The sequence below is a fragment of the Staurois parvus genome, unplaced genomic scaffold (genome assembly GCF_062004578.1).
Source record: "Staurois parvus isolate SC_StPar_1 unplaced genomic scaffold, SC_StPar_1.0 ptg000706l, whole genome shotgun sequence".
NCBI lineage: Eukaryota > Metazoa > Chordata > Amphibia > Anura > Ranidae > Staurois > Staurois parvus.
In genome coordinates, this window is record NW_028318502.1 from 213996 (window position 1) to 358174 (window position 144179).

At 49.0% G+C, this 144179-nt stretch overlaps 1 protein-coding gene and 1 pseudogene across 1 annotated transcript; both read left to right on the plus strand.

The window, feature by feature from the left end:
• The first annotated feature begins 51347 nt into the window (after window positions 1-51347).
• On the plus strand, window positions 51348-98454 carry LOC149445842 (uncharacterized; annotated as a pseudogene).
• A 33903-nt stretch (window positions 98455-132357) lies between these two features.
• On the plus strand, window positions 132358-133236 carry LOC149445843 (vomeronasal type-2 receptor 26-like). Its single transcript, XM_089653322.1, has one exon. It carries the CDS (start codon window positions 132358-132360, stop codon window positions 133234-133236), a length of 879 nt encoding a protein of 292 aa, XP_089509448.1.
• Window positions 133237-144179: the final 10943 nt, after the last annotated feature.

Below are 144179 nucleotides of genomic sequence, written 5' to 3' on the forward strand. Positions count from 1 at the left end.
ATCACTTACGTTAAGACACTCACATCCACATTCATTAGATCCGATATCAGGTACAATTTCAATTCCCAAATCGCACATGAAATCGCGCACCCTGGATGCGACTTGGCATTCGATTTGCATGCCCTGCCACTTGCAAATCGCATGCCAAATTGCACCCGATGTGACTGGGAGCTAACACCACAGTCACATCTAATCCGATTTGGAAATTGGGCAACTTACAGTGAAGCCGCACGCAGGGGAGGACTGACCATTCGAGCACTCAGGCACTGCCCGAGGGCCCGGGGTCTGTATGGGACCCCATGAGATGCTCCTGGTACCTTTCATTGGCTTTTTCATAGGCTTTTTTGGGTGTGGGCGAGGACACAGGGGCCCCATGATTCCCTATTGCCCGGGGTCCCCATGAGTTGTCAGTCCGCTCCTGGTCGCACGATTTCAAAATCAGATTGAATGTGAATGGAGCCTATAGTGGACAATAGGGTGCAACTTGGCCTACGATTTGCAAGTCGCCTAGCATGCAAATCGCGTGCCAAATTGCACCCGATGTGACTGGGGGCCACCCCGGTCACATCAAAGCGGATTTTGAAGTGGTGCGACTTACTCTACGGTCACATCATGGAACTTACAGTGAAGTCACATGATTTTAAAGTCGGGGTACATGCTGATTTAAAGTGCGATTTGCAACACATCTGACACGGATCTCTCTGCAAATCACATGAAAAGTAGTGTATTCATTACTTTAGAAATTGTTGCGGGTCCAACCAAGTTTGAACCATACCAATATGAAAGCTCTAATAGCGGTCACATTGAGTGCGACTTGGCATGTGATTTGCATGGCATGCGACTTGCAAATCGTATGCCAAGTCGCACCCTATTGTCTGCTATTAGAGCGGTCACATGGGTGCGTTTCCGACACTGATTTCTATAGTAGTACATGTACTACTTTTGTGGCGATTTGCATAGATATCTGTGTCAGATGACTTGCAAATTGCAAGGAAATCAGCATCTTCACTGTGTGTCGCACAATTTCTAAATCGGGTTTGATGTGACCGGGGTGTAAGGCCTTTTTATGTTTGATTTCCTGAGTGTTTTTCCGATTTATGGCAAATGCTGCATACTAGCAAAAGTGAATTGACATTTTCAGTATTGCATGCGAGATGTGGTCATGTGACTGCCTTAACTCATGCGATAATCTGGAGTGAATTGTGCCCATAGGGCCAAGAAATATTGCCAATAGGGTTCCCTTTCACATCCTTGTTCAATGTTCTGTTGTATGCTGCACAGGTACACGTCACTGTGGCTTTCTTTCTGACTCTGATTTGTGGGGCCTGTATGCCAAGGGTTAACGCAGGTGGGAAGAGGATTCATCAGGTGCAAACACTTTCTCTGACCCAATGAATGACAGTGGTGGGTGTGGCCTACCTTATATAAAGAGATGCAGTTGGGGCTGATTTTTGCCTTGTACAGGCACATTATTTCTGCATGTCCTTGTCTGTGGTGGTTTGGGGAGGAAGAGATATTATGGTGAATCGCCCCAGGCCACACTCACGCTGTGTTTTGATGTGGGCTGTAAATGCTTTGCATGTTCTTCCATCTAAGACAGCAATGGGCAAACTACGGCCCGCGGGCCGTATACGGCCCGGCAGACCTTTTAATCCGGCCCGCGGAGCTAGGCTCCTCTCACAGTCCGCCCTGAAGACCGGTGTAGCATGAAAATCTGTCTCCTATGAGGATCTGTCCCCCTCGACGTATCTGCGCATGTGTCGGAGAACGCCGATCGGCTGCTAATGCCTGAAACTGGCACATGCGCAGATACGTCGAGGGGGACCGATCCTCATAGGAGACAGATTTTCATGCTACACCGGAACGGCGCGGGAACACGGCGAGAGGAACGCGCGGAGCAAAGGTAAGTGAATTGACACAGGGGGGACTTGGGGACTTAATATGGGGGATGAATTAATATGGGGAATTAATTACTATAGGGGGGATGAATTACTATATGGGGGATGAATTACTATGGGGGATGAATTACTATATGGGGGATGAATTACTATGGGGGATGAATTACTATATGGGGGATGAATTACTATGGGGGATGAATTACTATATGGGGGATGAATTACTATGAGGGATGAATTACTATATGGGGGATTAATTACTATATGGGGGATTAATTACTATGCTTACTATGGGGGAATATTACTATACTTACTATGGATGACACATACACATCATTCATCTACTCTTGGTCCGGCCCCCGGGTCCAATATATGAACCCATTGCGGCCCTCAAGTCAAAAAGTTTGCCCACCCCTGGTCTAAGGTGTTTGTGTGTTATTGTACAATGATTGTGTTTATTATCTTTGCATTGTAATCCTAACACATGTCCATTGCTCTGCTCTTCCAAGTTTGCTTTATTTAGAATGAAATGCAGTTTTCAGACAAACCTGATGAGAAATGTATGTGTGGGGGATTTGGGGAGGTGGGAGGTGTTATTTTGGCAGGTATGTATTTTTATATTGATATTTTGATCTGCAGCTTGTTTTGTGGATAGATAAGCCTACTATGTAATTTATATTAACTGTTTGTTTCCTGCTGTAACCTGTGAAAGCACAGTTCATTATAAGTATCATCTTTTAGATTGTAAGCTCTTATGAGCAGGACCATTCTATTTTAGCAATATCAATCCTGCTTTTTTTTTACCAAGAAATTGAATGTACCTACTTGTTGTTGCTGTCCAAATAAATGTGGAATGTGTATTTGATGAATGAACATTTGGACTATGTATTTTGGGGGGATTATTTCATGTTCTAGTTGAATGTACTAGCACCCCTAACACTTATTTTTGCTAGCTATATAATATGCCCAAATCTTCCTGAGTGCACTTATGCAGGTATGTCCAAACTAACAAACCAAAAGCCACCTATTGCACCACAAGACCATGTTATGTACCAATGAATAGGTCGTGTTCAATGTGCAGCTAGCTATTCTTTTTCTATAATCCTTTTAACAGTATTACATTAGGCCCCCAATTTATGTTGACTTGGGTCTTTACTGCCAAATATATACTCACCAATGTCATATAGAGCTGCAAACATACATTCACCAATGCCAAATCCACAATAGAACTGCAGACATATTTGTGAATGTCATATACACAATGGAGCCGCATGGGAAATTGCTATGGTGCACAAATAAATGCCAAGATGGCTGTTGGAGGAGGTGCTAGAGCAGCTGTCATACCGGAAATATGTCATGATTAGAGATGAGCGAAGTATTCAAAAATTCGATTCGGCTGATTCGGCGAATTCGAGGAATAAATTTGATTCGATGCGAATATATTCGCTGCAAATTTAACTTATAAAAAGGGTGTTTCTAGGCTTCAGAGAGCCTTTATATTAGTGCAGAACACTGTACCTTCAATTTAAATGCCCTTGGAGTCTGCTGGGGAAGAGAAATAATACTGTCAGTCAGTATGACATGCAGATGAGTGCCGTCGATCTTAGAATCACCGCACACTTCACTCATTTGGGCAGTCACGGGGCCAAAACCAGAGTGTGGAGCCACAGTGTGGCGGTGGAGGCAGCAGCAATGGGAGGCCATACAGCACCCTATCACAAAATGGAACCCACCAACAGTGTAAGGAGACCTGAAAGTGGCACATGGCAGAGTGTGGCGATGGAGACAGCAGCAATGGGAGGCTGTACAGGGACCCATGAGACACTCTGGACCTGGCAGCAGCATGAGGAGGCGGTCCGGGGCCCATGGCAGATTACGGGTCTGGCAGCAGCAATGGGAGGCCCGTAATCTGCCAGCACCCTATGACAAAATGGAACACACCAGCAGTGTGAGGAGACCTGAAAGTGGCACATGGCAGAGTGTGGCGATGGAGACAGCAGCAATGGGAGGCCGTACAGGGACCCATGAGAGACTCTGGACCTGGCAGCAGCATGAGGAGGCGGTACGGGGGCCCATGGCAGAGTGGCGAAGCGTAAGCAGCTTAAATTGAAGGCCATACAGAGGCCTATGTTAAAAATAATAACATGTTTGGGGCATGATTCATGGCGGATTTAGTCAGTTGTGTCAGGAACTGGTGGTTTGAAATCCAGACTAATCCACGCCTGATTCATTTTCACAAACGTGAGTCTCTCCACACTTTGGGTGGACAGTCGTGTCCTCCGCGGAGTTACAAAACCTCCTGCCGCACTAAACACACGCTCCGATGCCACGCTACTGGCCGGGCATGACAGCCTTTCAAGGGCAAATTCAGCTAGTTGGGGCCAAAGGTCAAGTTTCGTTGCCCAGTAGTCAAGGGGATTTTCTACCTGGGTTGGCAGGGTGCTGTCCAAGTAGGCCTGAGCCTGTTGTTTGAGGTCCTGCTCCAGGTCCACCTGATGCTGCTGCTGCTGCTGCGGCTGGTTAGTAGTTTCCTCACTGCGCTGGTGAAGAAAGCTACTCATCATCGACTGCAGACTGAGGCAGCTGCTGCTGGTGGAGCTGCCACTGCTCCTACCACCCCACCCCTCCCCTGCTGCCATGGCAGCGGAACGCGAGCGCACAGGGCCCACAGTGTCTGAGGATGGACGTTGGCGCAGAAAGGCAGAGACCAACTGACTACATAGGTGGTTTTTATAGTACGTTATTTTGGCCTCCCTCTCAGCAGGTGTGAAAAAGGCCACCATTTTTGAACGGTAGCGAGGGTCCAACAAGGTGGACAGCCAAAAGTCATCCCTCTGTCTGATGGTTATTATTCGGCTGTTGCTACGCAAGCAACCGAGCATGCTATGGGACATTTGTGCCAAGGAATGCGAGGGACTCCCTGCCTCCATCTCCACAGCATACTGCCACGGTGCGTCTGGGTCCTCTGTCTCCTCCTCCTCCTCTACCAGATGCTCCTGCTCCTCCACTCCTGTCCTGAGTGGAAAAACCACCCATTTCACTCAATATTTTCCTGAGCACCAATGTCCTCCTCTACCTCCTCCTCTTCTTCCTGTCCTGCCCCCACAGGGATCATGTGGCGTTGAGATCTGTGCGCCACGTCTACCGCACCCTGACCAGCCATTGTTAACTGCATTTGTTCCAGGACGTGCAACAGAGGAATGACGTCGTTCATCCCATAGTCCTGCCGACTCACGAATAGCGTGGCCTCCTCAAAGGGTCTGAGCAAGCGGCAGGTGTCACGCATGAGCTGCCAATGGCTGACATCTAAGTTACACAGGGGAGTACCTTTATCCGCTTGTAACATTAGGAATTCGGTGATGGCCTTTCGCTGTCCGTAAAGGCGGTCTAACATATGAAGGGTTGAATTCCACCTTGTTGCAAAATCACAGCATGAGGAGGCGGTACAGGGGCCCATGGCAGATTAAGGGCCTGGCAGCAGCAATGGGAGGCCCGTAATCTGCCAGCACCCTATGACAAAATGGAACACACCAGCAGTGTGAGGAGACCTGAAAGTGGCACATGGCAGAGTGTGGCGATGGAGACAGCAGCAATGGGAGGCCGTACAGGGACCCATGAGAGACTCTGGACCTGGCAGCAGCATGAGGAGGTGGTACAGGGGCCCATGGCAGATTACGGGCCTGGCAGCAGCAATGGGAGGCCCGTAATCTGCCAGCACCCTATGACAAAATGGAACACACCAGTAGTGTGAGGAGACCTGAAAGTGGCACATGGCAGAGTGTGGCGATGGAGACAGCAGCAATGGGAGGCCGTACAGGGACCCATGAGAGACTCTGGACCTGGCAGCAGCATGAGGAGGCGGTACAGGGGCCCATGGCAGATTACGGGCCTGGCAGCAGCAATGGGAGGCCCGTAATCTGCCAGCACCCTATGACAAAATGGAACACACCAGCAGTGTGAGGAGACCTGAAAGTGGCACATGGCAGAGTGTGGCGATGGAGACAGCAGCAATGGGAGGCCATACAGGGACCCATGAGAGACTCTGGACCTGGCAGCAGCATGAGGAGGCGGTACGGGGGCCCATGGCAGATTACGGGCCTGGCAGCAGCAATGGGAGGCCCGTAATCTGCCAGCACCCTATGACAAAATGGAACACACCAGCAGTGTGAGGAGACCTGAAAGTGGCACATGGCAGAGTGTGGCGATGGAGACAGCAGCAATGGGAGGCCGTACAGGGACCCATGACAGATTACGGGCCTGGCAGCAGCATGAGGAGGCGGTACAGGGGCCCATGACAGATTACGGGCCTGGCAGCAGCAATGGGAGGCCCGTAATCTGCCAGCACCCTATGACAAAATGGAACACACCAGCAGTGTGAGGAGACCTGAAAGTGGCACATGGCAGAGTGTGGCGGTGGAGACAGCAGCAATGGGAGGCCGTACAGGGACCCATGAGAGACTCTGGACCTGGCAGCAGCATGAGGAGGCGGTACAGGGGCCCATGGCAGGTTACGGGCCTGGCAGCAGCAATGGGAGGCCCGTAATCTGCCAGCACCCTATGACAAAATGGAACACACCAGCAGTGTGAGGAGACCTGAAAGTGGCACATGGCAGAGTGTGGCGATGGAGACAGCAGCAATGGGAGGCCGTACAGGGACCCATGACAGATTACTGGCCTGGCAGCAGCATGAGGAGGCGGTACAGGGGCCCATGACAGATTACGGGCCTGGCAGCAGCAATGGGAGGCCCGTAATCTGCCAGCACCCTATGACAAAATGGAACACACCAGCAGTGTGAGGAGACCTGAAAGTGGCACATGGCAGAGTGTGGCGATAAAGACAGCAGCAATGGGAGGCCGTACAGGGACCCATGAGAGACTCTGGACCTGGCAGCAGCATGAAGAGGCGGTACGGGGGCCCATGGCAGATTACGGGCCTGGCAGCAGCAATGGGAGGCCCGTAATCTGCCAGCACCCTATGACAAAATGGAACCCACCAGCAGTGTGAGGAGACCTGAAAGTGGCACATGGCAGAGTGTGGCGATGGAGACAGCAGCAATGGGAGGCCGTACAGGGACCCATGAGAGACTCTGGACCTGGCAGCAGCATGAGGAGGCGGTACAGGGGCCCATGGCAGATTACGGGCCTGGCAGCAGCAATGGGAGGCCCGTAATCTGCCAGCACCCTATGACAAAATGGAACACACCAGCAGTGTGAGGAGACCTGAAAGTGGCACATGGCAGAGTGTGGCGAAGGAGACAGCAGCAATGGGAGGCCGTACAGGGACCCATGAGAGACTCTGGACCTGGCAGCAGCATGAGGAGGCGGTACAGGGGCCCATGGCAGATTACGGGTCTGGCAGTAGCAATGGGAGGCCCGTAATCTGCCAGCACCCTATGACAAAATGGAACACACCAGCAGTGTGAGGAGACCTGAAAGTGGCGCATGGCAGAGTGTGGCGATGGAGACAGCAGCAATGGGAGGCCGTACAGGGACCCATGAGAGACTCTGGACCTGGAAGCAGCATGAGGAGGCGGTACAGGGGCCCATGGCAGATTACGGGCCTGGCAGCAGCAATGGGAGGCCCGTAATCTGCCAGCACCCTATGACAAAATGGAACACACCAGCAGTGTGAGGAGACCTGAAAGTGGCACATGGCAGAGTGTGGCGATGGAGACAGCAGCAATGGGAGGCCGTACAGGGACCCATGAGAGACTCTGGACCTGGCAGCAGCATGAGGAGGCGGTACGGGGGCCCATGGCAGATTACGGTCCTGGCAGCATCAATGGGAGGCCCGTAATCTGCCAGCACCCTATGACAAAATGGAACACACCAGCAGTGTGAGGAGACCTGAAAGTGGCACATGGCAGAGTGTGGCGATGGAGACAGCAGCAATGGGAGGCCGTACAGGGACCCATGAGAGACTCTGGACCTGGCAGCAACATGAGGAGGCGGTACAGGGGCCCATGGCAGATTACGGGCCTGGCAGCAGCAATGGGAGGCCCGTAATCTGCCAGCACCCTATGACAAAATGGAACACACCAGCAGTGTGAGGAGACCTGAAAGTGGCACATGGCAGAGTGTGGCGATGGAGACAGCAGCAATGGGAGGCCGTACAGGGTCCCATGAGAGACTCTGGACCTGGCAGCAGCATGAGGAGGCGGTACGGGGGCCCATGGCAGATTACGGGCCTGGCAGCAGCAATGGGAGGCCCGTAATCTGCCAGCACCCTATGACAAAATGGAACCCACCAGCAGTGTGAGGAGACCTGAAAGTGGCACATGGCAGAGTGTGGCGATGGAGACAGCAGCAATGGGAGGCCGTACAGGGACCCATGAGAGACTCTGGACCTGGCAGCAGCATGAGGAGGCGGTACAGGGGCCCATGGCAGATTACGGGCCTGGCAGCAGCAATGGGAGGCCCGTAATCTTCCAGCACCCTATGAAAAAATGGAACACACCAGCAGTGTGAGGAGACCTGAAAGTGGCACATGGCAGAGTGTGGCGATGGAGACAGCAGCAATGGGAGGCCGTACAGGGACCCATGAGAGACTCTGGACCTGGCAGCAGCATGAGGAGGCGGTACAGGGGCCCATGGCAGATTACGGGCCTGGCAGCAGCAATGGGAGGCCCGTAATCTGCCAGCACCCTATGACAAAATGGAACACACCAGCAGTGTGAGGAGACCTGAAAGTGGCACATGGCAGAGTGTGGCGATGGAGACAGCAGCAATGGGAGGCCGTACAGGGACCCATGAGAGACTCTGGACCTGGAAGCAGCATGAGGAGGCGGTACAGGGGCCCATGGCAGATTACGGGCCTGGCAGCAGCAATGGGAGGCCCGTAATCTGCCAGCACCCTATGACAAAATGGAACACACCAGCAGTGTGAGGAGACCTGAAAGTGGCACATGGCAGAGTGTGGCGATGGAGACAGCAGCAATGGGAGGCCGTACAGGGACCCATGACAGATTACGGGCCTGGCAGCAGCATGAGGAGGCGGTACAGGGGCCCATGACAGATTACGGGCCTGGCAGCAGCAATGGGAGGCCCGTAATCTGCCAGCACCCTATGACAAAATGGAACACACCAGCAGTGTGAGGAGACCTGAAAGTGGCACATGGCAGAGTGTGGCGGTGGAGACAGCAGCAATGGGAGGCCGTACAGGGACCCATGAGAGACTCTGGACCTGGCAGCAGCATGAGGAGGCGGTACAGGGGCCCATGGCAGGTTACGGGCCTGGCAGCAGCAATGGGAGGCCCGTAATCTGCCAGCACCCTATGACAAAATGGAACACACCAGCAGTGTTAGGAGACCTGAAAGTGGCACATGGCAGAGTGTGGCGATGGAGACAGCAGCAATGGGAGGCCGTACAGGGACCCATGAGAGACTCTGGACCTGGCAGCAGCATGAGGAGGCGGTACAGGGGCCCATGGCAGATTACGGGCCTGGCAGCAGCAATGGGAGGCCCGTAATCTGCCAGCACCCTATGACAAAATGGAACACACCAGCAGTGTGAGGAGACCTGAAAGTGGCACATGGCAGAGTGTGGCGATGGAGACAGCAGCAATGGGAGGCCGTACAGGGACCCATGAGAGACTCTGGACCTGGCAGCAGCATGAGGAGGCGGTACAGGGGCCCATGGCAGATTACGGGTCTGGCAGCAGCAATGGGAGGCCCGTAATCTGCCAGCACCCTATGACAAAATGGAACACACCAGCAGTGTGAGGAGACCTGAAAGTGGCACATGGCAGAGTGTGGCGATGGAGACAGCAGCAATGGGAGGCCGTACAGGGACCCATGAGAGACTCTGGACCTGGAAGCAGCATGAGGAGGCGGTACAGGGGCCCATGGCAGATTACGGGCCTGGCAGCAGCAATGGGAGGCCCGTAATCTGCCAGCACCCTATGACAAAATGGAACACACCAGCAGTGTGAGGAGACCTGAAAGTGGCACATGGCAGAGTGTGGCGATGGAGACAGCAGCAATGGGAGGCCGTACAGGGACCCATGACAGATTACTGGCCTGGCAGCAGCATGAGGAGGCGGTACAGGGGCCCATGACAGATTACGGGCCTGGCAGCAGCAATGGGAGGCCCGTAATCTGCCAGCACCCTATGACAAAATGGAACACACCAGCAGTGTGAGGAGACCTGAAAGTGGCACATGGCAGAGTGTGGCGATAAAGACAGCAGCAATGGGAGGCCGTACAGGGACCCATGAGAGACTCTGGACCTGGCAGCAGCATGAAGAGGCGGTACGGGGGCCCATGGCAGATTACGGGCCTGGCAGCAGCAATGGGAGGCCCGTAATCTGCCAGCACCCTATGACAAAATGGAACACACCAGCAGTGTGAGGAGACCTGAAAGTGGCACATGGCAGAGTGTGGCGATGGAGACAGCAGCAATGGGAGGCCGTACAGGGACCCATGAGAGACTCTGGACCTGGCAGCAGCATGAGGAGGCGGTACAGGGGCCCATGGCAGATTACGGGCCTGGCAGCAGCAATGGGAGGCCCGTAATCTGCCAGCACCCTATGACAAAATGGAACACACCAGCAGTGTGAGGAGACCTGAAAGTGGCGCATGGCAGAGTGTGGCGATGGAGACAGCAGCAATGGGAGGCCGTACAGGGACCCATGAGAGACTCTGGACCTGGAAGCAGCATGAGGAGGCGGTACAGGGGCCCATGGCAGATTACGGGCCTGGCAGCAGCAATGGGAGGCCCGTAATCTGCCAGCACCCTATGACAAAATGGAACACACCAGCAGTGTGAGGAGACCTGAAAGTGGCACATGGCAGAGTGTGGCGATGGAGACAGCAGCAATGGGAGGCCGTACAGGGACCCATGAGAGACTCTGGACCTGGCAGCAGCATGAGGAGGCGGTACGGGGGCCCATGGCAGATTACGGTCCTGGCAGCATCAATGGGAGGCCCGTAATCTGCCAGCACCCTATGACAAAATGGAACACACCAGCAGTGTGAGGAGACCTGAAAGTGGCACATGGCAGAGTGTGGCGATGGAGACAGCAGCAATGGGAGGCCGTACAGGGACCCATGAGAGACTCTGGACCTGGCAGCAACATGAGGAGGCGGTACAGGGGCCCATGGCAGATTACGGGCCTGGCAGCAGCAATGGGAGGCCCGTAATCTGCCAGCACCCTATGACAAAATGGAACACACCAGCAGTGTGAGGAGACCTGAAAGTGGCACATGGCAGAGTGTGGCGATGGAGACAGCAGCAATGGGAGGCCGTACAGGGTCCCATGAGAGACTCTGGACCTGGCAGCAGCATGAGGAGGCGGTACGGGGGCCCATGGCAGATTACGGGCCTGGCAGCAGCAATGGGAGGCCCGTAATCTGCCAGCACCCTATGACAAAATGGAACCCACCAGCAGTGTGAGGAGACCTGAAAGTGGCACATGGCAGAGTGTGGCGATGGAGACAGCAGCAATGGGAGGCCGTACAGGGACCCATGAGAGACTCTGGACCTGGCAGCAGCATGAGGAGGCGGTACAGGGGCCCATGGCAGATTACGGGCCTGGCAGCAGCAATGGGAGGCCCGTAATCTTCCAGCACCCTATGAAAAAATGGAACACACCAGCAGTGTGAGGAGACCTGAAAGTGGCACATGGCAGAGTGTGGCGATGGAGACAGCAGCAATGGGAGGCCGTACAGGGACCCATGAGAGACTCTGGACCTGGCAGCAGCATGAGGAGGCGGTACAGGGGCCCATGGCAGATTACGGGCCTGGCAGCAGCAATGGGAGGCCCGTAATCTGCCAGCACCCTATGACAAAATGGAACACACCAGCAGTGTGAGGAGACCTGAAAGTGGCACATGGCAGAGTGTGGCGATGGAGACAGCAGCAATGGGAGGCCGTACAGGGACCCATGAGAGACTCTGGACCTGGCAGCAGCATGAGGAGGCGGTACAGGGGGCCCATGGCAGGTTACGGGCCTGGCAGCAGCAATGGGAGGCCCGTAATCTGCCAGCACCCTATGACAAAATGGAACACACCAGCAGTGTTAGGAGACCTGAAAGTGGCACATGGCAGAGTGTGGCGATGGAGACAGCAGCAATGGGAGGCCGTACAGGGACCCATGAGAGACTCTGGACCTGGCAGCAGCATGAGGAGGCGGTACAGGGGCCCATGGCAGATTACGGGCCTGGCAGCAGCAATGGGAGGCCCGTAATCTGCCAGCACCCTATGACAAAATGGAACACACCAGCAGTGTGAGGAGACCTGAAAGTGGCACATGGCAGAGTGTGGCGATGGAGACAGCAGCAATGGGAGGCCGTACAGGGACCCATGAGAGACTCTGGACCTGGCAGCAGCATGAGGAGGCGGTACAGGGGCCCATGGCAGATTACGGGTCTGGCAGCAGCAATGGGAGGCCCGTAATCTGCCAGCACCCTATGACAAAATGGAACACACCAGCAGTGTGAGGAGACCTGAAAGTGGCACATGGCAGAGTGTGGCGATGGAGACAGCAGCAATGGGAGGCCGTACAGGGACCCATGAGAGACTCTGGACCTGGAAGCAGCATGAGGAGGCGGTACAGGGGCCCATGGCAGATTACGGGCCTGGCAGCAGCAATGGGAGGCCCGTAATCTGCCAGCACCCTATGACAAAATGGAACACACCAGCAGTGTGAGGAGACCTGAAAGTGGCACATGGCAGAGTGTGGCGATGGAGACAGCAGCAATGGGAGGCCGTACAGGGACCCATGACAGATTACTGGCCTGGCAGCAGCATGAGGAGGCGGTACAGGGGCCCATGACAGATTACGGGCCTGGCAGCAGCAATGGGAGGCCCGTAATCTGCCAGCACCCTATGACAAAATGGAACACACCAGCAGTGTGAGGAGACCTGAAAGTGGCACATGGCAGAGTGTGGCGATAAAGACAGCAGCAATGGGAGGCCGTACAGGGACCCATGAGAGACTCTGGACCTGGCAGCAGCATGAAGAGGCGGTACGGGGGCCCATGGCAGATTACGGGCCTGGCAGCAGCAATGGGAGGCCCGTAATCTGCCAGCACCCTATGACAAAATGGAACACACCAGCAGTGTGAGGAGACCTGAAAGTGGCACATGGCAGAGTGTGGCGATGGAGACAGCAGCAATGGGAGGCCGTACAGGGACCCATGAGAGACTCTGGACCTGGCAGCAGCATGAGGAGGCGGTACAGGGGCCCATGGCAGATTACGGGCCTGGCAGCAGCAATGGGAGGCCCGTAATCTGCCAGCACCCTATGACAAAATGGAACACACCAGCAGTGTGAGGAGACCTGAAAGTGGCGCATGGCAGAGTGTGGCGATGGAGACAGCAGCAATGGGAGGCCGTACAGGGACCCATGAGAGACTCTGGACCTGGAAGCAGCATGAGGAGGCGGTACAGGGGCCCATGGCAGATTACGGGCCTGGCAGCAGCAATGGGAGGCCCGTAATCTGCCAGCACCCTATGACAAAATGGAACACACCAGCAGTGTGAGGAGACCTGAAAGTGGCACATGGCAGAGTGTGGCGATGGAGACAGCAGCAATGGGAGGCCGTACAGGGACCCATGAGAGACTCTGGACCTGGCAGCAGCATGAGGAGGCGGTACGGGGGCCCATGGCAGATTACGGTCCTGGCAGCATCAATGGGAGGCCCGTAATCTGCCAGCACCCTATGACAAAATGGAACACACCAGCAGTGTGAGGAGACCTGAAAGTGGCACATGGCAGAGTGTGGCGATGGAGACAGCAGCAATGGGAGGCCGTACAGGGACCCATGAGAGACTCTGGACCTGGCAGCAACATGAGGAGGCGGTACAGGGGCCCATGGCAGATTACGGGCCTGGCAGCAGCAATGGGAGGCCCGTAATCTGCCAGCACCCTATGACAAAATGGAACACACCAGCAGTGTGAGGAGACCTGAAAGTGGCACATGGCAGAGTGTGGCGATGGAGACAGCAGCAATGGGAGGCCGTACAGGGTCCCATGAGAGACTCTGGACCTGGCAGCAGCATGAGGAGGCGGTACGGGGGCCCATGGCAGATTACGGGCCTGGCAGCAGCAATGGGAGGCCCGTAATCTGCCAGCACCCTATGACAAAATGGAACCCACCAGCAGTGTGAGGAGACCTGAAAGTGGCACATGGCAGAGTGTGGCGATGGAGACAGCAGCAATGGGAGGCCGTACAGGGACCCATGAGAGACTCTGGACCTGGCAGCAGCATGAGGAGGCGGTACAGGGGCCCATGGCAGATTACGGGCCTGGCAGCAGCAATGGGAGGCCCGTAATCTTCCAGCACCCTATGAAAAAATGGAACACACCAGCAGTGTGAGGAGACCTGAAAGTGGCACATGGCAGAGTGTGGCGATGGAGACAGCAGCAATGGGAGGCCGTACAGGGACCCATGAGAGACTCTGGACCTGGCAGCAGCATGAGGAGGCGGTACAGGGGCCCATGGCAGATTACGGGCCTGGCAGCAGCAATGGGAGGCCCGTAATCTGCCAGCACCCTATGACAAAATGGAACACACCAGCAGTGTGAGGAGACCTGAAAGTGGCACATGGCAGAGTGTGGCGATGGAGACAGCAGCAATGGGAGGCCGTACAGGGACCCATGAGAGACTCTGGACCTGGAAGCAGCATGAGGAGGCGGTACAGGGGCCCATGGCAGATTACGGGCCTGGCAGCAGCAATGGGAGGCCCGTAATCTGCCAGCACCCTATGACAAAATGGAACACACCAGCAGTGTGAGGAGACCTGAAAGTGGCACATGGCAGAGTGTGGCGATGGAGACAGCAGCAATGGGAGGCCGTACAGGGACCCATGACAGATTACTGGCCTGGCAGCAGCATGAGGAGGCGGTACAGGGGCCCATGACAGATTACGGGCCTGGCAGCAGCAATGGGAGGCCCGTAATCTGCCAGCACCCTATGACAAAATGGAACACACCAGCAGTGTGAGGAGACCTGAAAGTGGCACATGGCAGAGTGTGGCGATAAAGACAGCAGCAATGGGAGGCCGTACAGGGACCCATGAGAGACTCTGGACCTGGCAGCAGCATGAGGAGGCGGTACAGGGGGCCCATGGCAGATTACGGGCCTGGCAGCAGCAATGGGAGGCCCGTAATCTGCCAGCACCCTATGACAAAATGGAACACACCAGCAGTGTGAGGAGACCTGAAAGTGGCACATGGCAGAGTGTGGCGATGGAGACAGCAGCAATGGGAGGCCGTACAGGGACCCATGAGAGACTCTGGACCTGGCAGCAGCATGAGGAGGCGGTACAGGGGCCCATGGCAGATTACGGGCCTGGCAGCAGCAATGGGAGGCCCGTAATCTGCCAGCACCCTATGACAAAATGGAACACACCAGCAGTGTGAGGAGACCTGAAAGTGGCACATGGCAGAGTGTGGCGATGGAGACAGCAGCAATGGGAGGCCGTACAGGGACCCATGAGAGACTCTGGACCTGGCAGCAGCATGAGGAGGCGGTACAGGGGCCCATGGCAGATTACGGGTCTGGCAGCAGCAATGGGAGGCCCGTAATCTGCCAGCACCCTATGACAAAATGGAACACACCAGCAGTGTGAGGAGACCTGAAAGTGGCGCATGGCAGAGTGTGGCGATGGAGACAGCAGCAATGGGAGGCCGTACAGGGACCCATGAGAGACTCTGGACCTGGAAGCAGCATGAGGAGGCGGTACAGGGGCCCATGGCAGATTACGGGCCTGGCAGCAGCAATGGGAGGCCCGTAATCTGCCAGCACCCTATGACAAAATGGAACACACCAGCAGTGTGAGGAGACCTGAAAGTGGCACATGGCAGAGTGTGGCGATGGAGACAGCAGCAATGGTAGGCCGTACAGGGACCCATGAGAGACTCTGGACCTGGCAGCAGCATGAGGAGGCGGTACGGGGGCCCATGGCAGATTACGGGCCTGGCAGCAGCAATGGGAGGCCCGTAATCTGCCAGCACCCTATGACAAAATGGAACACACCAGCAGTGTGAGGAGACCTGAAAGTGGCACATGGCAGAGTGTGGCGATGGAGACAGCAGCAATGGGAGACCGTACAGGGACCCATGAGAGACTCTGGACCTGGCAGCAACATGAGGAGGCGGTACAGGGGCCCATGGCAGATTACGGGCCTGGCAGCAGCAATGGGAGACCCGTAATCTGCCAGCACCCTATGACAAAATGGAACACACCAGCAGTGTGAGGAGACCTGAAAGTGGCACATGGCAGAGTGTGGCGATGGAGACAGCAGCAATGGGAGGCCGTACAGGGACCCATGACAGATTACGGGCCTGGCAGCAGCATGAGGAGGCGGTACAGGGGCCCATGACAGATTACGGGCCTGGCAGCAGCAATGGGAGGCCCGTAATCTGCCAGCACCCTATGACAAAATGGAACCCACCAGCAGTGTGAGGAGACTTGAAAGTCGCACATGGCAGAGTTAACATGTTTGGGGCATGATTCATGGCGGATTTAGTCAGTTGTGTCAGGAACTGGTGGTTTGAAATCCAGACTAATCCACGCCTGATTCATTTTCACAAACGTGAGTCTCTCCACACTTTGGGTGGACAGTCGTGTCCTCCGCGGAGTTACAATACCTCCTGCCGCACTAAACACGCGCTCCGATGCCACGCTACTGGCCGGGCATGACAGCCTTTCAAGGGCAAATTCAGCTAGTTGGGGCCAAAGGTCAAGTTTCGTTGCCCAGTAGTCAAGGGGATTGTCTACCTCGGTTGTCAGGGTGCTGTCCAAGTAGGCCCAAGCCTGTTGTTTGAGGTCCTGCTCCAGGTCCACCTGATGCTGCTGCTGCTGCTGCTGCTGCTGCTGCTGCTGCTACTGCTGCGGCTGGTTAGTAGTTTCCTCACTGCGCTGGTGAAGAAATCTACTCATCATCGACTGCAGACTGAGGCAGCCGCTGCTGGTGGAGCTGCCACTGCTCCTACCACCCCACCCCTCCACTGCTGCCATGGCAGCGGAACGCGAGCGCACAGGGCCCACAGTGTCTGAGGATGGACGTTGGCGCAGAAAGGCAGAGACCAACTGACTACATAGGTGGTTTTTATAGTACGTTATTTTGGCCTCCCTCTCAGCAGGTGTGAAAAAGGCCACTATTTTTAAACGGTAGCGAGGGTCCAACAAGGTGGACAGCCAAAAGTCATCCCTCTGTCTGATGGTTATTATTCGGCTGTCGCTACGCAAGCAACCGAGCATGCTATGGGCAATTTGTGCCAAGGAATGCGAGGGACTCCCTGCCTCCATCTCCACAGCATACTGCCACGGTGCGTCTGGGTCCTCTGTCTCCTCCTCCTTCTCTACCAGATGCTCCTGCTCCTCCACTCCTGTCCGCTGAGTGGAAAAACCACCCATTTCACTCAATAATTTCTGAGCACCAATGTCCTCCTCTACCTCCTCCTCTTCTTCCTGTCCTGCCCCCACAGGGGTCATGTGGCGTTGAGATCTGTGCGCCACGTCTACAGCACCCTGACCAGCCATTGTTAACAGCATTTGTTCCAGGACGTGCAACAGAGGAATGACGTCGTTCATCCCATAGTCCTGCCGACTCACGAATAGCGTGGCCTCCTCAAAGGGCCTGAGCAAGCGGCAGGTGTCACGCATGAGCTGCCAATGGCTGACATCGAAGTTACACAGGGGAGTACCTTTATCGCTTGTAACATCAGGAAATCGGTGATGGCCTTTCGCTGTTCGTAAAGGCGGTCTAACATGTGTAGGGTTGAATTCCACCTTGTTGCAACGTCGCAGATCAGGCGATGCTGTGGAATTCCGTTCTGCCGCTGCAGCTCAAGGAGGGTGTGCTTTGCGGTGTAGGAATGGCTGAAATGCATGCAAAGTTTACGTGACATTTTAAGGATGTCTTGCAGTGGGATGGTGGATTTTAGGAACCGCTTGACAACCAGATTGAACACGTGAGCCATGCATGGCGCATGGCACAACCTTCCTTGACGCAGAGCAGACACCATGTTCTTTCCGTTGTCGGTCAACATGGTTCCGATTTTCAGTTTGCGCGGAGACAGCCATCTGTCGATTTCTCTGTTCATTACACTCAGAAGTTCCTCCCCTGTGTGACTACGTTCGCCAAGGCATACCAGGTGCAGCACAGCGTGACACCGTTGCGCCCTGCACATGTGATATGCCGGTCGGGTAATGGGACTTGGCACGGGGGTGGCGGCTGAGGACACGGCGGAAGAAGAGGTGGTAGAGGCGGACATCTTTGCTGGTCCAAGGACGTGCAAACGTGGAGGCAAAAGCGGCGTGACCTGTCCAAGTTGCTGGTGCGGCTGTGCCGGCACCACGTTCACCCAGTGGGCCGTAAATGACATGTACTGTCCCTGACCGTAGTTACAGCTCCACACGTCGGCGCTGCCGTGCACTTTGGCAGAGACCACCACTTGGAAAGGGAGGGACTGCAGCACCAGCAACTTGGACAGGAGGACGTTCAGCTTCTGCACCGTCGGGTGCGTGCTCGCAAACTGTTGTCTCTTGGAAACGGATTCCAAGAAAGACTGCTGACGGAATCCGTGAAGAGGAGTAGCAGGAGAAGGAGAATCTGAACGAGCGGAAGATGCCAACGAGCGACAACTCCCCTCAGCAGAGGTGTTGGAGCCTTGACTGGCTGATAGAGGGCGATTGACGTCGGGTGACGGAGCAAGTAACGGAGCGGGTGATGGAGCGGGGGCTGGGGCAGGCAGAACCGCCGTATCTTTATCACGGTTTTCCCAGGCCACCAAATGGCGACGCTGCATATGCTGACGCAACGCTGTAGTCCCAACATGGGCCCCCTGGCCATGCTTGACTTTCTGGCCACATAGTCGACATACGGCTACGTTTACTTCCTCGGGCGGCTTGACGAAAAATTGCCACTCCGCCGAGTAGGAAACTTTGCCCCCGCTACTCCTCACTGGCTGACTGCTACTTCCTCCGTGCACACCGGCACCACTACTGGCCATGGTGGTAGGCTGCAGTGGAGCTGGTGCTCTACTCTGTGGCCGTTTGCCTCCACTGACACTGCTGCGACCCTGCTGCCTCCTGGGCAACCCACCGACTGTTTTGCTTTCTGCCAAGCTGCCGCCCTCTTCTCCTGATGATGCGGAAGCAATAGCCTGATGACGACGAGGCTGCCAAGTGCGATCAGCCTCATCATCATCAATTAGGGTCTCCGCCTCACTACTCGCCCCCTCGGCTGCGTGTGGGTCAGGAGACAGACCTGTCTCTAGACCGGCTACCGAGCCACTCTCCTCGCCAGTACTTCTTTGCCTGGCTGCTGAAGAGGCGGATGTCTCCCCCCGTTCCTGACCGCCCTCTGTTAGCTCTTAGCTCTTCCTCACTGTACAGTGGGGCTGAGCCCACAGCATGCGATACTTCGCTTGGTGAGGGAACACCAAAGGACAGGGGCAGGTAGAGGACACGTGATTTCAGTGGGCTTGCTCCCGGGCCATGCCAACTAACGGTTGTGTCTGACGTACCCACCGACCGTTGGCTGTAGGTGTCAGAGGTGACCTGGGAAGAGGAAGACGACCGAGTCAACCAATCGATGACGGCAGGGTTGTCGGTGGAGACACGACCGCTGGATGACACCGGGAGCACTGGCCTCTGGCTGCGACTAGTGCTGCCTCGACCCCTTCCTCTGCTGCCACGTCTGCTTGCTCCTGAAACATTGCCTCCTCTGCCACTCCTCTGCGTGTTGTCTGACATACTCTTTAATTCAATGATTCTGTGTCCCTGAGTAACGATTCTGTGTCCCTGAGTAACAATTCTGTGTCCCTGAGTAACAATTCTGTGTCCCTGAGTAACGATTCTGTGTCCCTCAGTAACAATTCTGTGTCCCTGAGTAACAATTCTGTGTCCCTGAGTAACAATTCTGTGTCTGTCCCTGAGTAACAATTCTGTGTCTGTCCCTGAGTAACAATTCTGTGTCCCTGAGTAACAATTCTGTGTCCCTCAGTAACGATTTTGTGTCCCTCAGTAACAATTCTGTGTCCCTGAGTAACAATTCTGTGTCTGTCCCTGAGTAACAATTCTGTGTCCCTGAGTAACAATTCTGTGTCCCTGAGTAACAATTCTGTGTCCCTGAGTAACAATTATGTGTCCCTGAGTAACGATTCTGTGTCCCTGAGTAACAATTCTGTGTCCCTGAGTAACAATTCTGTCTCCCTGAGTAACAATTCTGTCTCCCTGAGTAACGATTCTGTGTCCCTCAGTAACAATTCTGTGTCCCTGAGTAACAATTCTGTATCCCTGAGTAACAATTCTGTGTCTGTCCCTGAGTAACAATTCTGTGTCCCTGAGTAACAATTCTGTGTCCCTGAATAACAATTCTGTCTCCCTGAGTAACAATTCTGTCTCCCTGAGTAACGATTCTGTGTCCCTCAGTAACAATTCTGTGTCCCTGAGTAACAATTCTGTGTCCCTGAGTAACAATTCTGTGTCTGTCCCTGAGTAACAATTCTGTGTCCCTGAGTAACGATTCTGTGTCCCTCAGTAACGATTCTGTATCCCTGAGTAACAATTCTGTGTCCCTGAGTAACAATTCTGTGTCTGTCCCTGAGTAACAATTCTGTGTCCCTGAGTAACAATTCTGTGTCCCTGAGTAACGATTCTGTGTCCCTGAGTAACAATTCTGTGTCCCTGAGTAACGATTCTGTGTTCCTCAGTAACAATTCTGTGTCCCTGAGTAACAATTCTGTGTCTGTCCCTGAGTAACGATTCTGTGTCCCTGAGTAACAATTCTGTGTCCCTGAGTAACGATTCTGTGTCCCTAAGTAACGATTCTGTGTCCCTAAGTAACGATTCTGTGGCCCTAAAGTCTCTGTGGCCCTAACTCTGTCCCTAATACACAGAGGTCTGTCTCTCTTGAATGACTGGAGGCTAATGGAGAATTCCAAGATGGCCGCGATTTATAGCTCCACCATTACACAGTGCTGGCTGGCTGGCTGCTGATTGGCTAATGCGATCACATGTCATGAATGAATGCATTATGGGTCAGCGCGCCTTGTCTGCGCGCCTTCCCAGAGATCCCCGCTCCGTCGCCACACATGTCGCCGCCATTTTTGGGAAAATTTGATTCGTGCATCTGAAGTCTGCTAATTTTTGGATTCGGCGCGAGTATTTCCTAATCTTCGAAACGAATTCCACTTCGCCAAGTTCGATTCGCTCATCTCTAATCATTATATATCATTATATTGGGAACTTAGAACTAGACATTCCAAATTATTTGAGATATAAGTGTGAAAATGTTTAACATTTGAAAATAGAATGTATGACATTCATTAGTAAATGCATTAGTTGTCAGATCATTTTGGAGAAACAGCAAAAAAAAAAAAAAAAATTATAATATAGGTGTACTATTTGTTACATTCTAAGTATTCTCTTATGCTAACAAGAAAACGCCAATGGTACAAAGCCCGCGCTTGTGCGCCATCTATTGAATACAGTCATGGCCGAAATTGTTGGCACCCTTGATATTTTTCCTGAAAATCAAGTATTTCACACAAAAAAGGTATTGCATTAACACATGTTTTGCTATACACATGTTTATTCCCTTTGTATGTATTGGAACAAATATAAAACAGAGGCAGAAAAGCAAATATGACATAATGTCACACAAAACCCCAAAAATGGGCTGGACAAAAGTATTGGCACCCTTAACTTAATATTTGGTTGCACACCCTTTGGAAAACATAACTGAAATCAGTCGCTTCCTATAACCATCAATAAGCTTCTGACACCTCTCACCCGGAATTTTGGACCACTCTTCCTTTGCAAACAGCTCCAGGTCTCTCTTATTGGAAGGACACCTTTTCCCAACAGCAATTTTAAGATCTCTCCACAGGTGTTCAATGGGATTTAGATCTGGGCTCATTGCTGGCCACTTCAGAACTCTCCAGCGCTTCTTTGCCATCCATTTCTGAGTGCTTTTTGACGTATGTTTGGGGTCATTGTCCTGCTGGAAGACCCAGGATCTTGGACGCAAACCCAGCTTTCTGACACTGGGCCCTACAGTGCGACCCAAAATCCTTTGGTAATCCTCAGATTTCATGATGCCTTGCACACAGTCAAGGCACCCAGTGCCAGAGGCAGCAAAACAACCCCAAAACATCATTGAACCTCCACCATATTTTACCGTAGGTACTGTGTTTTGTTCTTTGTAGGCCTCATTCCGTTTTCGGTAAACAGTAGAATGATGTGCTTTACCGAAAAGCTCTATCTTGGTCTCATCTGTCCACAAGACGTTTTCCCAGAAGGCTTTTGGCTTACTCAAGTACATTTTGGCAAACTGTAGTCTTGCTTTTTTATGTCTCTGTGTCAGCAGTGGGGTCCTCCTGGGTCTCCTGCCATAGTGTTTCATTTCATTTAAATGTCGACGGATAGTTCGCGCTGACACTGATGCTCCCTGAGCCTGCAGGACAGCTTGAATGTCTTTGGAACATGTTTGGGGCTGCTTATCCACCATCCGGACTATTCTGCGTTGCAATCTTTCATCAATTTTCCTCATCCGTCCACGACCAGGGAGATTAGCTACAGTGCCATGGGTTGCAAACTTCTTGATAATGTTGCGCACTGTGGACAAAGGCAAATCTAGTTCTCTGGAGATGGACTTGTAACCTTGAGATTGTTGATATTTTGCCACAATTTTGGTTCTCAGGTCCTCAGACAGTTCTCGTCTCCTCTTTCTGTTGTCCATGCTTAGTGTGGCACAGACAGACACACAATGCAAAGGTTAAGTGAACGTCTCTCCTTTTTATCTGCTTTCAGGTGTGATTTCTATATTGCCCACACCTGTTACTTGCCCCAGGTGAGTTTACAGGAGCATCACATGCTTGTAACATTCTTATTTATCCGCAGTTGTGAAAGGGTGCCAATACTTTTGTCCAGCCCATTTTTGGAGGTTTGTGTGACATTATGTCGAATTTGCTTTCTTTCCTCCCTTTTTTTGTTTTGTCCCAATACACACAAAGGGAATAAACATGTGTATAGCAAAACATGTGTTAATGCAATACGTTTCGTGAGAAATACATGATTTCCTGGAGAAATATCAAGGGTGCCAACAATTTCGGCCATGACTGTATATCCGGTATTGCACCTAAAAATGTGCCAGACAATTCCACATTTACTAATAGCAAAGTAGACGTTCATCAATGAGATTGCTAGACGCCGCTCAGAAGACTGACAGGTCTTCATTGATTTAACTGAGTCTGCCTGAATGTTCAGAGTCTTCTGGTAGACTCAAGTCTTAGTAAATCAGGGCCTTAGAGTCTATAAAAATAAAAGAGGATTTAAATGAACAAAATCCTTCTCACCAAAACTCTATGGATCTCCTTAAAACAAGAGAAGAACTTCGGTCTCTCCTCCTCTATAAATATGACCTGCATTTACAAAAAGTAAAAGCCACATACTACTCCCTAAATAATAAGGGGACTTCACTCTTAGCTAGATCAATCAAACACCAACGCATTAAAACAAAGATTAGAACAGTCCAGCACCCTAGCTCCAATAAAACTCTATCTAACCCCCAAGACATTGCAAACACAGTTGTAGACTTCTACAAAACCTTATATAACCTTTGAAATACCCGCAACACCCCCCAACCCTCCATAGAGGGTATACAAGCCTTTTTAAAATCAATTAAACTCCGTCCACAGAACAACTACGAGGTATTTCTGACCCATTTACCTCCACCGAAATTTAATCGGTGATCCATTCCCTACCACTCCACAAGTCACCAGGCAGTAATGGTTATACCAATGAATTCTATAAACAATTTACTAATATCCTCTCCCCACATCTAACTTCTCTTTTCAATGATGCAGCTTCAAAGGGTTCTATACCCAAAGAGATGCTATAATCGACCTAACTACCATACCTAAACCAGTGAAAGACCCTCAAAAAGTCCAAAATTACAGACCCATATCTTTCTTTAATACAGATGTCAAACTCTTTCTCCAACGTATAGCCCACAGACTACAACCAATGCTACCTTCTCTAATCCATCCTGACCAGGTAAGCTTCATACCTGGCCAACAAGCCCCTTATGCCACCAAGCGCCTAATTGCACTCCTACATAACCTTCAACTTCATCAAACGCCTTCTCTTCTCTTCTCCCATGATGCAGAGAAGGCGTTTGACCGCATCCACTGGGGGTTTATGCAAGCAGTTCTGCAAAAATTTGGTATCACAGGATGGATACAATCAGCAAAAAATGTCTCTATACTCTTCCCCATCAGCTAGAGTCCTAATGGATGGCATACTATCGCACCCATTAGATATTTCCAATAGGACCAGACAAAGATGTCCTTTAGCCCCTCTAATATTTGCATTACTAATAGAACCGCTTGCTGAAAAAATAAGGCACAACCCTCTAATATCAGGATTAAAATTCTCCGACTCAGAGCATAAAATAAGTTTGTTTGCTGATGATATCATCCTAATGGTCACAAACCCAACTAGATCACTTTATAGGAAAAGAGAACTCCTATCCCATTATGCGACTGTATCATACTACAAACTTAACAAATCCAGATCACAAATTCTCAATCTGTACACACCAAAAAGAACTCAACTCCATCTGTCCAAAGAATTTCCTTATATCTGGACAGAACAATCAATCCCATATCTTGAAATCAATCTAACTCCATCTCCATCCCAACTATACAAGCACAACTACAAAACATTTATCCAGAACCTCCCTAGAGAAATATCCTCACTCCGAATATTTGGTCTCTCCAAATTAGGCCGCATTGCAGCCTTAAAAATTATTATCTTCCCAAAATATTATATATCTTCAGAACTCTCCCTATACCAGTACTAATGACCTTCTTCCACACAACACAGAGATGTCTTTTTAAATTTCTATCGGATTCTAAGTGACCCAGATGCTCCAATAACCTACTTATTCGTCCCCCCAATAAAGGAGGAACAAACCTCCCCCATCTACACACATATTACCTAGCTACCCTACAAGACCAGATGGGATTCTGGTGGCACCCATCAGAACAAAAATATTGGTCACTTTTAAAAACTCAACTTTTCTATCCTACCACACCACATTCATATCTCCTACACTGCTCCGCTAATATAAAACCTCCAATGATAACACAACCTTAATAGACGCATGGTTAAAATTACTACCTAAATCTAACAAAATCCATATTCCTCTCAAAGTTCTCACCACCTTAATCCCAGATATTAATCTAACTTCTTGGGAACAACTAGACATATTCCTCATACCTGATCTTTTCACTCAAAAAAAATTGATCACATTCCATCATCTACAGCAGAGATATTCATTACCCTCCAAAGACGAATTTACATATCTTCGAATCTCACATTGCTTGATATCTAATAATATTTCCTGCTCTACCACATTCCTATCTTCAGCATCTTACTTCTTAAATAGACCTAAGTACCCTGGAAAAAGGCATTTCTTTATTCTACTCAATACTCATAGATGCAAAGCACACTTTCAAAACAACATCCTTTTCCAATTGGGAAGCCATTTTCTCTCAAAAGGTCAAAGACCAAATCAAATATAAAGCATCTCGATGTGCCACTCATTGGGAATTTTATATTAAGCTACTACACCAATGGTATAATATAACCCCAATTAGGGCAGCACAGTGGCTAAATGGTTAGCACTTCCACCTGGCAGTACTATGGTCGTTGGTTTGAATCCCAGCCATGGCACCTCCTGCCTGGAGTTTGCATGTTCTCCCTGTGCCTGCGTGGGTTTCCTCCCACATTCCAAAGACATGCTGGTAGGTTAATTGGCTCCTGTCTAAATTGGCCCTAGTATGTGTATGTATGAATGTGAGTTATGGACTTTAGATTGTACACCCCTTGAGGGTTAAAGACTGATGTGAATGTACAATATATATGTATATGTAAAGCACTGTGTAAATTAACGGTGCTATATAAGTACCTGAAATAAATAAATAAAATAAATAATTAGACTGACCAAAATCTAGCCAACTACTTCTCCACAATGGTGGAGAAACAAGATCCCTATTCCATATTATATGGTCCTGTAAATCCATTAGATCATATTGGAACAATATATTTAAAACAATCTCAGAAATTACTGGCATGGTAATACCCCCTAGCCCAGTATTAGTGCTTCTCCATATAGGCATTGAAAGATTTTCCCCAGAACTTCGTAACATCATAATACACCTCTACCATGCAGCCAAAAATAATATACTGTAACTAGCTTATGGAAAACCACAGAGTCCCCTTCCCTAACGAGAGTGATTGCCAATCTCAATGTCAGGGTCCTGTCCACGGCAGAAGTTCTGGAAGATCTGGCATTTCTCCCAATAGTCTACATGGCCTCAGAAGGACACATCAGCCTCAGTCTGGTGCCAGATGGTCTTTATAAGGAGGCTCATCACTTCCTCTGGTTGCTGGATGATCTCTAGCTCCCCGTGCCCTGTTCCTGTTTCCTGTGGTTCTGACTTGTGATTACCTGTTACCGACTCAGCTTGCTCCTGGACCTGTCTACTCTGATTTACCCCTGATCTGACCTCGGCTTGGCTTACAGATACTCTCTCCCTCTCGCTCCTCTGTGAATGACCTCGGCTATCCCATCTGACTACGACTGCTCTTATTCCCACCTGGTACCTGATCTTGGCTTGAACCGACTATCCAGTAAATATCCAAATCCTGGAAGGGCTTGCATACCACTCACAGGCACCTCCTGTCTGCAGACCTATCTCTGTGCACCAGCTGTGCTTCTGAGTGGACCACCAACCAGCACTCCTACAGGCGACCTGTGCAACTTTGGGCCTGACTCCCGCTATCCAACTCTCAAGGAAGTCCAGGACTTAGCTGCAAGGGAAGCCCTCTCTCCATTGGCCTCCATCACCAGGTACATGATACTCAATTTCCAGTGTGATATGGAGAGGAGATTCTCTATCTCCCACTTATCATACAACAAATTTCATAAAGCTTGGCATGAATGGGCACTTCACCCTAAATGCAATATTGAAGTATGATTGCATTTACCTTCTTTGGAATATTTTATTGGATATGTAGCACAACCTTGGTAACTTGACTGGCATTTTCATTGTTATGAATAAACAAGTTACAACAGTTATCCCCCCCATTCCCTCCCCTGCTCCTCTTCCTAAAGTTGAATAAACATTAGGAAGAGGAGTTGAATATAAATTGGGAAAGAAAAAAAAGTTGAATATAAATTGGGAAAGAAGCTGATCACACGAATCTTGGTTGATCAGAGGCCTTAAGGGCAGAGGAGAGATCTAAAGTTGAATAGATCCCAAATTTCTCAGAAAAGAGTAGTTGTCACCGCCTATTACTATCACAGGGGATATTTACCGTATTTTTCGCTGTATAAGACGCACCTGACCATAAGACGCACCTAGGTTTTAGAGGCAGAAAACAGGAAAAAAAAATTCTGAACTAATGGACTGCAGACACAGTACAGGAGATGACCAGAGACTGCGGACAGCACAGGGATGACCAGAGACTGCGGACAGCACAGGGATGACCAGAGACTGCGGACAGCACAGGGATGACCAGAGACTGCGGACAGCACAGGAGATGACCAGAGACTGCGGACAGTACAGATGACTGCTGACCTTTGGGGAGGTGGGGAGCGGGTACCTGAATTTGACAGAGTTTTTGTTTGATCTTACCTGTTCCTCGATCCAGCCGCGCGCTGTCTTCCCGGCTTCTGTAATGGTGCTCGGCATGACAGCCGGGTGCCCAGTGCGCATGAGCGAGAAGCACTTGCGCTTTGTGATTGGTCCGGCGGCTTCTGGGATCTGTCATGTGTCCCAGGTACCGCCTTACCATTCACAAAACGCACCGCTTCTTGCGCATGCGCACTTGGCACCCGGCTGTCATGCCCAGTGCCCACACTACAGAAGCCGGGAAGACAGCACGCCGCTGGATAGAGGAACAGGTAAGGTCCCGCTGCAGAGCTGAGCTGCCGGCCCGGTATTCTGACACGGCCGCGGTGGAAATACCGGACCGGCCGCTCCATATTCGCCTTATAAGACGCACTGACATTTCCCCCCCAGTTTTGGGGAAGAAAAAGTGCGTCTTATACGGCGAAAAATACGGTACATTCCCTGTGATAACAACAAAAAAAGTGATAAAGAAGAAAATTAAAGGGACAGTGTAACAATTGAAAAGCAGAATAAATAATAAAACAAATTAAAGCAACCCCCCCCCCACCCTCCATGCTTGAACTCAGAAACAAATGCAGCCTCAGTTCCATGGTGGTATGTACACAGCAATTGCACCATGCATGTGAGGTATCACGAGTGTCAGACTGAGGGCAGTAATTCTAGCACTAAAGCCTATGTAAATCTAAAGTGGTAACCTGTAAAGGCTTTTAAAGCTTTGCCTATGAGTAGTAAAATGTATATTGTTTGTTGCTGTTGCACGTGCATGCACAGTTTTAAAACATGTCATGTTTGGTATCTATTTACTCGGTGTAACATCTTTTATAGTTCACCAAATAATGGGGCAATATATTGTGTTTTTTGCATTAAAATTAAAAAAGTGTATTTTTGTCCATAAATCTTCGAGAAACTGCTGTGTAAATACTGTGTGGCATAAAATAATTGCAACACACACCATTTTATTCTCCAGGGCATCTGCTTTAAAAAATATATATAATTCTTGGGGGTTAAAAGTAATTTTATAGAAAAAAATACTATTTTTTTCATGCAAAATAGTGTCAGAAAAGGTTTGGTCTTCAAGCAGTTAGAAGAGTGGGCAAAGTTTCTAAAACTGGGCATAGGAAAAAAGGAAGAAGCAGATTAGAACCGATAATAATCGGTTCGTGAATGAGGCAGAAAAGGAGTAGGATTAAAAATAAAAAAAGTAAAAAAGTGTAAAGGAAGGAAATAGAAAAGGAAAAAAAATGGAAACAATAGAGAAAATAGAGAGTATACGTATGACACAGCGCACCTGCATAGAGGGAAAACAATCACCATGAATAATGTGAAATACAAAAATCTAAAAGCTATCTACAAGGCTATATACACTTCAATCATGAGAGATCATCCCAACCAAAATTCATCTGCAATCCAAAAAGCACAAATATGATGTATTGGTGTTGAAACCCCTCGGCTGTGTCGTGTCGAGGGTATGGATCCGATATGCTTCACGACGGAGGAGGAAGTTATCACAGTCTGATCGACTAACATGTTCAATGGCCATGCTCATCAATTCATGTACCTGGTGTCCGTTTGAAGTATAATGGACTTCTACGGGTTTACTCAGATTCACCAGCACTGTTCTAATATCACTTCTGTGTTTTTGGAACCTACGCTTGAAGGGACCTTTTGTTTTGTTCACACAAACTAGTGAACAGGGGCATTTCAAAATGTAGATGCAATATTCAGGGTTAAAATTCAGGTAACCCTGTATCTGGTAACATTTTCCACTGTGGGGGTGTGTGAAATATTTTCCACAAATCAATGAGTTGTATGCTTTACGCTTGTAACAACCCTGTCTGTGTGAGAGTTTGAACACTGCCTTAGCATACTTGGTCCTAGGGTCTGCTTGAACTAGCAGGTCACATAAAGATCTACCTTGCTTATGTACTAATAATGGTGAATTCTTTAAATCAGGGGTTAGTGTGTCATCCGCTCTAAGGAAGTTCATGTAAACCATGACTGCCATTTTTATGTGCTCAGATTCTTGGTTGCAGCCATGTATAAATAATGGCCTATTAGCGGCCATAGGGCTACCTTCAGAAACTAATGTAGCCCTGGCTAATACCTGGTCAATGAGAGGCATGTTGAGTCCATGGAAGATTTTATTTTTTGCCACTAGTTTTTGGAAAATGACAAAACATTTTTTTTTAAAGTTGTCACTTAAATGATATATTGCTCACACATACCATGGATAGATGTGGAATTACACCCCAAATACATTCTGCTACTTATCCTGAGTATGAGAGTACCACATGTGAGAGACTTTTTGGCAGTCTGTCTGTGTACAAGACCCAAATCCAATAAGCACCTTCAGGCTTTTAAAGGGCATTATTTCTGTATTACACTTCCTGACTACCTATCACAGTTTTGGAGGCTCTGAAATGCCAGGAGGCATGGTGAGTATTTTACAGATCTCATTTGTTGCAAAAAAATTTGGAAAATGAAGAAAGAAAACAAAAATGTTTTTTTCTTTTCATTTTTTTATAACCTTGTGTGTTCTGCAAAATATTCACTATACTGTACCTTCTATTAAAAGCCTTCCAGAGTTGAAGTGGTTTTCATACATACAATTAATTTAGAAAAAAAACAGCCGAAGAAATGATACATCAGTAATGAATGTACATGTGGTAAATAGAAATAAAATTACATAAGAAAAAAACAAAACCACCCTAAATGAATAGATGTCATATAAAGATACGATAGTAGTGATATAAGGGAAGACATTCTGGCATAACACAGCCTAAATGTTAAGTAACAGTGAAGAAGGCGATGATGTAAAAATACCCTTGAAATTAAATTGGAAGAAATAGCATGAAAATAATAAAAAGATAAGGGAAAAAAAAGAAATTAAAAATAGAGAATTTTGGGGGGATGGGGGGTATGAGGAGGGTCAATAGGGAAAAGGATAGGGAGTTTTCCCGGTTGTTCATCTTAGCTGAGTTAACCCCTTCTGGCCACATATATGAGACCATACAAAACTAGGCTTTTTCTGTGGGCCACATATATGTGTAACCAGGGGCGGACTGACCATTTGGAAACTCGGGCACTGCCCGAGGGCCCAGGGTCAGTAGGGGGCCCCATGAGATGCCCCTGGTACCTTTTTCATAGCCTTTTTTGAGTTTGGGCAAGGATACAGGGGTCCCATGATCCCCTATTGCCCGGGGGCCCCATGAGTTGTTAGTCCGCCCCTGTGTGCAACTGTGTTTGTGCTGGGAGCACACCACACAGCACTCTCCCAGCACAGATATGGGGCTGTCACTGGGATGCCCCAGTCCCGTACTAACGATCGGGACCTGGGACTCCCGGTCAACTTATCGCTGTGATACCTCTGATTGGCAGGCTCCCAGCACGGATACCAGGCTGTCACCAGGATGCCCAGGTCCTGTAATAACGATCAGGGCATGATCACCATGATAGCCTCTCATGGGCTATCACAGTGATCAACCACTGTGCAGGCTACCCTTGTGTTTTTTTTTTCTCTCTGAATGGGGAGGGATACATTGAATCTCTCTCTCTTTCTTTACAGAGAGAAAATAAACAAAAATGTGTGTAAATTTATTTTTTAAATAAGATAAAAATAAAGAAAAAAATAGGTAGAACAAGGTTAGGTTAGATCTAGGTCATTGCCAGGGTTAGTGTTAGGGTCAAGTAAGGGTCAAAGGTCAATGGTAGGGTCAAAGGTTGTGGTCAGTAAATTTTAAAATTAGTATCCATGTCAGTTAGTGTCAGTGTGTTTTAGGTAGGATAAAAAAAGCAAAATGTGCACTATTGTTTCTGGGCCTTCCTGAACCATACCAGGCCACATGCCCTGGGGGGGGGGGCTTTGGGGTGGGGAGGGGCTCAGCCCAAAAGCACCTTGTCCCCATGTTGATAGGGACAAGGGCCTCTTCCCCACAACCGTGGCCTGTGGTTGTAGGGGTCTGCAGGCGGGGGGCTTATCGGAATATGGAAGCCCCCTTTAACAAGGGGCCCCCCAGATCCTGAACCCTACCCATTCAAAAAAACAAAATGTAGTGTAAAAACAACAGGAGACAGTCTTTTACAAGTCCTTAATTAAAAATAAAAATTTAAAAAATGTCCCCTAAAGTAGATCCAACATCAATCACGGTAACAGTCTTTGCCGCTACCCAAATAAACCCCCAAAAAATGCCGGCTCCCGCCATCTGACAGCTGCACCCAGGATGACAGTTCTTATATGCTGTCATGATGTCACAAGGGGGCGGATATTTACCCTGCCCCCTTGTGACATCATTACTCGCTGTGTTTGGTCAAAGAAATGCACCTAACCTATGGTCAGGTGCGTTGCTTTGACTAATCACAATGCACTGTCAGGGTGCAGTGCATTGTGGACAGTGGTGTGGGCCGCTGACCGCCTATACCATTCATGTGTTCAGCAAACACACAAACGGCCCATGTTAGAGTCTAACTTAAATTCCACTCAAACATGCAGCCCATCTAACCAGGACTTTTGCAACCACAGAAGCACAGAGGAGAAAAATATGGTGTACATTTGGCCAGTAAGACAGTCGCCATATACCAGTGAAATAATATCTTATAGGCGTTTTCCTGAGCTAAGACATGAATGGAACAATGGTCTATTGCTGACCAATTTTACTCCATTCAGAGGTATCTAGTGATTCTCCCAAAGCAAATTCCCAAGAGAGGACATATTGAGGTTTAGAATCTTTTGTAGAGCAAATCAAGGTTGAGTACAAAAGAGAAATCAAGCCACTGGAATGTAGGGCATTCTTACATATATTTTCAAAGGGTGGGGGGGTCAGGAGAGTAGGACAAGTCTGGTCATTGCTGAGAAGGGTGTGGATAAAATCTCATATCTGGATTAATTAAGAGGATTTAGAGGCAGGAAGTTGCCAGTGTAATTGGAGGTATGAAAATTATTTCACTCCATCAAATGTTAGAAGGTTGTGTATATATTTTATGTCTTTGTTCCACCACCAGAGAAAACCTGAGAGATCTTTGTGCGCAGGAAGAAACAAATGATTATTAAGTATACCCTGTAACGGAACCAACCCAGACTGTGCTTGAGTACTTCCGGTAGACTATCGCTTCCCCGTCCGAACATCAGCAACAGACCCCACAGCCGACCATGCAAGACTAGACGACACCAGTCTTGAAGTAAACCAGGAGGTAGACTACTTTATTTGAACACAGATACAAGATATATAAACTCAGGGGACAATCCCCCCTCCCTGCATAATGACACAGGGCGGGGCAATCTACATTTAGTAACAAGAGACACACAGGTATTCAAACTTCACACCAGCAGACAGTCCCATCAGGAGGGAGGGCTGCTGGAGACACCCCTCTCCACTAAGCTAATACATATAAACACGTACATCCCATAATAGTTTGCTCCCAAGCCAGACAAACAATAGAACAATGGGATGCAGCCACATGACCTTAAACAATCAACAACCCCCCACCTCACCTATCTCCTAAACATGTCTACACAGTCTGAGACAAAGCCCACACAATATTAGGACTAGAGATGAGTGAATCGAAGTAGGATTTCGAGTCGAATATCGGAAAATTTTCGATTCGCGCCGAATCCGAAAAATAGCCTACTTCGGACGCGTGAATCGAAATTTTTCCGAAAATGGCGGCGGACATGTGCGGCGACGGAGCGGGGATGTCTGGGAAGGCGCGCAGACAAGGCGCGCTGACCCATAATGCATTCCTCAATGACATGTGATCGCATCAGCCAATCAGCAGCCAGCCAGCCAGCACTGTGTAATGGTCGAGCTATAAATAGCGGCCATTTTGGAATTCTTCATTTGCCTCCAGTCATTGAACAGAGGCAGACCACTCTGTATTAGGGACAGAGTTAGGGCCACAGAAATGTTACTTGGGGACAGAGAAACGTTACTTAGGGACAGAGAAGCATTACTCAGGGACACAGAATTGTTAATGAGGGCCACAGAATCGTTACTTAGGGACAAAGAAACGCTAGTTAGGGCCACAGAATTCTTACTCAGGGACAGACAGAATTGTTACTGAGTGCCAGAGAATTGTTACTTAGGGCCACAGAAACGTTATTAGGGCCACAGAATTGTTACTCAGGGACAGACAGAATTGTTACTGAGTGCCAGAAAATTGTTACTTAGGGCCACAGAAACTTTAGTTAGGGCCACAGAATTGTTACTCAGGGACAGACACAGAATTGTTACTGAGGGCCACAGAACTGTTACTTAGGGCCACAGAAACGTTATTAGGGCCACAGAATTGTTACTCAGGGACAGACAGAATTGTTACTGAGTGCCAGAGAATTGTTACTTAGGGCCACAGAAACTTTAGTTAGGGCCACAGAATTGTTACTCAGGGACAGACACAGAATTGTTACTGAGGGCCACAGAACTGTTGCTTAGGGCCACAGAAACGTTAGTTAGGGCCACAGAATTGTTACTCAGGGACAGACACAGAATTGTTACTGAGGGCCACAGAACTGTTACTTGGGGCCACAGAATTGTTACTCGCACAGACACAGAATTGTTACTCAGGGACACAGAATTGTTACTGAGGGCCACAGAACTGTTACTTAGGGCCACAGAATTGTTACTCGCACAGACACAGAATTGTTACTCAGGGACACAGAATTGTTACTGAGGGCCACAGAACTGTTACTTAGGGCCACAGAATTGTTACTCGCACAGACACAGAATTGTTACTCAGGGACACAGAATTGTTACTGAGGGCCACAGAACCGTTACTTAGGGCCACATAAACGTTAATCAGGGACACAGAATTGTTACTGAGGGCCACAGAACCGTTACTTAGGGCCACAGAAACGTTAATCAGGGACACAGAATTGTTACTGAGGGCCACAGAACTGTTATTTAGGGCCACAGAATTGTTACTCGCACAGACACAGAATTGTTACTCAGGGACACAGAATTGTTACTGAGGGCCACAGAACAGTTACTTAGGGCCACAGAATTGTTACTCGCACAGACACAGAATTGTTACTCAGGGACACAGAATTGTTACTGAGGGCCACAGAACCGTTACTTAGGGCCACATAAACGTTAATCAGGGACACAGAATTGTTACTGAGGGCCACAGAACCGTTACTTAGGGCCACAGAAACGTTAATCAGGGACACAGAATTGTTACTGAGGGCCACAGAACTGTTACTTAGGGCCACAGAATTGTTACTCGCACAGACACAGAATTGTTACTCAGGGACACAGAATTGTTACTGAGGGCCACAGAACAGTTACTTAGGGCCACATAAACGTTAATCAGGGACACATAATTGTTACTGAGGGACACATAACCGTTACTTAGGGCCACAGAAACGTTAATCAGGGACACAGAATTGTTACTGAGGGCCACAGAACTGTTACATGGGGCCACAGAATTGTTACTCGCACAGACACAGAATTGTTACTCAGGGACACAGAATTGTTACTGAGGGCCACAGAACTGTTACTTAGGGCCACAGAATTGTTACTCGCACAGACACAGAATTGTTACTCAGGGACACAGAATTGTTACTGAGGGCCACAGAACTGTTACTTAGGGCCACAGAATTGTTACTCGCACAGACACAGAATTGTTACTCAGGGACACAGAATTGTTACTGAGGGCCACAGAACCGTTACTTAGGGCCACATAAACGTTAATCAGGGACACAGAATTGTTACTGAGGGCCACAGAACTGTTACTTAGGGCCACAGAATTGTTACTCGCACAGACACAGAATTGTTACTCAGGGACACAGAATTGTTACTGAGGGCCACAGAACCGTTACTTAGGGCCACATAAACGTTAATCAGGGACACAGAATTGTTACTGAGGGCCACAGAACCGTTACTTAGGGCCACAGAAACGTTAATCAGGGACACAGAATTGTTACTGAGGGCCACAGAACTGTTACTTAGGGCCACAGAATTGTTACTCGCACAGACACAGAATTGTTACTCAGGGACACAGAATTGTTACTGAGGGCCACAGAACCGTTACTTAGGGCCACATAAACGTTAATCAGGGACACAGAATTGTTACTGAGGGCCACAGAACCGTTACTTAGGGCCACAGAATTATTACTCAGGGACACAGAATTGTTACTCAGGGACACAGAACTGTTACTTAGGGCCACAGAATTGTTACTCGGACAGACACAGAATTGTTACTCAGGGACACAGAATTGTTACTCAGGGACACATAATCGTTGAATTAAAGAGTATGTCAGACAACATGCAGAGGAGTGGCAGAGGAGGCAATGTTTTAGGAGCGAGCAGACGTGGCAGTAGAGGAAGGGGTCGAGGCAGCACTATTCGCAGCCAGAGGCCAGTGCTCCCGGTGTCATCCAGCGGTCGTGTCTCCACCGACAACCCTGCCGTCATCGATTGGTTGGCTCGGTCGTCTTCCTCTTCCCAGGTCACCTCTGACACCTACAGCCAACGGTCGGTGGGTACGTCAGACACAACCGTTAGTTGGCATGGCCCGGGAGCAAGCCCACTGAAATCACATGTCCTCTACCTGCCCCTGTCCTTTGCTGTTCCCTCACCAAGCGAAGTATCGCATGCTGTGGGCTCAGCCCCACTGTACAGTGAGGAAGAGCTAACAGAGGGCGGTCAGGAACGGGGGGAGACATCCGCCTTTTCAGCAGCCAGGCGAACAAGTACTGGCGAGGAGAGTGGCTCGGTAGCCGCTCTAGAGACAGGTCTGTCTCCTGACCCAGACGCAGCCGAGGGGGCTAGTAGTGAGGCGGAGACCCTACTTGATGATGAGGAGGTTGATCGCACTTGGCTGCCTCGTCGTCATCAGGCAATTTCTTCCGCATCATCAGGAGAAGAGGGTGCCAGCTTGGCAGCGAGCGAAACAGTCGGTGGGTTGCCCAGGAGGCAGCAGGGTCGCATCAGTGTCAGTGGAGCCAAACGTCCACGGAGTAGAGCACCAGCTCCACTGCAGCCTACCACCACGGCCAGTAGTGGTGCCGGTGCGCACGGAGGAAGTAGCAGTCAGCCAGTGAGGAGTAGCGGGGGGCAAAGTTTCCTACTCGGTGGTGTGGCAATTTTTCGTCAAGCCGCCCGAGGAAGTAAACGTAGCCGTATGTCGACTATGTGGCCAGAAATGCAAGCGTGGCCAGGGGGCCCATGTTGGGACTACAGCGTTGCGTCAGCATATGCAGCGTCACCATTCGGTGGCCTGGGAAAACCGTGATAAAGATACGGCGGTTCTGCCTGCCCCAGCCCCCGCTCCATCACCCGCTCCGTTACTTGCTCCGTCACCCGACGTCGTCAATCGCCCTCTATCAGCCAGTCAAGGCTCCAACACCTCTGCTGAGGGGAGTTGTCGCTCGTTGGCATCTTCCGCTCATTCAGATGCTCCTTCTCCTGCTACTCCTCTTCTCGGATTCCGTCAACAGTCTTTCTTGGAATCCGTTTCCAAGAGACAACAGTTTGCGAGCACGCACCCGACGGTGCAAAAGCTGAACGTCCTCCTGTCCAAGTTGCTGGTGCTGCAGTCCCTCCCTTTCCAACTGGTGGACTCAGCACCTTTCCGAGAAATGATGGCTTGTGCCGCGCCGCGGTGGAGAGTGCCAAGCCGTCATTTTTTCGCCATAAAGGCAGTGCCAGCCCTGCATTCTCATATAGAAGAGATGGTGGGCCAGTCTTTGAGCATGTCGGTCTCTGCCAAAGTGCACGGCAGCGCCGACGTGTGGAGCTGTAACTACGGTCAGGGACAGTATATGTCATTTACGGCCCACTGGGTGAACGTGGTGCTGGCACAGCCGCACCAGCAACTTGGACAGGTCACGACGCTTTTGCCTTCACGTTTGCACGTCCTTGGTCCAGCAAACATGTCCGCCTCTACCACCTCTTTTTCCGCCGTGTCCTCAGCCGCCACCCCCGTGCCAAGTCCCATTACCCGACCGGCATATCACATGTGCAGGGCGCAACGGTGTCACGCTGTGCTGCACCTGGTATGCCTTGGCGAACGTAGTCACACAGGGGAGGAACTTCTGAGTGTAATGAACAGAGAAATCGACAGATGGCTGTCTCCGCGCAAGCTGAAAATCGGAACCATGTTGACCGACAACGGAAAGAACATGGTGTCTGCTCTGCGTCAAGGAAGGTTGTGCCATGCGCCATGCATGGCTCACGTGTTCAATCTGGTTGTCAAGCGGTTCCTAAAATCCACCATCCCACTGAAAGACATCCTTAAAATGTCACGTAAACTGTGCATGCATTTCAGCCATTCCTACACCGCAAAGAACACCCTCATTGAGCTGCAGCGGCAGAACGGAATTCCACAGCATCGCCTGATCTGCGACGTTGCAACAAGGTGGAATTCAACCCTACACATGTTAGACCGCCTTTACGAGCAGTGAAAGGCCATCACCGATTTCCTGATGTTACAAGCGGATAAAGGTACTCCCCTGTGTAACTTCGATGTCAGCCATTGGCAGCTCATGCGTGACACCTGCCGCTTGCTCAGGCCCTTTGAGGAGGCCACGCTATTCGTGAGTTGGCAGGACTATGGGATGAACGACGTCATTCCTCTGTTGCACGTCCTGGAACAAATGCTGTTAACAATGGCTGGTCAGGGTGCGGTAGACGTGGCGCACAGATCTCAACGCCACATGACCCCTGTGGGGGCAGGACAGGAAGAAGAGGAGGAGGTAGAGGAGGACATTTGTGCTCAGGAATTATTGAGTGAAATGGGTGGTTTTTCCACTCAGCGGACAGGAGTGGAGGAGCAGGAGCATCTGGTAGAGGAGGAGGAGGAGGAGACAGAGGACCCAGACGCACCGTGGCAGTATGCTGTGGAGATGGAGGCAGGGAGTCCCTCGCATTCCTTGGCGCAAATGGCCCATAGCATGCTCGGTTGCTTGCGTAGCGACAGCCGAATAATAACCATCAGACAGAGGGATGGCTTTTGGCTGTCCACCTTGTTGGACCCTCGCTACCGTTCCAAAATGGTGGCCTTTTTCACACCTGCTGAGAGGGAGGCCAAAATTACGTACTATAAAAACCACCTATGTAGTCAGTTGGTCTCTGCCTTTCTGCGCCAACGTCCATCCTCAGACACTGTGGGCCCTGTGCGCTCGCGTTCCGCTGCCATGGCAGCAGGGGAGGGGTGGGGTGGTAGGAGCAGTGGCAGCTCCACCAGCAGCGGCTGCCTCAGTCTGCAGTCGATGATGAGTAGCTTTCTTCACCAGCGCAGTGAGGAAACTACTAACCAGCCGCAGCAGCAGCAGCAGCATCAGGTGGAACTGGAGCAGGAGCTCAAACAACAGGCTTGGGCCTACTTGGACAGCACCCTGCCAACCGAGGTAGACAATCCCCTTGACTACTGGGCAACGAAACTTGACCTTTGGCCCCAACTAGCTGAATTTGCCCTTGAAAGGCTGTCATGCCCGGCCAGTAGCGTGGCATCGGAGCGCGTGTTTAGTGCGGCAGGAGGTATTGTAACTCCGCGGAGGACACGACTGTCCACCCAAAGTGTGGAGAGACTCACGTTTGTGAAAATGAATCAGGCGTGGATTAGTCTGGATTTCAAACCACCAGTTCCTGACACAACTGACTAAATCCGCCATGAATCATGCCCCTGCCATGTGCCACTTTCAGGTCTCCTCACACACTGCTGGTGTGTTCCATTTTTTGTCATAGGGTGCTGGCAGATTACGGGCCTCCCATTGCTGCTGTCTCCATCGCCACACTCTGCCATGTGCCACATTCAGATCTCTTCACACTGCTGTTGTGTTGAATTTTTTGACATAGGGTGCTGGCAGATTACGGGCCTCCCATAGCTGCTGCCAGGCCCCTAATCTGCCATGGGCCCCTATATACCGCCTCCTCATGCTGCTGCCAAGTCCAGAGTCTCTCATGGGTCCCTGTACGGCCTCCCATTGCTGCTGTCTCCATCGCCACACTCTGCCATGTGCCACATTCAGGTCTCTTCACACTGCTGGTGTGTTGAATTTTTTGACATAGGGTGCTGGCAGATTACGGGCCTCCCATAGATGCTGCCAGGCCCCTAATCTGCCATGGGCCCCTATATACCGCCTCCTCATGCTGCTGCCAAGTCCAGAGTCTCTCATGGGTCCCTGTACGGCCTCCCATTGCTGCTGTCTCCATCGCCACACTCTGCCATGTGCCACATTCAGGTCTCTTCACACTGCTGGTGTGTTGAATTTTTTGACATAGGGTGCTGGCAGATTACGGGCCTCCCATAGCTGCTGCCAGGCCCCTAATCTGCCATGGGCCCCTATATACCGCCTCCTCATGCTGCTGCCAAGTCCAGAGTCTCTCATGGGTCCCTGTACGGCCTCCCATTGCTGCTGTCTCCATCGCCACACTCTGCCATGTGCCACTTTCAGGTCTCCTCACACACTGCTGTTGTGTTGAATTTTTTGACATAGGGTGCTGGCAGATTACGGGCCTCCCATAGCTGCTGCCAGGCCCCTAATCTGCCATGGGCCCCTATATACCGCCTCCTCATGCTGCTGCCAAGTCCAGAGTCTCTCATGGGTCCCTGTACGGCCTCCCATTGCTGCTGTCTCCATCGCCACACTCTGCCATGTGCCACATTCAGGTCTCTTCACACTGCTGGTGTGTTGAATTTTTTGACATAGGGTGCTGGCAGATTACGGGCCTCCCATTGCTGCTGCCAGGCACGTAATCTGCCATGGGCCCCCGCACCGACTCCTCATGCTGTGACGTTGCAACAAGGTGTAATTCAACCCTACATATGTTAGACCGCCTTTACGAACAGCGAAAGGCCATCACAGATTTCCTGATGTTAAAAGCGGATGCGCTTTTCCATTTTGACATAGGTTGCTGGCAGATTACAGGCCTCCCATAGGTGCCGCCAGGCCCCAAATCTGCCATGGGCCCCCGTACCGCCTGGTCACGCTGCTGCTGGTCCCACAGTGTGACCTGGGTCCCTGTACGGCCTCCCATTGCTTCCACTCTGCCATGTGCCACTTTGAGGTCTCCTCACACTCCTGTGCTTTTCCATTTTGACATAGGTTGCTGGCAGATTACAGGCCTCCCATAGGTGACGCCAGGCCCCAAATCGGCCATGGGCCCCCGTACCGCCTGGTCACGCTGCTGCTGGTCCCACAGTGTGACCTAGGTCCCTGTACGGCCTCCCATTGCTTCCACTCTGCCATGTGCCACTTTGAGGTCTCCTCACACTCCTGTGCTTTTCCATTTTGACATAGGTTGCTGGCAGATTACAGGCCTTCCATAGGTGCCGCCAGGCCCCAAATCGGCCATGGGCCCCCGTACCGCCTGGTCACGCTGCTGCTGGTCCCACAGTGTGACCTGGGTCCCTGTACGGCCTCCCATTGCTTCCACTTTGCCATGTGCCACTTTGAGGTCTCCTCACACTCCTGTGCTTTTCCATTTTGACATAGGTTGCTGGCAGATTACAGGCCTCCCATAGGTGCCGCCAGGCCCCAAATCGGCCATGGGCCCCCGTACCGCCTGGTCACGCTGCTGCTGGTCCCACAGTGTGACCTGGGTCCCTGTACGGCCTCCCATTGCTTCCACTCTGCCATGTGCCACTTTGAGGTCTCCTCACACTCCTGTGCTTTTCCATTTTGACATAGGTTGCTGGCAGATTACAGGCCTCCCATAAGTGCCGCCAGGCCCCAAATCGGCCATGGGCCCCCGTACCGCCTGGTCACGCTGCTGCTGGTCCCACAATGTGAACTGGGTCCCTGTACGGCCTCCCATTGCTTCCACTCTGCCATGTGCCACTTTGAGGTCTCCTCACACTCCAGTGGTTTTCCATTTTGACATAGGTTGCTGGCAGATTACAGGCCTCCCATAGGTGCCGCCAGGCCCCAAATCGGCCATGGGCCCCCGTATCGCCTGGTCACGCTGCTGCTGGTCCCACAGTGTGACCTGGGTCCCTGTACGGCCTCCCATTGCTTCCACTCTGCCATGTGCCACTTTGAGGTCTCCTCACACTCCTGTGCTTTTCCATTTTGACATAGGTTGCTGGCAGATTACAGGCCTCCCATAGGTGCCGCCAGGCCCCAAATCGGCCATGGGCCCCCGTACCGCCTGGTCACGCTGCTGCTGGTCCCACAGTGTGACCTAGGTCCCTGTACGGCCTCCCATTGCTTCCACTCTGCCATGTGCCACTTTGAGGTCTCCTCACACTCCTGTGCTTTTCCATTTTGACATAGGTTGCTGGCAGATTACAGGCCTCCCATAGGTGCCGCCAGGCCCCAAATCGGCCATGGGCCCCTGTACCGCCTGGTCGCGCTGCTGCTGGTCCCACAGTGTGACCTAGGTCCCTGTACGGCCTCCCATTGCTTCCACTCTGCCATGTGCCACCTTGAGGTCTCCTCACACTCCTGTGCTTTTCCATTTTGACATAGGTTGCTGGCAGATTACAGGCCTTCCATAGGTGCCGCCAGGCCCCAAATCGGCCATGGGCCCCCGTACCGCCTGGTCACGCTGCTGCTGGTCCCACAGTGTGACCTGGGTCCCTGTACGGCCTCCCATTGCTTCCACTCTGCCATGTGCCACTTTGAGGTCTCCTCACACTCCTGTGCTTTTCCATTTTGACATAGGTTGCTGGCAGATTACAGGCCTCCCATAGGTGCCGCCAGGCCCCAAATCGGCCATGGGCCCCCGTACCGCCTGGTCACGCTGCTGCTGGTCCCACAGTGTGACCTGGGTCCCTGTACGGCCTCCCATTGCTTCCACTCTGCCATGTGCCACTTTGAGGTCTCCTCACACTCCTGTGCTTTTCCATTTTGACATAGGTTGCTGGCAGATTACAGGCCTTCCATAGGTGCCGCCAGGCCCCAAATCGGCCATGGGCCCCCGTACCGCCTGGTCACGCTGCTGCTGGTCCCACAGTGTGACCTGGGTCCCTGTACGGCCTCCCATTGCTTCCACTCTGCCATGTGCCACTTTGAGGTCTCCTCACACTCCAGTGGTTTTCCATTTTGACATAGGTTGCTGGCAGATTACAGGCCTCCCATAGGTGCCGCCAGGCCCCAAATCGGCCATGGGCCCCCGTACCGCCTGGTCACGCTGCTGCTGGTCCCACAGTGTGACCTGGGTCCCTGTACGGCCTCCCATTGCTTCCACTCTGCCATGTGCCACTTTGAGGTCTCCTCACACTCCTGTGCTTTTCCATTTTGACATAGGTTGCTGGCAGATTACAGGCCTCCCATAGGTGCCGCCAGGCCCCAAATCGGCCATGGGCCCCCGTACCGCCTGGTCACGCTGCTGCTGGTCCCACAGTGTGACCTAGGTCCCTGTACGGCCTCCCATTGCTTCCACTCTGCCATGTGTCACTTTGAGGTCTCCTCACACTCCTGTGCTTTTCCATTTTGACATAGGTTGCTGGCAGATTACAGGCCTTCCATAGGTGCCGCCAGGCCCCAAATCGGCCATGGGCCCCCGTACTGCCTGGTCACGCTGCTGCTGGTCCCACAGTGTGACCTGGGTCCCTGTACGGCCTCCCATTGCTTCCACTCTGCCATGTGCCACTTTGAGGTCTCCTCACACTCCTGTGCTTTTCCATTTTGACATAGGTTGCTGGCAGATTACAGGCCTCCCATAGGTGCCGCCAGGCCCCAAATCGGCCATGGGCCCCCGTACCGCCTGGTCGCGCTGCTGCTGGTCCCACAGTGTGACCTAGGTCCCTGTACGGCCTCCCATTGCTTCCACTCTGCCATGTGCCACTTTGAGGTCTCCTCACACTCCTGTGCTTTTCCATTTTGACATAGGTTGCTGGCAGATTACTGGCCTTCCATAGGTGCCGCCAGGCCCCAAATCGGCCATGGGCCCCCGTACCGCCTGGTCACGCTGCTGCTGGTCCCACAGTGTGACCTGGGTCCCTGTACGGCCTCCCATTGCTTCCACTCTGCCATGTGCCACTTTGAGGTCTCCTCACACTCCTGTGCTTTTCCATTTTGACATAGGTTGCTGGCAGATTACAGGCCTCCCATAGGTGCCGCCAGGCCCCAAATCGGCCATGGGCCCCCGTACCGCCTGGTCACGCTGCTGCTGGTCCCACAGTGTGACCTAGGTCCCTGTACGGCCTCCCATTGCTTCCACTCTGCCATGTGCCACTTTGAGGTCTCCTCACACTCCTGTGCTTTTCCATTTTGACATAGGTTGCTGGCAGATTACAGGCCTCCCATAGGTGCCGCCAGGCCCCAAATCGGCCATGGGCCCCCGTACCGCCTGGTCACGCTGCTGCTGGTCCCACAGTGTGACCTAGGTCCCTGTACTGCCTCCCATTGCTCCCACTCTGCCATGTGCCACTTTGAGGTCTCCTCACACTCCAGTGGTTTTCCATTTTGACATAGGTTGCTGGCAGATTACAGGCCTCCCATAGGTGCCGCCAGGCCCCAAATCGGCCATGGGCCCCCGTACCGCCTGGTCACGCTGCTGCTGAGCCCACAGTGTGACCTGGGTCCCTGTACGGCCTCCCATTGCTTCCACTCTGCCATGTGTCACTTTGAGGTCTCCTCACACTCCTGTGCTTTTCCATTTTGACATAGGTTGCTGGCAGATTACAGGACTCCCATAGGTGCCGCCAGGCCCCAAATAGGCCATGGGCCCCCGTACCGCCTGGTCACGCTGCTGCTGAGCCCACAGTGTGAGCTGGGTCCCTGTACGGCCTCCCATTGCTTCCACTCTGCCATGTGCCACTTTGAGGTCTCCTCACACTCCAGTGGTTTTCCATTTTGACATAGGTTGCTGGCAGATTACAGGCCTCCCATAGGTGCCGCCAGGCCCCAAATCGGCCATGGGCCCCCGTACCGCCTGGTCACGCTGCTGCTGAGCCCACAGTGTGACCTGTGTCCCTGTACGGCCTCCCATTGCTTCCACTCTGCCATGTGCCACTTTGAGTTCTCCTCACACTCCTGCGGTTTTCCATTTTGACATAGGTTGCTGGCAGATTACAGGCCTCCCATAGGTGCCGCCAGGCCCCAAATCGGCCATGGGCCCCCGTACCGCCTGGTCACGCTGCTGCTGAGCCCACAGTGTGACCTGTGTCCCTGTACGGCCTCCCATTGCTTCCACTCTGCCATGTGCCACTTTGAGGTCTCCTCACACTCCTGCGATTTTCCATTTTGACATAGGTTGCTGGCAGATTACAGGCCTCCCATAGGTGCCGCCAGGCCCCAAATCGGCCATGGGCCCCCTTACCGCCTGGTCACACTGCTGCTGAGCCCACAGTGTGACCTGTGTCCCTGTACGGCCTCCCATTGCTTCCACTCTGCCATGTGCCACTTTGAGGTCTCCTCACACTCCTGCGGTTTTCCATTTTGACATAGGTTGCTGGCAGATTACAGGCCTTCCATAGGTGCCGCCAGGCCCCAAATCGGCCATGGGCCCCCGTACCGCCTGGTCACGCTGCTGCTGAGCCCACAGTGTGACCTGTGTCCCTGTACGGCCTCCCATTGCTTCCACTCTGCCATGTGCCACTTTGAGGTCTCCTCACACTCCTGCGGTTTTACATTTTGACATAGGTTGCTGGCAGATTACAGGCCTCCCATAGGTGCCGCCAGGCCCCAAATCGGCCATGGGCCCCCGTACCGCCTGGTCGCGCTGCTGCTGGGCCCACAGTGTGACCTGGGTCCCTGTACGGCCTCCCATTGCTTCCACTCTGCCATGTGCCACTTTGAGGTCTCCTCACACTCCAGTGGTTTTCCATTTTGACATAGGTTGCTGGCAGATTACAGGCCTCCCATAGGTGCCGCCAGGCCCCAAATCGGCCATGGGCCCCCGTACCGCCTGGTCGCGCTGCTGCTGGGCCCACAGTGTGACCTGGGTCCCTGTACGGCCTCCCATTGCTTCCACTCTGCCATGTGCCACTTTGAGGTCTCCTCACACTCCAGTGGTTTTCCATTTTGACATAGGTTGCTGGCAGATTACAGGCCTCCCATAGGTGCCGCCAGGCCCCAAATCGGCCATGGGCCCCCGTACCGCCTGGTCACGCTGCTGCTGAGCCCACAGTGTGACCTGGGTCCCTGTACCGCCTCCCATTGCTCCCACTCTGCCATGTGCCACTTTGAGGTCTCCTCACACTCCTGCTGGTTTCCATTTTGTCATAGGTTGCTGTATGGCCTCCCATTGCTGCTGCCTCCACCGCCACACTGTGGCTCCAAACACTGGTTTTGGCCCCGTGACTGGCCAAATGAGTGAAATGTGCGGTGATTCTAAGATCGACGGCACTCAGCTGCATGTCATACTGACTGACAGTATTATTTCTCTTCCCCAGCAGACTCCAAGGGAATTTAAATTAAAGGTACAGTGTTCTGCACTAATATTAAGTCTCTCTGAAGCCTAGAAACACCCTTTTTTAAGTTTAATTCACAGCGAATATATTCGTCTCAAATCGAATATTGTCCACGAATTCGCCGAATCAGTCGAATCGAATTTTTCAATTCTTCGCTCATCTCTAATTAGGACAGATCATCCTGTACCCCTAACAGGCACAGGGTGACTTACACATAAGAGGGATATGGGGAGCTGAGACAGGGGTCTCCCCACCTCTCCAAAGTGAGCTGGGTTCCATGGGTCCCCCACCAAAAGTGACTACCTTCACATATCCGCTAGTGGAAGATATGGAAATATTAATCTGCTGGAATATTTAGTAGCGTTCCCCTGTTCTAAGGACAATTTTAGAGTAGGGTTATTGATAGGATGGCAAAGTTTCAGAGGTAACCAGATTGGGTTATAGGGGAACAGTTCAAAATGTTGAGATGAGTCCAAATTAGTAACTCAGAAGTTGGCTGAACAAAAGTAAAGGTGCTATTTGAGCAGTCCAGTAGTGTTTAGAAATGATGGGTACATTAACTTATTCACCACTATTGGACATTTACTTTCCATCCTGTGATGTAAAAATATCATATTACTAAAAAATATATATATTTTTACAGAAGAATGTCTTGAAAATGAATAAATATCATTCTGAGCTACTGACAGTGTACTGAACATGGAATAAAGAATAAACCAACTTTATTAGATTAGCTACACTGCCTGATATATACTTTGTATTTTCAGACTGAAGTTACTATTATTCCGTTCTTTGTTCTGTAGTGTAAATCGGTCTCAGTCGATGTTTCTATTCTTCCGTTCTTTGTTCTGTAGTGTAAATCGGTCTCAGTCGATGTTTCTATTCTTCCGTTCTTTGTTCTGTAGTGTAAATCGGTCTCAGTTGATGTTTCTATTCTTCCCTTCTTGGTTCTGTAGTGTAAATCGGTCTCAGTCGATGTTTCTATTCTTCCGTTCTTTGTTCTGTAGACTAAATCGGTCTCAGTCGATGTTTCTATTCTTCCGTTCTTTGTTCTGTAGTGTAAATCGGTCTCAGTCGATGTTTCTATTCTTCCATTCTTGTTCTGTAGTGTAAATCGGTCTCAGTCGATGTTTCTATTCTTCCCTTCTTTGTTCTGTAGTGTAAATCGGTCTCAGTCGATGTTTCTATTCTTCCGTTCTTTGTTCTGTAGTGTAAATCGGTCTCAGTCGATGTTTCTATTCTTCCGTTCTTTGTTCTGTAGTGTAAATCGGTCTCAGTCGATGTTTCTATTCTTCCGTTCTTTGTTCTGTAGTGTAAATCGGTCTCAGTCGATGTTTCTATTCTTCCGTTCTTTGTTCTGTAGTGTAAATCGGTCTCAGTCGATGTTTCTATTCTTCGGTTCTTGGTTCTGTAGTGTAAATCGGTCTCAGTCGATGTTTCTATTCTTCCGTTCTTTGTTCTGTAGTGTAAATCGGTCTCAGTCGATGTGTATAAAGTTCAGGTGATTGTGTCTCCTCCTGGGCAGATCTGCCGGTGACTGAGAGGATCTGCTGTGTGCCATGAGATTGTCTCCACTCTTCTGTGTCTCTTACCTGCTGATCCTCGTCCTTCCCATCACATCCTATGGAGTGATATTGAACTGGAAAACATCACGTCGTTGTAGACTTAACATGATAATGCCATTGTTTGAGTATGAATATTACAAGGAGGGAGATGTCATTATCGGAGGATTAATCTCTGCTCACTTGGACAGCTTTTTCGCTAAAAGTTTAGATAAGAGAATGTTTGGTTGGCCGGGTTCCCCTGTAAGCTTTTCCATCTGTAGCTAGTAAGTTTCTTTTTATCATCTCTCTGTATAACCCAACAAAGAGAAATATCATTCTTCATTTTCACTAATATTGTATGAAAATGTACAAATGTTTCTATTTCTTATGTTCTCATCATTAAATGACAGTCTGTATTTCACCAATATACATACAGTACAATTAATATATGTGGCTTTCATAATACACAGCTCAGAAAAATGAAAGGAACACTATGAAAACACATCAGATCTCAGTGGGGAAAAATATCATGCTGGATAGTGACAAACACCACCCCTGTTCTACCGCGAACATTGAACGTAATGTGCCTATTTTGAAGGTTTATATGCAATGTATTGGCCTTAAAATTGGTATGGGGACTTGGGTACTGCCCTGAGGGACATGAAACAGTGAACAAAAATGTACAAGTCATTTAAAAAAAAAATGTAATTCCTTTAAACATCATGCCTGAGGGGGTCCCCATAAACTACCTGCAAAGTCACACATCTGTACAATGTGTACAACCTGCTGCAGCAAGACTAACATTTTATTTTAAAAAACAGCATGAGGTCCCCCCCAATCTATACCATATTTTTTTTTTCTCAGGAAAAGTAGAAAAACATACTTTGTATTTTATTACCAATTTTTAATCACTAAATGGGGCAATTCATAAAGAGCAATTCAAGTTGAAAGGTAAAATGATTTAATTGCAAATGTCACTTTTAAATTCCAAAGATTGAACTGGTACACTATCAACCACCATTTGTCAACAGGTGTGGTAGTGTGTATGTCTGTGTGTGTGTATATGTACATGTACTGTATGATTGTATATATATATATATGTATATATATTGTAAAAGTGCAGGGCTCTGTCACAGGATAAAAGCGGGTAGAAGTGGTCATGTAATGGGCACAGGGTCTGCAAATGTGTTGAGTGTAGAACTGCAGAGTGTAGATTTTGAGTGGAGAAAACTGCTGTTGCAGGTTTCTCCAGATTCTGATATTTCTTGATGGTCCGTAGTTTGGAGATTTCAAAGTGCATTGGGAGGGAAGAAATCTGCAATCCAGTGTCCAGAGTTTGTAGTCAACCAGCAGGGTGTAGGCCCAGGTGCTCATAGCCCTTATAATGATGGTTTGCTGAGAGTTGCAGGGGTGAGTGGAGTGGAGTGGAGGCCATGTCAGGGCTCCGGGTATGACCAGAGGTATGTGAACTGACGCAGGGAAACGCAGGCTTCAGATATGTTATAAACAATATATTTTATTAATACTAACAATACATAAATGCAGTGCAATACTAAAACATAACACAGTGCAAACGAACCAAACCACCCACAGATAACAATACATACAATGCAAGCGTAGTCAGGCAGGCCGGGTCAATAACAATTGGGCAGGTAGGAACAGGAGGAGCAGGCAGAGAGTAGTCAGGTCACGAGCCGGGTACAGCAACTAACGGGCAGGTAGGTACAGGGGGTCAGGCAGAGAATGGTCAGGGTCATAAGCCAGGGATCAAACAGGAGAAGTCAGCAGAGGTCCGGATCAGGCAGGGTCGGCAACAAATCAGTCAGACAGGAACAGGAATGAAGGTAACAAGATACAGGGGCCCATGGAAAAACACACACCAAGGCACAGACTGCAGGTCTGGCCATCCCTTAAATACACCTGCAATCAGCCTGAGGTGTTTGGCTGACTGCAGGGTTGAGTCTCTGATTGCTGAGAGCACCCGCTGGCCAGCCCTGGTACTGCAGCCCACAAGGCAGGTGAGTCCCACCATTATTGGCAAGTCCATTCCTGACAGGCCATTGAGAGTCTGTGTGAGACAGATGTTGTGTGTGTTAAAGGACTGAGGCTGTGTGCCATGAATAGCCAGTGGTCTGGGAGACCCATACCAGCAGAGATACTGCTGACCAGCAGTGCTAATAAGGAGTAGCCAGGAGGCTTAGCATAACTCATGTGGATTTACAACTGGAGAAGAACCCCTGTGTGAGAAAGCATATTTTGGACTTTTGTATCTTGCCTTTTAATAAAAGTGGGCTACCAAGTCATGAACAAGAGTTTATGACTAGAGTGGACTCACTTGGAAAGCATCTACCACTAGCACTAATCATCCCCCATGACACAAGTAGTTGCAGGATGCGGGCAGAAGATGGTGGAATCTGGGTCCTTGCTCTATAGTGAATTTGAATGTCAGGAACTGTTTGTGCCTCTGAAGTGTAGCCAGGCAATAAGCATTGTGTGCAGGTGATGCACCTGAAAAAGGAGAGTTAAACTGTGTGAACTGTGTAAAAGTCGCTGTGTACGTAACTGCAACAATGGGGTGGTCAAAATGAAGACAAGATGCAATCTTTGCTGAAGCAAAAGAAAGGATACTGTGGCTAGAAGGTATTTTGCCTCATGGCCCAGCCAGGCCAGAAGATTCAGCTGTATGTGAATTAGCTGTTGACTGGTGCAAATTGATTGTGCCATCCCCAGTTAAAGGGGAAGTGAAGGGTGTTGTGCATGGAAACATAAATCCAGGTGTGCAACAGTGTGTGCCAAGGAGGAGAGGCAGCAACGTCCGGGCCAGTCAGGATGTCTAGAATCCAAGGAGTCAGCCTGCGCAAGGTTGTGACCAGTGGTGTTGAGAGCGGTATTCCATGCAATGGGAGAGATCAAGTCATTCAAGACTTTAAAGAAGTTAAAGTTCAGAGTACAGTACCGTGCTTGGAATGTGGTCAAGTGGGGCATGGGATCTTTACTTGCCCTAGGTTCTGGAATATGGCCGGAGAGTCTGGAAAGGCTGCAATGTTGCCCTCTAGCCACATAGGGGCAGTAGCCTGTGAGGATGCAGCTGAGAGACAGCGCATGCAACTGAAGCCAAAGTCACCATCTACAGGAGCTGGTAAGACTGTTACAATTTATGGGACTGATCCCAGTGAAGTAGGCGTGTGTCCGGCAGGGAAATCTGCTGAGTGTATGGACATGGGCTTGCTGCAGTGTGCTACCCTGAGTAGTGGGGAGACACAGGTTGAGGAACAACCTACAGCAAAATTAAGGACTCAAAAATACTTGGGGACTTTGTATGTGCCTGGTGTAATCCAGCAGTGGGCTGTGAATCTTAACCTAGGGGTGACCAAGACAGTCTGTGTGCCAGGTTCCCTAGTGACAGGTGCTGCAGAGTTGCCCAGGGAAATCTCCCAGGAGCCCACAGTGATGGAGCAGAGGGTTTCCCAGGTCCACTATGGAGCTGCCCAAATATTGAATAAAAGGTTGAGACAGCTTACAACTGATGATGAGGAATGTAATTATGGTGATGTGTTCACTAATGATGATGGGGGAATATCTCCTTTGGCAACCAACGGCAGAGCCACAGGGTTGTCCATCGAAGTTTCCAGGGGTCTAGTTGTGTTGGAGCCAGAGATTGTGCAGGACAGCACCGATACTGCTCTGGTGGAACAGAGGGGATGTGCACCATACTGTGAAAGTGTGTGGGAGCAGCCCACTCACCTGATGTGCAACTTGGTTGGTAAGGGGTTAAGTCAACATGAAAGTAGAAAGCTGTGTATTAGTAGCACCAACAGAGCTGGTGAGTAAAAGTGAGGTATTTACAGCCTGCTGTGCTTGAAAAGGTGGTATCGCAAGGTGGTATAAATCAAAGTGTGCTCTTACAATGTGGTGTGTATAGCAGAGACAAGGGTATATTATGTGACAAGGGCATGGATATAACAACTGCTATGCCAGAAGGGGGAATCGCAGGTCAGCTGGTGGTTGAGGGTGCATTAGCCCCTGCAAAGGATGTTCCCTCTCCAGTCAGAAGGACCAATTAAGGGTACATGCATGGCAGAGGTGTTATCTACAGCCCAACAAAGGAAGAGTATTAAGTGAAATTTTTTTAGTATAACTGGCTATGACTTGCAGTGGCTCCCTGATGCTGAGGCCGAGGGGATAAGTGTGAGACATGCATCTGACAGCTCTCCGGGTGGTGAGTAGGCTATTATGTTGGTTACCTCTAGTGAGATGGAGGTCTCCTTCAGTGTCTCCAGCCCTCAGGCTGCAGTGCATGAGCCTCTCCATGTCCCTTATAAGGGAAACGTCCCTAAAAAGATCTTGAGTATAGACTTAAGATGTCTCTAAAGTAATCTATTATTGGAAATGCTTGAACTCATAAGAAAGCATTTGCTGTACACTTGGGTGTCTCCACCACAGTCGGACAAGGTGGTACTGCGCAGTACCAATAGGTGGAGCCAGGTAGTGCAGACTGTGCTACCAGGAAAATGGTCGATACAATGCTTATTAATATTGTGGCATGTGATCTCCCGGTTCCCTGTGAGAGTGCTTCAAATAACTGGGTTGTGTGCAAAGCGCTCAGGAGAACTGGTGGAGGTGCCAGAGGTCTCTCAAGTTGATGTGACACAGAATAATTCTGCTAGTGCGGTCCGAGGTACGGCTAGGCAGTGGTTAGTAAATAGTGTGAATACTGACTCACCTGCTAGACCTCAAGAGAAGGAAAGGCCCAGAATAGACGCAGCAGTAGCAGAGGTTCTGTCCACCACCCATCATGAGGTAAGTGTTGATGTACCTGGAGATCCCCTGAATTACAGCACTGAAAGTATCAGATTGTGATGGTGAAAGATGTGACAGCTAACAATGGTGTTTGTGACTCATGCTGTGATGAGTAAACCAATGAAAATTATGATGTTAAGCAATGCTATGTGCTTTGATCAGTGTCAGTTGGTAGGACCATTGCCTCTAGAGAGCTGGACAACAGGTAAATTGGAGCTGTTCGAAGGTCTCGTTAGGGCAAGTTGCTCGCCTGTGTGTGGTCCCTTCTCAGCTCTGGTCCTAGCATACACTGATAAAGAAGACACTGAAGGTGTTCATTTTGGAAAAAGTGATTTGTTGCCTAATGGTACAGTAAAAGATGGTTTGCTTTTTGAAAACAACCATGAGAAGTTGAATTTGTTATGGAGTGTTCCTGGGAATAAGGTTTTGGTTGCTGTGGGTAACCACGAAAGGGTAAATTAATCCGGAGGAATGTCGAAAGTGGTTCAAATGAGAGGTAATGTGGCTGGGCAACAAACATAGTGGGTTCCCATCAGCTTCAGGATAGGAAGATGGGTAGACCGGATAAGAATGATAGCGCACCGTCAGAAATTGAGAATAGGCCCAGGAACACCAAGAGAATAGGGAGAGGGCTTAATGTAAGAAATAGAAAAACCCAGTTGAGATTCAGGGTAGTGCGGGCCTGGAAACTTACCCTGGAAAAAGGATTGAGCCTACGTGGCTAACAGCTGGCACAGAGGTGCCCCAACCAAAGTGATGGGTTCATGTGTTCCGCCCCCTACTGAGTAAAACAAGGAGGGGGGGTATGTAACAGTGCAGGGCCATGTCACAGGATAACAATAGGTAGAAGTGGTCAGGAAATGAACACAGGGTCTGCACATGTGCAGAACTGCGGAGCGTAGATTTTGAGTGGAGAAAACTGCTGTTGCAGGTTTCTCCAGATTCTGATATTTCTGGATGGGGCTCCGTAGTTTGGAGATTTCAGAGTGCCTTGGGAGGGAAGAAATCTCCAATGCAGTGTCCAGAGGTTGTAGTCAAGCAGCAGGATGTGGGCCCAGGTGCTCACAGACCTTATAATTAGAGATGAGCGAATTATTCAAAAATTCGATTTGACTGATTCGGCGAATTCGTGGAAAAAATTTGATTCGAGTCGAATATATTCGCTGCGAATTTAACTTATAAAAGGGTGTTTCTAGGCTTCAGAGAGCCTTTATATTAGTGCAGAACACTGTATCTTTAATTTAAATGCCCTTGGAGTCTGCTGGGGAAGAGAAATAATACTGTCAGTCAGTATGACATGCAGATGAGTGCCGTCGATCTTAGAATCACCGCACACTTCACTCATTTGGGCAGTCACGGGGCCAAAACCAGAGTGTGGAGCCACAGTGTGGCGGTGGAGGCAGCAGCAATGGGAGGCCATACAGCACCCTATGACAAAATGGAACCCACCAGCAGTGTGAGAAGACCTGAAAGTGGCACATGGCAGAGTGTGGCGATGGAGACAGCAGCAATGGGAGGCCGTACAGGGACCCATGAGACACTCTGGACCTGGCAGCAGCATGAGGAGGCGGTACAGGGGCCCATGACAGATTACGGGCCTGGCAGCAGCATGAGGAGTCGGTACGGGGGCCCATGGCAGATTACGGGCCTGGCAGCAGCAATGGGAGGCTGTACAGGGACCTATGAGACACTCTGGACCTGGCAGCAGCATGAGGAGGCGGTACAGGGGCCCATAACAGATTACGGGCCTGGCAGCAGCATGAGGAGTCGGTACGGGGGCCCATGGCATATTACGGGCCTGGCAGCAGCAATGGGAGGCCGTACAGGGACCCATGACACACTCTGGACCTGGCAGCAGCATGAGGAGTCGGTACGGGGGCCCATGGCATATTACGGGCCTGGCAGCAGCAATGGGAGGCCGTACAGGGACCCATGACACACTCTGGACCTGGCAGCAGCATGAGGAGGCGGTACAGGGGCCCATGACAGATTACGGGCCTGGCAGCAGCATGAGGAGTCGGTACAGGGGCCCATGACACACTCTGGACCTGGCAGCAGCATGAGGAGGCGGTACAGGGGCCCATGACAGATTACGGGCCTGGCAGCAGCATGAGGAGTCGGTACGGGGGCCCATGGCAGATTACGGGCCTGGCAGCAGCAATGGGAGGCCGTACAGGGACCCATGACACACTCTGGACCTGGCAGCAGCATGAGGAGGCGGTACAGGGGCCCATGACAGATTACGGGCCTGGCAGCAGCATGAGGAGTCGGTACGGGGGCCCATGGCAGATTACGGGCCTGGCAGCAGCAATGGGAGGCCGTACAGGGACCCATGACACACTCTGGACCTGGCAGCAGCATGAGGAGGCTGTACAGGGGCCCATGACAGATTACGGGCCTGGCAGCAGCATGAGGAGGCGGTACGGGGGCCCATGACACACTCTGGACCTGGCATGAGCATGAGGAGGCGGTACAGGGGCCCATGACAAATTACGGGCCTGGCAGCAGCATGAGGAGTCGGTACGGGGGCCCATGGCAGATTACGGGCCTGGCAGCAGCAATGGGAGGCCGTACAGGGACCCATGACACACTCTGGACCTGGCAGCAGCATGAGGAGGCGGTACAGGGGCCCATGACAGATTACGGGCCTGGCAGCAGCATGAGGAGTCGGTACGGGGGCCCATGACACACTCTGGACCTGGCAGCAGCATGAGGAGGCGGTACAGGGGCCCATGACAGATTACGGGCCTGGCAGCAGCATGAGGAGTCGGTACGGGGGCCTATGGCATATTACGGGCCTGGCAGCAGCAATGGGAGGCCGTACAGGGACCCATGACACACTCTGGACCTGGCAGCAGCATGAGGAGGCGATACAGGGACCCATGACAGATTACGGGCCTGGAAGCAGCATGAGGAGTCGGTACGGGGGCCCATGGCATATGACGGGCCTGGCAGCAGCAATGGGAGGCCGTACAGGGACCCATGACACACTCTGGACCTGGCAGCAGCATGAGGAGGCGGTAAAGGGGCCCATGACAGATTACGGGCCTGGCAGCAGCATGAGGAGTCGGTACGGGGGCCCATGGCAGATTACGGGCCTGGCAGCAGCAATGGGAGGCCGTACAGCACCTTATGACAAAATGGAACCCAGCAGCAGTGTGAGGAGACCTGAAAGTGGCACATGGCAGAGTGTGGCGATGGAGACAGCAGCAATGGGAGGCCGTACAGGGACCCATGAGACACTGTGGACCTGGCAGCAGCATGAGGAGGCGGTACAGGGGCCCATGACAGATTACGGGCCTGGCAGCAGCATGAGGAGGCGGTACGGGGGCCCATGGCAGATTACAGGCCTGGCAGCAGCAATGGGAGGCCCGTAATCTGCCAGCACCCTATGACAAAATGGAACCCTGGGCTGGGGCAGGCAGAACCGCCGTATCTTTATCACGGTTTTCCCAGGCCACCGAATGGCGACGCTGCATATGCTGACGCAACGCTGTAGTCCCAACATGGGCCCCCTGGCCACGCTTGACTTTCTGGCCACATAGTTGACATACGGCTACGTTTACTTCCTCGGGCGGCTTGAGGAAAAATTGCCACACCGCCGAGTAGGAAACTTTGCCCCCGCTACTCCTCACTGGCTGACTGCTACTTCCTCAGTGCATACCGGCACCACTACTGGCCGTGGTGGTAGGCTGCAGTGGAGCTGGTGCTCTACTCCGTGGCCGTTTGCCTCCACTGACACTGCTGCGACCCTGCTGCCTCCTGGAAGCAGCAATGGGAGGCCGTACAGGGACCCATGACACACTCTGGACCTGGCAGCAGCATGAGGAGGCGGTACAGGGGCCCATGACAGATTACGGGCCTGGCAGCAGCATGAGGAGGCGGTAGGGGGGGCCATGGCAGATTAGGGGCCTGGCAGCAGCAATGGGAGGCCCGTAATCTGCCAGCACCCTATGACAAAATGGAACCCAGCAGCAGTGTGAGGAGACCTGAAAGTGGCACATGGCAGAGTGTGGCGATGGAGACAGCAGCAATGGGAGGCGGTACAGGGACCCATGAGACACTGTGGAACTGGCAGCAGCATGAGGAGGCGGTACAGGGGCCCATGGCAGATTAGGGGCCTGGAAGCAGCAATGGGAGGCCCGTAATCTGCCAGCACCCTATCACAAAATGGAAACCAGCAGCAGTGTGCGGAGACCTGAAAGTGGCACATGGCAGAGTGTGGCGATGGAGACAGCAGCAATGGGAGGCCGTACAGGGACCCATGACACACTGTGGACCTGGCAGCAGCATGAGGAGGCGGTACAGGGGCCCATGGCAGATTAGGGGCCTGGCAGCAGCAATGGGAGGCCCGTAATCTGCCAGCACCCTATGACAAAATGGAACCCAGCAGCAGTGTGAGGAGACCTGAAAGTGGCACATGGCAGAGTGTGGCGATGGAGACAGCAGCAATGGGAGGCGGTACAGGGACCCATGAGACACTGTGGACCTGGCAGCAGCATGAGGAGGCGGTACAGGGGCCCATGGCAGATTAGGGGCCTGGCAGCAGCAATGGGAGGCCCGTAATCTGCCAGCACCCTATGACAAAATGGAACCCAGCAGCAGTGTGAGGAGACCTGAAAGTGGCACATGGCAGAGTGTGGCGATGGAGACAGCAGCAATGGGAGGCCATACAGGGACCCATGAGACACTGTGGACCTGGCAGCAGCATGAGGAGGCGGTACAGGGGCCCATGGCAGATTAGGGGCCTGGCAGCAGCAATGGGAGGCCCGTAATCTGCCAGCACCCTATGACAAAATGGAACCCAGCAGCAGTGTGAGGAGACCTGAAAGTGGCACATGGCAGAGTGTGGCGATGGAGACAGCAGCAATGGGAGGCCGTACAGGGACCCATGAGACACTGTGGACCTGGCAGCAGCATGAGGAGGCGGTACAGGGGCCCATGGCAGATTAGGGGCCTGGCAGCAGCAATGGGAGGCCCGTAATCTGCCAGCACCCTATGACAAAATGGAACCCAGCAGCAGTGTGAGGAGACCTGAAAGCGGCACATGGCAGAGTGTGGCGATGGAGACAGCAGCAATGGGAGGCGGTACAGGGACCCATGAGACACTGTGGACCTGGCAGCAGCATGAGGAGGTGGTACAGGGGCCCATGGCAGATTAGGGGCCTGGCAGCAGCAATGGGAGGCCCGTAATCTCCCATCACCCTATGACAAAATGGAACCCAGCAGCAGTGTGAGGAGACCTGAAAGTGGCACATGGCAGAGTGTGGCGATGGAGACAGCAGCAATGGGAGGCGGTACAGGGACCCATGAGACACTGTGGAACTGGCAGCAGCTTGAGGAGGCGGTACAGGGGCCCATGGCAGATTAGGGGCCTGGCAGCAGCAATGGGAGGCCCGTAATATGCCAGGACCCTATGACAAAATGGAACCCAGCAGCAGTGTGAGGAGACCTGAAAGTGGCACATGGCAGAGTGTGGCGAAGGAGACAGCAGCAATGGGAGGCCGTACAGGGACCCATGAGACACTGTGGACCTGGCAGCAGCATGAGGAGGTGGTACAGGGGCCCATGGCAGATTACGGGCCTGGCAGCAGCAATGGGAGGCCCGTAATCTGCCAGCACCTTATGACAAAATGGAACCCAGCAGCAGTGTGAGGAGACCTGAAAGTGGCACATGGCAGAGTGTGGCAATGGAGACAGCAGCAATGGGAGGCGGTACAGGGACCCATGAGACACTGTGGACCTGGCAGCAGCATGAGGAGGCGGTACAGGGGCCCATGGCAGATTAGGGGCCTGGCAGCAGCAATGGGAGGCCTGTAATCTGCCAGGACCCTATGACAAAATACAACCCAGCAGCAGTGTGAGGAGACCTGAAAGTGGCACATGGCAGAGCGTGGCGATGGAGACAGCAGCAATGGGAGGCCGTACAGGGACCCATGAGACACTGTGGACCTGGCAGCAGCATGAGGAGGCGGTACAGAGGCCCATGGCAGATTAGGGGCCAGGCAGCAGCAATGGGAGGCCCGTAATCTGCCAGCACCCTATGACAAAATGGAACCCAGCAGCAGTGTGAGGAGACCTGAAAGTGGCACATGGCAGAGCGTGGCAATGGAGACAGCAGCAATGGGAGGCGGTACAGGGACCCATGAGACACTGTGGACCTGGCAGCAGCATGAGGAGGCGGTACAGGGGCCCATGGCAGATTAGGGGCCTGGCAGCAGCAATGGGAGGCCCGTAATCTGCCAGCACCCTATGACAAAATGGAACCCAGCAGCAGTGTGAGGAGACCTGAAAGTGGCACATGGCAGAGTGTGGCAATGGAGACAGCAGCAATGGGAGGCCGTACAGGGACCCATGAGACACTGTGGACCTGGCAGCAGCATGAGGAGGCGGTACAGGGGCCCATGGCAGATTAGGGGCCTGGCAGCAGCAATGGGAGGCCCGTAATCTGCCAGCACCCTATGACAAAATGGAACCCAGCAGCAGTGTGAGGAGACCTGAAAGTGGCACATGGCAAAGTGTGGCGAAGGAGACAGCAGCAATGGGAGGCTGTACAGGGACCCATGAGACACTGTGGACCTGGCAGCAGCATGAGGAGGCGGTACAGGGGCCCATGGCAGATTAGGGGCCTGGCAGCAGCAATGGGAGGCCCGTAATCTGCCAGCACCCTATGACAAAATGGAACCCAGCAGCAGTGTGAGGAGACCTGAAAGTGGCACATGGCAGAGTGTGGCGATGGAGACAGCAGCAATGGGAGGCCGTACAGGGACCCATCAGACTCTGTGGACCTGGCAGCAGCATGAGGAGGTGGTACAGAGGCCCATGGCAGATTAGGGGCCTGGCAGCAGCAATGGGAGGCCCGTAATCTGCCAGCACCCTATGACAAAATGGAACCCAGCAGCAGTGTGAGGAGACCTGAAAGTGGCACATGGCAGAGTGTGGCGATGGAGACAGCAGAAATGGGACGCCGTACAGGGACCCATGAGACACTGTGGACCTGGCAGCAGCATGAGGAGGCGGTACAGGGGCCCATGGCAGATTAGGGGCCTGGCAGCAGCAATGGGAGGCCCGTAATCTGCCAGCACCCTATCACAAAATGGAACCCACCAGCAGTGTGAGGAGACCTGAAAGTGGCACATGGCAGAGTGTGGCGATGGAGACAGCAGCAATGGGAGGCGGTACAGGGACCCATGAGACACTGTGGACCTGGCAGCAGCATGAGGAGGCGGTACAGGGGCCCATGGCAGATTAGGGGCCTTGCAGCAGTAATGGGAGGCCCGTAATCTGCCAGCACCCTATGACAAAATGGAACCCAGCAGCAGTGTGAGGAGACCTGAAAGTGGCACATGGCAGAGTGTGGCGATGGAGACAGCAGCAATGGGAGGCGGTACAGGGACCCATGAGACACTGTGGACCTGGCAGCAGCATGAGGAGGCGGTACAGGGGCCCATGGCAGATTAGGGGCCTGGCAGCAGCAATGGGAGGCCCGTAATCTGCCAGCACCTTATGACAAAATGGAACCCAGCAGCAGTGTGAGGAGACTTGAAAGTGGCACATGGCAGAGTGTGGCGATGGAGACAGCAGAAATGGGAGGCGGTACAGGGACCAATGACACACTGTGGAGCTGGCAGCAGCATGAGGAGGCAGTACAGGGGCCCATGGCAGATTAGGGGCCTGGCAGCAGCAATGGGAGGCCCGTAATCTGCCAGCACCCTATGACAAAATGGAACCCAGCAGCAGTGTGAGGAGACCTGAAAGTGGCACATGGCAGAGTGTGGCGAAGGAGACAGCAGCAATGGGAGGCGGTACAGGGACCCATGAGACACTGTGGACCTGGCAGCAGCATGAGGAGGCGGTACAGGGGCCCATGGCAGATTAGGGGCCTGGCAGCAGCAATGGGAGGCCTGTAATCTGCCAGCACCCTATGACAAAATGGAACCCAGCAGCAGTGTGAGGAGACCTGAAAGTGGCACATGGCAGAGTGTGGCGATGGAGACAGCAGCAATGGGAGGCGGTACAGGGACCCATGAGACACTGTGGACCTGGCAGCAGCATGAGGAGGTGGTACAGGGGCCCATGGCAGATTAGGGGCCTGGCAGCAGCAATGGGAGGCCCGTAATCTGCCTGCACCCTATGACAAAATAGAACCCAGCAGCAGTGTGAGGAGACCTGAAAGTGGCACATGGCAGAGTGTGGCGATGGAGACAGCAGCAATGGGAGGTGGTACAGGGACCCATGAGACACTGTGGACCTGGCAGCAGCATGAGGAGGCAGTACAGGGGCCCATGGCAGATTAGGGGCCTGGCAGCAGCAATGGGAGGCCCGTAATCTGCCAGCACCCTATGACAAAATAGAACGCAGCAGCAGTGTGAGGAGACCTGAAAGTGGCACATGGCAGAGCGTGGCGATGGAGACAGCAGCAATGGGAGGCGGTACAGGGACCCATGAGACACTGTGGACCTGGCAGCAGCATGAGGAGGTGGTACAGGGGCCCATGGCAGATTACGGGCCTGGCAGCAGCAATGGGAGGCCCGTAATCTGCCAGCACCCTATGACAAAATGGAACCCAGCAGCAGTGTGAGGAGACCTGAAAGTGGCACATGGCAGAGTGTGGCGATGGAGACAGCAGCAATGGGAGGCGGTACAGGGACCCATGATACACTGTGGACCTGGGAGCAGCATGAGGAGGCGGTACAGGGGCCCATGGCAGATTACGGGCCTGGCAGCAGCAATGGGAGGCCCGTAATCTGCCAGCACCTTATGACAAAATGGAACCCAGCAGCAGTGTGAGGAGACCTGAAAGTGGCACATGGCAGAGTGTGGCGATGGAGACAGCAGCAATGGGAGGCGGTACAGGGACCCATGAGACACTGTGGACCTGGCAGCAGCATGAGGAGGCAGTACAGGGGCCCATGGCAGATTAGGGGCCTGGCAGCAGCAATGGGAGGCCCGTAATCTGCCAGCACCCTATGACAAAATAGAACGCAGCAGCAGTGTGAGGAGACCTGAAAGTGGCACATGGCAGAGCGTGGCGATGGAGACAGCAGCAATGGGAGGCGGTACAGGGACCCATGAGACACTGTGGAACTGGCAGCAGCATGAGGAGGCGGTACAGGGGCCCATGGCAGATTAGGGGCCTGGAAGCAGCAATGGGAGGCCCGTAATCTGCCAGCACCCTATCACAAAATGGAAACCAGCAGCAGTGTGCGGAGACCTGAAAGTGGCACATGGCAGAGTGTGGCGATGGAGACAGCAGCAATGGGAGGCCGTACAGGGACCCATGACACACTGTGGACCTGGCAGCAGCATGAGGAGGCGGTACAGGGGCCCATGGCAGATTAGGGGCCTGGCAGCAGCAATGGGAGGCCCGTAATCTGCCAGCACCCTATGACAAAATGGAACCCAGCAGCAGTGTGAGGAGACCTGAAAGTGGCACATGGCAGAGTGTGGCGATGGAGACAGCAGCAATGGGAGGCGGTACAGGGACCCATGAGACACTGTGGACCTGGCAGCAGCATGAGGAGGCGGTACAGGGGCCCATGGCAGATTAGGGGCCTGGCAGCAGCAATGGGAGGCCCGTAATCTGCCAGCACCCTATGACAAAATGGAACCCAGCAGCAGTGTGAGGAGACCTGAAAGTGGCACATGGCAGAGTGTGGCGATGGAGACAGCAGCAATGGGAGGCCATACAGGGACCCATGAGACACTGTGGACCTGGCAGCAGCATGAGGAGGCGGTACAGGGGCCCATGGCAGATTAGGGGCCTGGCAGCAGCAATGGGAGGCCCGTAATCTGCCAGGACCCTATGACAAAATACAACCCAGCAGCAGTGTGAGGAGACCTGAAAGTGGCACATGGCAGAGCGTGGCGATGGAGACAGCAGCAATGGGAGGCCGTACAGGGACCCATGAGACACTGTGGACCTGGCAGCAGCATGAGGAGGCGGTACAGAGGCCCATGGCAGATTAGGGGCCAGGCAGCAGCAATGGGAGGCCCGTAATCTGCCAGCACCCTATGACAAAATGGAACCCAGCAGCAGTGTGAGGAGACCTGAAAGTGGCACATGGCAGAGCGTGGCAATGGAGACAGCAGCAATGGGAGGCGGTACAGGGACCCATGAGACACTGTGGACCTGGCAGCAGCATGAGGAGGCGGTACAGGGGCCCATGGCAGATTAGGGGCCTGGCAGCAGCAATGGGAGGCCCGTAATCTGCCAGCACCCTATGACAAAATGGAACCCAGCAGCAGTGTGAGGAGACCTGAAAGTGGCACATGGCAGAGTGTGGCAATGGAGACAGCAGCAATGGGAGGCCGTACAGGGACCCATGAGACACTGTGGACCTGGCAGCAGCATGAGGAGGCGGTACAGGGGCCCATGGCAGATTAGGGGCCTGGCAGCAGCAATGGGAGGCCCGTAATCTGCCAGCACCCTATGACAAAATGGAACCCAGCAGCAGTGTGAGGAGACCTGAAAGTGGCACATGGCAAAGTGTGGCGAAGGAGACAGCAGCAATGGGAGGCTGTACAGGGACCCATGAGACACTGTGGACCTGGCAGCAGCATGAGGAGGCGGTACAGGGGCCCATGGCAGATTAGGGGCCTGGCAGCAGCAATGGGAGGCCCGTAATCTGCCAGCACCCTATGACAAAATGGAACCCAGCAGCAGTGTGAGGAGACCTGAAAGTGGCACATGGCAGAGTGTGGCGATGGAGACAGCAGCAATGGGAGGCCGTACAGGGACCCATCAGACTCTGTGGACCTGGCAGCAGCATGAGGAGGTGGTACAGAGGCCCATGGCAGATTAGGGGCCTGGCAGCAGCAATGGGAGGCCCGTAATCTGCCAGCACCCTATGACAAAATGGAACCCAGCAGCAGTGTGAGGAGACCTGAAAGTGGCACATGGCAGAGTGTGGCGATGGAGACAGCAGCAATGGGACGCCGTACAGGGACCCATGAGACACTGTGGACCTGGCAGCAGCATGAGGAGGCGGTACAGGGGCCCATGGCAGATTAGGGGCCTGGCAGCAGCAATGGGAGGCCCGTAATCTGCCAGCACCCTATCACAAAATGGAACCCACCAGCAGTGTGAGGAGACCTGAAAGTGGCACATGGCAGAGTGTGGCGATGGAGACAGCAGCAATGGGAGGCGGTACAGGGACCCATGAGACACTGTGGACCTGGCAGCAGCATGAGGAGGCGGTACAGGGGCCCATGGCAGATTAGGGGCCTTGCAGCAGCAATGGGAGGCCCGTAATCTGCCAGCACCCTATGACAAAATGGAACCCAGCAGCAGTGTGAGGAGACCTGAAAGTGGCACATGGCAGAGTGTGGCGATGGAGACAGCAGCAATGGGAGGCGGTACAGGGACCCATGAGACACTGTGGACCTGGCAGCAGCATGAGGAGGCGGTACAGGGGCCCATGGCAGATTAGGGGCCTGGCAGCAGCAATGGGAGGCCCGTAATCTGCCAGCACCTTATGACAAAATGGAACCCAGCAGCAGTGTGAGGAGACTTGAAAGTGGCACATGGCAGAGTGTGGCGATGGAGACAGCAGAAATGGGAGGCGGTACAGGGACCAATGACACACTGTGGAGCTGGCAGCAGCATGAGGAGGCAGTACAGGGGCCCATGGCAGATTAGGGGCCTGGCAGCAGCAATGGGAGGCCCGTAATCTGCCAGCACCCTATGACAAAATGGAACCCAGCAGCAGTGTGAGGAGACCTGAAAGTGGCACATGGCAGAGTGTGGCGAAGGAGACAGCAGCAATGGGAGGCGGTACAGGGACCCATGAGACACTGTGGACCTGGCAGCAGCATGAGGAGGCGGTACAGGGGCCCATGGCAGATTAGGGGCCTGGCAGCAGCAATGGGAGGCCTGTAATCTGCCAGCACCCTATGACAAAATGGAACCCAGCAGCAGTGTGAGGAGACCTGAAAGTGGCACATGGCAGAGTGTGGCGATGGAGACAGCAGCAATGGGAGGCGGTACAGGGACCCATGAGACACTGTGGACCTGGCAGCAGCATGAGGAGGTGGTACAGGGGCCCATGGCAGATTAGGGGCCTGGCAGCAGCAATGGGAGGCCCGTAATCTGCCTGCACCCTATGACAAAATAGAACCCAGCAGCAGTGTGAGGAGACCTGAAAGTGGCACATGGCAGAGTGTGGCGATGGAGACAGCAGCAATGGGAGGTGGTACAGGGACCCATGAGACACTGTGGACCTGGCAGCAGCATGAGGAGGCAGTACAGGGGCCCATGGCAGATTAGGGGCCTGGCAGCAGCAATGGGAGGCCCGTAATCTGCCAGCACCCTATGACAAAATAGAACGCAGCAGCAGTGTGAGGAGACCTGAAAGTGGCACATGGCAGAGCGTGGCGATGGAGACAGCAGCAATGGGAGGCGGTACAGGGACCCATGAGACACTGTGGACCTGGCAGCAGCATGAGGAGGTGGTACAGGGGCCCATGGCAGATTAGGGGCCTGGCAGCAGCAATGGGAGGCCCGTAATCTGCCAGCACCCTATGACAAAATGGAACCCAGCAGCAGTGTGAGGAGACCTGAAAGTGGCACATGGCAGAGTGTGGCGATGGAGACAGCAGCAATGGGAGGCGGTACAGGGACCCATGATACACTGTGGACCTGGGAGCAGCATGAGGAGGCGGTACAGGGGCCCATGGCAGATTACGGGCCTGGCAGCAGCAATGGGAGGCCCGTAATCTGCCAGCACCTTATGACAAAATGGAACCCAGCAGCAGTGTGAGAAGACCTGAAAGTGGCACATGGCAGAGTGTGGCGATGGAGACAGCAGCAATGGGAGGCGGTACAGGGACCCATGAGACACTGTGGACCTGGCAGCAGCATGAGGAGGTGGTACAGGGGCCCATGGCAGATTAGGGGCCTGGCAGCAGCAATGGGAGGCCCGTAATCTGCCTGCACCCTATGACAAAATAGAACCCAGCAGCAGTGTGAGGAGACCTGAAAGTGGCACATGGCAGAGTGTGGCGATGGAGACAGCAGCAATGGGAGGCGGTACAGGGACCCATGAGACACTGTGGACCTGGCAGCAGCATGAGGAGGCAGTACAGGGGCCCATGGCAGATTAGGGGCCTGGCAGCAGCAATGGGAGGCCCGTAATCTGCCAGCACACTATGACAAAATAGAACGCAGCAGCAGTGTGAGGAGACCTGAAAGTGGCACATGGCAGAGCGTGGCGATGGAGACAGCAGCAATGGGAGGCGGTACAGGGACCCATGAGACACTGTGGAACTGGCAGCAGCATGAGGAGGCGGTACAGGGGCCCATGGCAGATTAGGGGCCTGGAAGCAGCAATGGGAGGCCCGTAATCTGCCAGCACCCTATCACAAAATGGAAACCAGCAGCAGTGTGCGGAGACCTGAAAGTGGCACATGGCAGAGTGTGGCGATGGAGACAGCAGCAATGGGAGGCCGTACAGGGACCCATGACACACTGTGGACCTGGCAGCAGCATGAGGAGGCGGTACAGGGGCCCATGGCAGATTAGGGGCCTGGCAGCAGCAATGGGAGGCCCGTAATCTGCCAGCACCCTATGACAAAATGGAACCCAGCAGCAGTGTGAGGAGACCTGAAAGTGGCACATGGCAGAGTGTGGCGATGGAGACAGCAGCAATGGGAGGCGGTACAGGGACCCATGAGACACTGTGGACCTGGCAGCAGCATGAGGAGGCGGTACAGGGGCCCATGGCAGATTAGGGGCCTGGCAGCAGCAATGGGAGGCCCGTAATCTGCCAGCACCCTATGACAAAATGGAACCCAGCAGCAGTGTGAGGAGACCTGAAAGTGGCACATGGCAGAGTGTGGCGATGGAGACAGCAGCAATGGGAGGCCATACAGGGACCCATGAGACACTGTGGACCTGGCAGCAGCATGAGGAGGCGGTACAGGGGCCCATGGCAGATTACGGGCCTGGCAGCAGCAATGGGAGGCCCGTAATCTGCCAGCACCTTATGACAAAATGGAACCCAGCAGCAGTGTGAGGAGACCTGAAAGTGGCACATGGCAGAGTGTGGCGATGGAGACAGCAGCAATGGGAGGCGGTACAGGGACCCATGAGACACTGTGGACCTGGCAGCAGCATGAGGAGGCGGTACAGGGGCCCATGGCAGATTAGGGGCCTGGCAGCAGCAATGGGAGGCCTGTAATCTGCCAGGACCCTATGACAAAATACAACCCAGCAGCAGTGTGAGGAGACCTGAAAGTGGCACATGGCAGAGCGTGGCGATGGAGACAGCAGCAATGGGAGGCCGTACAGGGACCCATGAGACACTGTGGACCTGGCAGCAGCATGAGGAGGCGGTACAGAGGCCCATGGCAGATTAGGGGCCAGGCAGCAGCAATGGGAGGCCCGTAATCTGCCAGCACCCTATGACAAAATGGAACCCAGCAGCAGTGTGAGGAGACCTGAAAGTGGCACATGGCAGAGCGTGGCAATGGAGACAGCAGCAATGGGAGGCGGTACAGGGACCCATGAGACACTGTGGACCTGGCAGCAGCATGAGGAGGCGGTACAGGGGCCCATGGCAGATTAGGGGCCTGGCAGCAGCAATGGGAGGCCCGTAATCTGCCAGCACCCTATGACAAAATGGAACCCAGCAGCAGTGTGAGGAGACCTGAAAGTGGCACATGGCAGAGTGTGGCAATGGAGACAGCAGCAATGGGAGGCCGTACAGGGACCCATGAGACACTGTGGACCTGGCAGCAGCATGAGGAGGCGGTACAGGGGCCCATGGCAGATTAGGGGCCTGGCAGCAGCAATGGGAGGCCCGTAATCTGCCAGCACCCTATGACAAAATGGAACCCAGCAGCAGTGTGAGGAGACCTGAAAGTGGCACATGGCAAAGTGTGGCGAAGGAGACAGCAGCAATGGGAGGCCGTACAGGGACCCATGAGACACTGTGGACCTGGCAGCAGCATGAGGAGGCGGTACAGGGGCCCATGGCAGATTAGGGGCCTGGCAGCAGCAATGGGAGGCCCGTAATCTGCCAGCACCCTATGACAAAATGGAACCCAGCAGCAGTGTGAGGAGACCTGAAAGTGGCACATGGCAGAGTGTGGCGATGGAGACAGCAGCAATGGGAGGCCGTACAGGGACCCATCAGACTCTGTGGACCTGGCAGCAGCATGAGGAGGTGGTACAGAGGCCCATGGCAGATTAGGGGCCTGGCAGCAGCAATGGGAGGCCCGTAATCTGCCAGCACCCTATGACAAAATGGAACCCAGCAGCAGTGTGAGGAGACCTGAAAGTGGCACATGGCAGAGTGTGGCGATGGAGACAGCAGCAATGGGACGCCGTACAGGGACCCATGAGACACTGTGGACCTGGCAGCAGCATGAGGAGGCGGTACAGGGGCCCATGGCAGATTAGGGGCCTGGCAGCAGCAATGGGAGTACCGTAATCTGCCAGCACCCTATGACAAAATAGAACGCAGCAGCAGTGTGAGGAGACATGAAAGTGGCACATGGCAGAGCGTGGCGATGGAGACAGCAGCAATGGGAGGCGGTAAAGGGACCCATGAGACACTGTGGACCTGGCAGCAGCATGAGGAGGCGGTACAGGGGCCCATGGCAGATTAGGGGCCTGGCAGCAGCAATGGGAGGCCCGTAATCTGCCAGCACCCTATGACAAAATGGAACCCAGCAGCAGTGTGAGGAGACCTGAAAGTGGCACATGGCAGAGTGTGGCGATGGAGACAGCAGCAATGGGAGGCGGTACAGGTACCCATGAGACACTGTGGACCTGGCAGCAGCATGAGGAGGCGGTACAGGGGCCCATGGCAGATTACGGGCCTGGCAGCAGCAATGGGAGGCCCGTAATCTGCCAGCACCTTATGACAAAATGGAACCCAGCAGCAGTGTGAGGAGACCTGAAAGTGGCACATGGCAGAGTGTGGCGATGGAGACAGCAGCAATGGGAGGCGGTACAGGGACCCATGACACACTGTGGACCTGGCAGCAGCATGAGGAGGCAGTACAGGGGCCCATGGCAGATTAGGGGCCTGGCAGCAGCAATGGGAGGCCCGTAATCTGCCAGCACCCTATGACAAAATGGAACCCAGCAGCAGTGTGAGGAGACCTGAAAGTGGCACATGGCAGAGTGTGGCGAAGGAGACAGCAGCAATGGGAGGCCGTACAGGGACCCATGAGACACTGTGGAGCTGGCAGCAGCATGAGGAGGCGGTACAGGGGCCCATGGCAGATTAGGGGCCTGGCAGCAGCAATGGGAGGCCCGTAATCTGCCAGCACCCTATGACAAAATGGAACCCAGCAGCAGTGTGAGGAGACCTGAAAGTGGCACATGGCAGAGTGTGGCGATGGAGACAGCAGCAATGGGAGGTGGTACAGGGACCCATGAGACACTGTGGACCTGGCAGCAGCATGAGGAGGCGGTACAGGGGCCCATGGCAGATTACGGGCCTGGCAGCAGCAATGGGAGGCCCGTAATCTGCCAGCACCCTATGACAAAATGGAACCCAGCAGCAGTGTGAGGAGACCTGAAAGTGGCACATGGCAGAGCGTGGCGATGGAGACAGCAGCAATGGGAGGCGGTACAGGGACCCATTAGACACTGTGGACCTGGCAGCAGCATGAGGAGGCGGTACAGGGGCCCATGGCAGATTAGGGGCCTGGCAGCAGCAATGGGAGGCCCGTAATCTGCCAGCACCCTATGACAAAATGGAACCCAGCAGCAGTGTGAGGAGACCTGAAAGTGGCACATGGCAGAGTGTGGCGATGGAGACAGCAGCAATGGGAGGCGGTACAGGGACCCATGAGACACTGTGGACCTGGCAGCAGCATGAGGAGGCGGTACAGGGGCCCATGGCAGATTAGGGGCCTGGCAGCAGCAATGGGAGGCCCGTAATCTGCCAGCACCCTATGACAAAATAGAACCCAGCAGCAGTGTGAGGAGACCTGAAAGTGGCACATGGCAGAGTGTGGCGATGGAGACAGCAGCAATGGGAGGCGGTACAGGGACCCATGAGACACTGTGGACCTGGCAGCAGCATGAGGAGGCAGTACAGGGGCCCATGGCAGATTAGGGGCCTGGCAGCAGCAATGGGAGTACCGTAATCTGACAGCACCCTATGACAAAATAGAACGCAGCAGCAGTGTGAGGAGACATGAAAGTGGCACATGGCAGAGCGTGGCGATGGAGACAGCAGCAATGGGAGGCGGTAAAGGGACCCATGAGACACTGTGGACCTGGCAGCAGCATGAGGAGGCGGTACAGGGGCCCATGGCAGATTAGGGGCCTGGCAGCAGCAATGGGAGGCCCGTAATCTGCCAGCACCCTATGACAAAATGGAACCCAGCAGCAGTGTGAGGAGACCTGAAAGTGGCACATGGCAGAGTGTGGCGATGGAGACAGCAGCAATGGGAGGCGGTACAGGGACCCATGAGACACTGTGGACCTGGCAGCAGCATGAGGAGGCGGTACAGGGGCCCATGGCAGATTAGGGGCCTGGCAGCAGCAATGGGAGGCCCGTAATCTGCCAGCACCTTATGACAAAATGGAACCCAGCAGCAGTGTGAGGAGACCTGAAAGTGGCACATGGCAGAGTGTGGCGATGGAGACAGCAGCAATGGGAGGCGGTACAGGGACCCATGATACACTGTGGACCTGGGAGCAGCATGAGGAGGCGGTACAGGGGCCCATGGCAGATTACGGGCCTGGCAGCAGCAATGGGAGGCCCGTAATCTGCCAGCACCTTATGACAAAATGGAACCCAGCAGCAGTGTGAGGAGACCTGAAAGTGGCACATGGCAGAGTGTGGCGATGGAGACAGCAGCAATGGGAGGCGGTACAGGGACCCATGAGACACTGTGGACCTGGCAGCAGCATGAGGAGGTGGTACAGGGGCCCATGGCAGATTAGGGGCCTGGCAGCAGCAATGGGAGGCCCGTAATCTGCCTGCACCCTATGACAAAATAGAACCCAGCAGCAGTGTGAGGAGACCTGAAAGTGGCACATGGCAGAGTGTGGCGATGGAGACAGCAGCAATGGGAGGCGGTACAGGGACCCATGAGACACTGTGGACCTGGCAGCAGCATGAGGAGGCAGTACAGGGGCCCATGGCAGATTAGGGGCCTGGCAGCAGCAATGGGAGGCCCGTAATCTGCCAGCACCCTATGACAAAATAGAACGCAGCAGCAGTGTGAGGAGACCTGAAAGTGGCACATGGCAGAGCGTGGCGATGGAGACAGCAGCAATGGGAGGCGGTACAGGGACCCATGAGACACTGTGGACCTGGCAGCAGCATGAGGAGGTGGTACAGGGGCCCATGGCAGATTAGGGGCCTGGCAGCAGCAATGGGAGGCCCGTAATCTGCCAGCACCCTATGACAAAATGGAACCCAGCAGCAGTGTGAGGAGACCTGAAAGTGGCACATGGCAGAGTGTGGCGATGGAGACAGCAGCAATGGGAGGCGGTACAGGGACCCATGATACACTGTGGACCTGGCAGCAGCATGAGGAGGCGGTACAGGGGCCCATGGCAGATTACGGGCCTGGCAGCAGCAATGGGAGGCCCGTAATCTGCCAGCACCTTATGACAAAATGGAACCCAGCAGCAGTGTGAGGAGACCTGAAAGTGGCACATGGCAGAGTGTGGCGATGGAGACAGCAGCAATGGGAGGCGGTACAGGGACCCATGACACACTGTGGACCTGGCAGCAGCATGAGGAGGCAGTACAGGGGCCCATGGCAGATTAGGGGCCTGGCAGCAGCAATGGGAGGCCCATAATCTGCCAGCACCCTATGACAAAATGGAACCCAGCAGCAGTGTGAGGAGACCTGAAAGTGGCACATGGCAGAGTGTGGCGAAGGAGACAGCAGCAATGGGAGGCCGTACAGGGACCCATGAGACACTGTGGAGCTGGCAGCAGCATGAGGAGGCGGTACAGGGGCCCATGGCAGATTAGGGGCCTGGCAGCAGCAATGGGAGGCCCGTAATCTGCCAGCACCCTATGACAAAATGGAACCCAGCAGCAGTGTGAGGAGACCTGAAAGTGGCACATGGCAGAGTGTGGCGATGGAGACAGCAGCAATGGGAGGTGGTACAGGGACCCATGAGACACTGTGGACCTGGCAGCAGCATGAGGAGGCGGTACAGGGGCCCATGGCAGATTACGGGCCTGGCAGCAGCAATGGGAGGCCCGTAATCTGCCAGCACCCTATGACAAAATGGAACCCAGCAGCAGTGTGAGGAGACCTGAAAGTGGCACATGGCAGAGCGTGGCGATGGAGACAGCAGCAATGGGAGGCGGTACAGGGACCCATTAGACACTGTGGACCTGGCAGCAGCATGAGGAGGCGGTACAGGGGCCCATGGCAGATTAGGGGCCTGGCAGCAGCAATGGGAGGCCCGTAATCTGCCAGCACCCTATGACAAAATGGAACCCAGCAGCAGTGTGAGGAGACCTGAAAGTGGCACATGGCAGAGTGTGGCGATGGAGACAGCAGCAATGGGAGGCGGTACAGGGACCCATGAGACACTGTGGACCTGGCAGCAGCATGAGGAGGCGGTACAGGGGCCCATGGCAGATTAGGGGCCTGGCAGCAGCAATGGGAGGCCCGTAATCTGCCAGCACCCTATGACAAAATAGAACCCAGCAGCAGTGTGAGGAGACCTGAAAGTGGCACATGGCAGAGTGTGGCGATGGAGACAGCAGCAATGGGAGGCGGTACAGGGACCCATGAGACACTGTGGACCTGGCAGCAGCATGAGGAGGCAGTACAGGGGCCCATGGCAGATTAGGGGCCTGGCAGCAGCAATGGGAGTACCGTAATCTGCCAGCACCCTATGACAAAATGGAACCCAGCAGCAGTGTGAGGAGACCTGAAAGTGGCACATGGCAGAGTGTGGCGATGGAGACAGCAGCAATGGGAGGCGGTACAGGGACCCATGAGACACTGTGGACCTGGCAGCAGCATGAGGAGGCGGTACAGGAGCCCATGGCAGATTAGGGGCCTGGCAGCAGCAATGGGAGGCCCGTAATCTGCCAGCACCTTATGACAAAATGGAACCCAGCAGCAGTGTGAGGAGACCTGAAAGTGGCACATGGCAGAGTGTGGCGATGGAGACAGCAGCAATGGGAGGCGGTACAGGTACCCATGAGACACTGTGGACCTGGCAGCAGCATGAGGAGGCGGTACAGGGGCCCATGGCAGATTACGGGCCTGGCAGCAGCAATGGGAGGCCCGTAATCTGCCAGCACCTTATGACAAAATGGAACCCAGCAGCAGTGTGAGGAGACCTGAAAGTGGCACATGGCAGAGTGTGGCGATGGAGACAGCAGCAATGGGAGGCGGTACAGGGACCCATGACACACTGTGGACCTGGCAGCAGCATGAGGAGGCAGTACAGGGGCCCATGGCAGATTAGGGGCCTGGCAGCAGCAATGGGAGGCCCGTAATCTGCCAGCACCCTATGACAAAATGGAACCCAGCAGCAGTGTGAGGAGACCTGAAAGTGGCACATGGCAGAGTGTGGCGAAGGAGACAGCAGCAATGGGAGGCCGTACAGGGACCCATGAGACACTGTGGACCTGGCAGCAGCATGAGGAGGCGGTACAGGGGCCCATGGCAGATTAGGGGCCTGGCAGCAGCAATGGGAGGCCCGTAATCTGCCAGCACCCTATGACAAAATGGAACCCAGCAGCAGTGTGAGGAGACCTGAAAGTGGCACATGGCAGAGTGTGGCGATGGAGACAGCAGCAATGGGAGGTGGTACAGGGACCCATGAGACACTGTGGACCTGGCAGCAGCATGAGGAGGCGGTACAGGGGCCCATGGCAGATTAGGGGCCTGGCAGCAGCAATGGGAGGCCCGTAATCTGCCAGCACCCTATGACAAAATGGAACCCAGCAGCAGTGTGAGGAGACCTGAAAGTGGCACATGGCAGAGCGTGGCGATGGAGACAGCAGCAATGGGAGGCGGTACAGGGACCCATTAGACACTGTGGACCTGGCAGCAGCATGAGGAGGCGGTACAGGGGCCCATGGCAGATTAGGGGCCTGGCAGCAGCAATGGGAGGCCCGTAATCTGCCAGCACCCTATGACAAAATGGAACCCAGCAGCAGTGTGAGGAGACCTGAAAGTGGCACATGGCAGAGTGTGGCGATGGAGACAGCAGCAATGGGAGGCCGTACAGGGACCCATGACACACTGTGGACCTGGCAGCAGCATGAGGAGGCGGTACAGGGGCCCATGGCAGATTAGGGGCCTGGCAGCAGCAATGGGAGGCCCGTAATCTGCCAGCACCCTATGACAAAATGGAACCCAGCAGCAGTGTGAGGAGACCTGAAAGTGGCACATGGCAGAGTGTGGCGATGGAGACAGCAGCAATGGGAGGCGGTACAGGGACCCATGAGACACTGTGGACCTGGCAGCAGCATGAGGAGGCGGTACAGGGGCCCATGGCAGATTAGGGGCCTGGCAGCAGCAATGGGAGGCCCGTAATCTGCCAGCACCCTATGACAAAATGGAACCCAGCAGCAGTGTGAGGAGACCTGAAAGTGGCACATGGCAGAGTGTGGCGATGGAGACAGCAGCAATGGGAGGCGGTACAGGGACCCATGAGACACTGTGGACCTGGCAGCAGCATGAGGAGGCGGTACAGGGGCCCATGGCAGATTAGGGGCCTGGCAGCAGCAATGGGAGGCCCGTAATCTGCCAGCACCTTATGACAAAATGGAACCCAGCAGCAGTGTGAGGAGACCTGAAAGTGGCACATGGCAGAGTGTGGCGATGGAGACAGCAGCAATGGGAGGCGGTACAGGTACCCATGAGACACTGTGGACCTGGCAGCAGCATGAGGAGGCGGTGCAGGGGCCCATGGCAGATTACGGGCCTGGCAGCAGCAATGGGAGGCCCGTAATCTGCCAGCACCCTATGACAAAATGGAACCCAGCAGCAGTGTGAGGAGACCTGAAAGTGGCACATGGCAGAGTGTGGCGATGGAGACAGCAGCAATGGGAGGCGGTACAGGGACCCATGAGACACTGTGGACCTGGCAGCAGCATGAGGAGGCGGTACAGGGGCCCATGGCAGATTAGGGGTCTGGCAGCAGCAATGGGAGGCCCGTAATCTGCCAGCACCCTATGACAAAATGGAACCCAGCAGCAGTGTGAGGAGACCTGAAAGTGGCACATGGCAGAGTGTGGCGATGGAGACAGCAGCAATGGGAGGCGGTACAGGGACCCATGAGATACTGTGGACCTGGCAGCAGCATGAGGAGGCGGTACAGGGGCCCATGGCAGATTAGGGGCCTGGCAGCAGCAATGGGAGGCCCGTAATCTGCCAGCACCCTATGACAAAATGGAACCCAGCAGCAGTGTGAGGAGACCTGAAAGTGGCACATGGCAGAGTGTGGCAATGGAGACAGCAGCAATGGGAGGCGGTACAGGGACCCATGAGACACTCTGGACCTGGCAGCAGCATGAGGAGGCGGTACAGGGGCCCATGGCAGATTACGGGCCTGGCAGCAGCAATGGGAGGCACGTAATCTGCCAGCACCCTATGACAAAATGGAACCCACCAGCAGTGTGAGGAGACCTGAAAGTGGCACATGTTTGGGGCATGATTCATGGCGGATTTAGTCAGTTGTGTCAGGAACTGGTGGTTTGAAATCCAGACTAATCCACGCCTGATTCATTTTCACAAACGTGAGTCTCTCCACACTTTGGGTGGACAGTCGTGTCCTCCGCGGAGTTACAATACCTCCTGCCGCACTAAACACGCGCTCCGATGCCACGCTACTGGCCGGGCATGACAGCCTTTCAAGGGCAAATTCAGCTAGTTGGGGCCAAAGGTCAAGTTTCTTTGCCCAGTAGTCAAGGGGATTGTCTACCTCGGTTGGCAGGGTGCTTTCCAAGTAGGCCCAAGCCTGTTGTTTGAGCTCCTGCTCCAGGTCCACCTGATGCTGCTGCTGCTGCGGCTGGTTAGTAGTTTCCTCACTGCGCTGGTGAAGAAAGCTACTCATCATCGACTGCAGACTGTGGCAGCCGCTGCTGGTGGAGCTGCCACTGCTCCTACCACCCCACCCCTCCCCTGCTGCCATGGCAGCGGAACGCGAGCGCACAGGGCCCACAGTGTCTGAGGATGGACGTTGGCGCACAAAGGCAGAGACCAACTGACTACATAGGTGGTTTTTATAGTTCGTTATTTTGGCCTCCCTCTCAGCAGGTGTGAAAAAGGCCACCATTTTTGAACGGTAGCGAGGGTCCAACAAGGTGGACAGCCAAAAGTCATCCCTCTGTCTGATGGTTATTATTCGGCTGTCGCTACGCAAGCAACCGAGCATGCTATGGGCCATTTGTGCCAAGGAATGCGAGGGACTCCCTGCCTCCATCTCCACAGCATACTGCCACGGTGCGTCTGGGTCCTCTGTCTCCTCCTCCTCCTCTACCAGATGCTCCTGCTCCTCCACTCCTGTCCGCTGAGTGGAAAAACCACCCATTTTACTCAATAATTCCTGAGCACCAATGTCCTCCTCTACCTCCTCCTCTTCTTCCTGTCCTGCCCCCACAGGGGTCATGTGGCGTTGAGATCTGTGCGCCACGTCTACCGCACCCTGACCAGCCATTGTTAACAGCATTTGTTCCAGGACGTGCAACAGAGGAATGACGTCGTTCATCCCATAGTCCTGCCGACTCACGAATAGCGTGGCCTCCTCAAAGGGCCTGAGCAAGCGGCAGGTGTCACGCATGAGCTGCCAATGGCTGACATCGAAGTTACACAGGGGAGTACCTTTATCCGCTTGTAACATCAGGAAATCGGTGATGGCCTTTCGCTGTTCGTAAAGGCGGTCTAACATGTGTAGGGTTGAATTCCACCTTGTTGCAACGTCGCAGATCAGGCGATGCTGTGGAATTCCGTTCTGCCGCTGCAGCTCAAGGAGGGTGTGCTTTGCAGTGCAGGAATGGCTGAAATGCATGCAAAGTTTAGGTGACATTTTAAGGATGTCTTGCAGTGGGATGGTGGATTTTAGGAACCGCTTGACAACCAGATTGAACACGTGAGCCATGCATGGCGCATGGCACAACCTTCCTTGACGCAGAGCAGACACCATGTTCTTTCCGTTGTCGGTCAACATGGTTCCGATTTTCAGTTTGCGCGGAGACAGCCATCTGTCGATTTCTCTGTTCATTACACTCAGAAGTTCCTCCCCTGTGTGACTACGTTCGCCAAGGCATACCAGGTGCAGCACAGCGTGACACCGTTGCGCCCTGCACATGTGATATGCCGGTCGGGTAATGGAACTTGGCAAGGGGGTGGCGGCTGAGGACACGGCGGAAGAAGAGGTGGTAGAGGCGGACATCTTTGCTGGACCAAGGACGTGCAAACGTGGAGGCAAAATCGTCGTGACCTGTCCAAGTTGCTGGTGCGGCTGTGCCGGCACCACGTTCACCCAGTGGGCCGTAAATGACATGTACTGTCCCTGACCGTAGTTACAGCTCCACACGTCGGCGCTGCCGTGCACTTTGGCAGAGACCGACATGCTCAAAGACTGGCCCACCATCGCTTCTACATGTGAATGCAGGGCTGGCACTACCTTTTTGGCGAAGAAATGCCGGCTTGGCACTCTCCACCGCGGCGCAGCACAAGCCATCATTTCTCGGAAAGGTGCTGAGTCCACCACTTGGAAAGGGAGGGACTGCAGCACCAGCAACTTGGACAGGAGGACGTTCAGCTTCTGCACCGTCGGGTGCGTGCTCGCAAACTGTTGTCTCTTGGAAACGGATTCCAAGAAAGACTGCTGACGGAATCCGTGAAGAGGAGTAGCAGGAGAAGGAGCATCTGAACGAGCGGAAGATGCCAATGAGCGACAACTCCCCTCAGCAGAGGTGTTGGAGCCTTGACTGGCTGATAGAGGGCGATTGACGTCGGGTGACGGAGCAAGTAACGGAGCGGGTGATGGAGCGGGGGCTGGGGCAGGCAGAACCGCCGTATCTTTATCACGGTTTTCCCAGGCCACCAAATGGCGACGCTGCATATGCTGATGCAACGCTGTAGTCCCAACATGGGCCCCCTGGCAACGCTTGACTTTCTGGCCACATAGTCGACATATGGCTACGTTTACTTCCTCGGGCGGCTTGAGGAAAAATTGCCACACCGCCGAGTAGGAAACTTTGCCCCCGCTACTCCTCACTGGCTGACTGCTACTTCCTCCGTGCGCACCGGCACCACTACTGGCCGTGGTGGTAGGCTGCAGTGGAGCTGGTGCTGTACTCCGTGGCCGTTTGGCTCCACTGACACTGCTGCGACCCTGCTCCCTCCTGGGCAACCCACCGACTGTTTTGCTCGCTGCCAAGCTGGCACCCTCTTCTCCTGATGATGCGGAAGAAATTGCCTGATGACGACGAGGCTGCCAAGTGCGATCAGCCTCCTCATCATCAATTAGGGTCTCCGCCTCACTACTAGCCCCCTCAGCTGCGTGTGGGTCAGGAGACAGACCTGTCTCTAGACCGGCTACCGAGCCACTCTCCTCGCCAGTACTTCTTCGCCTGGCTGCTGAAGAGGCGGATGTCTCCCCCTGTTCCTGACCGCCCTCTGTTAGCTCTTCCTCACTGTACAGTGGGGCTGAGCCCACAGCATGCGATACTTCACTTGGTGAGGGAACACCAAAGGACAGGGGCAGGTAGAGGGCACATGATTTCAGTGGGCTTGCTCCCGGGCCATGCCAACTAACGGTTGTGTCTGACGTACACACCGACCGTTGGCTGTAGGTGTCAGAGGTGACCTGGGAAGAGGAAGACGACCGAGCCAACCAATCGATGACGGCAGGGTTGTCGGTGGAGACACGACCGCTGGATGACACCGGGAGCACTGGCCTCTGGCTGCGACTAGTGCTGCCTCGACCCCTTCCTCTGCTGCCACGTCTGCTCGCTCCTGAAACATTGCCTCCTCTGCCACTCCTCTGCATGTTGTCTGACATACTCTTTAATTCAACGATTCTGTGTCCCTGAGTAACAATTCTGTGTCCCTGAGTAACAATTATGTGTCCCTGAGTAACAGTTCTGTGTCCCTGAGTAACAGTTCTGTGTCCCTCAGTAACAATTCTGTGTCTGTCCCTGAGTAACAATTCTGTGTCCCTCAGTAACAATTCTGTGTCCCTCAGTAACAATTCTGTGTCCCTCAGTAACATTTCTGTGTCTGTCCCTGAGTAACAATTCTGTTTCCCTGAGTAATGATTCTGTGTCCCTGAGTAACCGTTCTGTGTCCCTGAGTAACAGTTCTGTGTCCCTGAGTAACAGTTCTGTGTCCCTCAGTAACAATTCTGTGTCTGTCCCTGAGTAACAATTCTGTGTCCCTCAGTAACAATTCTGTGTCCCTCAGTAACAATTCTGTGTCCCTCAGTAACAATTATGTGTCTGTCCCTGAGTAACAGTTCTGTGTCCCTGAGTAACAGTTCTGTGTCCCTCAGTAACAGTTCTGTGTCCCTCAGTAACAATTCTGTGTCTGTCCCTGAGTAGCAATTCTGTGTCCCTCAGTAACAATTCTGTGTCCCTCAGTAACAATTCTGTGTCTGTCCCTGAGTAACAGTTCTGTGTCCCTGAGTAACAATTCTGTGTCCCTGAGTAACAATTCTGTGTCCCTCAGTAACAATTCTGTGTCCCTCAGTAACAATTCTGTGTCTGTCCCTGAGTAACAGTTCTGTGTCCCTGAGTAACAGTTCTGTGTCCCTGAGTAACAATTCTGTGTCCCTCAGTAACAATTCTGTGTCCCTCAGTAACAATTCTGTGTCTGTCCCTGAGTAACAGTTCTGTGTCCCTGAGTAACAGTTCTGTGTCCCTGAGTAACAATTCTGTGTCCCTCAGTAACAATTTCTGTGTCCCTCAGTAACAATTCTCTGTCCCTGAGTAACAGTTCTGTGTCCCTGAGTAACAGTTCTGTGTCCCTCAGTAACAATTATGTGTCTGTCCCTGAGTAACAATTCTGTGTCCCTCAGGAACAATTCTGTGTCCCTCAGTAACAATTCTGTGTCCCTCAGTAACAATTATGTGTCTGTCCCTGAGTAACAGTTCTGTGTCCCTGAGTAACAGTTCTGTGTCCCTGAGTAACAGTTCTGTGTCCCTCAGTAACAATTCTGTGTCTGTCCCTGAGTAACAATTCTGTGTCCCTCAGTAACAATTCTGGTACCTCAGTAACAATTATGTGTCCCTCAGTAACAATTCTGTGTCTGTCCCTGAGTAACAGTTCTGTGTCCCTGAGTAACAGTTCTGTGTCCCTGAGTAACAGTTCTGTTTCCCTCAGTAACAATTCTGTGTTTGTCCCTGAGTAACAATTCTGTGTCCCTCAGTAACAATTCTGTGTCCCTCAGTAACAATTCTGTGTCCCTCAGTAACAATTCTGTGTCTGTCCCTGAGTAACAATTCTGTGTCCCTGAGTAACGATTCTGTGTCCCTGAGTAACAGTTCTGTGTCCCTGAGTAACAGTTCTGTGTCCCTCAGTAACAATTCTGTGTCTGTCCCTGAGTAACAATTCTGTGTCCCTCAGTAACAATTCTGTGTCCCTCAGTAACAATTCTGTGTCTGTCCCTGAGTAACAGTTCTGTGTCCCTGAGTAACAGTTCTGTGTCCCTGAGTAACAGTTCTGTGTCCCTCAGTAACAATTCTGTGTCTGTCCCTGAGTAACAATTCTGTGTCCCTCAGTAACAATTCTGTGTCCCTGAGTAACAATTCTGTGTCCCTCAGTAACATTTCTGTGTCTGTCCCTGAGTAACAGTTCTGTGTCCCTCAGTAACAATTCTGTGTCCCTCAGTAACAATTCTGTGTCCCTCAGTAACAATTCTGTGTCTGTCCCTGAGTAACAATTCTGTGTCCCTGAGTAACGATTCTGTGTCCCTGAGTAACAGTTCTGTGTCCCTGAGTAACAGTTCTGTGTCCCTGAGTAACAGTTCTGTATCCCTCAGTAACAATTCTGTGTCTGTCCCTGAGTAACAATTCTGTGTCCCTCAGTAACAATTCTGTGTCCCTCAGTAACAATTCTGTGTCTCTCAGTAACAATTCTGTGTCTGTCCCTGAGAAACAGTTCTGTGTCCCTGAGTAACAGTTCTGTGTCCCTGAGTAACAGTTCTGTTTCCCTCAGTAACAATTCTGTGTCTGTCCCTGAGTAACAATTCTGTGTCCCTGAGTAACGATTCTGTGTCCCTCAGTAACAATTCTGTGTCCCTCAGTAACAATTCTGTGTCTGTCCCTGAGTAACAATTCTGTGTCCCTGAGTAACGATTCTGTGTCCCTGAGTAACAGTTCTGTGTCCCTGAGTAACAGTTCTGTGTCCCTCAGTAACAATTCTGTGTCTGTCCCTGAGTAACAATTCTGTGTCCCTCAGTAACAATTCTGTGTCCCTCAGTAACAATTCTGTGTCCCTCAGTAACAATTCTGTGTCTGTCCCTGAGTAACAGTTCTGTGTATCTGAGTAACAGTTCTGTGTATCTGAGTAACAGTTCTGTGTCCCTGAGTAACAGTTCTGTGTCCCTCAGTAACACTTCTGTGTCTGTCCCTGAGTAACAATTCTGTGTCCCTCAGTAACAGTTCTGTGTCCCTCAGTAACAGTTCTGTGTCCCTCAGTAACAATTCTGTGTCTGTCCCTGAGTTACAGTTCTGTGTCCCTGAGTAACAGTTCTGTGTCCCTTAGTAACAATTCTGTGTCCCTCAGTAACAATTCTGTGTCCCTCAGTAACAATTCTGTGTCTGTCCCTGAGTAACAGTACTGTGTCCCTGAGTAACAGTTCTGTGTCCCTGAGTAACAGTTCTGTGTCTGTCCCTGAGTAACATTTCTGTGTCCCTGAGTAACAGTTCTGTGTCCCTGAGTAACAGTTCTGTGTCCCTGAGTTACAGTTCTGTGTCCCTGAGTAACAGTTCTGTGTCCCTGAGTTACAGTTCTGTGTCCCTGAGTAACAGTTCTGTGTCCCTGAGTTACAGTTCTGTGTCCCTGAGTAACAGTTCTGTGTCCCTGAGTTACAGTTCTGTGTCCCTGAGTAACAGTTCTGTGTCCCTGAGTTACAGTTCTGTGTCCCTGAGTAACAATTCTGTGTCCCTAAGTAACGATTCTGTGTCCCTAAAGTATCTGTGGCCCTAACTCTGTCCCTAATACAGAGAGGTCTGTCTCTCTTGAATGACCGGAGGCAAATGGAGAATTGTAAGATGGCCGCAATTTATAGCTCCACCATTACACAGTGCTGGCTGGCTGGCTGCTGATTGGCTAATGCGATCACATGTCATGAATGAATGCATTATGGGTCAGCGCGCCTTGTCTGCGTGCCTTCCCAGAGATCCCCGCTCCGTCGCCACACATGTCGCAGCCATTTTAGGAAAAATTTTGATTCGCGCATCCGAAGTCTGCTAATTTTCGGATTCGACGCGAATCGAATTTTTCCTAATATTCGAAACGAATTCCACTTCGTCAAGTTCGATTCGCTCATCTCTACTTATAATAATGGTCTGCTGAGAGTTTCAGGGGGGAGTGACGTGCAGTTGGAGCGCTGGCTGCCATTGAGCATCTGTGTGAGACAGATGCTGTGTGTGGTAAAGGGCTTGAGGCTGTGTGCGTTAACCACTTCAAGTCTAGACACTTTGACCCCCTTCCTGTCCAGACCAATTTTCAGCTTTCAGTGTGTAACGGAACTGACCCAGACTGCGCTTGAATACTTCCATTAGAATACCTCTTCCCTGTCCGAACACCGACAACTGACCCTACAGACCATGCAAGACTAGATGACACCAGTCTTGAATTAAACCAGGAGGTAGACTAGTTTATTTGAACACAGATACAAGATATGTACACTCAGGGGAAACCCCCCCCCCCTCCCTGCATAATAACACAGGGCGGGGCAAACAAGAGACACACAGGTATTCAAACTTCACACCAGCAGACAGTCCCATCAGGAGGGAGGGCTGCTGGAGACTACCCCCACTAAGCTAATACACACACATAAACACATATATCCCATAATAGTTTGTTCCCAAACCAGACAAACAATAGAACAATGGGATGCAGCCACATGACATTAAACAATCAACAACTTCCCACCCCAATATTAGGACAGATCATCCTGTACCCCTAACAGGAACAGGATGATTTACACATAAGAGGGATATTGGGAGCTGAGACAGGGGTCTCCCCACCTCTCCAAAGTGAGCTGGGTTCCATGGGCCCCCCACCCAAAGTGACTCCCCTTTCAGCAGGAGACTAATACAGGAGGAGACCCCAGACGGGTTGACTCCAAAGTTAGTCTGTACTTCCAGTCCCCCAATGCCAGCACCCACACAGTACCCCAAGCAAATTGTCCCACACAAAGCATTACTCACCCAGCCAACCTCTGCCTCGCTCGTAAAACATACCCGTCACTGGTCCTTCTCCTTGAAGTCCTCTCAGCCGCTGGAGAGAAAGCGGGGTGGCTGGGCTGATTCCATCATGCTGTTGTGGATCTGGGCCGACTGCCCAGCATCCCTGGGGTATCCAGGTGCTGACTGTAGTCTTATCCACTTTGACTTGATGGACATCCCCCAGTGTTCGCAAAGTAAGGCTGACATCCTCTTGTCCCAATGCCAGACCCTTTTCTGGGGTTGTGTCAGTGGAGACCGAAGTCCCATCCACGGACATCAGCTCAAGCTGCAGTTGTGAGGTGCCAATTGCATCCTCTTCCTGTAGCTCCTACAGTGCTGATTGTTGTGGGCAGAGGTCAACAACGCCATGCCCTGATGCCAGCTCTTCTGCTGGAGGCACGTCGGCTGGTTCCTCCTCAGCAGAAAAGTTAATCAAATCCCCAGTCTCTGGAACTGGTGTCTGGGGATAGGGGGTTCACCATCTCCTGTCCGTGGAACCCAGAAGATGTTACCAGTGCTAGTCAGAGTTCAGCAATGTTTGGCTCTGTTGCCAGCTCTTCTGCTGGAGGCTCACCAGGTTGTTTTTCCTCAGCAGAGAAGTCAATCAAATCCCCAGTCTCTGGAACTGGTGTCTGGGGATAGGGGTTCACCATCTCCTCTCCGTGGAACCCAGAAGATGTTAACAATGTTGGGCAGAGGCTAGCAGAGCTCTGCCCTTTTGTCAGCACTTCAGGTCTGGGGATGGCAATCTCTGAAATTTCCACTGCCGTTTCTTGGGCATGCTGCTAAACATGTTTTAGCAGTTGCCTGTATGCCCTTTCCAGATACTGCTCTTTCATCAGCAGGTATTCCAGATCTGGTTCAAGCTCTGAGACCCCTGTGAGACCGAACATAGCCTTTCTGTCTTCTCGCAGGTCCTCAAGAGTAGGTTCTCCTTCATCGCCAAACACAAAATGATCTGTAAGGCTCTCCCATAGCAATCCAGGGCCACCAAAGTCATATCCCTCCATAGAGCATTCTGTTGTCACCCCTAAATATTTCTGCTCTGCGTACCATTGCAGAGCCTGATATCGGTTATCCAGCTCTATCTCCTGCTGGACCAGCCTGTCCAACTCAGTCACCCATTGCTCCTGGGGTTGCTCTCCCAGGAATGGCATCCGTAACTCCCGTTGGCCCCTGGCCCATTCCTCTGGGGTCGGATAGCACTTGCCCTTGTATATACCAGCAACCTGGAGGGCTCCACTCCAAAGCACCACCCAAATCCGCTGCCTGAGCTCCAGGTACTCATCCGCAGACACAGTCCTGGAGTATGTTGCAAGAACGATCCGCAGCAGCCTTGGAAACTCTGATGCCAGGTCCATATCCCCAGTTGGGTGACCTACATCTACTTTCCTGATCTTGAATCCCGGCAGTGGTTTGGACCCTTTTCACAGCCAGGAAGCACAATCCCACCACTTTCCACCAATGTAATGGAACCGACCCAGACTGCGCTTGGGTACTTCCATTAGAATACCGCTTCCCCTTCCGAACACTGACAACAGACCCCACAGCCGACCATACAAGAATAGACAACACCAGTCTTGACGTAAACCAGGAGGCAGACTAGTTTATTTGAACACAGATACAAGATATATACACTCAAGGGACATAATAGTTTGTTCCCAAACCAGACAAACAATAGAACAATGGGATGCAGCCACATGACATTAAACAATCAAGAACCCCCCACCCCAATATTAAGACAGATCACCCTGTACCCCTAACAGGCACAGGGTGATTGACACATAAGAGGGATATGGGGAGCTGAGACAGGGGTCTCCCCACCTCTCCAAAGTGAGCTGGGTTCCATGGGCCCCCCACCCAAAGTGACTCCTGTCACACAGTGTTAACACACTTTGAATGCCAATTGCACGGTCATGCAACACTATACCCATATTAATTTTTAAGCATTTTTTTGAGACAGATAAAACATTATTTTGGTGGTATTTATTCACCGCTTTTTTTTTCTTCAAATAAAATGTTGCAAATAAATAATATTTCTTCATAAATCGTGGCCAAAATATATTCCACTATCTTTTTAGTTAAAAAAAAAAATAACCAAACTAGTTTAACCAAAAATTATGAATTTTTCAGAATTTTTTTTTTTTAACATACTGTCACCCATAGTGACACTGTGCTACTTGTGGGGGGTGATGAAGTTTTTTTTTTTTTTACACTGATTGCTTTTACACCCATACAGGCTGTAAATGCAATCATTTCTCCTTCTCTCTGCCTGCATTCTTGCAGCCATTGAGAAATACTGTGCGAGCTGTGATTGGTTACAGTTTTTCAAATGGTATAAGGCTGTTGTGAATAGCCCTGTACCATGTGACCTCGGTGATCATTCACAGATTTCACAAGTAGTAAGCAATGATGTCAGGAAGTGACATCTTGTTTACTACTATTCATGTAATCACTGATTGGCAAATCAGCGATCACATGAATCGGGACCTCACACAGAGGTCCCGTACAGTGATCGGTGTTCCGGATTGTGGTGCTGCTCGCTCCCAGGGAGCGCATTGAATGTGGGGGCACTGCTCCCGGCTGGCCTTTATGTACATGGGCCGGACGGGAAGTGGTTAAAGGACTAAGGCTGTGCGCCACAAATAGCCAGTGGTCTGGGAGACCCACACCAGCAGAGGTACTGCTGACCAGCAGTGCTAATGAGTAGCCAGAAGGCTTAACATTTTTCATGTGGATTTACAACTAGAGAAGAACCCTTGGATGGAAAAGCTTATTTTGGATTTTTGTGTTTTTGTTTCTCGCCTTTTAATAAAAGTGGGCTACCAAGCCCTGAACAAGAGTTTGACTAGCGTGGACTGACTTGGAAAGCATCTACCACTAGAGCTAATCATCCCCCATGTCACTATATATATATATATATATATATATATATATATATATATATATACATACAATATCCCCCAGAAGTGAGACCCCACCTCACATTTTTGTAAATATTCTATTCTATCTTTTCATGTGACAACACTGAAGAAATGACGCTTGGCTACAATGTGACGTAGTCAGTGTACAGCTTGTATAACATGGAAATTTGCTGTCCCTTCAAAATAACTCAACACACCACCATTAATGTCTAAACCGCTGGCAACAAAAGTGAGTCCACCCCTAAGTGACAAGGTCCAAACTGGGCCCAATTAGCCATTTTCTCTCCCCAGTGTCATGTGACTCGTTACTGTTACAAGGTCTCAGGTGTGAATGGGGAGCGGGTGGGTTACATTTGGTGTTATCGCTCTCACTCTCTCATACTGGTCAATGGAAGTTCAACATGGCACCTCATGGCAAAGAACTCTCTGAGGATCTGAAAAAAATAATTGTTGCTCTACATAAAGATGTAGACTATGGCTATAAGAAGATTGCCAGACCCTGAAACTGAGCTGCAGCATGGTGGCTAAGACCATACAGCGGTTTAACAGGACAGGTTCTACTCAGAACAGGCCTCGCCATGGTCGACCAAAGAAGTTGTGTGGTGGCAACCAGGTGAGGAGTACAAAGACAAGTGTGTCTTGCCTACAGTCAAGCATGGTGGTGGGAGTGTCATGGTCTGGGGCTGCATGAGCGCTGCCGGAACTGGGGAGCTACAGTTCATTGAAGGAACCATGAATGCCAACATGTACTGTGACATAGTGAAGCAGAGCATGATCCCCTCCTTTCGGACATTGGGCTGCAGGGCAGTATTCAAACATACCGACCCCAAACACGCCTCCAAGACGACCATTGCCTTGCTAAAGAAACCGAGGGTGAAGGTGATGGACTGACTAAGCATGTCTCCAGACCTAAACCCTATTGAGCATCTGTGGAGCATCCTCAAACAGAAGGTGGAGGAGCGCAAGGTCTCTAATGAGAAGCATCAGGATCCATCTTCTGTGCCGGGTCTGTCGAGTCAGCGGGAATCATGATTGATGATGGATTTACAAGAGGGAACATTTTTGGTGATTGTTATCTTTTTAATAAAGAATTTGTAAAATGTTTGGATGTCTTTTTTTTTTCTAGATTACTTTGTCCTTTTTTGTGAAGGACTGGGGGAACTATGTACTCCATACTCATTCAGGAGGGGCAGTATCTGGGCCCCTTATTAATAAAAGTGGCTTTAGATTCTGGTATGACCCCAGATCACAAACCCCTAAAACCACCAGGCCAGGGCTGTAGGGAAGAGACTCTTGTCTTCATCAACATCAGGACAAAATGCCTTGCCAGGGGTGTTGCCTTGGTATGGTAGGTGTGGTATAGTTCAGGAGGGGGGCTCACCTCATTCCTGGCCAACCAGTATGCAAGCTCAAATAAAAGTATGGTATAAATGTGAGGGGGGGGGGCATGACAGTCAATGGATCTTACTGGGAGTGGAGAAAATTAAATAGAGGCACAGTTTTTTTTTCACAAAGAAGCAGAGGCAGAAGCAGATGGAACAGAATCAGGTGAAGCTGGAATTTGACTTCAGTGACCCATATCTATCAGCAAGCTAATGACTGACTGCTCGTTCCTGATAGGTTAAACATTTAGCTTTTTTGTTCAATGTTAATTAGTGTCACGGACTGCCAGCGCCTCTCCCATCCCCCACCATATTCCTCCACCCCTCCCTTCCCCCTTGTACATTGCAACCTAGCTGCGTCACACATGATCTTCAAGAGACCCACACAGGAAGCAGCCCTTCTTTTTTTTGTTCCTGTCCATGCTGCTGGAATCATCTTGCTCCCACAAAGATGCTGGGAGGCTCGGGTGAGGGGGACCGAGTCTCCCCAGTCATCCCCCCTGTGCACTCTGCAGACCCCCAAAAGGTCAGGACTGTAGCCCTCTGCAATACCCCAGGGTTGGGAGTCTCCACAGCTTTGCATGAGCCTTCCCCTCAAAGGTCAGACCCCACAGCTGAGACCCTGCCAGTCTGTAAGCCTGTCTACTGGGCACCCTTGCACCCTGTCTGCTGCTGAGTGCCTTGGGAGCTGCTGCTGAGGGACCCTGCACACTATCCGTGGCTGCGTGTCTCTGGAAGCTGTCTGCTGCTGAGTGCCCTGGGAGCTGCTGCTGAGGGACCCTGCACACTGTCCGTGGCTGTGTGTCCCTGGAAGCTGCCTGCTGCTGAGTGCCCTGGGAGCTGCTGCTGTCTGCTGATCCCTGGTTGTCCCTGGAACGCTGACCGCTGGTTGTCCCTGTCTGGAGCCGCCTGCCGCTGATGGTCTGCCAGCTGCTTACCGTGAGTGTCCTGAACTGTCCCCGCTGTGTGCACCGACCACCCGTGTTCTGAACTGTCCCCGCTGTGTGCACCGACCACCCGTGTCCTGAACTGTCCCTGTTGTGCGCACTGACCACCTGTGTACTGAACTGTGCCTACTGTGTGCACCGACCACCTGTGTCCTGAACTGTGCCTGCTGTGTGCACCGACCACCCGTGTTCTGAACTGTCCCCGGTGTGTGCACCAACCACGTGTGTCCTGAACTGCCCCCCGCTGTGTGCACCAACCACCCATGTTCCGAACTGCCCCGCTTTGTGTGCACTGACCACCTGTGTCCTGATGGCATGCACAGAGTATAGCTACCTGTGGTGCCCCTGAGTGCTTGAGCCATCGCTACCCGTTGAGTCCCCGTGAACCCAATGACCCTAGAAAGCTGGGTGGGAGCTGTGCTGTGGCCAGTCTCCACAGCTAGAGTCCTGTTGAGTCCCTTAGGCCCCTGCCCAGTGGTAGGTTGCCGCCTGTTGCCCGAGGCCCCTGCCCAGTGGTAGGTTGCCGCCTGTTGCCCGAGGACCCTGCCCAGTGGTAGGTTGCCGCCTGTTGCCCGAGGCCCCTGCCCAGTGGTAGGTTGCCACCTGTTGCCCGAGGCCCCTGCCCAGTGGTAGGTTGCCGCCTGTTGCCCGAGGCCCCTGCCCAGTGGTAGGTTGCCGCCTGTTGCCTGAGGCCCAGTGGTAGGTTGCCGCCTGTTGCCCGAGTCTCCAATCCGCTATCCAGTCACAGAGGGAGCTCGGCTGAGGTCCCAAGCCTAGGGGGGAGACTGCCTGCCTGTCGCTGAAGACCCCCCGTGCCTGGAATTGTCCCTGGTTTGCGCACACATCACCCTCCCTGCCATTTCCCCATTGAGTGTCTGTCCTTTTGTTGCTTCAATAAAGCTTTGTGTGTTCCCCATCTTCTCCGTGTGCTCTGTCCTGCCTGCGCTTCCGTTACAATTAGGGTTCTTTCTTTTTTTTTATTCATGTATTTATTTATGCTTTTGTGTGATTTGAGGATGGAGTGGATTTTCTTTTGGGGCAATTAGTTTGGAGGTTGTGTATTCCTAACCCCTTCACGCAAAACTCCCACAAATACTCACAGAACTGGGCTTTTTTCTGTGGGGCCGCATATTTATGTACCTGTCTTTGTGCTGGGAGTGTGTCGCACAGCGTGCTCCCAGCACAAAGACCAGGGTGTCACTGAGAGCTCTGGGACCTGTTCTAACGATCAGGACCCGGGACTCCTGATTCTGGGTCTCATGATCTCTGTGATAGCCTCTGATCAGTCACTGTGAAGCCTGCCCCCCTTGTTTTTTCCTCTTTGAATGGAGGAGAGAAATACATTGTATCTCTATCTCCTTGCAGAGAGAAAAAAAAACTAAATATATATTAAAAATTACCTAGATCAAGGTTTGATCTAGTTCTGTTCCAGGGTTAGTATTTAGGTCAAAGGTCAGGATTTTTTTTATTTTTTATAAATTGGTGTTACTGTCAGTGTGTTTTAGGTAAAATAAACAAAACACAAAATTTGTACTATTGTTTCCAGGCTGTACTCCGGGTACAAATAACAAATAACACACATATATGGTATCGCTGTGATCATCAAGAGCTGGAAAATTTATTTTGGGTTGCTCTTTGGTGGTAGGTTATGGTAGTAACAAGAAACACACAGCTAAATTTAAAAACATTTTTTTTTTTTTACTATTTTGGGCCAGTTTTCCTTTGATAATAAAAAAAAATAGGAGATATCCATTACCATTTACCACCAAATGAAACCCCAATTTGCCCTGAAAAAAAACGCGGTATAATTCACCTGGATGTACCAAGTAGCTGTGAAAATGTGAACGGTTTTACTAACGCATGTCAAAGTTGAAACATTTTACTTAGGCTTTAAGATTTGTTTTACCCTCAGGTGTGAAGGGGTTTAAGAGGATCTTTTTGACTTAGTCTGGGGTGATTAGAGCCCAGTATCGCCTGTTACTGATCATCAATTAGTGAAATATTTCTCAGCACCCCAGTAGCTATAATAACAGTGTATACAAAACACTTCATACCACACCACGCATTACCCCCCCCCCAAAAAAAAAAAATTAGCTAGGCTCTAGTGAGAAAGGCAATAATATATCAGACTGCACTTGGATTTTGATAAAGAAAGGACAGGACAGTAGGGATGAGTTGCCAGTTTGGTTATAGAATCCCCATGATGTCATTGACCAGATGTAGTCATGTTCATGGTTGGCCAGTAACTTCACCCAGGAGACCCCGTCACTTAGCCTACATTCCCTGTCAGGGACCAGCAACTATCATTTGCACCAGGAGCAGTCATCAGGAGTGGATTGTTCCAATGGTCATCTGATTATGGGCATCATTCATCGTGATTGATGAGGATCTGCATCACTGAATAATGTGTATGATGATGAATTTACAGTTGCAAGAAAAAGTATGTGAACCCCTTGGGATTACGTGGAGTTTTGCATGAATTGGGCATAAAATGTGCTCTAAACGTCATCTAAGTCACAACAATAGAAGAACACAGTCTGCTGAACATAATACTACACAAACATTAGATGTTGCCATGGTTTCATTGCACATAACATGTGAACATTCACAGTGCAGGGAGGAAAAAGTATGTGAACCTTTGGACTTAATAACTGGTTGACCCTCCTTTGGCAGCAATAACCTCAACCAAACGTTTCCTGTAGTTGCAGATCAGACCTGCACAACGATCTGGAGTCATTTTGGACCAGTCCTCTTCACAAAACTGTTTCAGTGTAGCAATATTCTTGGGATGTCTGGTGTGAATCGCTCTCTTAAGGTCATGCCACAGCATTTCAATCGGGTTGAGGTCAGGACTCTGACTGGGCCACTCCAGAAGGCGTATTCTGTGCTGTTGCAGCCATTGTTTTGTTGAATTACTTGTATGCTTTGGGTCATTGTCCTGTTGCATCACCCATCCTCTGCGGAGCTTCAGTTGGCGGACAGATGGTCGTACGTTTTCCTGCAAAATGTCTTGATAAACTCTGGAATTCATTTTCCCATCAATGACAACAATCCATCCAGATCCTGAGGCAGCAAAGCAGCCCCAAACCATGATGCTCCCTCCGCCATGTTTCACAGTGGGGATGAGGTTTTGATGTTGGTGTCCTGTGCCATTTTTTCTCCACACTTAGTGTTGTGTGTTCTTCCCAAACAACTCAATCTTGGTTTCATCTGTCCACAGTATATTTTGCCAGTAGTGCTGTGGAACATACAGGTGCTCTTTTGCAAACTTCAAACGTGCTGCAATCTTCTTTTTGGACAGCAATGGCTTCCTCCGTGGTGTCCTCCCATGTACTCCATTCTTGTTTCATGTTTTCCTTATTGTAGATGTGTCAACAAAAATGTTAGCATGTGCCAGAGATTTCTGTAGGTCTTTAGCTGACACTCTGGGATTCTTCTTTACCTCATGCAGCATTCTGCGCTGTGCTCTTGCAGTCATTTTTACAGGACGACCACGCCTAGGGAGAGTAGCAACAGTGCTAAACTTTCTCCATTTGTAGACAGTCTGTCTTACCGTGGACACATGAACATCAAGGCTTTTGGAGATACTTTTGTAACCCTTTCCAGCTTCATGCAAGTCAACAATTCTTGATCATAGGTCTTCTGAGAGCTCTTTTCTGCAAGGCACGGTTCACATCAGACAGTGCTTCTTGAAACCAGTAAACCCAACACAGGTGTGTGTTTTTTAAGGGCAGGACAGCTGTCAGCAACACATCCAATATCATCACACTGATTGGAGTCAAGGTTGGCTCACTCCTGGCTCCAATTAGCTCTGGGAGAAGTCATTAAGCTAGGGCCTCACATACTTTTTCCTCCCTGCACTGTGAATGTTTAAATGTTATGTGCAATGAAACCATGGCAACATGTAATGTTTGTGTAGTATTATGTTCAGCAGACTGTGTTCTTCTATTGTTGTGACGTTCAGAGCACATTTTATGCCCAATTCATGCAAAACTCCACGTAATCCCAAGGGGTTCACATACTTTTTCTTGCAACTGTATTTTCCAGGTTTTTGAGGAAAAAACTGACAGAGTGACAGCTGTCATTCCAGGGGCAGTAATGACTATGTCATTTTTTCCTCTGAAACCTGCAAAATATATAACCAGCATGGGAATCTTTCCAATTTAATAGCATACAGCAGCAGCCCTGAAAGGAAGGGACTTTTCTCCCGAAATGCATTGCTTTGATGTACTTGTCATTATTCTAAATAAATGCCTCTTTACCTACCATCAAAAGTGCAAGGCATTTGCCTAGGACGGCATTTTTTCAGGGGGGCAGCAGCAATTTTCAGGGGGACAGAGCCGCCCTCTGAAAGAAGGGATGAAAGAAAGGACACATGCAGCATGGGGACCAGGTGGGATCTGAGAGGCTGTGGGCTGCTTGATGGTGTATGCAGAGACTGACTCTTGTTCCTGGGATGTCTGGAGCTGTGAAGGTGAGTGTCTTCTCTCTCACTGGGGTGGGGGAGGTTGCCACTGTATGGGGGGCGGTGGTAGTGGAAGGTTCACTTGGGTGGGGGGTGTTGTTGGTCATTGTCAGGCTCTCATCGAGGGGGAGGGGGATGTTTTGTCAGTGTCAGGGTCTCTCCGTAGGGGGGATAATTTTTGTATTGCCTAGGGCAGAACGAAACCTAAATACTCCACTACTTCAACCATCCCATCCCTACTATAAACAGTAACAATACTAACCCCTCCCACACCCAGATAACCTATATCCCCCCACCAGCATACCTGTCTTCCCCAAATATTATACAATTAAATTAAAACTAAAATAGTCTAGCGCCAAAAAAAAAAAAAACACCCAAAATGCTCCATGCACACTGGGCTTCCAAAAAGCCAGTTCCCTTGGCAGAGAATAAATGCTGATAGAGATTTTAATGTTCTGCCAGAAAGCTCCAATCAAAAACACACACCAGACGGGTATGTTTTTCCTGTCTCTAAACTTTGAGCTTAACCTCCCTAGCGGTCTGATGATGTCAGTATTTCTGTGCTCAAAGCGGTACTTTGTTTTCCATGGAAATATGTATTTTTTTTATTGTCGGCCTGTAATTTTTAGGAATAACTCACTGAAATCTGTCCGAACAAGAGTCTAGTAAACATTCCGGGGATGATAAAACTTGAAACACGAAATCATAAATTATAATTTAATAAATAATCATAAAAAATATTAATATATTAATAAATGTAATTCAATAATATAATCAAACCAAAAACACTGAAATGTGAAATATAACGCCAAGTTCGCACATCGCTGAGCTCAGTCGCAGAATCGTTTTCAGTGTCTGATGAGGAATTTCCCCCACCAATCATTATCACTCAATTCTGCAAGTGGTTCTGATTTACTATCGCTGTTCTCTAGCCGGTCTAAAACCGCGTCTGACCTAAAGGGATGCTTTTTGGACGCCATGGACGTTTCTCAGTTTCCAGGCAGAAAGAACAGTAAAAATGCAGGCAGGGCGCCGGAAAAAGCACTCGGGACAAAATGTATGTGAAATGGTTTGATACAGGAATGTTATACTATGTGATTTTAGTGATTTTAGTGAATGTCACTTTTTGTCATTTTCAAATTTCCCGCCAGTTCCGTCCCCCGTACGTCCCGACGTCGCAGGGAACGGAACCCAGAAGATGGATGTCAGCATCGGCTGGAGGACATTACAGGGGACACTGCAGGGGGGACATCGCGGGAGCGCAGGACAAGGTAAGTGAAGAAGAGATCCTGGAGCAACACTGCAGAGTATTCCCGAGTGTAGCTCGGGGTTACCGCTTGTGGTACTGAAACTTTACCCCGAGCTACACTCGGGAATACCGCCAGGGAGGTTAAACCTTTATTGGGCCAATCAAAGACAAGCTCCCATCCCTACTTGAAGAATGCCTCTTTCTAACGTGATTCATCCTTATGGGCTTAGTCCTAGAGTCCTAGGGCTACACTTGGGAATACCGCCAGGGGGGTTAAAATATGCCTCTAATCGTCCTAATGTGCATGGACACATAGGATACCACTGAGCTGCTTCTACGGGGAAAACAAAACTCCTGTAGAAGCTGCAATTTTTAAGCCAGTGTGCATGGAGCCTAAATAGCACTAGAGTCATCTTATGTATTAATGATGACCAGGGGCGGACTGACCATTCGAGCACTCGGGCATTGTCTGAGGGCCCGGGGTCAGTAGGGGGCCCCATGAGATGCCCTTGATACCTTTCATAGGCTTTTTTGGGTGTGGTTTGAGTGTTGGTGAGGACACAGGGGCCCCATGATTTCTTATTGCCCAGGGGCCCCATGAGTTGTCAGTCCACCCCTGATGATGAGAATAATAATTGCAGCCAATAATATTCAGTAATAAGTGACAGTACAGTCAGGGTCACAGGTGGCTGTGTATTTACATGTCAGTGGATATTTTGTTTGAATAAAGTTACTTTTTAATACAGATTGGTGTTCTCCTAACTGCCATACCCGTGATAGGTTCAGGGACTGAAGTGGCTGCACATCAAGCTCATCTCAGGACTACAGCATTTATCTGACACTTTATTGGGCAGTGTACGGGTGGACTCCTGTTCTTCTTTATCTATTCTTCATCTATTGCAGACTGTACTGTCACTTATTACTGCGTATTACTGGCTGCAATTAATATTCTCATCATTAATATACAAGAGAAGCCTATTCTGCCTTCATTTAATAACGGAATCTTCTATTCCTCCTACCAGTCCACCCCCCCACAATTACTACCTTTTGTACCACCAGCCCCTCCCTCTTAGATTGTAAGCTCCCAGGATCAGGCCCTCCTATCCCTCTTGTATTGAACTGTATTGTTGCTGTATTGTCTCCCTTTATATTGTAAAGTGCTGAGCAAACTGTTGGCGCCATAAATCCTGTATAATAATAATATATAAATCCTGTATAATAATAATATATAAATCCTGTATAATAATAATATATAAATCCTGTATAATAATAATATATAAATCCTGTATAATAATAATAATATATAAATCCTGTATAATAATAATAATAATAATACAAGAAAACTGGCAAAATGGATGAGGGCTCAATGAAAATATGCTTCTCAGAAGTATACAACTGAGCAAATTTCTGGGGAAAAAATTAATACGTGGGCAAATTTTTTTTAAAGTTTATCCTATCCCAGGTGATTTCAGGGACCGCACAGTGTATACTCCTGAAAATGGAGGAAGCACATGATCATGTCATAGGGTGTCCTCGACGTGACAGATGAATACATTGGCATGTGATAAATGAGGTTTGTGGACGAGTAAGCGTGTACTTAATTTTTTTTTGTAAGTCCCATATTAAGTGTTAGGACCAAAAATATTTAGAATTTGTCCACTGTGACAGGTCTCCATTCAAATGGATGGACATAATATGAATTTGGGTTATTTGTGATGTACTGCTGGGCAAAAAGATAGTTCTGGTCCGAAATTAAATGGAATAAATCATTGGTGAAAAATAAAGAAAAAAATTAAATAGGTGTAACATTTTCAGCAGTGCCTAAATGCCTGGTTGTGCAGTAATAGGGGGGTTACTAGCTGATGCTGGGTTACAGGGAAGCCATAATGGGTTTGCAAGTTCCTCTGGGAGACATGTATGGGCTCTGATTCTTGGTGGATGATGTGACACCCCACTATTGAGCCTTCCATCCAGGTGTACTGCATTGCTGGTGCTCCCACTTCACCGGGATGATGTACAGCACTGCTGGTGGTTGCCTGCTCTTCAGAAAGTCTCGTCCTTCTTCTTATAGGCATCCTTTCCTCCTCTCATTCGGCTATTGACCCACAGCTCTCTATGAGTTCCTACTCCGAATCAGGGGCGGACTGACCATTTGGAAACTCGGGCACTGCCCGAGGGCCCGGGGTCAGTAGGGGGCCCCGTGAGATTCCCCTGGTACGTTTTTCATAGGCTTTTTTGAGTTTGGGCAAGGACACAGGGGCCCCATGATCCCCTATTGCCCGGGGCCCCATGAGTTGTCAGTCCGCCCCTGCTCCGAATCCAAATCTGACAATGAGAGCTCCCTGCTACTCTCACCGGTCATTGTCAGAATCTAGAAGGCCTCCTTGCTGGTGTACTTTTTTTTTTTGGACATGATGTATACTGGCTGTGGTGACACTGGGACAGGTGTGGCAGCAATCAGGGATACAGTGTATGTCTGCACTGGTGTGGCTGAATCAGGGTTGCACTGATGACGGCTGCACAGGTGAGACAGGTCCACTGTATGATCAGGGCATTGAAGATGGATGCACTGGTGTGACAGGTACTATGGCTGATAAGGGCACTAATTATGGCTGCACTGGTGTGGCTGATCAGGACACTGATGACAATTACACTGGTGTGACAGGTACACTGACTGATGGGGGCACTGATGATGGCTGCACTGGTGTGACAGGTACATTGGCTGATCAGGACCCTGATGATGGTTGGACTGGTGTGACTGATGAGGACGCTGATGATGGTTGCACTGGTGTGACAGGTACACTGACTGATGAGGACACTGATGATGGCTGCACTGGTGTGACAGGTACATTGGCTGATCAGGACCCTGATGATGGTTGCACTGGTATGGCTGTTGAGGACATTGATGACAATTACACTGGTGTGACAGGTACACTGACTGATGAGGGCACTGATTAGGGCTGCACTGGTGTGACAGATACACTGACTGATGAGGGCACTGATGAGGGCTGCACTGGTGTGACAGGTACACTGGCTGCAATCAGGCCACTGACAGGTGGGTCTATGTGTGTAACAGTGTAGTGTAGGGCAGTGTAAAAATCACAGTAAGTCACAGAGGAATTGCTAAACTCACAGATCCCGATACAGATCTTTCTCCTTCCTCTCCCATGCATGTGTGTGAGTAAGGAGAACCAGTAACAACAAATACTATAGTTTACATTTTGTGGTCTGCTGTGATTGGACACTGTTATCAAATAGTAAAGGGCCACTGAGAATGGCCCTTTACCCAGATCTGTGATGAGCCATGCCCAAGGTAGTGATTACAGATCATGGTGGAGTGAACCGAATATCTCCACTCCTACCTAATTTGATACACGGGGATCAGGTGGGATTGTCTCTTGCTTTGTGCCATAACCTACCATCTAATTGACACATCATTCTAGGATTTCCAAACCAGGACATCTATACTTGACTCTAATAATTGTATTTTTTTCATATCATTTCTACTCCTTTCTCTTGATTTTCTGTGAAACACTTTTGTGTTAGTTTTGTGGGATGTGGACAAACTGTAATCTCAGAAGAAACCATTCTGTGTAGTTTGAAATCCTCTCAATATCCCACAGCTATGACCTTGAAGAGTACAAAAGCATCTTGCTGATGAAATCAGCTGTTAATGAAATTAACAGGAACCCCGATCTTCTGCCCAATGTCACCCTGGGCTATCGTATATTTAGTACTTGTTCTGATTCCAAGAAAACTTTGGGATATGCCATGAAGATCTTGTCTGGAGAGAAGGAAGCTCCCAACTATTACTGTAAGGGACGTGGAGAAGTGGCCGGTTTTATTGGTGACACTACTTTCCATACAAGTCATGCGCTGGCCCAGCTACTTAGTCTGTATCGGTATACACAGGTAAGTGATCACTTCAATGTATTATATAATATATTAGAGATGGGCTGCATGTTTGAGTCGGACATAAGTTCAACTCAAATATGGGCCATTCATGTGTATGCTGAACACACGAACGGTACGGGTGTTCTGCGGGCTATTCACCCACCACTCCCCACAATGCACTGCGCCCTGACAGTACATTGTCATTGGTCAAAGCAATGCACCTGACCACAGGTCAGGTGCAATGCTTTGACCAATCACAGCACATGATAATGTCACAAGGGGGTGGGGTGAACCCTGCCCCCTTGTGACGTCATGACAGTATATAAGAACTATCTTTTCACGTGCAGCTCTCAGACGGCGGAAGCCGGTTTGGAGAGCGGAGCAGATTTTTTATTGCTTTTTTTGGGTAGCGGCGTTGGTGGGCATCATGATTGTGGTTGGACCTACTTCAGGGGACATTTTTTTTCATTTTTATTTTCAATAAAGAACTTGCCAAAGGCTGTTAAAAGGGGCTTCCAGATTCTGATAAGCCCCCCCACCCGCAGACCCCCACAACTACAGCCCATGGTTGTAGAAAGAGGCCCCGTGCCATTTTTTCAAATTTTGGCATGGTGGTTCCCATCAAAATCCATACCAGACCCAAAGGGTTTGGTATGGATGGGAGGAGGGACCTCACGCCGTTTATTGAATTTTTTTTTTAATTGTCTGTTATTTACGACAATTCTTTTGACATTAATGAATGTTTCACTACTAAAATACCACATGACTTATTATTATAGCTCATGAGGTACTTAGTAACTGAGCGGTATATTGCCACATACTCAGATGCCGTAGGATACCGTTCAGTTGTTCGGTTCAGTGTTTGAAGTTTGCAGGTGAACGTTCTGTAGGTTCGGATGTTCGACCGTAAACCGAACAGGGGGGTGTTCGGCCCATCACTATAATATATGTGTCCAATAGATGGCTCAGTACAGTCTGTGAAATTGTTTTAGCCTTACTTGAGTGCAGATCAGAATTTACAGAACTTTGAATAATTCAGGTACACGGAACAAGTGGTGCCATTTATATGTATAGGTAATCTCTTATCTCAGTAGAGGAGTCAGTGACTTCCTTCACAATTAGGCATCCTCACCAGGTGCCACTTCAAAATTTGGAATCCATGGATGGCAGCTGTACACAAAATCCATCCCACACTTGCAAGCTAAATAAAGGGAATTGGGGGCAGAAGCAGAGAAATCACAGATCCAAGAAGATCAAGAAGATAAAGTAGAAACAGCACCTCAATCAACTTGCAACAAAAATCTTGGCTTCCTGACACAGCAGCAATGTGATTTCAAGGCAGCACAGGGACCCATTTATTGTGCTGAGAAACAATACCCAAATTGTGCAAGAGGTAAATGTAGCACATATCAACCAATCAAGCATTAGGTGGTTATCAGCCGTGTGCATGAGAGTAATACATGTTGTCACTGAGAGAAGCCCCACTTAGGAATAAATGTCAGGAGGAAATCAAGGTTCACAAAAAGTTAGAAATCTAAGGAACAGAGATCTCCATTCATACCACCAACCCGCCTGTTCACAGGCAACTGTCAGTGTTCTTCTGGTATTATTACATGTGGCTTTTGTGGGGCTGGGGAGTGGATCTACCCCCTTCTCACAGAATCCTGTGACTTCCAAAGAAGAAAGAAGAGAACCATGGAACCCTTACTGATGGGGAAAAAAAAAAACACAATATTGTAACACCAACAATGACATTCAATGTAATTAGTGAACTTAGTGATACAGCAACTGAATGTAGAACAAAAGGAGCGAGGAAACTGTAAATTGGAAAACATGGTAATATTCATTGAGTCGCCTTTGTCAGTTTTTTAAGGGAAGTCTAGAGAGAGCTAAAGGAATTAAAATGGGTTCATGGTCAAGTTATAGATGCTATATATGAGGATTTACTATGCTGAAGAGTGGAGAAATTAGATAGCCAAGAAGCGGTCCATTTTAGTGTGAAGGGCTTTTTTCAGCTGGTAAGTGGTGGAACGACATCCGTCCCCTTGGCAGCCTTCTTGTCAGGGACCATCGCGACGCATGGGTCTACACATGCGTAGGCGTCTGTCAAGACATGCAGGTAGCAGGGTACTAGGACCCAGGCACACCCGTCGTCTTGACAGTACTAGGCAGGCACTGGGACCAAGGCGGCGCCTGTCAGGTGCAGGGCGGGCTACTTAAACCAGCCCTGCACAGACACTTGTTGCCGAATGGTCTTTTGTATCCTGTTGCCCGTGTTGTGAATACTCTGATCTGGATTGTCTGACCTTGTTGCCTTCTCCTGTCCTGACCCCTTGGCTTGCCTGACTCTGCTCCTGGATGCTCCCTTATAGATCTGATCTTTTGGTATTGACCCTGCGTGTGACCCGACTATCCTTTGCCTATCGTCTTGTACCTCACCGACCCGCTAGTTACCGACCCGGCTTGTTTGACTCTGACTTTGCTCATCCGTCCATCCATCCCTCAGGGATCCCTGGGCTCCCTCACATCAGACTCTTAACCCGCTGGAGCCCTTGGCAGACTCCTCTACCTCTGGTAGAGATACCTAGCAGCTGCGACCTGGTCCCGGAGCGCTCCAAGTCCATCCCCACCATCAGAGGCCCTGGTGAACAAGTGCTCCGGTACTTAGACTCCACACTCTGGGGAGGCTCTATCAGGGGACTGATAGAGGTACTGTCAGGCGGTCCATTACAGTACCATTTGGCCATGACTGAGTCTGGAGGGGGGCCTTCTTCCATAGAAGAGATTTGCCGACATTTGTCCGCCCTAACCCAGGCAGTAACTGCCCTCCAGGACAAATGCTCCAGGTTAGAAAATCGGTTTGACACCATGACCATGTCCGAGGCTCCTCCTCAGAGCCAGGCCTCAACTGTTAGCCCGGAGGTAGCCTCTGGATCTCCCATAGTGGCTGCGGCTGCAGCTTCACCAGCCGAACCTCGTGTTCCCATGCCTGAACGTTTTCGGGGAGATCGTGCACGGTTTAGGTCCTTCAAAAACGCATGTCTGCTGTATTTTGACCTGCAACCTCGTACCTTCACCACTGAGTCCGTTAAAGTAGGATTCATAATTTTCCTACTACAAGATGAACCCCAGGACTGGGCCCATAGATTAAGGGAAACGCAGGGCCCCCAGTTACAGACCATAAACACATTTTTTGAGGCCATGTCTGTCCTCTATGACGACCCCCAGCGGGTGGCTTCAGCTGAATCCACCCTCTACTCCCTTCGACAGGGTCGTCGAGCTGCGGAGGAATATGCCTCCGAGTTCAGGCAATGGATGGGGGACACGCGTTGGAACGACGCTGCCTTGCGTCACCAATTCTGGGTCGGACTCTCGGAGGCGTTAAAGGATGAGTTAGCCAGGGTTGGCCTCCCAGAGTCCTTGGAAGATCTGATAGCCCTGGCGATCCAAATCGATCGCAGGTTGCGGGAACGCCGGTCTGAGAGGTCAAGCCAGGGTCAAGGAGTCACATGGGCACCTCCCAGGGGCACAGGTCATCTCGCCCCTACCGATGTTCCATCAGCCGTTCCTGTGGATACTTCAGAGCCCATGCAACTGGGATTGGCTCGGCAGGCCCTCACCCCAGAGGAGCGCCAGAGAAGACGCACCAGGAACCTCTGTTTCTACTGTGGAGGAACTGGACATGTCATGTGGAACTGCCCGGTGAAGGCACATAAGTCGAGAACTACAGTTCCCTTTTGTTCCCTGGGTAATATGAGTCAATCCAGTTACTTAGCAGTACCCCTCTTTTTTCAGCTTCGGGAAAGAACCGTGGAGACCCCTGCAATCATTGACTCGGAGGCCTGCAGTTGCTTTTTGGACATTGATTTTGCCCGTCAGCAGGAAATACTTTTACAAGCCAGGAAATGGGAACTTAATTTGTTCCTGGCTGATGATTCCCAGATTAAATTGGGTTTGGTTGACCAAGAAACTACCCTATACTCACCACCATAATGGGCCTTCACCGGGAGTTATTACGTTTTGACGCTATCGCGTCACCCCTTTTCCCAGTGATCTTGGGGCTTCCGTGGCTACAAGCCCACAACCCTCAGATCAACTGGGAAACCGGGTCCCTCAGTTTTCCCTCGGCCTATTGTCGGGAAAACTGTCATGCCTCCGGGCCCCCCAAATCCTCCTATGTGCAGAGGACAATTCTAGCTTGAGACAGGTTGTTCCAGTGGTATACCATGATTACCTGGATGTATTTAGCAAACGTGGGGCCGACACTTTGCCCCCTCATCGACCATAAGACGGCCTTCCGTACTCGGTTTGGCCACTTTGAGTATTTGGTCAGGCCTATTGGGCTCTGCAATGCTCCGGCCACCTTCCAGCATTTTGTGAACTATGTCTTTAGGGACTTTCTGGACATTTTTGTCATTGTTTACCTGGATGACTTTTTGATATTTTCACCATCCCTAGAAATGTTGCAAACTGTTGCAGGAGGCCATGGCTAAAGCCCAGGAAGACAACAAAGAGGCGTTTGACAAGAAGCGAAGGGGGAAATTGGTGCTGCAGCCAGGAGATAAGGTCTGGCTGGCAACAACTAACCTAAAATTACGTTGTCCGTCAAAAAAGCTAGGACCAAAATTTTTAGGCCCCTTCCAGGTTAAACGCATGATCAACGAGGTGGCTTATGAGCTTGCCCTTCCGGAGACCTTTAAGATCCATCCAGTGTTTCATGTCTCATTGCTGAAACCAGTGGTCGCAGACCCATTTCCGGACTGGGGATCCAGGCCCCCTGAGGCTATTACAGTGGAGGAACAGGAAGAATTTGAGGTGGAAGCAATTCTGAACTGTCGTAGGAGGGGGGGGGCCAGACCCAGGTTTTGAATAAGTGGAAAGGCTATGGTCCTGAGGAGAATTCTTGGGAACCTGCTCAAAATGTTCATGCCCCCAGACTTATGCGGGAGTTTGTGCGTGGTCACCCGCAGTGGAGAGATCAGTTGGGCACCCGGAGGATGCCCATAGGTAGGGGAATGTCAGGGACCATCGCGACGCATGGGTCTACACATGCGTAGGCATCTGTCAAGACGTGCAGGTAGCAGGGCACTAGGACCCAGGCGCACCCGTCGTCTTGACAGTACTAGGCAGGCACTGGGACCTAGGCGGCGCCTGTCAGGTGCAGGGCGGGCTACTTAAACCAGCCCCGCACAGACGCTTGTTGCAGAATGGTCTTTTGTATCCTGTTGCCTGTGTTGTGAATACTCTGATCTGGATTGTCTGACCTTGTTGCCTTCTCCTGTCCTGACCCCTTGGCTTGCCTGACTCTGCTCCTGGATGTTCCCTTATAGATCTGATCTTTTGGTATTGACCCTGCGTGTGACCCGACTATCCTTTGCCTATCATCTTGTACCTCACCGACCCGCTAGTTACCGACCCGACTTGTTTGACTCTGACGTTGCTCATCCGTCCATCCATCCCTCAGGGATCCCTGGGCTCCCTCACATCAGACTCTTAACCCGCTGGAGCCCTTGGCAGACTCCTCTACCTTTGGTAGAGATACCTAGCAGCTGCGACCTGGTCCCGGAGCGCTCCAAGTCCATTCCCACCATCAGGGGCCCTGGTGAACAAGTGCTCCGGTACTTAGACTCCGCACTCTGGGGAGGCTCTATCAGGGGACTGATAGAGGTACTGTCAGGCGGTCCATTACACTTCTCCTCTCAAGGCTGTCACTCAGCACAAAAATTGCTAGAGGAAGTTTTCTATTCAACTCACTTCCTCCACCCGCTTCTGTGTCCCTCCCCTTCTTTCATTCCATCATGTACCTGTGTTGTATGTTATTGCAGTTTTTGGGTTTCTTGTCTTTCCCTTTATGTGGGTGTTCAGTTTTACCGCCCACATTCTCCACTCATGAACATTTGTGGTACTAACGTTAATTCTGCTGTGACTGCATAGTGTTGGGGCGCTGAGGGTTCATATCTCTTGTTGTTATGGCTTTGTATACCACAACTATATGGTTGGATTTAATAAAAAACTTAAAAGGAAAAACACAGTATTGGGTTCCCAAAAAGTCAACACCCTTTGGTTTGGATTTTAAGGTGGAACTCTGAACAAAAAACAATAGGAAATAGAAGGCTTTCTCCCCAAAATGCATATTAGATTCTGGTATGGAGTTTAAGGGGGAATCCCTTGCAAAAAATGTTGTAGGGATGCCCCTTAGATCTATACCAGGGTCTAACCTGAGCACACAGCCTGGATGGTCAGGAAAGACCAGAACAATAGCAGGCCACATACCTTCAATATGAGGTAGTACAAATTGATGAGTACAAGGGCCTCTTTCCTGAATTTTAATCTAAAAAGGTGAACTTAACCTTTAAGCACTCCTTCATCCTAGATACATTTAGGTTTGAAAAAGGGGATCTGTCCCCAAAACACATTGCCTAGAAAACCAGGAAGTGGGCAGAACACTAGCTGGGATTGTAGGTACTTTTCTGACAGATGAGACACTGGCATTCGGTCTACTTTGCTTGGTCTGACAGCAGGAGGTGGAGGAAGACTGTGAGGAAAAAGTACCATTGTTGGCCCCGGTGTTTGCCTCCACTCCTAGACACAGAAGCCGTGTACAAAGCACCCCTCTACCTGGTCAGTGCACTCCGAGCTTATGATTGTATTACTAATACACTTTTATTGCACTAGATCTATGAACTTCATCTCTTCCACTTTTGTTTTATGACCTACATGCATTCCTTGTGCCGTATCTGTATTAACTGAGGAGAATTATATGGACATTGCAATGGACCAGTGGAAGAAAAGTTGTATGTTCTATATAAACAAATGAAACGCAGTGTACTGTATATTAGGGCCCTAGGGTGAGCAGCTGTTATAGATGAATAAAATGTTTTCATTGTCTGAATAATAACATCCCATTAAAACATTTCCCAACATACAATCCAGATCAGTTATCGAGTCACTGATTCTCGTCTGAGTGATGGAAAAATGTATCCAACTTTATTCCGTATGACACCAGACTATCGGATCCATCATGCAGCGATTATAAAATGTTTGCAGTATTTTGGGTGGAATTGGGTTGGAATAATAACACCAGGAGATGGCAGCAGTGATGAGGAGGCCAAAGAACTGAGTAAGACATTGAGCCAACATGAGATCTGCGTAGATTATATCCTTAAACTTAACGAACATGTTGTATATGGTACTGAAGGACTGATGGTTATTAGTAAATCAAAAGCCAAGGTTGTCGTAGCGTGTGAACCTTTCACATGGGGTTTTTATAATTTTGCTCACCTTATGCCCTCTGCTTTTGAATATATCACATTTATTTTCCCACCTTCATGGAGTAAGCTAGCTAATAGACACTTTGAGGACGTAACACCAATCAACTGCAGCTTCATATTTCTGTGGGCACAAAAAATATACTTACAGTTCCATAAAGCTGATCAAGGTGTCACCTTCTACAAATGCTTAACTGACCCAATACTGGAAGATATTTGGATTTGTGGGTATCAATGCCTTTCCCCACACCCACGCAAAAATGAATATTTCCAAACAGTCTATAACATTTCTGTGAAACCTTGTAGAGATGTCAAATATTTTTGGACGGCATTGGATGGTTATACATCTCTGCCCTACTATGCATACAGGGCTGTATATGTTCTGGCCCATGCTCTACACTGGATGTACATGAAGAAAAATACATCTGAACCAAACAGATTCCAGCACAGAGTAAGTTGGATGATACGTGTTTATATGACTATGACCTTATCCTATATTACTGTATATAATAATTATGTGAATGGACGGCTATCTCCGCCCTCCCTCTCATTTCCTGGCCAGTCAGGAAGATTGTAATCACCAAAAATCTTAGATTTCTCTACAGTATATGGGTTTATAATATAGTTAAATATATATATTTTTTTTAATGGGTGGGATGATTGATGATATTTTACTAATCGCTTTGTTTATGCCATGTTGAAAACACATTGAAATAGTTCATATTCATACTTTATATATTTTATCTGTGTTGTATATATTCCTATGCAGTTATATTCTATATATTTATATATGTTTCTATGTGTTTCTAGTTAAGTGTGTTCCACCAAAAATCAAAGTGTTAAAGACTGAAGTGTTTTTCCAGAGTGTGTATCTGTAAAGATTTTCTGCATCTTGATTATGTGCCGTATATAAGGATCCTTCCCCCGACAGTCCCTGAATCTAGGACTTAAGCCCATAAGGATGAATCATGTTAGAGAGAGGCATTCTTCAAGTAGGGATGGGAGCTTGTCTTTGATTGACCCAATAAAGGTTTAACCTCCCTGGCGGTATTCCCGAGTGTAGCTCGGGGTAAAGTTTCAGTACCAAAAGCGGTAACCCCGAGCTACACTCTGGAATACCATGCAGCGTTGCTCCGGGATCTCTCGGTCACTTACCTTGTCCTGCGCTCCCGCAATGTCCCTCCTGCAGTGTCCCCTGTAATGTACTCCGGCGGATGCCGGCATCTGTCATCTGTGTTCCGTTCCCTGCGAGCATCGGGACGTATGGGGGATGGAACGGCGGGAAATTTGAAAATTACATATTGTGACATTCACTAAATACACTAAAATCACATAGTATAACATTCCTGTATCAAAGCATTTCACATACATTGTGTCCCGAGTGCTTTGTCCGGCGCCCTGCCTGCATTTGGTCTGTTCTTTCTGCCTGGAAACTGAGAAACGTCCATGGCGTCCAAAAAGCGTCCCTTTAGGTCAGACGCGGTTTTAGACCGGCTAGAGAACAGCGATAGTAAATCAGAACCACTTGCAGAATTGAGTGATAATGATTCGTGGGGGAAATTCCTCATCAGACACTGAAAACGATTCTGCGACTGAGCTCAGCGATGTGCGAACTTGGCGCTCTATTTCACATTTCAGTGTTTTTGGTTTGATTATATTATTGAAATAAATGTATTATTATTATTATTATTATATTATTATTATTTTTTTTAAACCCCTCAATTTGAATTTGACAGACACACTGCACTAATAAAAAGATAAACTCCGAGTCTCCATTTGTTGATTACAATGGTACACTTCCAGCATAACTATATGCTCAGTCAACTCTGGGCACCTCAAATTCGGATGTGGTACCCTCTCAAGCCCTTTTTTTTCCTGATTTGAAACGTCATCAGAGGCTGGAAAAACTGAACTATTGATCACCCTAAATAACACTCTGGGGTGAATTCAATAAAGCTGCTTCACCACTTTTCTGGTATTAATCCCTCTTGTTAATGTATTGCACCAAATTCATGAAGCATTTGTGACACGTTTCTGACAGCAACTCGTGCACCAAATTCAGATAGTTCTAAAATGCTCACTTTTACATTGTGTCACATTGAATGCACCAAAAATGTGAAAGTGGAGCTAAACAAGACCAACTCTTTTGTGTACAGAGAGAAGAAATAGCTCAGACAGCCAAAGCACTGAAGACTTCCCAAAAAATTGCCAAACATTTCCAACATTATTACTCTAATTTATAGATCCTACTGATTGAACCAACTACAGGCCAATTTCATTATTAAACACTGACCTAAAAGTGTTGGCAAATATTTAAGTGAATCCTATAAAACCCTGTTTAATTAAACTTATAGGTCCAAAACAAGTTGGATTCATTCTCGGGAGGGAGGCAAGAAAAAAACATGATTAAAGCACTGAACCTAATCCATCATAAACCTCATGGCACTAGAGAAGGCCTTCTTTTTGTCCAATCCGGTTGGCGAAGGCACAAGGCCAATAAGGTATCTGGTTTGTTGGCTTTTGTGTATATAGTATATGTATACAGTAGATTTTTCAGCTGCTTTGGCCAACAATAGGGATAATTCAGGCTTGGCCTTTTCCAGCAGGGACTTGTTAGTAGGTGTTGGATGGGATTGGAAACAGAGGCGTTGCTTATAGTAAATTCCTTCTAGATATTTTACTTTAAGTTTTTTTTGAGACACATATGCAGGTGCCCTTAATAACTGGTTTATGAGCCTTCCATAGTAGAACAGGTGAGATAACTGGAGCAGCATTTTGCAGCAAGTAATCGTTAATAGCTACCTGAATGTCAAAGCAAAAAGATTTGTTAGACAAATAATCTTCATTCAGTGGCTTTATAAATTGCAATTCGTGTCTGTGTATAAATAGTCAATGAGTTTGTTAGCTCTCATATGGATGCACTGAGCAGGCTAGATACGGAGACATGGGGAGCGGAAAAGAACTGTCAAAGACTTGTGTAACTGTAACGGACCGCCTGACAGTACCTCTATCAGTCCCCTGATAGAGCCTCCCCAGAGTGCGGAGTCTAAGTACCGGAGCACTTGTTCACCAGGGCCCCTGATGGTGGGGATGGACTTGGAGCACTCCGGGACCAGGTCGCAGCTGCTAGGTATCTCTACCAGAGGTAGAGGAGTCTGCCAAGGGCTCCAGCGGGTTAAGAGTCTGATGTGAGGGAGCCCAGGGATCCCTGAGGCATGGATGGATGAGCAAAGTCAGAGTCAAACAAGCCGGGTCGGTAACTAGCGGGTCGGTGAGGTACAAGATGATAGGTAAAGGATAGTCGGGTCACACGCAGGGTCAATACCAAAAGATCAGATCTATAAGGGAACATCCAGGAGCAGAGTCAGGCAAGCCAAGGGGTCAGGACAGGAGAAGGCAACAAGGTCAGACAATCCAAATCAGAGTACTCACAACACAGGCAACAGGAAACAAAAGACCATTCGGCAACAAGTGTCTGTGCAGGGCTGGTTTAAGTAGCCCGCCCTGCACCTGACAGGCGCCGCCTAGGTCCCAGTGCCTGCCTAGTACTGTCAAGACGACGGGTGAGCCTGGGTCCTAGTGCCCTGCTACCTGCACGTCTTGACAGATGCCTATGCATGTGTAGACCCATGCGTTGCGATGGTCCCTGACAGTAACAAGGTAATGAAACTTTTTGAAGATGGAAAAGGATAATATGCCAGTCAGTACTGTTAAGTTACTTATTAAAAAGTGGAAAATTCAGAGATCTCTTGATACCAAGCCAAGGTCAGGTAGACCAAGAAAGATTGCAGCCAACAAGTGCCAGAAGAATTGTTTGCGATACAAAGAAAACCCCGCAGATTACCTCAGAAGAAGTACAGGCTGCTCTAGAAAAAGACAGTGTGGTTGTTTCAAGGAGCACAATACGATGATTCTTGAACAAATATGAGCTGTTTGGTCGACTTGCCAGAAAGAAGCCTTTACTGCACCAATGCCACAAAAAAGCCCGGTTACAATATGCCTGACAACATCTTCACATACCTCACAGCTTCTGGCACACTGTAATCTGGAGTGACAAGACCAATATATATCTTTATGGTTACAATAAGTGCTATGTGTGGAGAGGGGTAAGCAAGGTCTATAGAGACAAGAATACCATCCCCACTGTGAAGCTCAATAATGTTTTGGGGGTGTAAGAGCTCTAAAGGCACGGGGATGTATGCAGCATGTTATCAGAAAATACTGGCAGACAATTTGCATTCTGCTGCACAAAAGCTGCACAAGGGATGCTCTTGGGCTTTCCAACATGGCAATGACCCAAAGCATAAGGCCAAGTTGACCCTCCAGTGATTACAGCAGAAAAGGGTGAAGGTTCTAGAGTGGCCATCAGTCTCCTGACCTTAATATTATTGAGCCACTCTGGAAAGATTTCAAATGTGTGGTTCATACAAGACGACCAAAGATTTTGTATGACCTGGATGCATTTTGTCAAGATGAACGGGCAGCTCTACCAACTGCAAGAATGTTGGGCCTCTCACTGTCCAATTCCGATTCGGAATACTGGCTTGTTAAAAGTAGTGGATAGGTGACCGAATTGGAGGAGGAAGCAGGCCCTTCTATAAGAATAAGATGCTCTGAAGACCAGGCATTCACCACCAGTGCCATACACCCCAATGTGAGTCACCAAACACCAACGGCACTAGACCCCTGGATGAAAGGCCCAGTACCAGCACTGGAATATCACATCAGACCTCAAGGGGTTTATTTACTAAAGCTGGAGAGTCCAAAATCAGACTCCCTTCTGCATAGAAACCAATCAGCTTCCAGGTTTCATTGCCAAAGCTTCACTGAACAAGCTGAGGTTAGAAGCTGATTGGTTTCTATGCAGAAGGGAGTCTGATTTTGGACTCTCCAGCTTTAGTAAGTAAACCCCCAAGAGTCAGGGCCCATACATATCTTGCAGAAGCCCTGGTAAACCCAATATGGCTGCCTTCCAACTCAGGATTAGCTACAATCCCCCTTTTCACAGCAAAGCCAGGTGCACAGGCTAACACAGAAATTTTTCCCCGATTAATTTTTAAAATGTATTTCTCCCTGACAATTTCCTTCCACTGATTGTGGACCAGACACATCTTTTTTCCCAATATTATATTACAGACCACCCCAATTCATGCCATGTCTGTCCATTTGAATGGAGATGTATAACAGTGGAGGAGCTTAAAATGATTTGGGGCCTTAAAATCAACATGGGGCTTGAGTATAGCAATGATTATAATCTATTCATGGGGGGCGGATTTAAATGATCAGATGCTACAGCCCTACTTGTCAACAAGAATGTCCCTCTTCTGATATAAAATGTTGCAGTTTTACCTTTTCCATTTGGCCATTTATAATGCATATGTCACCTATCAAAAGTCAATGGAAAGACCCACCACCTTCCTCAGATTTATAGAATATGTCATCACTTCCATTATCTTCCAGCAAGGATCCCCCCCAGAAAACATTTGCTCTGATTGTGTCAGCAGACTTGAGCACCACTTTCCTGAGAAAATTCCACCCACAGAAGCAGGCTAAAGATGCCAAAAAATTTTTTTTGGATGTGCAGCAGGGAGGGAGTTAGGAGAGACACCAGTTTTCATTGTCCTCAATGTCCCTCCCAACCGGGTCTATGAATTGGAGACTGCTTCTGACGTTATCACACGTCCCCCTTGTTTCAAACAGTCTTCCATTTTCCTGGATCTAATATCTGTTCTGCTCATTTGTCTTCTGCCTTGATTTACCACTCCACTGCCTTCCACCTAAACTGACCCTGTCCTGTTTACTGACAATGCCTCTGCCTGCCGTCTAAATTGTTTATCAACCACGTTTCTACCTTCCACCCACACTGACCTTGGCCTGTTAATCGACCATGTTTTTTTGACTGCCACTTGGATTGACCTTTTTCCCTGCTACTGTAGTAGTGGGATTCAAGATAACACAGGGGTCTCACATATGCGATGGGCTTAAGAGACATGTGCCCAGATCTTAACTGACCAAGGCTCTAAAACTGATTTTCCTGCCTGCTGCCTGGACCAATACTTTTGACTGTACTGAACATATCTCTGCATGCTGCCTGTACTTAACCAGGACTTGTTATGGACCATTTTCATGCCTGCTGCCTGGACCATATATTTGCCTGCTGCCTGTACTGACCGAGGACTTTTTATGGACCATGTTCTGGCCTGTCACCTGGACCAATACTTTGGCTGTGCTGACTATATCTCTGCCTGTACTGACCCAGGACTTTTTATAGGCCATGTTCCTGTATGCTGTCTGGATGTCAGCCTATTGCCTGTACTGACCTTGGCCTGTTTATCAAACATATTCCTGCGTGCTGCCTAAACAATTTCTTTGGCTGTTGCTGACCATATCTCTTCCTGGACCAATGCTCCCATATACAGACAAATGCTCTACTAAAACCACAGGTAATCTTTTGCTTACCCTTTGTTCAGCTAGTCTGTGAAAGTCTCACATGTGGTATTGTAGCAAAATGTATTTTGGTGTGTAATTCTTGGTATGTACATGCTGTTTTAGAGATATCTTATAAACTGACAACTTAAAAATTTGCCTTAAAAAATGTGATAGGTAGTCAGGAAATTAGATGTGTAATGTATTTCCCTAGATCACGAGAAGGTGCTCCTAGGATGTTGGGCCCCTCTATGTAGCTAGGCTCTGAAAAAGTCTCACACATGTGATATTACCTTACTTAGGAGGAGTCGCAAAATATATTTTGGAACTAATTGCAATTATGCTTATGCTGTGTGAGAGAAATAAGTTGTTACTATGACAATTTTGTGAAAAGAAATTAATTTCTTAATTTTCCAAGAAGTGATTGTAGCCGTATTATTGCATTTGCGACAGAAACAATTGAGTACATTAGATACCACCGAATATGTTCTGACCCAAGAGACAGAGATAAACATCTCGGGACACTAGCAGACTCCTTCCATAAGAAAGGTTACAAGGACAAAACTATCAACACCGGCATAAACACAGCCTTGAGAACCCGAAGGGAAAATCTACTTCAGTACAAAGAGAAAAAAGCAAACAACCGTGTACCTCTAGTAACCACATACAACCCAACACTAGAAGGGATAAGAAAAATAATCAAAGATTTACAACCCATCATAACAGAGGATGGAACTCTGAAAGAAATATTCCAGCAACCCCCATTACTGGCCTTCAGACAACCCCCAGTACTGGCCTTCAGACAACCCCCAATACTGGCCTTCAGACAACCTCCCAATACTGGCCTTCAGACAATCCCCCAATACTGGCCTTCAGACAACCCTCCAATACTGGCCTTCAGACAACCCCCCAATACTGGCCTTCAGACAACCACCAATACTGGCCTTCAGACAACCCCCAATACTGGCCTTCAGACAACCCCCCCAATACTGGCCTTCAGACAATCCCCCAATACTGGCCTTCAGACAACCCCCAATACTGGCCTTCAGACAACTCCCAATACTGGCCTTCAGACAACCCCCCCAATACTGGCCTTCAGACAACCCCCCAATACTGGCCTTCAGACAATCCCCCAATACTGGCCTTCAGACAACCACCAATACTGGCCTTCAGACAACCCCCCCAATACTGGCCTTCAGACAACCCCCCAATACTGGCCTTCAGACAATCCCCCAATACTGGCCTTCAGACAACCCCCAATACTGGCCTTCAGACAACTCCCAATACTGGCCTTCAGACACCCCCCCCAATACTGGCTTTCAGACAACCCCCCAACCTCAGAAATAAACTAATCAGTAGGAAACGTCCATCTGATCAAGATGTCACAAATAATGGAAGCACACCCTGCAATAAAAAAACACTGCAAGCTGTGCAACCAAATCAATCCATCAAAAAGTGTCAGACACTCAAAAGGGATCTTCAATATCTCCGGATCATACAGCTGCACCTCCAGTAATGTTGTGTACCTTATCCAGTGCAGAAAATGTAACAAAGGATCTTATGTTGGCGAAACAGTACAGACGTGGCAAACAAGGATGAATCTGCACAGACATACCATCAAGGAACATAGAGAAGATGACCTTTGCACACCTGTGGGACACCATTTCGCACAACCAGACCATACAATGGGAGACCTCAATATTTTAGTTCTTAAAGGAAATTTCAAATCCATTCAGGAAAGAAAAACTTTTGAACTAAGAATGATAATTCTATTTGACACAAAAGATAACGGCCTGAATTTGGACATGGGATTCCTCAATCATTATCCAACAGTTTTATGACTACCAGCTCAAGCTTGACTCCCCCTGTGATGTGATTGTTGCCCCCCCCCCCCCCTTTGCTGTGTCTTATCTCTAGCCTCTTTTTTTTTTTTTTCCATCTCTTCTAACATTCTGCTAAAACTTTGTGATTTGTATAGTACTGCTTGGACCTTGAAGAAGGGGACATACCCCGAAAGCTTGTCCTCAAAATTGTGTGTTAATGCAAATAAAAAAAGTATCACGGACAGTACTCAATTAATTTTCCAAAGAATTGTGTGAAAAAAAGAAACTTAAAAAAACTCATCATGTCTCTTACTAAATACCTTGGACTGTCTACTTTCCAAAAAGGGGTCATCTGGGGGGTATTCGTACTGTCCTGGCATGCTAGGGCCTCAAGAAATGAGAAAGCATTCAGTATATTAGGATTGATCAATTTTCAATGACACGTACCATAGCTTCGTAGGCTATAACTTTCCCAGACCAAATAATATGCACTGATTTGGGTTATTTTTACCAATGTAGCAGTATAAATGTTGGCCTAAACTGAAGAAAAACTACTTATTTCCACTTCTTTTTACAAGAAACTAAGAAAAACGTTTTTTTTTTTTTTAAAAAAAACATGATTAAATATGACCAAAATAAAGCTCTATCTGTCTCAACAAAATGATAAAAATGTACTTTGGGTGCAGTTTTGCATGACCGAGTAATTGTCATTCAAAGTGTGACAGCGCTGAAAGCCGAAAATTGGCCTGGGCAGGAAGGGGGTAAAAGCGCCTGGTATTGAAGTGGTTAAAAGTGGTACATAATGTATATCACCGATTTTCCAAGGATATGCAAAGGGTTTGAGCACAGCCGTATATACAGTATATTTTGTGACATGCATGTAGAATTCAGAGATTTTTTTTTTCAAACTCATCATGCTAAACAGAAGATGATGTCACCAGTCTATGACAACGAGGAATCACTTGAATCTACTCACACTCCTACACCTTTTTCTATGGGTACACATTCACACACCTCTAATTTGTCCTTGATAGTAAATCTGTACTTTTTTTTCTTTTGTGAAAAAATTTTATTTTATTTTCAAACATACAAATCAGATCACAGGGTGTGAAAGCCTGAAAATAAAGGCCAAGCAGCCTGTACAATAACCACATGAACACAGATGACTTTAACAGACAAGGAAAAAAAAGATAAGAGGCTACAGATCATAGAACTGAGTTATATTGAATAATCTAGTAAAGAAGCGTCGGGTAGTGCAAACATTTTGTACTATGGTAGCCAGTTTCTCTTGGTTAAACAAGGATAGTAATTCCTGCTTCAGAGCCAAGATGAAGGGAGCAGAGGGGTGAATCCAATTACACAACATTGTTCTATGCGCTACCAAAAGGCACACATGGGCCCATTGTGGATGGATTGACGATGCAGTTGATTGGACCAAGGTAGTTTATATTTCACATCCAAAAAGACAAAGCAGAGGGTCCTTGGAAATCTTCAATTTGTGGACTTTGGTGATATAGGCAAGGACAGAGTTCCAGAAGGTAGATACTGAAGGGCATTCCTAAAGGCGATGAAACAGTGTAGGTCTTTGAAGCCAGTCCAGGGACATTGGGATTGCGATGGATCCGTTGCAATGGTGCTGAAAGGGTAGTAAGCTTTGTGAAGTATTTCAAATTGGGTCTCTGTCCAGGTCTCCGTTACGAGAAGCTTGCACATAGAGTAATGCTCCCTTATCCGGAGCTTCGGGATCGTTAAAGATAGAAGTCCATTTTCAGAATGGAGAAAGGTGGTATTTATTCAGCTGGTGGATAATGAGATCAGACTATAAGCTAGAGACAGAGTAGTTGTCCTGATGAAGCACTGCCTCAATGAAAGAGCTTTGAAGAGGGTCTTGCTTGGAGCTGTAGCAGGTTGGTACGTAGCCAAATAGTTGTTGATAATGAAAGATATGTGATGACGGCAAGAAGTACTCCTAGGGTAGGGTGAATGGATAGACAAGTGACTTCTCAAGTACATAGAGTATCAAGATTTTCCCTATATCCAGTCTCAGCTTTGTCTGAGCAAGCATGACAGATTGTAGGACTGTAGGTCGGGCAGGCCGGCACCACCTTCACTCAGAGTTTTTTGGAGAGCAATGCATGGTTTCTTACAAGACCATAAGAAAGCAATCAGAGCTGAGTGGATTTTTTATATGTCACAGTGTTTTAGTAAAAGAGGTATAGTTTGCATAGGCTTTAGTAAACGTGCAAACAACACCATTTTAAAGAGGTGACAATCTCCTGAAAAGTTAAAGGGGAAGGGCTGCCCATGCTTCCAACTCCTGTGTAATTCTAGTTATTAGATGGGATTGTAATGGAACCGGACCCCAACTGCACTAGGGTATTTCCGTTATACTCTCGCTTCCCTGTCCGAACACCATCCACGGACACCACCCGCTGATCATGTAGGAAATAAGACAGCACCAGACTCTCTGAAGGCAGGAAGTCAACTCCTTTATTTTAACACAAACACAAGATATATACACAGGGCGAGGAAATACAACCAGGAACAGGAAACACATCATCAGGTCCTATCATCAGGGGGAAGGGCTGTAGGAAGCACCCCCCACCAACCCAAGACACACAATAGAACAATGGAACAACCACATGGCATTGGACAATACAGGAACACATGCATCCCATAATAGTTTGCTGGCCAGCAAGACACCATAGAACAATGGGATGCAGCACATGGCAGTGAACAATGGACATTCCACAATACACAATACTAGGACATTCCACCCTGTGCCCCTAACATGCACAGGGTGGCTTTACACATTATGGTGGGAACCTGGGGAGCTGAGACAGGGGTCCCCCCACCCCCAAAAGTCACTCCCATCACAGGAATAATTGAGATATAATACTGATGAAGGCTCCCGTCCTATTCAGTTACCCAAGTAGGTAAGGTAGCGATTAGCAATGTGCTAAGTGGAGAGATGAGTCACCATTTAGCAGAATTACCTGGGTTTAGGGGTAGGACTTCGCTTTTTTAAAAATTAATTTGTAACCCAGAACAAAGTTGAAATGTCAGAAACAAGTCCTGAAGTTTATTAAAATCAGATGGAGGATTAGATGAGAAGAACAAAATATCGTCTGCAAACAATGCAATTGCCAATAGAGATATCACTAACACCATCCTTTGAGTTAGGAATTCTGGAAAAAGGCTTAATTTTGATATTAAAGAGAAGGAGAAAGCGATGGCACCCCTGTCTCATTCCCTTTGTTAGAGGAATGGTATCTGAGATGATGTCCGGAGTGACTAAAGGAGCAGAAGGGGATGCATACATCTGTTGTATAAAGTCTAAACCCAGGCCTGAGAATGTTCTCATTACTAGAAATAACCAGGAGAAGCTAATATTAGCAAAAGCCTTTTTGGTGTCCACAGAGATGATGGCAAGGTCCTGATTTGGGTGTGAATTGGCTTATTCCAGGGCAAGCAATACCCAGCGTTTATGGTTGCTGACCGTCCCAAGACAAAACCTGACTGGGCCAAATGTAGAATGGTGGGAAGGAGTGGTGCTAGTCGCAATACTACTATTTTGGAAAATATTTTTACATCAATGTTGAATAATGAAATTGGCCTGTAGGAGCCAGGAAGTAGGGGTCTTTTCCTTTTTTGAAATACTGTATGTTTAATGTGACCCTGTGTTCCTGTGGAGAGATATAGGCTACCCTCCCACATGGCCATGAAAACATGCTTTAAGGTGTCAAGAATTAAATCTTTGGTGATTTTATAAAATGTTGTGGTATATCCATCTGGGCTTGGTTAATGATTTTATAGCCGCCTGGATATCCCCCAAACAGATAGGGACATTTAAGGTCTCCAAGTGACATGGGGTGAGTTTAGGTATACACACATGTTCAATAGGGCTTGAGCTTTTGTCTGATCATACAGATCCTCCAAGTAAAGAGATGTAAAGTAATCAGTGAGTAGTTTACTGACTTCCACAGGTATGATAACAAGAGAGCCCACAGGGTTTCTCTGAGCAGAAATGCAGGTTGGTCTCCTAGGACCCGAGTATAATTGGGATAGAAGTTTTTCCAGCTTTATTGCCAAATCTTTACAATTGTAAAGTGGAGTGAGACAATTTTGCTGCCTCCTGCTGTTCTGCCCATAAGTCAAAGTGACGCTTTGCGTGAAACTTTCTTAGTGGCCAAGGTGCATGAGCGTAACAATTCCTCATGTGCCAAGTGAAGATTTTCACTAGCTTGCTGGAATTGTTGTCAGGAACACTTTTTAAATTGAGACGTATAGGAGATGATTTTACCCCTGAGAAAGGCTTTGCCCGCTCCCTAGAAACGATTAGAATCAGTAAGGTGGGATTCATTGGTGGCTGCCTATTCCACCCGTTCTGTGTATAGCATGTGTCGAAAATCTTCATTATTAGCCAGGTAAGATGGAAAACGCCAAATAGGTGTATGAGAGGAGGATTTGAAGCTAGAAAGTTCGACTACGATGGGGCTATGATCTGAAAGAACAATGTCACCTATTGTCTTATAATAAGATACTAATGGCGGTGAGACAAAAAAATGGTCTATTTTGTGGGAATGAGTTGTGGGGGGGCCAAAAAGAGGTAAAGTCTTGATCTGTCGGATGTGTTGGGCACTAAATATTTACTAAATGCAGAAAAGAGGGAAGCGCCCAGTGTAGGATATTGAGTTATTGAAACCCAACCACCAGCGTGATCCTCAGCTGGGCGCATGACCAAGTTAAAATCTCTTCCTACCAGATGGTGAGTTTTGGGGAATTGCATCACCCAGGATACCAGTTCTGGAAAAAAGGAGGTGTCTGGAGAGCTGGGAGCATATACAGTATCTTAGTTACAACTAGAGGCAATTTTAAGTGTAAGGTCGGTTTGTGACCTTTTGAGTCGGTCCTAATGTCTCTAACAGTGTGTCTAATATTTTTATGTATGAGCATGGTTACACCTGCCATTTGACCTATGGCAGCAGAGTCATACACGTCACCCACTCACAATTTGCGGAGACAGATAAAGTCGTCTGCGGCCAGATGGGTTGCTTGAAGGAGAGCAAAATCAGCCCAGAGATGCTTCCAGTGTCTAAGAATGTGCATGTGTTTGTTAGGAGAGTAAAGTCCCTTGACATTCCAGGAAATGACCTTCAGGTGATTCCCACTGCCTGGAGGTGCTATGTCTGCCATTTGTAATAATTATAAACCGTATACCGGAGGGTAGGCCCCTTGGTGGGCATTTCTCCTCCCAGCTGCAGACCATCACCACATTAATATGAGCTACATGGTACAAGTACAATACAGTTAAAAATCCTAGAGATTAAAACTCTAAAAACAAAGTAGAATAGCCACCAATTAGTCAATGCTGACTTCACTTTTCCCCACATGAAAACAGTCTCCAAAGAACTTTCACCAGTAATTTACTCCTCAATCAAGGAACTGTAAAATATAGATTCAAGGGAGAATGAGGGGGGAAAGGAGGAGGGAGAGAGTGGGGTGGGGAAAAGGGCTTTGGACCCCATGCAAGAGCCAAGGGAAGGGATAGTAGAGAAAAGTACATAGAAAAAAGGAAGATGACCCAGAGGATATCCCAGAAATGAAGTAAAGAGCTAGATATCAATTTTCTAATAGCAGGGATATTAGAAAATTGAAATCGGATCTGTATAATGAACAGCATATAAACTAATAACTGGCACAGATAGAAAGTACAAAAAGAAACCAGGTCCCAAAGGAATTCTGAAGGTGCAAGGTTAATGCAGGTATTTCAGCGAACCTCTAACCATCCACCCTGGTGTAAGCTTTTGAGGACTACGCTGGTTCCACTATGATATGGGAAGACCCGTGGCAGAATCTTGAGATGAAGAAGAGGCAGGTTTGCTTTGATCTGTTTCCATGTCAGATGACGTATTCAAGAAGATCTCCGCTTTTGACAGTGAAATAAAAGAGACGTGATCCCCAGATAGAGATATGATAGGATATGATGAGTAGCTGGATAAGCCAATGTGAACTTGATTTGTTTGGGACACAGAATTGAGCAGATAGCAGAGAAAGCTTTGCGTTATCTCATCACTTTGACAGAATAATCTACAAAAAGCAATAGGTCAGCCCTATCAATGGAGAGATTGTGTTGTCTTCGGAACCTCTGCAGAATAGAATTTTTATCAGCAAAGTTGAGATAACGAACTATGACAGGTCGGCGTTTCCCAACCAAGAAAATGTAGCATATTGGGCAGAAGTTTGGAGGTTAATAACCTCTCCCCATACTCCCTGACAACAGTTGTCCCACAGTCTCAGCTTTTATCCCACTAGTAGAATTGACACATTTGAATGTGTTCAGTAGAAAGTTAACCATTTCAATACCGGGCAATTTTCCCCCTTCCTGCCCAGGCCATTTTTCAGGTTTCAGCGCTCTCACACTTTGAATGACAATTGCGCGGTCATACAACATTGTACCCAAACCAAAATTTTATAATTTTCTTCACACAACTAGAGCTTTCTTTTGGTGGTATTTAATCACCGCTGGAGTTTTTATTTTTTGCAAATTTAACAAAAAAAGTCCAAAAATTTTGAAAAAAAAACACATTTTTCTTTGTTTCTGTTATAAAAGTTTACAAATAAATAATTGTTCTTCATAAATTTAGGCTGAGATGTATTTTGCTACATGTCTTTGGTGAAAATAACCCAAATTAGGATGTATTATTCATAAGAGGCATGGCGAGTTTTTTGAAGTTGTATTTTTTTGTCAAAATTTTTCGGAAAATGAAAAAATTAAAAAAATTATTTTCACTATTTTTTTTTTACATACTGTCACCAGTGCAGTACAGCGTCATCATATAACTGGCATGGCGGTGAACAGGGACACTGACTGGTGACAGTATGAAAAAAATATATATATATATATTTTTTTTTATTATTATTTTTAATTTTTTATTACATTTTTTTTATTTTTTTTTAAGATTTTTTTTTCATATTTTACTATGACCAAAGTAGTACAATCTTACCATAGTAACATTGTACTACTTTGGGGAAGTGATCAGTATTTTATTTTTTTTTACACAATTTGCTTATAGCAAATAATTACTTTGTTATAAGCAAGCATTTACCTGAATGAAATCGATTCATTCAGCTTCTTTTTTATTTTTGGGCTTAGCTGTGATTTGGTCACAGCTAATCACATGACATGTGCATGTGATTAGCTGTGACCATTCACAGCTAGGCACTAGTATACAATGGATGGCATGAATGAAGCCATCCATTTTATACAACTGTCATGTGACCTGCTGTGATTGGTCACAGCAGGTCACATGGTACCAGCAACGGGAGCCGGTACTCAGATCTGTCATCGGCCGTGTCCGAGGTACACAACCGGTGACAGATCACGCTGCTGCGCCGCTCTGCATTAGCGCAAACTGCGCATGTGCGGGAGCACGCCAAATGGCGTGCACCTGGAATGCAGGAACACTTTTGAAGCTGCCAAACGGCCATTGGCCGGGCGGCTATTGGTTAAGGGATATGTTCACTTTTTTAAAAAGAAAAATAAATGCACATCTTTTTTCATGTAAAAAATGATGCATTTATCCCAACAAGCTTTAGTACCTTGTTGTTCTGTTCTTTGTTTGCCTCCATTTATAGCACTTATAGACCACGACATACTGTTTCTCCATTTCTTTACCACTTAAATACAATTTTTTGGACAGACTTTCGGGGTATGTCCCCTACTAGTAGTACTGCTTGGACCTTGAAGAAGGGGACATACTCCAAAAGCTTGTCCTAAAAATTGTATGTTAGCGCAAAAAAAAAAGTCTCACGGACAAAACTCAACTGTTTCTGCTGCAAGTGCACTAATACGGCTACAATCACCTTTACCACTTCAAGAATCTGCTGATAGCATTGACTACACTGGCAGACAGAACGCATGCTTTACTAACAGATTATATTATGTGTTTTCTCAATTGACACTGTCAGCCTGATGCGAGCCTTTAGATAAATAATTAAAAATCTATATATGCATTATTTTTTTTTTACTAGGAGCTTGGAAAGCATTGCAGCAGGGATCAGAAGATTGCTGGTGCCATGCAGATCTCCTGCAGACTCCTCGGTGTATCTGTCTTGTACCTCATACAGGAAGACAGATACACACTGATAGGGAAGAATCCATGAACTACCACAGTAATCAACAGCACTGTGGTAGTTCATTGAGAACTACAAGCCGACAAGCCACTTGTATTCTTTCCGTTCACAGAATACTGTGAATGAACGACGCGGCCAGGCGAATGGAGCCCCACGCGGCCATTTTTTTTTTTTAAATAGTGACAGCTAGAGGTAAGAGAGGATCCCCTGCTAGTTGTCAACATGGGTGGACGCAGGAGGGGGAGGGGGTTTCTGCATCTCTAACATGTTAATAACTTGTAATATGTTACAAAAGGTAAACGTACTCTTTACAGTATTATGGTGATATGGTAATCTGTATATTTCTGTCTTCCATGAAAAGTTCCACAAATATGTGAGAAATGTTCATTACACGCAACCATCCGGAGACAAGGTCTACTTCAATGACAAAAGAGAAGTTCCAACCGATCTTGTTTTAGAAAGCTGGGTTTTTGATAACCGTACAACTTTTACGGGAAATCAAATTTCCATGATAGGACCCGACTTTGTGCCTGAAATGCTTTCCAATATGAGCAATCCCATCTTCTGGAAAAAAGGCAAAGTAAGACATTACTTGATTGTTTTCTGTTTGTATGGTTTCCTGAGGAGGTACACAATGTGGATTTATGGGGATTGTTTAGTTTATGCAAATATATATATATATATATATATATATATATATATATACAAAGTATCTCTCAGAAGTGAGTCCCCCCTCACATTTTTGTAAATATTTGATTCTACCTTTTCATGTGACAACACTGAAGAAATGACACTTTGCTACAATGTGACGTAGTCAGTGTACAGCTTGTATAACATGTAAATTTGTTGTCCCCTCAAAATAACTCAACACACCGCCATTAATGTCTAAACCACTGGCAACAAAAGTGAGTCCATTCCTAAGTGACAAGGTCCAAATTGGGCCCAAAGTGTCAATATTTTGTATGGCCGCCATTATTTTCCAGCACTGCCTTAACCCTCTTAGGGATGGAGGTCACCAGAGCTTCACAGGTTGCCACTGGAGTCCTCTTCCACTCCTCCATGACGGCATCATGGAGCTGGTGGATGTAAGAGATCTTGCGCTTCTCCACCTTCCATTTGAGGATGCCCCACAGATGCTCAATAGGGTTCAGGTCTGGAGACATGCTTGGCCAGTCTATCATCTTTACCCTCAGCTTCTTTAGCAAGGCAGTGGTGGTCTTGCAGGTGTGTTTGGGGTCATTATAAGGTTGGAATACTGCCCTGCGGCCCAGTCTCCAAAGGGATGGGTTCATGCTCTGCTTCAGTATGTCACAGTATATGTTGGCATTCATGGTTCCTTCAATGATCTGTAGCTCCCCAGTGCCGGCAGCACTCATGCAGCCCCAGACCATGACACTCCCACTACCATGCTTGACTGTATGCAAGACACACTTGTCTTTGTACTCCTCACCTGGTTGCCGCGACACACACTTGACACCATCTGAACCAAATACGTTTATCTTGGTGTCATCAGACCACAGGAGATGGTTCCAGTAATCCATGTCCTTAGTCTGCTTGTCTTCAGCAAACTGTTTGCGGGTTTTCTTGTGCATCATCTTTAGAAGAGGCTTCCTTCTGGGATGACAGTCATGCAGACCAATTTGATGCAGTGTCCGACGTATGGTCTGAGCACTGACAGGCTGACCCCCCACCCCTTCAACCTCTGGCAGCACTCATATGTCTATTTCCCAAAGACAACCTCTGGATATGACGCTAAGCACGTGCACTCAACTTCTTTGGTCGACCATGGTGAGGCCTGTTCTGAGTGGAAGCTGTCCTGTTAAACCGCTGTATGGTCTTGGCCACCGTGCTGCAGCTCAGTTTCAGGGTCTTAGCAATCTTCTTATAGCCTCGGCCATCTTTATGTAGAGCAACAATTCTTTTTTCAGATCCTCAGAGAGTTCTTTGCCATGAGGTGCCATTTTGAACTTCCAGTGACCAGTATGAGAGAGTGAGAGCGATAACACCAAATGTAACACACCCGCTCCCCATTCACACCTGAGACCTTGTAACACTAACGTGTCACATGACACCGGGGAGTGAAAATGGCTAATTGGGCCCAATTTGGACCTTGTCACTTAGGGGTGCAGTCACTTTTGTTGCCAGTGGTTTAGACATTAATGGAGGTGTGTTGAGTTATTTTTAGGGGACAGCAAATTTCCATGTTATACAAGCTGTACACCGACTACGTCACATTGTAGCAAAGTGTCATTTCTTCAGTGTTGTCACATGAAAAGATAATAAAATATTTACAAAAAAGTGAGGGGTGGACTCACTTCTGGGAGATACTGTATGTATGTATGTGAAGTTAAGTTCAAAATGATAGCAGTGTGTTAAAAAAAGTGAATAAAGCTGAAAATCCTTCTAATAGCTTTTATTTCCATCCACACAAATGCATTGGGAACACGACACATTCTATTCCAAATCACAACATGAAGAAAAATACATCAAATTTGTGTTGTTCCTCTAAAAAAATAGAAGAAAAGTGAATGTTAGACGGTTCAAAAAAATGGCAGTGTTTGTATTCTTCTTTACAAACGCAAACATTCACTATATAAACTGAGAAATGTTTGAAGATTTTGCTTTCCTTTGAATGACTTCATGAATATTTGGTTGTAGTCGCACTGTTTCTGAGAACTGCTGTACATCTGTGTTGCATGGAGTCATCCAACTTCTGGCCCCTGTGATCAGGTATTCCAGCCCAGGATGATTGGACCACATTCCACAGTTCTTCTCTATTTCTTGGTTTTGCCTCAGAAACGGCATTTTTGATGTCACCCCACAGGTTTTCTATTGGATGAAGATCCGGGGATTGGGCTGGCCACTCCATAACGTCAGTCTTGTTGGTCTGGAACCAAGATGTTGCACGTTTACTGGTGTGTTTGGGGTTGTTGTCTTGTTGGAACACCCATTTCAAGGGCATTTCCTCTTCAGCATAAGGCAGCATGACCTCTTCAAGTATTCTGATGGATTCAAACTGATCCATGATCCCTGGTATGCGATAAATAGGCCCAACATCGTAGTATGAGAAACATCCCCATATCATGATGCTTGCACCACCATGCTTCACTGTCTTCACAGTGTACTGTGGCTTGAATTCAGTGTTTGGGGGTCGTCTGACAAACTGTCTCCGCCCACTAGACCCAAAAAGAACAATCTTACTTTCATCAGTCCACAAAATGTTGCGCCATTTCTCTTTAGGCCGGTCAATGTGCTCTTTGGCAGATTGTAACCTCTTCAGCACAGGTCTTTTTCCCAACAGTGGGACTTTGCGGGGACTTCTTGCAGATAGCTTGGCTTCACATAGGCGTCTTCTAATTGTAACAGTCCTCACAGGGAACGTCACACCTTCTTTCATCTTCCTGGAGCTGATTGTTGGCTGAGTCCGCGCCATTTTGGCCATTCTTCTATCCATTCCAATGGTAGTTTTTCGCTCTCTTCCACGTCTTTCAGGTTTTGGTTGCCATTTTAAAGCATTTGTGATCATTTTAGCTGAGCAGCCGATCATTTTCTGCACTTCTTTATATGTTTTCCCCTCTCCAATCAACTTTTTAATCAAGGTACGCTATTCTTCTGAACAATGTCTGGAACGACCCATTTTCCTCAGAATTTCAGCGAGAAATGCACTGTAACCAGCATGGACAACATTTGCTGCCTTCCTTCCTTAAATAAGGGCAATAATTTCCACCTGTTTTTCAAAGAATGAATGACCTCACTAATAGAACTCCACACTGCTATTATTTTGAACATGCCCCTTTCAATGAGTGATTCAATGACACAGAATCAGCAGCATGCATGTCATGACTGTTGGGGCTGTTGGATTTCTATGACTCTACTACACCTGATAGGAAATTATTTGCTATGTAGAAATATCATTTCTACCAAAATCAGTGATTGATCCGGTTAGTGATGTCTGACTGCTATTATTTTGAACACAACTGTATGTGTGTGTGTGTATATATATATATATAATTTATTTATTTTACGTATATGTTGTACATTCACATCATTCCCTAACCCTCAAGGGGTGTACAATCTAAGGTCCCTAACTCACATATATACACATATTATGGCCAATTTAGACAGCAGCCAATTAACCTCCCAGCATTTCTTTGGAGTTTGTGCACGTATGTATGTTATGTATGTTTGTAATGTTTCAAGAGGAAAGTTGCAGAGTTTATCCTGCCCTCAAAGAGCGAGGAACAAATATAACAGCTGGAGGAAGTGCAATGGAGGAACCGTTAAAGTGGAACTTTACTCACCTCAGATCTAGTGACGTTGCATCTAGGAGTTCCCCACCTGTCACTGACATCTTCTAGCGGCCAGCTTTCATGTACTGAGCTCCAGCTGCTTTCATTGTCCGGGCCGATATGGCATACACAGGATTGCAGCCAGATTCAGCGTTGCCAGATTTGATCAGTGAGCTGTGCATGTGCAGCTCACTGTCCAGGGACGGACAGACTGGTGGGTCATTTTAATGCAGATGAGACAACGCATGTTTCTTCTGCATTAAAAATCTTGTGTGATTGGCCATTTTTGTTTTCACTATAAAATTACACTTTAATTTCCTCTCTAGAGGCCGGTAGCATACCATCTCATGGTCAATGTAGTGTGGAGATTGCTGCTGTTGAAAAGAGGAGCTTTGGCTGAGAGCTGTTCAAAACATTTTTCTCTACCCAGTGCCCGGGCTTTCTGTTTCCAGCAGCTTTTAGCAGTGGCTGCATCTTATGGTGAGAGGTTACATGGGGTCAAGGGCAAATTTTTCACATCCTTCCACCAGGCAATCTGTATGATTGTTGGGTAATGAAGATGGCCCACTGAGCAGAGTGTGTCTAGTATATGGTTGAATGGAAGGGCTGCCCTGCAATCGGAATCCTTTCTGAGCATACATTTAATGCTGTTGGGGGGGCTTTGTGACAGAAAAAAGAGTTTAGGCTTCCAAAATCAAACTTGAAAGCAGGGGCGGACTGACCATTTGAAAACTCAGGCACTGCCCGAGGGCCCGGAGTCAGTAGGGGGTCCCATGAGATGCCACTGGTACCTTTTTCATAGGCTTTTTTTGATGCCACTATTGCCCTGGGGGCCCCATGAGTTGACAGTCCACACCTGCTTGAAAGGCTGACATTTCTTAAAGTTATTGATGGGCTGAACACCCCCTGTTCACCCCCGCAAGGTTGAACATCCGAAACTACAGAATGTTTGATCGCGAACTTCGAACACAAACCAAACTGAGCAGTTCTGCATCGGCGTATGGGGTAAGATCCCGCTCAGTTACTAAAATATGGCATGAGTTCTTTTATTAAGTCATGCGGTGTTTTAGGAATGAAATATTCATTCATGTTCCAGCTGTCGGTGGGGTTCCCTGCTGACAGCTGAATGTCAAAAGAATTGTCAGTATTGCCTGACAATTAAAATAATTAAACAGAAAACAGTGTGGAGTCCCCCATCCCATTCATACCAATCCCTTTGGGTCTGGTATGGATATTGAGGGGAAACCCCATTTTTTTTAAATGGCGTGGGGCCCCTCAAAATCCGTACCAGACTCTTATCCGAGAATGCAGGTCAGGAAAGGGTGGGGAGGAGTGAGTGCCCTCCCCTCCTGAACCAAATCAGATCACATTTCCGCAACATGGGGGGAATGCTTTGGGGGCAGGGGGGCTCCCCCCAAAGCACCTTGTCCCCATGTTGATGGGGACAAGGGTCTCTTTCCCACAACCATGGCCGAAGGTTGTGGCGGTTTAACAAGGGAGCCTCCAGATCACAGCCCCCCCCCATGTGAATGAGTATGCGGTAAATAGTAAAAAAGATAGACAGAAGTCAGTCTTTGACAAGTCCTTTCATGAAAAATTAAAAAATGTCCCTGAAAGTAGATTCAATGTCAATCATAATGCCTGCTGCTGGAAGAAATGAAAAAAAAAAAGCCCACTCCGCTTGCGACGCCGTCTCCCGCCTTCTGACAGCTGCGCCCTCTATGACAGTTCTTTATATACTGTCATTACATCACAAGAGGGCGGGGTTAACCCTTGTGACACCCTCACATGCTGTGATTGGTCAAGACATTGTACCTGACCTGTGGTCAGATGCATTGCTTTGACCAATCACAGTGCATGATCAGGGTGCAGTGCATTGTGGGGCATGGCAGGCAAATAGCCTCCCGAATGCCCGTACCATTCGCGTGTTTGTCGAACACACAAACGGCCCATATTTGAGTTGAACTTAGGTTCGCCTTGAACATGAAGCCTATCCCTAGTTATAATTAATCAGTCCTGGGAGTGTGACAACTACCAAGCTCCTGTTGCAAATGGTGCAGATTAAATGTTTGAGGATTCTTCCACCCAATGTACTTCTATACAGTGTATGCGTCTCCTTTCATTGCTGCTTAACAGAAATAAATCTTGCCTCTTGCCACCCTTTCCATCTTCTACCCCCATGAGAACACTCGGCTATTATGAAGACTTGCATATAAATCGTGAAAACAACTGTAAATATAATACATGAACAAAATAGTGTATAAGAGCGATATCATATACGGTCCATGTAAAGGACAATATAATAATTGAAGTCCACATGAATAATATCTCCACAAAACAATTTGAGAAAAGAACTTGCGTTCCTTAAGTGCGATGATAATAATATATATTAATCTTCTTTCCATCCAACTAATCACCAGTGTGAACGAACCACCACCATGTGAATAAAATGGAGGCCTACCAAATGAAGAGACCCTTTAAGTATAGGAGGTCATTATAAGCTTTGTATTGATGTAATATCATCCAGACTTCTATGTCCTATCAGGATCCAGGATCCACTTAAAGTAGTAAGCCATTTCCTTAGTGATGTTGGAACAGTGTCATGGAAAATAAAACATGCCTCTCATAGTGCAGTAAAACCAGTGCACCTTTATTGTGCAAATAAAATCCTACTTACAAATATACAGAGGAATATCAGCATTCATAAACCGTTTCCAAAATGGTGGACAGCGCAATGACGTCAGAGTGAGGCTCCACTCGACGCGTTTCATCAAAAGACTTCTGCAGATATCACCTAAACCCTCCTGTCTGCTCCTCCCAAGACCGCCTACTCTCCAGTTCCCTTGTTATCTCCTCCCACGCTCGCCTCCAAAACTTTTTCAGAGCCTCTCCCATCCTCTGGAACTCCCTGCCGCAGTATGTCCGGTTAGCTCCTACCCTGTTTTTGACGATCCTTGAAAACTCATTTATTCAAGGAAGCCTACCCCACCTACATTTAAGATCTGTACTTGAGTCACCTCCATCAGATCATCCCCTGCAGCTATCACCTTTTGTACCACCTCCTCCACCCTTTAGATTGTAACCTCCATGAGCCGGGCCCTCCAATTCCTTCTGTATTGAACTATATTGTAATTGTATTGTCCCCCTTTATATTGTAAATCACTGCGTAAACTGTTGGCGCTATACAAATCCTGTATAATAATAATAATAATTAGATTGCAGGAGGATTCCATCATCAGCAAACAAGTCAATTCAATGTTCCCTATTCCCCAGGTTTATATCCAATATACCCGTCTATGCTGTGATCAAACCTGTGTCTCATAAGCTAGACAAATTTAAATATCAAGCCAAAAAGAGCACAGGCCGGGGCTTTACTACAAGAATTAAGATGCTGCAGAGGATACAGCAAGGTAGTTTTGTCAGGAATAATAGGCCTAATTGGTATATCCCTAACTTTTATTTGACCTAGAGGGGAGGGGCTGATGTAAATGTGAGGCATATACTGTGAGGTGGTTTAGGTGCACACTATTCTTGTATTTAGTTTTTTATTTCTTTCCAACAATGCAGAAGTGTGCTGAGAACAAAAGGCAGCTTTAGGTACAGATCAGGTCAGAAACATACAACATCAATTAAAAATACAAAAATAACAAAAGAAGTTCTGAAAACCCCAAAACACCAACCCTGAAACCAAAACCCTCTATTTTTAAAGGATAACCTTGAATTAATAGAGAAATTTATCCTAAAATAGAGGACACCATACAACGGAGATAATTAAACAACCAAAATGGATGAAAAACCCCAGAATATTGAATGCATGGATTTCAAACCTGCAGAATTCACCTTGAGCCCGTGGTAGAGACAAAGCAGAACCTCATTCTTTGTAACATCTATTTTGTATCGCCTTATGGGATATGATGGATCTTTACAAAATAATAATAATATCTGATTTCAGATCCCGGTATCTCGATGCTCAGATCCCTGTTTACTTGGCAGCAGAAAAATGTTTGGATCTTCAATACATAAATGCTGCTATGAGTGCGTCCCGTGTCCGGAAGGAGAGATATCCAACATTTCTGGTACAGTTTGTATTTGTTAGTAAGTTATTGTTGGGCTGGGCAGAAGGTACCGCTGTAGTTAAAGTGCATGTCTGGGGGAGAACATATGAAGTACTGCTATGTGTGAATATTTCCCTGTGTTTTATCCTTCAAAGATCCTGAAAGCAAGGCCGGTACTATCATCATGATAACTAGGCATCTGCCTAGGGCTTACTGCCATCTAGGGCGCAGCCACGGCCACTGGTTTCCCTACTCTCCACCATGGCAGGTCTAAGGGGGGCCTTCTGAAACCCCTAAGATTTCACTTGGAGGAGAGGGGAATTGGAGATGGGATTTGTGTTAGGAGGAATGGGGGTTATGCTAGGAGGGGGGATTGGGAGGGAATTTGTGCTAGGAGAGGGATATTGGGGGGGGGGGGTTGTGTTAGGAGGGGGCATGGGGGAGAAGTTGTGCTAAGAGGGGGGATTGGGAGGAGTTTGTGCTAGGAGAGAGGGTTGGGGGAGGGGGATTTGTGTTAGTAGCGGGAATTGGGGGATTGTGCTAGGAGAGACACAATGAACGGGGGAAGGGTAATAATCAATTGAGCTGAGATGAGAGGTTTGTACAAGAGTTGGAGGCTATTTGTGCTGGGAAGGGTAATGGGGATGATGGTGGGGGGAATTTGTTCTAAGTGAAGGAATCGGGGATACGTGCTAGGAGTAAGAGGGAGGTTTAGGGTAAGGGAGGTTGGGGGGATTGTGCTAAAAGGGGGGGGGGAAATGGGAAAATGTTATGCTGGGAGGGGTAATTTGGAGGGGTTTTAGCTAGAGGAACGATTTGAGGGAATTTGTCTTATCTGGGGGGATTAAATGAAGAGGATTGGTGCTGAGAGGGGGGATTGGGGGGGGGGGTTGTGCTAGGAGAGGGGATTGATGGGATTTGTGTTTGGAAAGGGGATTGGGGGGCTTGCATTAGGAGGTGGGATTTGGGAGGGGGTTGGGGTGATTTTATGCTAGAAGAGGGGATTGGGGGGTTGTGCTAGGGGACGTGATTGAGGTTGAATTTGTGCTAGGAAAAGGAGATGGGGAAATGTGTGAGAAGGGGGGGTTTGGGGGAATTTGTGCTAGGAGAGGGAATTGAAAGGGACTTTTTGCTTAAAGAAAGGGAATGGGGGAATTTGTGTTAGGAGGGGGGATTGAGGGGGTGAAATTGTGCTAGGATGAGGGGATTGGGGAAAGTTTGTGCTAGGATGGGGGGATTGGGGAAAGTTTGTGCTAGGATGGGGGAATTGGGGAGAGTTTGTGCTAGGAGTGGGGATTGGGGGAATTTGTGTTAGGAGAGGGGGAATTTGTGTTCGGGTGGGGAACTGGGGGAAAATTGATACTAGGATGGGGGATTGGGGAGTGGTAGGAGGGAGGGTTGGGGGATTCTGCTGGAAGAAGGTATTGGGGGAAAGTTGTGCTGGGAGAGGGGATTGAGGGGGAATTTATGCTAGGAGAGGGGGTTAGGGGGGATTTTTGTTAGGAGAGGGGATTTGTGTTAGAAGGTGGTATTGGAAGGAATTTGTGTTAGGAGAGGGAGATTGGGGGATTTGTGTTAGGAGGGGGGATAATGCTAAGAAGGAGGATTGGAATAGGATTGTGCAAGGAGATGGTATTGGTAGGACATTGTGCTGAGAGAGGTTATTGGGGAATTTGTGTTAGAGGGGATTGGGGGGTTTGAGTTAGGAGGTGGTATTTGGGGGGTTTGTGATAGGAGGGGTATTGGGAGGGAATTTGTGTTAGGAGAGGGGAATTGGTGGAGATTTGTGTTAGGAGGGAGAATTGGGGGGAAATTGATACTATGAGGGGGGGTTTGGAGGTGAATTTGTGCTAGGAGAGGGTACTGGGGTGAATTTGTGCTGGGAAAGGGGATTGAGGGGGAATTTGTGCAAGGAGGAGGGATTTTGGGGGATTTGTGTTAGGAGGGGGGATTTATGTTAGGAGGGGGGCATTTGGGGGGGTTGTGTTAGGAGAGGGGGATTGGGAGGAATTTGTGTTAGGAGGGGGATTGGGAGGGAAATTGTGCTAGGAGGGGAGATTGGAGGGAGTTTGTGCTAGGAGAGGGTACTGGGGAGGGGGATTTGTGTTAGGAGGGGGAATGGGGGAATTTGTGTTAGGATGGGGAACTGGGGGGAAATTGATACTAGGATGGGGGATTTGGGAATGAATTTGTGCTAGGAGATGAAACTGGGGGATTGTGCTGGCAGAAGGTATTGGGGGAAATTTGTGCTGGGAGAGGGAATTGAGGGGGAATTTATGCTAGGAGAGGGGGTTAGAGGGAATTTGTGTTAGATGGTGATATTGGGGGGGAATTTGCGTTAGGAGAGGGAGATTGGGGGATTTGTGTTAGGAGGGGGGATAGTGCTAGGAGGGAGGATTGGGGGGGATTTGTGCTGGGAGAGGGTATTGGGGGAATTTCTATTGGGAGAGGGTATTGGGGAAATTTGTGCTGGGAGAGGGTATTGGGGGAATTTGTGCTGGGAGAGGGTACTGGTACACTGACAGATGTTGATGATGATTACTGGTACACTGTGACAGACAACTCGACCACACAGAGGCGTGTGCCTCCAGGTTCTGACTGGATGCAAGGTAAGTCAAGTCAGAATGACGCTTGTCCCGCCTGGCTGTTTATGTACAGTGGCTGGATGGGAAACTGTTAAATTAATGAATCTTTTTAACTTTTTTTTAATATATATTTAGGTCATGTATTACATTATAATGTATATGTATATTAAATGTATATTTGTATTATATTTACAGTATACAATATTTATTATATTTTCTTTTCCTCTCCCACAATGCACTGATGGACATCACATTGCTAGCTGTGAGACAACACAATACAATTCATTTCCTCAGAAGCTCTGACCCCGATGTTCATTGTGTTTGTATTGTTCTTCCTGCAGACAGTGAAAATTGCATGAAATGTCCTGATGAAGAATGGCCAAATGAGAAGAAGGACCGCTGTGTTCCAAGAGTGGTGGAATTTCTCTCCTACACTGATGACACCATTGTTGCAGTATTTTCAGCCGTCTCCATCCTCTGTTGTCTTCTGACTGGTTTAATATTGGGGATATTTATACATTACCGGGACACCCCCATTGTTAAAGCGAACAACCGGAACCTGAGCTATCTTCTCCTGGTCTCCATCATGCTGAGCTTCCTCTGTGTCTTCTTGTTCCTTGGCCATCCAGTAGATGTAACCTGCATGCTGCGTGTCACCTCTTTTGGTGTCATCTTCTCAGTTGCCGTCTCTTCTCTACTTGCCAAAAGTATCATGGTGTGTATTGCTTTTAAAGCCACCAAACCTGGGAGTCTCTGGAGGAAATGGATGGGAACCAAACTGCCCAATTGTATCATCTGTGTCTTCTCATTGGTCCAAGTCATAATCTGTGTCACTTGGTTGTCTATTTCTCCCCCCTTCCAGGATCAGGACATTCACTCTTATCAGGGGAAGATCATCATTCAGTGTAATGAGGGTTCAGTTATCGGCTTCTACTCTGTCCTGGGATATATGGGGCTTCTGGCAGCTGTGAGCTTCATTATCGCTTTCATGGTGAGGACATTACCGGACAGTTTTAATGAGGCCAAGTACATCACCTTCAGCATGCTGGTGTTCTGCAGTGTCTGGATTGCCATGATCCCGGCCTATCTGAGCACCAGAGGGAAATACATGGTGGCTGTGGAGGTCTTTGCTATAATGGCCTCAAGTTCTGGACTTCTTGGCTGTATATTCTTCCCAAAATGTTACATAATTCTGTTCAGACCTGACCTGAATACAAAGACAGTTATCCACTAATATGTGAGGAGCAACACTGGGTTTACCTGTCGTTATTGCATCATCTATGTTATTGTTAATGTTAGTATTTTGCTAGTGTAGTGAGAATGAACGGTTAAATTAAAATATTTAATACTTACATCTCTGATGGGCGGTGAGTCTAATTTGTTCTCTGGACAACACTGGTATCAGACAGTTTGGGTTTGTTGAAATCCTTGTCCCCAGCTGGGTGTAGTGGTTCCTCCCACAAGACATTACATCACTACAGAACAATGTAGTCAGTGTGGAGACACCACTGTCACCAGAGTGGGGGGAAGTATCCAAAACATCTTAAAGTGTCAGATACCAGAGACACTCATCACTCTTCAAGAGAGGGAAGATTTCACTCACCACCTTCCAGAAAGATAATTATGAAACATATTCTTTTATAAGCTGATTGTAATGTCATTTTCATAGTGTCAGGGTCACTGTAATTACATTGGATGTAGATGTATTGGCTATATTAATAAATACTGTTTATTTGGTGTGTTCTAAAATAATTTTAAGCACTTGCTCTCCAGAGGATTAACCCACCTTCCTGACCACGCCTTTTTTTGCTATTTAGCGCTGCACAATTTCAACTGGTAATTGCGCGGTCATGCAATGCTATACCCAAACAAAATTTATGTTCTTTCTTCCACACAAATAGAGCTTTTTTTAGGTGGTATTTGATCACCTGTGTGCTTTTATTTTTGCGCTATAATCAAAGATCAGAAGTTTAGAAGAAAAAAACAATATTTTTTTTACTTTCCGCTATAAAAATATATAGTAAACTCAAAGTTAGTCATAAATTTAGGCCAAAATGCATTCTTCTACATGTTTTTGGTAAAACAAAATCCCAATACGTGTATATTGATTGGTTTGTGTGAAAGTTATACCGTCTACAAACTATGGTATAGATTCTGCAATTTACGCCATTTTTTGCTATACAGTGCTGTGCTGGTTTAACTGACAATTGCGCAGTGATGTTAAATTTTTTGTCCTTTTTTCACACACATAGAACTTTATTTTGGTGATATTTGATCACCTCTGTTGTTTTTTCTTTTTGCGCTGTAAACAAAGACCGAAAACTTTGAAAATTTCTGTATAAAAAACATCCAAAAACCTAAAATTTCATCATAAATTTAGGCCAAAATGGATTCTGCTACATGTCTTTGGTAAAAAAAAAAATCCCAAGAACTGCATATTAATTGGTTTGTGTGAAAGTTATAGCATCTACAAACTATGGTATAGATAATGGAATTTACACAGCTTTTACTTTCTGACTGCCTATCATATTTCTTGAGGTGTTACAATACCAGAATAGTATAAACACCTCCAAATTACCCTTTTTCAGAAAGTAGACACCCTAAGCTGTTTGCTGAGAGGCATGTTGAGTCCATTGAAGATTTAATTTTTTACCACCGGTTTTTGTCACTTAAATGATATATTGCTCACACAAGCCATGGGTATATGTGGGATTACACCCCAAAATGTATTCTGCTACTTCTACTGAGTATGGGGATACTACATGTTGGAGCTTAGCCACATACAGGAGCCTGAAATCCAATGACCACTTTGAATCTCATCCAACAGCGCTTCACACACTTATGTATATTCTGAGAGCAAGACCCCCCCTGTTGCTGTCAGAAAAAACAGTGGTGGAGCTGAATGACATTACTGCAAAGAAAACAGCAATGGTTAACAATAAAACAGTAACAATGTGACAGTAGAACAGTAACTCCACAACAACAAAAACATTTTTTTTGGTTTTTAACATTTTAAAAAACAAATTTGTACTTGTACTTTTTATTTTTTAAGTTTTTTTTTACTATACTCTTTTTTTTTTTAACTTAAACTTAACCAGATTGCATGGTCTCTCAAAATGCGATAGCCAGTTTCCTGACTACCTAACCTCTTTCGAGACCCTGTGCAAATATGTGCCCTGAACTGTGCTGTGTTGTACCCTATACTAATACTCCTCTAGTGTGTGGTAGCAATGGATGCAGTCCTTGAGGCAGAGACCAGGTTGGCCAGGACAGGAGTGACACAAAAAGCAGGTATCACACCTAATTCCATGTCTGCTACAGACACAGCATCTTTTTTGGGGTGTCCTTTGGGTTGGGGTACCATGAATGGCATTGAGAAAATGCCTCTAACTGCTAACTGCATCTGGGTTGGGGGTTTGGGCTGTAGCACCTTCTGGATACAAAAGGGCCATGATGATCTCTTCCTGAAATTTTAGGAAGGATCCACTTCATTCAGTTGCTTTGTAAAGCACAAATGCATTATATATAGCCAATTGAATTAAATAAACAGACACATTTTTGTACCAGTGTCTGGCTTTTTTGGGAAACTAAGTACAGCTTCATCATCTGGTCATTGAAGTCCACCCCTCCCATGTTAATGTTATAGTCATGGACACAGAGGGGCTTCTCAACAACACCAGCTGCCGTGGTAATTTGGACGGTCGTATCTGCGTGAATGAAACACAGGAAGAAAACATCCTGTTTGTCCTTACACTTCACTGTGAGCAATTGCTCATTTCTCAAGCAGACTTTTTCCCCCTTTCTAAGACGGGTATTTACCAGCCATTGGGGGAAGCCCCGACGATTAGGTCGCACGGTGCCACATGCGCTAATTCCAAGATGTACAAATGTCTAAATAGTGGCACACTTGAATAAAAATTGTCTACGTATAAGTGGTACTCCATATGAAAAAAGGGTGACACCAAGTCCCAAACTATCTTGCTACTGTTCCTCATGTAGTCTGGGCATCCGGGGGGCTCCACGTGTCTATCTTTTCCCTCGTAAATCTGAATCTTATATGTATAGCCTGTTGCCCTCTCAAAGGTCTTATACTGTACATCTTGACCCCATATCTGGCACGCTTGCTGGGTAGAAACTGTTTGAATGCAAGGTGGCCAGAAAAATGAATGAGGGACTCATCAACGCAGATGTTTTGCTGGGGAGTATACACATCTGCAAAGTTGCAAAGGGGTTGTCCCCTTTCCCCACTCCTGTTCATCCTATCCCTGGAGCCCCTTTTACGGAAGCTACGCTCTAACCCCGATATCAAAGGGATTAGGGTTTCGGACAAGGAATACAAGCTTGCGGCCTACGCGGACGATATCCTTCTTTTCCTTGCCGAGCCTCATACCACTTTGCCGAATTTACTAAAAGACTTTGCCCTCTTCCGATTCTTGTCTAATTTTAAGATTAACTTCTCCAAGTCTTTCGCTCTCAACATCACCATGTCTTCGGTAGTAGTTTCGGAATGTGAATCGCTTTTCCCGTTTCAATGGGAAAAGGATTCCCTTTCTTACTTAGGTGTACAGCTCACCCGCAACGTAGACGATTTATATGCGAAAATTTTTTTACCCGCCCTCCGTTCTTTCCAAGAGGATCTTAATAAATGGCATTGTCCGTGCTTCTCATGGTTTGGAAGGGCAGCGATAATTAAAATGAATATTCTTCCCCGCCTCCTCTATCTTTTTCAAACTCTGCCAATCCTCATACCTCTTGCCTTCTTTAAATCCTGCAAAACACTGTGTTCCCTATTCTTATGGAATCATAAGCGTCCGCGCATCGCATACTCTCAATTGATTCTTCCTAAACTTAACGGTGGCATTGGGCTTCCTGACCTTCACCGTTACTACTCGGCGTGCCACCTCTCTCATGTGGTGGATTGGCACGTACACTCGGCTTCTAAAGACTGGGTACAATTAGAGCATGCCTTTTCACCTTCACCCCTGACATCGATCCCATGGCTTCCTTCAAAGCACACACCTCAAGTCCTTCTCACTCACCCCCTGGTGGGCCCTACCTTGAAAACCTTTCACATGTCTTGGAAATCAGCATCTATTTCTGAGTCACAAAATCCTCTAACATCCATCCGACTCAACCCTGACTTCCCTCCCGGCATGAATAAAAATTTTCTAGCTGAACACTGGATGCATGGTCAGGTCTTAGCTAAACACTTTCTCCATGACGGCAAGGTGAAATCACTTCACGAACTGCGAGATAGCCTGAGTACTCGCAATTTTCCCTTCTGGGCTTACTTGCAGATAAGGCATTTTTTGCTCTCGCATAAACCCTTCCATAATTGGACCCGCCCTCTTACCCCCTTTGAATCCATATGCTCGAAAGGTGAACCACGTAAGCATTTGATCTCAGAGATCTACCCCCTTCTCGTTCAGAGTAGGGCCTATAGCTCTCTACCTTCTTGTTAGGCTTGGAACAGAGACTTGGAGGATAATCTATCGGATTCAGATTGGGCGCTTATATTCAGATTTTCTCATAAAGGCTTTCTTAATGTCTCGACGCAGGAAAATGGCTACAAATTGGTGACGAGATGGTATCACACTCCTTTGAGAATTTCTCTTTTTAACCACGCCTATCCTAATATCTGTTGGAGATGTGGGACGGCAGATGGATCATTTCTTCACATCTGGTGGTCCTGCCCGAGCATTCAACCATTCTGGCAGGAGGTTCACAGGATTGTAGTATCAGTGACGACCGTACCTGTAGCCCTGTCCCCAGCACAATTTCTTCTCCACTATCCCTCCCTTCTGGGAGGACAATACCATAAATCATTGGCCATGCTTATGGTCAACGCAGCCAGACTCTGTCTTCCCGTTTTCTGGGGCTCCTCTCACCCCCCTCCATCTGTGATTGGCTTATCCGTGTGGGCAAAGTGGCAGAGATGGAGGAATTGATCGCGACGGCACTTGACACTCCCACTAGATTCTCCCACATATGGGCCTGCTGGACTCATTTCACTACTACATCGGCATACAAGTCACTGATGGATCACTCTGTCTGACTCAGTTCAGTTATCCTGTTGCTGCTACCCCTTTCCAATTATTCCTTTGGCAGGCATTGAGTCCTCCCTTGAGGATGTTTCCATACCCACGTGACTGGTGATAGCTTTACTTTTGATCCCATACATGATCTACCCCAGGTATTGCTGTTATTACAAATCTAGCATGTTTCCCTCTGCCCCCCCCCCATCCCCCCCCCCTTTTTTTTTTCTTCCATTTCTCTTTTTTTCTCTCTTCTCGTTCTTCCGTCCTATGCCCTAATTGTTTTAGACCATAATAATTGGAGCACTAGACATGCCTAACTCTCACTTTCCCCACTGCCCTCAGCGGCCCCCACGACAGTTTATGCTGGCTTTCAACTACCTCCATTGTCCTGAGCTTAGCACCCCTCCTTACGTGCGGGCGCCACATCCACCTCCCCTCCCGCTGCATTCCTGCATGGCGAAGCATAAGTATGGGAAGTTTATTACAACAACATTTAAGAGTGCACCGCAACGGTGCCAGATTATTATATTACAAGCATAACATTGTCATGCACTCTTTCATTATCGTTGCATTTTTTTCGTGTACTTGACTTGTTGTTGTGTCGCTGTAAGTAGTGCCTTTTGCCTTTTTCTTGTTCGCAACATGTGCTTGTCTGTTGTACCATTATGCACTGTCAATAAAGGCTTTCTTTTCATGTAAAGTAAAAATCACTGATCATCCCTCAGAGTAGTACAATGTTACTATGGCAAAAAATGTGTGTTTGAAAAATTGCTGCACAAATAACATGTAACATAAAAATTGCAACACCCGGGGGGCGCATGCGCGGCCGGCTCGGGGATAGTAGGCCACGCTATAGTGTCAGCTCCGTCCACCCACCAGCGCTGAAGCGGCACACACCGACCCCGGGGAAAGTAAAAGTACGCACACATTGCTGAAGTGTGCCCGCAGTCCACTAGACATGCCCCGCAGGAGAAAGAACCTGGGGCAACCAGGGAAATTAACTAAATTCTTCCCGGCCGTCATGCCGGGAATCCAAGATGGCGCCCACAACACAGACATACAGGGAGTCAGCAACGGCCATGAGGAGGACTACAGGGCCCAGCAAGCTGATCCCAGGCTGCAACACCCGTTATATCCAGGGGACCCTGATGAGTTGTCACCCCCACTGTCACCCACGACCAGCAGCCCAGCCAAATCTCGGCCACGACTAGACCGAGATCCTGACCCCTCATACCATGCCCTAAACCTCCCACCTCAGCCACCTCATACAGTCCTGCCTGACATAGACGCATTTCCTGCGTCGGATCAGCCACTGACGGAATTATGTATGAAAAACATGTTCGACATCACTGCGACAAACACTGCACAATGACATCTCCGCACCATTAAACCAAATTACTACCCTAGTGCAACGACAAGAACGCAAAATATGCCATATTGAAACTAACCTGGGAGATATAATAGCGGCACAAAATGATTTGATCGATGCTCACGCGGATCACGCATCTGATATCAAACAAATCAATCTAAAATTAGCCGAATTGGAAGACCGGTCGCGCCGTAACAACATCAAATTCAAAGGGATCCCTGAATCAATCACCAACGAGGCATTACTACCGTACCTACAGCAATTCATCAAACTCCTAATCCCATCACTCTCTGATGTAGAGGTTGCGATCGATCGAGCTCATCAACTCCCTAAGCCCTCATTCTTGTCAGCATCTATCCCTAGAGATGTACTCGCCCGCATTCATTTATACCATATTAAAGAGAAAATTATGGTGGCGGCTAGAATCCCACCACCACTATATGCAGATTTATCCAAAGTCACGCTTCTCAACAGGAAAAAAAATGATATCCATCACCAAAGCTTTAAGAAACCATGGTATGGCATACCAGTGGGGTTTCCCCACAATGCTATTGGTACGACACCAAGGCAGGATCTTTACTATTAGGAATCTGGAGGCTTGCCTAGACCTTCTCAAAGCCTGGAGCATTTTACCCGCAGATTTCCAGGAGACTACATCTAGCTCTATCCAGAATATGGAGGCATCCTGACGGGCGTAACGGCACACTCTGCACTTAAACACTTCTATACCTCCCCCCGGAGGCCACTTTCCAACACTCAAATTTCTGGCGATCGGCCTACACCCAATGACTTTCGATTTACAAGTTTACTATAGGCATGACACCTCAGCCGGTCAGACCCCGTTCAAACCCCCCATTTTTGAAGTAGCGATACAAGCTACACTGGTTACTTGCATTGTACGCAAGTGTTTTTTTATTGTTCTTTACATCCCCACCTTTCTACTACCCTGGCACCATCAGCTATCCATCTGTAACACAAGATTTGAAACACTTGAATTCCCATGGAACATGCACTCTACCTCCCCTATCGAGCCTAATCCTCTCTGCAGCTATATTACTACTATCCTTCTCAGAGAGACGCTTCCTGAACCTAGATTCTACCAAACAACAACCCAACTAAGCATATTTCTGGAAAAAATATTTATCAATGGTTATCATTACATCTCTTAACGTACGAGGCCTAAACTCCCCTTTCAAGAGATCAATGCTCTCTAGAGAAGCCCGGAAATCCCAAACTGACCTATTTTTTATACAAGAAACCCACTTCACTACAGAAAAGATCCCCAAGCTATATCTCCACCGTTTCTCTCAGCTATTTATGGCAACTAATACCAAGAAGAAAAATGGAGTTATTATTGCCGTCAATGACTCTCTTTCATTCCATCCCATCTCCACCATAGCCGACCCACAAGGGCGCTACCTTATCTTGGTATGCCAAATAAATGACGTTACCTATACCCTGGTGAACATATACGGCCCAAATAGCAAACAAATTAAATTCTACCTCAAACTCTACAAACTCATCTCCTATCACAAACAAGGCAGACTCATCATTGGTGGGGATTTCAACGTTTTAAGTAATCCACTTATAGACTCATCTTCCAACAAAAAACCCACCAACCTTGACTTTAACCATTTCCTACATGACCATGACTTATACGACATTTGGAGATGCCAACACGGCACCGAGAGGGACTACACCTACTATTCACCCCCGCACCTTTCATACTCAAGAATCAATATGTTCGTTACCGACAAATGGACACTACAACACGTATCATCGTCCAATATTGGAACCATAACCTGGTCAGATCATGCTCCGATCAGTATATCCTTGGACGATAATCAAGTTTCAGCAATCCCGCCTATTTGGAGACTTAATTCCTCACTCCTGAAACTCCCAGAAAACCAGAATCATATATTAGATGCCCACAATCTCTTCTTTGAAACTAACACCACCCCGGATATTTCTATTACTACACTTTGGTTAACATACAAAGCCTACATGAGAGGTATCCTCATACATTTAAACTCCCGTATTAAAAAACAGCGATCTCAACAAATTGACCAACTATTGACCTCCATCCACTTAAATGAAGAGATTAACAAACAGAACCTGAACCCTTCCACATCCACGGCCCTAAACCAGGATAGGAACAAATTACGCACCATCTTACTACATACCTATGACACTAACCTCCAAAAAACGAAAACCAAATTTTATGCGCTTGGCAATAAAACAAACTCTCTTCTCACTAAAATCATCAAACAAAAACGACTTAATAATAAAATCTCCACAATCCAACACCCTGCCTCACACACCCCAATGACAAACCCGCAGGATATAGCCAACGCTTTTGCGTATTACTACCAGAATCTATATAATATAAAAGTAGACCCGAATACGACCCAACCAACGATTCCCTCTATTGAAAATTTCCTACGAGGCACCAATCTCCCCCAGCTTACCCCTTCTCAACTTGATTCCCTGTCTGTGCCGTTCTCACCTGCAGAGATTGAGAAAACCATAAATACATTACCCTTAAACAAATCACCGGGGAACGATGGCTTCACTAACGAATTTTACAAAACTCTTGCACCCAATCTTAAGTCACACCTTTCTGCCCTATACAACCACGTTGGATCTGGCCATGGTGAACTGACATGGTACTCTGCAGCTAATGACTATTTAAGACTGTGACAGAAGTGCTTCTACCTCATATCAGCTTGGAGGAAGTGGAACAAGGTGTATTTTCACAACTGCTTCCAAAGTTTGCGCAGAACCAGACATCCATAATATTGATGTCATATCATGGGTATATTAATTTCAAGATGATGTACTCATCTAAGGCTCTTTATGAGCACCACCCTTTCGCAGTATCAAGTTTAAGGAGGGACCCCAGAGGTGCATGAGTGTCTGAGGAACCAGGGAACCTGGCCATGATGGATGACCAGTGAGGACCAGGGAGCTCAGCTTGACCTGAGTGCGGAGGACCTAGATGTACCTGATGAGAGAGGAAACTTCTTTCATGTGTATTTTAAACGCACTTCTGGTGAGTGCGCATTTAATTTATTTCCTGCTCACCTTTGGATCATTTACCCTTATTGGCAAAGGAGACCCGGCAGAATTTGCACATCACATCCTTTTATATGTTTTTGGACATTAGACTGAACATCGAATTTATTTTGAGATGAACAATATGATCTAATGTCCTCATCTTTATACTCTTAAAAATTGAGTGTATGTTGATATTTCACCATTTTATTAATAGCGCTGCACCTTTATTGTCTATATATTGTCTTGGAAGGTTATGTTGGTTACCTTTTTGGTGTTCTAGCGGCTTGTACCAAATTTTCATTACAGTAAGCGCTCGCTACACAACTCGTATCTATACAACCACGTTGCCTCTAATGGGGAATTCCCCTCTGACATGTTACAATCAATAATTACCACCATCCCGAAACCGGGTAAAGACCCCCAATTAGTCCAGAATTACAGGCCGATCTCATTGCTCAACGCGGATTTAAAAATATATGCCAAGATAATCGCTCTGCGATTGCTCCCATATCTACCTACATTAATCCACCCAGACCAAGTGGGATTTATACCTGGTAGACAGGCTCCTGTCTACTACACCACCTGGAATCTGACAACCAACCCTCACTCCTTCTATCACTTGATGCAGAAAAAGCATTTGACCGAATCCACTGGCAATTTATGGCACTTACACTCCAAAAATATGGAATAACAGACTGGATGCTGTCGGCGATCCTATCCCTATACTCCAAACCCTCTGCCAGAGTGCTCACCAATGGCACGCTTTAACAACCTGAAATGACCCTAATTTTACAGGAATTAAATTTCTTAAAAACGAACACAAAATTAGTCTCTTTGCAGACGACATTATTCTAATGATCACAAACCCCTATAAGTCGCTTAAATCGATACGCACGCATATCCACAACTACGCAGCAGTCTCATATTACAAACTCAACGAACCCAAGTCATCTATACTAAACCTCTATACGCCCACCGTAACCCAAAACCTACTCTCTAAATTGTTCCCCTTTAAGTGGGAAAAACATAACATCCCCTTGAAGGAATTAGCCTTTCAGCATTACTATACCGCCATTTTGTCTCTTAGCTTAAGCTCTGCCATTTTAAGATAAGTATCCATCTTAAGACTTATGTCAGTACTTAAAGATGAATTTGTGTTTTAAGACTGTTTCTTACTTTCGATAAGAGTCTGAGGTTCCTCTTTTCCCTTCAGATATAACTTCCTTTTTTCCTCTACCTAGCACAAGACTGAAAGTCTGCGGTGGGCTTTTTCCTGTTGCAAGAGTATTAATAACTATAAGCCAACGGTAAAGAGGAACTCTCTGCTTTCTGTGCTGTTCAAAAGTTCAAAGCTTGACGCACATAATAATAATTAACATAAATGCCAAATGATTGGGCATTACTGACGTATGTAATATTCTGATTGGTCAATGCATACCTGTCAATTGATTGGTTCTTATATTTCTATGCATTGTTTTAAGTTTCATATATAAGTTTGAACACGGAAGAATAAATTCAGTTCCTTCTGAGATATCACCTTGTGTCTGTGTGCAATTTCCTATATCTCAAAGGGGACTCCGGGCCTGAGGACAGACACTGATCAGGGCCAGGGGACTGACGGGAGTCGGTAGCTACAGGAAGGAACGAGAGGAGCCAATTCCTTTCAATTGGGGGCTCGTGTCCGGGATGAGATAATCATCCTTTTCGGTAAGT

Excerpts from the sequence above, each read along its gene's own strand:
- LOC149445843 (XM_089653322.1), top strand. The coding sequence starts at position 132,358 with ATGAAATGTCCTGATGAAGAATGGCCAAATGAGAAGAAGGACCGCTGT.